Source organism: Tripterygium wilfordii, chromosome 3 (assembly GCF_013401445.1).
Source record: "Tripterygium wilfordii isolate XIE 37 chromosome 3, ASM1340144v1, whole genome shotgun sequence".
Lineage (NCBI taxonomy): Eukaryota > Viridiplantae > Streptophyta > Magnoliopsida > Celastrales > Celastraceae > Tripterygium > Tripterygium wilfordii.
This window is the reverse complement of record NC_052234.1, coordinates 1,121,109-1,259,912: the sequence shown is the minus strand read 5'-3', so window position 1 is coordinate 1,259,912 and position 138,804 is coordinate 1,121,109. Positions and strand designations below refer to the sequence as shown.

At 37.1% G+C, this 138,804-nt stretch overlaps 18 protein-coding genes across 29 annotated transcripts in view; 10 read left to right on the top strand and 8 right to left on the bottom strand.

Moving 5' to 3' along the window:
• Positions 1 to 2,140, top strand: part of LOC119994612 (calumenin-like) — a 4,764-nt gene extending 2,624 nt beyond the window's left edge. For both annotated transcript variants that reach the window (XM_038841244.1, XM_038841243.1), the window contains exons 5-7: positions 785 to 958; positions 1,041 to 1,137; positions 1,715 to 2,140. In XM_038841244.1, coding sequence (XP_038697172.1) covers positions 785 to 958; positions 1,041 to 1,137; positions 1,715 to 1,837 — 394 coding nt within the window. In that variant the 3' untranslated portion in view covers positions 1,838 to 2,140. The remainder of the gene's footprint in view (positions 1 to 784; positions 959 to 1,040; positions 1,138 to 1,714) is intronic.
• A 599-nt stretch (positions 2,141 to 2,739) lies between these two features.
• LOC119994634 (mitochondrial import receptor subunit TOM40-1-like) lies at positions 2,740 to 12,838 on the bottom strand. Of its 2 annotated transcripts, XM_038841246.1 has the most exons (11): positions 12,587 to 12,838; positions 11,065 to 11,146; positions 10,862 to 10,961; positions 10,594 to 10,689; positions 10,411 to 10,466; positions 10,143 to 10,206; positions 9,025 to 9,126; positions 5,466 to 5,534; positions 5,299 to 5,382; positions 3,393 to 3,488; positions 2,740 to 2,852 (listed from the first exon to the last, which is right to left on the bottom strand). In XM_038841246.1, exons 1-11 carry the CDS (start codon positions 12,717 to 12,719, stop codon positions 2,799 to 2,801), a joined length of 936 nt encoding a protein of 311 aa, XP_038697174.1. In that variant the 5' UTR covers positions 12,720 to 12,838; the 3' UTR covers positions 2,740 to 2,798. The 2 variants fall into 2 exon arrangements, 1 of the variants encoding a protein (XP_038697174.1); XR_005467273.1 differs by lacking the exons at positions 2,740 to 2,852; positions 3,393 to 3,488; positions 5,299 to 5,382; ... (4 more) ...; positions 10,862 to 10,961; positions 11,065 to 11,146 and having other exon boundaries at positions 8,957 to 9,126; positions 12,587 to 12,726.
• An 8,069-nt stretch (positions 12,839 to 20,907) lies between these two features.
• On the top strand, positions 20,908 to 22,803 carry LOC119985763 (protein ASPARTIC PROTEASE IN GUARD CELL 2-like). The gene has a single exon (XM_038830143.1). The coding sequence runs from the start codon at positions 21,026 to 21,028 to the stop codon at positions 22,454 to 22,456; it is 1,431 nt and encodes a 476-aa protein (XP_038686071.1). The 5' UTR covers positions 20,908 to 21,025; the 3' UTR covers positions 22,457 to 22,803.
• Positions 22,804 to 24,202: 1,399 nt separating this feature from the next.
• On the bottom strand, positions 24,203 to 36,641 carry LOC119991972 (helicase-like transcription factor CHR28). The gene is made up of 12 exons (XM_038838538.1): positions 36,482 to 36,641; positions 34,702 to 34,784; positions 34,384 to 34,604; positions 33,648 to 34,273; positions 33,281 to 33,352; positions 33,124 to 33,201; positions 32,107 to 33,016; positions 29,718 to 29,848; positions 29,309 to 29,530; positions 25,821 to 26,360; positions 25,405 to 25,614; positions 24,203 to 24,659 (listed from the first exon to the last, which is right to left on the bottom strand). The coding sequence occupies exons 2-12, from the start codon at positions 34,773 to 34,775 to the stop codon at positions 24,555 to 24,557; spliced, it is 3,189 nt and encodes a 1,062-aa protein (XP_038694466.1). The 5' UTR covers positions 34,776 to 34,784; positions 36,482 to 36,641; the 3' UTR covers positions 24,203 to 24,554.
• A 3,345-nt stretch (positions 36,642 to 39,986) lies between these two features.
• LOC119995292 lies at positions 39,987 to 41,573 on the top strand. Its single transcript, XM_038841754.1, has one exon. It carries the CDS (start codon positions 40,145 to 40,147, stop codon positions 41,405 to 41,407), a length of 1,263 nt encoding a protein of 420 aa, XP_038697682.1. The 5' UTR covers positions 39,987 to 40,144; the 3' UTR covers positions 41,408 to 41,573.
• A 6,221-nt stretch (positions 41,574 to 47,794) lies between these two features.
• LOC119984097 (probable inactive leucine-rich repeat receptor kinase XIAO) lies at positions 47,795 to 49,953 on the top strand. The gene is given in 2 exon segments (XM_038827882.1): positions 47,795 to 49,083; positions 49,085 to 49,953. Coding segments are annotated over 2 exon segments (1,737 nt in total). The 5' UTR covers positions 47,795 to 48,052; the 3' UTR covers positions 49,791 to 49,953.
• Positions 49,954 to 50,126: 173 nt separating this feature from the next.
• Positions 50,127 to 52,337, bottom strand: LOC119984104 (high mobility group B protein 7-like). Its single transcript, XM_038827893.1, has 8 exons — positions 52,093 to 52,337; positions 51,564 to 51,646; positions 51,156 to 51,204; positions 50,969 to 51,067; positions 50,822 to 50,879; positions 50,669 to 50,713; positions 50,472 to 50,579; positions 50,127 to 50,378 (listed from the first exon to the last, which is right to left on the bottom strand). The coding sequence occupies exons 1-8, from the start codon at positions 52,209 to 52,211 to the stop codon at positions 50,319 to 50,321; spliced, it is 621 nt and encodes a 206-aa protein (XP_038683821.1). The 5' UTR covers positions 52,212 to 52,337; the 3' UTR covers positions 50,127 to 50,318.
• A 3,540-nt stretch (positions 52,338 to 55,877) lies between these two features.
• On the top strand, positions 55,878 to 60,329 carry LOC119987136. Its single transcript, XM_038831931.1, has 12 exons — positions 55,878 to 56,199; positions 56,574 to 56,848; positions 56,929 to 57,003; positions 57,245 to 57,303; positions 57,404 to 57,539; positions 57,761 to 57,857; positions 57,946 to 58,012; positions 58,126 to 58,224; positions 58,510 to 58,599; positions 58,957 to 59,111; positions 59,722 to 59,823; positions 59,960 to 60,329. The coding sequence occupies exons 2-12, from the start codon at positions 56,602 to 56,604 to the stop codon at positions 60,084 to 60,086; spliced, it is 1,254 nt and encodes a 417-aa protein (XP_038687859.1). The 5' UTR covers positions 55,878 to 56,199; positions 56,574 to 56,601; the 3' UTR covers positions 60,087 to 60,329.
• A 264-nt stretch (positions 60,330 to 60,593) lies between these two features.
• On the top strand, positions 60,594 to 65,015 carry LOC119994694 (protein DYAD). Its single transcript, XM_038841253.1, has 9 exons — positions 60,594 to 61,135; positions 61,720 to 61,787; positions 62,202 to 62,307; positions 62,471 to 62,583; positions 62,685 to 63,448; positions 63,552 to 63,935; positions 64,125 to 64,245; positions 64,323 to 64,406; positions 64,679 to 65,015. The coding sequence occupies exons 2-9, from the start codon at positions 61,731 to 61,733 to the stop codon at positions 64,739 to 64,741; spliced, it is 1,692 nt and encodes a 563-aa protein (XP_038697181.1). The 5' UTR covers positions 60,594 to 61,135; positions 61,720 to 61,730; the 3' UTR covers positions 64,742 to 65,015.
• Positions 65,016 to 65,812: 797 nt separating this feature from the next.
• LOC119994710 (phytochrome-associated serine/threonine-protein phosphatase-like) lies at positions 65,813 to 74,165 on the bottom strand. The gene is made up of 10 exons (XM_038841254.1): positions 73,884 to 74,165; positions 72,348 to 72,494; positions 72,193 to 72,260; positions 71,562 to 71,619; positions 69,409 to 69,519; positions 69,237 to 69,287; positions 67,431 to 67,574; positions 67,263 to 67,358; positions 67,116 to 67,187; positions 65,813 to 66,227 (listed from the first exon to the last, which is right to left on the bottom strand). The coding sequence occupies exons 1-10, from the start codon at positions 73,962 to 73,964 to the stop codon at positions 66,144 to 66,146; spliced, it is 912 nt and encodes a 303-aa protein (XP_038697182.1). The 5' UTR covers positions 73,965 to 74,165; the 3' UTR covers positions 65,813 to 66,143.
• Positions 74,166 to 76,110: 1,945 nt separating this feature from the next.
• LOC119989295 lies at positions 76,111 to 87,050 on the top strand. 9 transcript variants are annotated; one of them, XR_005465784.1, is made up of 8 exons: positions 76,111 to 76,326; positions 76,931 to 78,361; positions 78,448 to 78,847; positions 80,228 to 80,568; positions 80,651 to 80,992; positions 81,170 to 81,283; positions 81,395 to 86,054; positions 86,705 to 87,050. XR_005465784.1 is itself a non-coding variant. In XM_038834767.1 (4 exons), the coding sequence occupies exons 2-4, from the start codon at positions 76,968 to 76,970 to the stop codon at positions 80,321 to 80,323; spliced, it is 1,890 nt and encodes a 629-aa protein (XP_038690695.1). In that variant the 5' UTR covers positions 76,111 to 76,326; positions 76,931 to 76,967; the 3' UTR covers positions 80,324 to 81,076. The 9 variants fall into 9 exon arrangements, 3 of the variants coding, with proteins under 3 accessions (XP_038690695.1, XP_038690661.1, XP_038690669.1); XR_005465782.1 differs by having other exon boundaries at positions 80,228 to 80,992; positions 81,395 to 81,834; positions 81,897 to 86,054; XR_005465785.1 differs by having other exon boundaries at positions 80,228 to 80,992; positions 81,395 to 81,435; positions 82,458 to 86,054; positions 86,705 to 87,047.
• Positions 87,051 to 87,338: 288 nt separating this feature from the next.
• On the bottom strand, positions 87,339 to 91,575 carry LOC119989332 (zinc finger CCCH domain-containing protein 48-like). Its single transcript, XM_038834779.1, has 8 exons — positions 91,459 to 91,575; positions 90,120 to 90,840; positions 89,552 to 89,737; positions 89,348 to 89,449; positions 88,829 to 88,978; positions 88,148 to 88,327; positions 87,757 to 87,854; positions 87,339 to 87,614 (listed from the first exon to the last, which is right to left on the bottom strand). Exons 2-8 carry the CDS (start codon positions 90,837 to 90,839, stop codon positions 87,482 to 87,484), a joined length of 1,569 nt encoding a protein of 522 aa, XP_038690707.1. The 5' UTR covers position 90,840; positions 91,459 to 91,575; the 3' UTR covers positions 87,339 to 87,481.
• Positions 91,576 to 92,393: 818 nt separating this feature from the next.
• On the top strand, positions 92,394 to 95,610 carry LOC119985052 (PHD finger protein ING2-like). Its single transcript, XM_038829216.1, has 7 exons — positions 92,394 to 92,533; positions 92,633 to 92,704; positions 92,892 to 93,109; positions 93,762 to 93,825; positions 94,205 to 94,461; positions 94,582 to 94,620; positions 95,354 to 95,610. Exons 1-7 carry the CDS (start codon positions 92,488 to 92,490, stop codon positions 95,462 to 95,464), a joined length of 807 nt encoding a protein of 268 aa, XP_038685144.1. The 5' UTR covers positions 92,394 to 92,487; the 3' UTR covers positions 95,465 to 95,610.
• Positions 95,611 to 95,739: 129 nt separating this feature from the next.
• LOC119985034 (transmembrane protein 33 homolog) lies at positions 95,740 to 102,484 on the bottom strand. The gene is made up of 9 exons (XM_038829195.1): positions 102,257 to 102,484; positions 101,343 to 101,463; positions 101,103 to 101,200; positions 99,492 to 99,617; positions 99,268 to 99,388; positions 99,105 to 99,189; positions 97,241 to 97,354; positions 97,051 to 97,090; positions 95,740 to 96,129 (listed from the first exon to the last, which is right to left on the bottom strand). The coding sequence occupies exons 1-9, from the start codon at positions 102,431 to 102,433 to the stop codon at positions 95,977 to 95,979; spliced, it is 1,035 nt and encodes a 344-aa protein (XP_038685123.1). The 5' UTR covers positions 102,434 to 102,484; the 3' UTR covers positions 95,740 to 95,976.
• A 1,517-nt stretch (positions 102,485 to 104,001) lies between these two features.
• LOC119985043 (short-chain dehydrogenase RED1-like) lies at positions 104,002 to 107,128 on the top strand. The gene is made up of 3 exons (XM_038829205.1): positions 104,002 to 104,468; positions 105,800 to 105,959; positions 106,658 to 107,128. The coding sequence occupies exons 1-3, from the start codon at positions 104,132 to 104,134 to the stop codon at positions 106,992 to 106,994; spliced, it is 834 nt and encodes a 277-aa protein (XP_038685133.1). The 5' UTR covers positions 104,002 to 104,131; the 3' UTR covers positions 106,995 to 107,128.
• A 175-nt stretch (positions 107,129 to 107,303) lies between these two features.
• On the bottom strand, positions 107,304 to 112,381 carry LOC119985026 (regulation of nuclear pre-mRNA domain-containing protein 1B-like). Its single transcript, XM_038829183.1, has 7 exons — positions 111,810 to 112,381; positions 111,099 to 111,346; positions 110,470 to 110,631; positions 110,152 to 110,308; positions 109,893 to 110,035; positions 109,738 to 109,773; positions 107,304 to 108,725 (listed from the first exon to the last, which is right to left on the bottom strand). Exons 1-7 carry the CDS (start codon positions 111,883 to 111,885, stop codon positions 107,985 to 107,987), a joined length of 1,563 nt encoding a protein of 520 aa, XP_038685111.1. The 5' UTR covers positions 111,886 to 112,381; the 3' UTR covers positions 107,304 to 107,984.
• A 652-nt stretch (positions 112,382 to 113,033) lies between these two features.
• Positions 113,034 to 117,127, bottom strand: LOC119995016 (apoptotic chromatin condensation inducer in the nucleus-like). The gene is made up of 5 exons (XM_038841373.1): positions 116,973 to 117,127; positions 114,906 to 116,161; positions 114,278 to 114,478; positions 114,044 to 114,195; positions 113,034 to 113,831 (listed from the first exon to the last, which is right to left on the bottom strand). The coding sequence occupies exons 2-5, from the start codon at positions 116,128 to 116,130 to the stop codon at positions 113,355 to 113,357; spliced, it is 2,055 nt and encodes a 684-aa protein (XP_038697301.1). The 5' UTR covers positions 116,131 to 116,161; positions 116,973 to 117,127; the 3' UTR covers positions 113,034 to 113,354.
• A 7,108-nt stretch (positions 117,128 to 124,235) lies between these two features.
• Positions 124,236 to 135,229, top strand: LOC119994402 (protein CELLULOSE SYNTHASE INTERACTIVE 1-like). Of its 2 annotated transcripts, none has more exons than XM_038841227.1 (8): positions 124,236 to 124,336; positions 124,981 to 125,098; positions 125,700 to 125,773; positions 126,897 to 129,951; positions 130,291 to 132,835; positions 133,392 to 133,846; positions 134,505 to 134,621; positions 134,724 to 135,229. In XM_038841227.1, exons 2-8 carry the CDS (start codon positions 125,033 to 125,035, stop codon positions 134,862 to 134,864), a joined length of 6,453 nt encoding a protein of 2,150 aa, XP_038697155.1. In that variant the 5' UTR covers positions 124,236 to 124,336; positions 124,981 to 125,032; the 3' UTR covers positions 134,865 to 135,229. The 2 variants fall into 2 exon arrangements, with proteins under 2 accessions (XP_038697155.1, XP_038697156.1); XM_038841228.1 differs by lacking the exon at positions 124,236 to 124,336 and adding an exon at positions 124,380 to 124,464.
• Positions 135,230 to 138,804: the final 3,575 nt, after the last annotated feature.

The window sequence follows — 138,804 nt, the reverse complement described above, 5'->3', positions numbered from 1 at the left end:
AACTGTTTTTTTTTTCCATTCAGTCTTCCTGTTTGGTATATTATAGCAAATAGCAAAGACTTTACTTTCTCCCCCTCTTATAGGTCACATATTAGTCTGTCAAGTTTGCTTCAAGAACTCACGAAGCGTATTTGTGCTTTATAGTTTTTGGAGCTGCCACAAAGAGGTCTTGTCTGTGTCAAATACAACGCTAGTGTACAATTCATACCTTTTTTTGCTATGCAGTACATGATGGCCAGCATATACATGCTGATTGTATTATTACTGATGTTTAAATCAATATGAATGGCAATTTATGGTCTAAAGTTGTTTATAACATGTCTAGCTGCATCATTTCTTAGGCTGCTTCTTTTAGGATTTTTACAGACAGTATGCTTTGATATGAAATTGTAATATTTCACATGCTATGAGACTCACTTCAATGGGGCTGGGTTAGAGAGACAATGGATGTAATGTAGTTATCACGAGCTTCAAATTTAAATTGTGTAAACTTCTACAAGGACTGCCTAGAGAGGGAATTTCTCCATGTGGTATGGTCTAGTTGTAATGTGCTAAGTGTGTGTGGTGTCCTACCATGTATAATGTGGTGGATTTTAATGAAAAAAGTGTTCCATGAATGTATTGACATGGATGGAGAATTTTCTTTTTTTGCATAATAATCTCATAAAATAATTGCGACTTCAATCAAATAGCAGCTTGCAATCGCTTTTGCTTCTGATTGTTTCTTTGTGTGTTGAATTTGTTCAATTGAATCTCATTCATTTGATATTTTCTCTGTATATAGGGAGAGAGATTCTGACAAAGATGGTAAGCTTAACTTCAAAGAATTTTTCAATGGGCTCTTTGACTTGGTAAGGAACTATGATGAAGATTGCCACAATGCTTCACATGTATCTGATGATTTAGTCGAGGCCCCAGCGAAAGTATTGTTTAAGCAGCTGGACAGAGACGGTGATGGGTATGCATTAAAATTTTAGGCAATGTTATGCAGTGTTACTGTTACAGTATCTTTGACTTCACTTGGGACTTGCTTTTCTTAGATACTTGTCAGATGTAGAGCTGCTTCCTGTGATCGAAAAAATTCATCCGTCGGAGCGTTACTATGCTAAACAACATGCGGCTTACATGATATCACAGGTACTCAATTGTATCAATTTGTGCTTGCTATGTAGTTTGAATTTGCCAATGCCATTTGGACGTAGATAATGCTATTGTCGGATATTCATTTATTTATTTTTGGATATTCAATACAAAATTTATACTTTCAACAGTTCAACCACTTATTGTAAAAACCAGCTTGCTAGAGCAATGGCCGTATGGTTTGATTTGTTGTGTCTCTCTCTTGTTTTCATGGATGCTGTCTAAGATATATGCTTGTTGAATGTTTTTTGCCTTTGTGGGTTTGCATCACCAGCCAGTAGCCACCATCCAATTTTGTGAGCATTGTTTGTTGAAATGTATTCATGTTACAGTGTGTTCATGTGGAGTATCATATGAGCTCAGAAATTGCAGTATATAAAATTAAGTTCCATAATAACAGTATTGAGTCATTGACGTATAGATTTGTTTTCTATAATTCTATGCTGACACTTTCGGACCTTAACCCATTGGGGTTGGAATTTTGAAGCAATTGTCATTACACGCCTAGTGCTGGGGAATTTAGTCTTATCTTGACATTTCCGTCACTTAGTATTGCATCTGAAACCTATTGCAGGCAGATAATGACAAAGATGGGCGTCTAACATTGGCAGAGATGATTGAGAACCCATACGTTTTTTACGCTGCTATCTTCAAGGATGATGACGACGATTTTGAATACCATGACGAGCTGCGCTAACTTGGTTCCCAGTAAGAAAAACCATTCCATTTGCTTGACATAACTTCATACTTGCAGGATACCAAGGAAACAATGGCAGGATTAAAAGATTCTAGTAGCAAGAATTCAACACTGTAAGAGTTATTCTTCATTCAAGGTCACATACAACACTGGGTGAGCATTCTTCACAATATACCCATAATGTCTTTGTCGTGTAATTTTGTAGCATTAGTCATGTACAGTGCCTCACATATTTTTCTCCATCTCAGTACAGATTGTGAGAGAATTTATTAATTTATGGTTGCCAGGTACCAACTTTCTTGGCATTTCAGTCTCCATCGTCTAACTTTTTACTTGGTTTTGAGTTTTCATACATGTACACCATATTATGCCAAATTACCAAATACAATTGATTTCTGTATGTACCTTGTTTAGAAAAATGAACAGTAGTTTCAGTACCAAAATTAATTTGTGCATACTAGTATTAGGTTATCCAGACATGAGAAATCTTAAAAAAGAGCAACATTAGACTACAACCCTCACAATGATCTGCACCAAGATGGCACAATATTAGCGGACAGATACCACATAAGTTGAACGTTAAACGCCAGTAGGGTCAACCACCACAGAAGCAAAGTCCTGAACCATGATATCAATGAGAACCACGAAACTAAATCTCGCTCAGCAAGATAGCTTATCATTCATGTTCCAGTATTCGGCATAATTCTTAACGGCATCATTGATATATTTTTAATTCACACTTGCATTGTTCTAAGCTCTCAAATGTATAACAGAATAACAGCTCCAAACTGCCAAATAAATTAAATACTGATTAAAACTGCTACAGCAGCTTGTTATTGCACCATGAAACACTCTCAACAGTGCAAAAGTTATCTTCTGATCTTTCTGCAGAAATGCTAGTATCCAGAAAGACAATGAACTTACACAAACTTAAAATACAGAATTGCGCCCTCCACAGAAATTACCCTATTGTCAAACCAAATCCGAATTTGTAGTCTTTCTTCCTATGATCTAACAGCAAATGTAAAATAAAATATTTGTGAATAAGGAGTAGAATGACGGTCATGCTACAAACTAAATCTTGATGAATGTGAAGACTGCTATTTCTATCAGCAGATGAAGGACAAAGAATTTAGCCAAGACACAATACAACATCTAAAGAACTAAAAGCTGATACAGACTTCTTATATCTTTAACGAGATTCAATGTTTTGTGAGAAGACGTCTTTTAGATCTTAAGCAACTCCCTTTCGCATAACCAGGGTAGTTTCCTTTAATTTGTGAGGAAGCCTATATCATAGCTAAACAGCACAATATGGAAACCCTCCAAGTAGCCTAAAAGTTTTTAACACAAAGTATAGTATCATACCTTCAAATGGTACTGAAAGAAGAAAACAGAAAACTCTAAAATCATGCTCCCATAGTTTATAACCAAATCTTGACTTAGCTGCCGGAGGTTTACAATAATCATGCAAGGGCAAATGGGGTACAAAGTTTTCCTGCACGGATACTGAAGAAAAGAAAATGCATCATATTTGAAACAAGTTAACTCTTACCTCTGCAGAAAGGATAAAATTAAGACCCATATCTAAACGCTCTTCGAGATAAGCAGCTACACATCCAGTTGAATCAATCTTCCCTCTAAGGCGACTCTGAAACAACAGTGAAAAGCTGTCAACCAGATAGCTTCTTCCTACTTCTCATCAATTACATTCTAGAAGCACAAGGTCAGTAAATACAAAAGGCCTCATTTGAGGTGGAATTTCCCAGTGAGCCAAAATATGGCCAGCTGTCACCAAGCATGCTACTTTAATGAGAAACGGACAGGCAACATTATCATTGTGCCAGGTCAAAAGAACCATTCGCTTCACAGCAAAACAAAATAAATTCATATGATGTCATGAGAATCAGGATTGCAAAGATTGAAAAATGAATAAACCCATACAAATTGATAATCCTAGTTAGCATATATGGTATCTCTTAGCCACCAGCGTTACTCCCCCAAAATTAATTATATTTGGCTGTGAAGTCCAACAGTAACCAAGTTATCAAATAAGATTGAGTGTTCCAAGAATAAGTAGCATACATGAAACATGAAGTTCAGTTACAGCAAAATTATCTTTCTTTCATTTTCATTTCTTGATTTATTTTATCAAGAGTGCATCTACATTCTACAGGCAGGAGTAAGAACCTAGAAAAACTTGGGAACCATTTTAACGATGAATTGGTTCTATATGTTAACTACACCAGTACGGATGTTATTGCCTTTCCAGGATACTCAATGAAATACTGTCACATATCCAGAAAGGACCTCTTTAATAAGCAACGAATATCTGCTTCCACAGTGCTGGGTGCAAGAGGCTGTAACCTTCATACAAATTATATATAACTACTACCATTGACTGTATTTGTATGCAGATTTTCATTCCACCGTGCTATGAGGAAAAAAATGAAGGGGAGAGACATTTGTAAACAAAGAAAAAAAGAGAAGATTGGGTGGAGAGTAAAAGTAAACGGGTACCCTTTAGCTCCAGAATTTTCCTCCATGCCTTTTTTATTTCCAACTTTCACAATCTAGATTAAAAATAATTTCATCACCCGTTAAAATTGAAAATGTGTCACTTTCTATAACTACAGTCAAAAAGCATAAACACAAGCAGTTCCATAGTTAATTTTATGCAAATGGCGTATAAGATTAACAGGACATCATTCTTTGCAGACTGAGGAATTTGAGCTCAAACCTAGGATGGAGGTGTAGAAAGGGACACCTCACTATGGGGCAAGAGAACGAGTAAGACTACCAACTTGTTAGATGATAATAAAAAAAATCTAAATTCAGATCCAAAACCAATTTAAGTTCATTATTCAATTCAAAGTTTTCATTAAAGTAAATCATATCAAGCATTCATATTAAATCCAGTAGTGGACAACTCTGTCCAATAAGTTATATCACTTGCAAAATCAATCCAAGTTCCTAACATCCAGTTCCCTCATTTTCTCTCTCCCTATACATAGAAGGGCTAGGGTATATGAAAATGAAGAAATAGAATGCTACTTTTTAACAAAACCTTTTCACATTTATGGACCTGTGCTATTGGCAAAAAGAGGAGACAATTAAGGGGGAAAATGGAAGAGACGACCACATAAGTTGATTTCATAGAACTAGGGTTTAAAATCAAGGAGCAGCATTTGAAATCAATCAGGATATAGAAAATCATATCAACATCAAAAACGTTGTCCAAATTCTTCCACTAAACAGTGTGGGTGTGTGTATATAATGGGAAGCGGGCCAAAGTTAAAGACCCGGAGCCAAAGCAAGGAGAGAGGGGGAGAGAGAAAGGGAGAGACTGGATATGGGGGCTCCATCTCCAAAGAAAGTAAGGTTTTAAAAATTCACACATGCAATCATTTGTAGTAATAAAAAATCACAGATAAGAGAACATTAGCAATCACAGAAGATACCCGTCTAAGGATGTAATCATAACCGGCACTTGCTGTCACATCTCTTGATGGGAGGTTATACATGAAGTCTGTTGCTAAAGATACCTAACAGAAGAAACTAGTGTTTTAGACATTAAACATGGTTAAACAACAAACAGCACCGCAATAATAAAAGTCAACTTCCTCACCTTCTCAGATACCTTCTGAACATAGCTCAAAGCGACCATCCCAGTGGTTGCAACTTGTCCAGTAGCAACCTGTTGTCATGCCAAAAGGGCATAAGTGCAAAGCAAACAGGGAAATACGGGAGGACTGAGGAGTAAGTGACTATTTCTCATCTCCTTTTTTCCGATGACACTATATCTTTTGCCGCCAAAAGTAGACGAATTCTTAATCTAAGAGGCATTTTCTTGTGTTTCAAACCGGTGACTGGTCTTACGGTAAATTTGAGGAAGAGAGAAACAATGGCTTTGAGCCCAGTGGGATTATTGAAGTCTTAATTAAGGGATTTGGAATTCGTAGTAGAAAATCTCTCCAGCAACTATTTAGGTCAACCACTTGGAACTAAGAATAGGGAGAAAATTTTGTTGGATAAATTGTGGAAACATTTGAAAGTAGACTTGTTGGTTGGAAGTTGCATTCCTTATCGAAGGGACGTAGATTAGCTCTTATCAAGAAATTGGATAGTACGCAGAATTCTTTGGGAGGACATGAATGTAAGCCAATAAGTATTGCAAGATTATGAAAAGGAGATTATGGAGTGCTGGCCATTAAATCATTTCAACTCTTTTTAATACAAGCCTCCTTAGCAAGTAGTTGTGGAGAAAGTTTATAATGCTAAGTATGGATTGAATCCAAATGGATGAATTTTAAGAGAAAGTAGGAGGGCTGGTAATGCTGCTATTTGGAAGGAGATTAGGAAGGAGCGGAATGAATGAATTCTAAATATTAGGATAAAGGTGGGGATGGTACCTGTCCGCCTTATTAAAGAAACGAGGTGGCTTATTCTCCTTTGTTGGATAAATTGAATAACCTAAAGAATGGGACATGCTCATCAACGGAAAGGAAAGAGCTAGAAGGAAGACAGATTCAGTATGGACATGAACTCAGAAATAAGAGTACAGGTTCAAAAACGGAGTATTCCAACAGCCTTTCCGTGCCGGTCAGGTAGCGAACCCAGTTCAAGCCTATTATTCTGACTCGTCCCCCCATTCCTGACTTTCAGTTGAGGAAGGAATGGAGTAAGGGACGCCCTTCTGCGATATAGTTATAGTATACAATTTGAAGGAAACTGACTATGAAATAAATGAAATTTAGAACGAGATCCATCGGGCTTCAGTAGCGACACCTCATTGAATGATTAATCACTACATGTGAGGGAGATAGACAATTTAAATAGCCCTCTTTTTATTTGAACCCTAAAAATAAAAAACCAATGAGTCACACACTAAGCATGGAAATTTCTCTCCTTTGAATAGAGGATATAGCAATTTCGTTTGGATTTATCAGTCTAAGCAGGAGACAAAATACTTTGATATTATTGAGTACTAGTTCTACCATAGGTGGCTTTTCTGATTGTTGGGGGGGGGGGGGGGGGGGGGGGAACATGGAATAAGAATTTTAACTTTAGATAATCTCCAGAAGCTATGAACATATACATTTTGTGCAAAACAGAGTAACAAAATGGGAACCATATTCTTCTTCACTGCAGATGGACTGCTAAGCTGTGAAACATGATAAGAAGAATATTGGGGATCAATTGGGTCATGGCAGAACTGTTCAAGAGGAGTTACTACTGCTGTTCTGCATTTAAAAAAGAGAAGCAAGATAGGAATTCATGATCTGCAACCGCAAGTGACTGGCCGTATAAGTCATAACGTGTCTAGAGAGAAATGATGGAGCTTTTAGATGAATCAGAACTCCTTCATGTGATATTGAAATTACCTCGTTTCATAATGTTTTATTCCAGTTGACGGGTGGTGGGGAGAGATGATGCTGTGAAGGGAAGAGTAATTGAAATGAATGCTGATGCAAAGGTTCGTGACTGGTCATTCCTCCGTCCCACATCGCCCAGGCAGGAAGTGCCTTATATGGGTAGGTCCATCCTTAACTAGCATGATGCATTTTAAAAGTTGTGTGGGGGTGAGGCCGAAAGCGAACAATATTATGCTAGTGGTCTTGGCATGCATCAGTTTGTTATCAGATCTGAGGCCTCGGTGGGATCACACCAGGATGTGTATGTCTTTGAGGATGGGAAATGATGCAGAAGATTCTCTAGTGGAAGGTGACTGGTCATTCCTCAGTCCCACATAACCTAGGTAGGAAGTCATAAAGTTCCTTATATGGGTAGGCCCATCCTTAAATAGAATGAGGTAGGAAGTCATAAAGTTCCTTATATGGGTAGGCCCATCCTTAAATAGAATGAAGCATTTTAAAGTCGTGCGGGTGTGAAGACCAAACGAACAATATTGTGCTAGTGGATTGGGTCTGCATCAGTTCTAATTAAGGATAGGCATGCCCATATAAAACACTTCAAGACTTCCTATCTATGCGATGTGAGATGGAGGAATGACCAGTCAACTTCCATTAGATGACCTTATGCATCATTACCTCCCATCCTCAAAGACACGTCCTCGTATGATCCCACATACATCCCACGTAGGGCTCAGCTCTGATACCAAATTGATGCAGATCTAACCCATTAACACAATATTGTTCACTTTGGGCCTCACACACGCACGCACGACTTTAAAACACATCATACTAGTTAAGGATGGGTCTACCCATATAAAACACTTTATGGCTTCCTACCTAAGCGATGTGGGACGGAGGAATGACCCGTCACCTTCCACTAGAGAACCTTCTGCATCAAATGGTTGCAATATTGAAGTGTTGGCTGGCATGCACTTGGTGCCTTTTCTTTTTACATTTGAAAAAAAGGAAGAAAATCTTTCATCTATTATAAGTCTGCCCCTGAAGAGCATAAATGTATATAGTACGAGCATGTGCATAAGGTAATACCATTGTAGCCATGAACATCATTGCATCAACTAACAGAGAATGGGTCTACAGATTAAGACTTCAATACAAAGAGTACCAAAAATTAAAACATATTACTTCTGATCTATAATGTCATTAGGAAGTTTGATTTTTACAACCATATTAATACATAGAATGAAATTGCTTTCTTCTTTTACATCAGAATACTCCTCTTGTCCCAAGAATCTTTCACTGAAACCTACGCTGAGCACAGGGGCACGAAAATACGTGTTCTACAATGCAATAAGTCCATGGCTACTGACCAATAGCTGCATAAATTACTTTCAATAATTTATACGTTCTTTCTAACATTGGATTGTATTCGAAAGGACAACATAGACCCAAAACCAGAGGAAAGAGTTTTACACTAATGTATTCCAAGAATAGATCTACGCCAACAGTTGAACATATCAGGCTGCCCATATGCAAGAGCCAACAAGATTTTGGATAAAATACAGCAATTTCTAGTGAGACTTGTAGATCATGATTTATGGGAGCATCAACGGCCCTACGTTGTGCATGCCCAAATCATCCTAGATTATTTTCCCATCTTATAATGAATTTTATGTGAGAAAATTACGATGTGCTGCCTCGGCAGCAATAAAAAAGCATAAGTCTTGGATTTCTACATATTGGAAATATGTTATTGAAGAATAAATAAAAATGGGATTATATAATTGATACAAGGTGAAAGCCAAGAAACAATACCATCTTATCTGTCTCATATCGAGCAGCATATCCAACACCTGATTTGCGATGCTGCCCAGCCCAAAAAATTTCACCACCCAAAGACAAATGCGGGGTCACACTCTGAAACAAAATGGGAAAATTTAGCAAAAGATGATAACGAACATATTCTCATCCAAGTAAAGAGATGTACAACTATATATAGTAATGTCATCAGTCACAAAAACAAAAACAAAATTTGAACATAGTTCTTAAACAAAAGGCTATAATTGGAAGTAAAATTTTCATTCTGTGAAAATTGTATTCCCATAAAGGTGCCTATAGAGAAACAAAGGGAGGTATATTTGATAAGTCATTTTATATTTATTATTATTAGTGGGAGAGGGGACTCGAATCTTGTTTTGGTTCAAGTCCAAAGGAGTAAGCTACCAATGGGTCAAGTGCTCCTTAATAAGAGATGAGCTCTCCTAACCAATATTTTAACACCTGTTTGACCCGGTCGCAAACTGGATGAACTTCTACCCAAGTAACTCCAGGTCTCGCCTCGGATTAACCCTCAAATCTAGATAAGTGATTGAACCATACAGACTTGAATAAATTGGTAAAATCCACCAAACCCCTTGATTCTTGGTCATAAATACTAGTTGGGTTTCAAATATTCAAGAAAACAAACCCAAGAAGTAAAATTAGAAAAATATTAAGCAGCTTATGCATTCATTGAAAATATTAACATTAAAGTATCAAAAATAGGTATATAATTAACTGCTAGTTTTATGAATGGATACAAGCATTGCTACAATCAGGGATAATACCCTACAAATTCGCACTGTATCTAACACAATGCCTGCTTTAGAAAGGATATATTTCCATACTTGTTTTAACATGTTCCAATATTAACATTTGTGTTTTCACAAGCACAGTTGGCCAGGCTTAATTCATGTGGACATTTAAATTAGATTCATTCACAGACATAGCACAGATAATTCCGGGTCCAAAAGTTCAAGTATTATTGTAGTATGGTGCATGCACTTTTTGTGCCAAAATATCCTACATTAAATAAATTCAGCTTTACTAGTCAACTTCAACAGTATTCATACAACACATAACAGAAGAGCCATGGCTTGAATGAAATTATTTACCTGGATGTAACTGCCTCCGAAAAAGGCTCCATTTGCCAATTTCAATTGTGCACAATAATCTTGACTTTACCTTACAAGTGGAAAAGAAATGTCAACAGAAAGAAGGCAAAAGCATAACAGTTGATGAGGATGGATGAGCTTCCAAAAACAGTCATTTATAAAAAGATTTTCAATGAGCATGCCAACTTGGGGTCATTAATCATTTATGCCAGTGAAATGCATGCATTTTTAAGAAGGCTAAAAAAAACTGCAAGCAAAGGAAGAGGACTTGACCTTGTACTTGAAGTTGCCCATGCCATGAGACATATGAGGCTCACTTGTAAGCTGTGCAGTAAACATTACACAAAAATATTTATTCACACTTGTCAAAAAAAGATTGTTATTTACAGATCAAAGACATATTTTCTTTCAAAGAATGGAAAGACTGAAAAACAGCATAATGTATAATTACCTGAGCATTAGCTTTTAAAGTAAGGTTGTCAGTCAAATCACACTTCACCCTTGCTTTAAGTCTCCCATCCATCATCACCCTCCCAACAAGCATCAACTGTGGAAAACCATCAATGCTTTAACTACGAAAGTACTCATTTTGAAGATATAATAATTCCAAGGAACAGGGATAAAGAGAAGTCCAAGGAAGAGCTATTGAGAGGACAGAATCATTTTTTAGTGCAACCTATCAAGATGATTCAAAAGTAGATAAAAGAATTAGTACAAACATTTGGGTCAAGAAAGTTGGCACCAAACTCGTAGTGAGCAGTTGGGATTTTGATAGTTTCAGAGGACTGAGAAGGAAGTTCCATAGGTCCCATGAACACACTAGAAGACATTGTCAAGCCAAAATAACAAAAATTAACAAGAGAAAGAGAATAGATAAGCAAATTGAAAAAAAAAAAAAAAAAGGAAAAAGAGTTAAAGCTACCTGTGGCTAAGAGAAATTTTTTGATTGAGTCCTTTAGAAAAATCAAAGCGCATTCCTTCAAAAAGTTCTGGCTTTAAAGACACTGCCAACAAATTTTAAGAGATTCAGTTACCACATATCAACAAAAGAACTAGCCATAAATTTCTCTTTAATTCTTTGGAATAACTAATAATTAATTATCTAAAAAGTATGCAATGGAGAACATTCCGTGACATTAAAACTGCTGTAGTATGAAGAGAAACAAACTAAAGGGAACATACAAATCAGTCCCAACATAGCTAAAAAAACTAGCTATAATACCAAGCTAGTTGGAGGAAAGGCTATCAGAATCCTCTCTTCCATAAAATTTCGCCTAACAAAACAGAACAGATTCAAAACATGCAACATCAAATTTTAATTTGTTGCTGAGTTAAGCCAAGCCTTAAATTCAAAGAAAATCACTTCCTAAAACTTAAAAGCGTTTTCCAAAGCCATGCAGACATCCCTTAACAGACCGACCCCACCTGCACGAGCATTGCTAACTCAAAAAGCTTCACAGACAATTTTCTCAACGAGAAAAATTAAATGTAAAATTACACAGGAGCTGTTTACCTAGTATAACAACATTTTGTAACAAAAAAGCACCGAGGGGGTGCCACATGAATACAAAAAACATATAGAGAAAATGAATCAGTTAAATACAGAAACAAACTTGCATCTGCATCAAATTGCTAATATAAAAGTTAATAACACATTAGTATTCCATTCGTCTTCTTTTTCTTTTTCCCATTTAACGTCCTTTCTTTCTCTGGTAAATCCCTTCCTTGTTTGTAGATCTATTCACACTCTTAATTCCAGCTGCACAGCATCCTGCACATGCTATAAGCCACCATATCAGCCCTTTGGTGCTCCACTACTAACCAGTTCCACAGTTAGTAGAACTTTCTTCTAGCTATAATGAAATAACTTTTGAAAATAGAATAACAAAAACCCAGAATCAGAACCGTCTATCAAATACTTTTTTTCTTTAGAACTATTACAGAAAGTTGCACCAACTCAAATTATAACTTAATGTTCTGTAGACAACAAATTTCCACTTTGACCATACCCAAATTAGTTCCTTGCATCTCTATGTACAGGTTATTTCCTGCCCATTATCCAAAACTTCTCAAAAGAGTAAAAAACAAAGAAAAGGAAAATTTTAATATGCATTAATATTCTTGCAATCCAGAATCGCGAAAATAAAAAACAAAAGTGGCCCCAGTAGCCAAATTAAATTAAGGTCAAGTTAGGGTTTCAAAGTTAGCATGCTGCAACTTATCCTGCGCCTCAATATCCAGCATCAATGAAAAAAAACCAGTTTACAAATGCAGATGAAACGCGTGCGTGCGTGCGTGTGCAGAGAGATTAAGAATGCACTAGACTAACAGGATAATACAGAACGATACTGAACACGAGCTTGATTGAAGATAATTATTAGAATAAAATCAACTGCATCGTGGATTAAGCAGTAATACGAGACAAGATTAGATGTGACACAAACGGAGAGCTTCTCGGTGGACTTCTTCAAAAGGTATAGGGCAAGGTAGATTCTTGTAGTCCACTTTCTCGTCCGCTTTGGTCTTACTGGAATCGACTTCCGGCATTGTCATACCGGGAGTTGCCAGGCCCGCCATTGCAGTGTTCAGTTACAGTTGTTCAATTGAATTGAATAAGAGACGATATTATTAGGTTTAGAGAGACATAGAGAGGGAACAGTGAAGGCGTCCGTGGGTGGCTCCTTGACCTTCTGTGACTCTGCGCGTGCGTGGGGTTTCTCTGGGGTTTTAAGTCAGGGTTTTGAGTTCCCAAAAAGAGATCTTGCGGGCCCTGCTTCGGCCCAAAACTCAAGTTTTCAACGGGCCACCGCTAACGCGAACCCAAACATCTGATGTGGGTCAAGTGACTCAAGTCACAAGTGAAGTGGCTCCTATGGTGCTGATTAGTATGAAAGACAAAAGACAAAAGCCCAACCAAACAAAGAAACTAGGCCCAAAACCTCAGACAAAGGCCACGGCCCATGAACCTGCAGTAACCCACAAACACCAATCTGGCCCACTAGGAAAAGAAACACATGACCATGAGCCGAAGAGCCTGTGTTAATGCCAAGTGCTAACCAGACATGATCCATTTCCGACCCATTCTTTTCGTGAGCAGTAACCCATCTCGTGAACAGTGGTGCCATATTTTTGTTTTTTATGGCACAAACACAGTGGTGCCTTATAATGACCAAACTAACCTTATTGAATGCCAAAACTTGGAAGCCACATTATTTAACATCAATCAAAATGATACACATATGTCTAACTCAATCGATTGTCAACCATGTTCTAATTATGGAGGAGAAAGGATTAATAAAAGGACAGAATCTAACAATTGCGGTGGTGATGTTTGTTAATCTTACAATTGTAGACTGTTGATGTACGTAACATGTAAACGGTTGGACAGCCACTGTAACAAGCTATGATCTTCCAATGGATGTTTATGGACTCCGTCAGGAAACTATACATTGATTAGAATGTACTTGTTTCTGATGCATCTTTGAGATTTCCGACCAAAAGCAGGTGTTCAGTGTTGGGGCGAAATACGGATGTTCGATGTATGTAGGTATTGTGTATTATATTTCAGGAAGTGATATCGCTTTCCCCACTTGAATCCATGACATCTTGCAGGTGATAAATTTGGTACTCGCTTTCCAACCTCTAAGAGATCATGGATTCAAGTGGAGAAGGCATGCTCATTTCCTAATTTGGGTACAGTTTCTTATCCGTGACTCTCTTCTGGATCTACCATTGTTTTTTTCAGATGTACTACCAATGACACCAAAAGGTTTCAAATTTCAAGAATGGCTTGGAGGTTCCAAGAAATTGCCTGCAACTAGCAAACAAGCTTGTTTTTATTAGTTTTGGACTTTCGAGCTCAAACTTCTTGTACCACACATATCTTTCCAACCTCTAAGAGATCATGGATTCAAGTGGAGAAGGCATGAGGCATGATCATTTTCTAAAATAAAAAGGAAAATTCCAGGTCGGCACCTTTGAGGAGATTTTTTGACATCTAGTTCCACTCAAAAAACACATGGACATATAAGTACTCATAAAAATACCAATTACTGCATCACTACCCCTGCTATATATAAGTTAATGTTACTGTTTCAAACAATCAGTTATAAGTTAACCTTGTACACTCACATGTACGTATACATATTCTGTCTGCTATGTGTTCTGTCTAATTCATTCTGTACTTGTCATGTATAATTTTGCTTTAAGTTTGTGGTACAAGATAACTGATGATGAAGAAGAATCTGTTCAAAGATGACATTAACATGCAAGGACAAATTAAGGAGATATGGATATATATATATACACCAGTAAAGCACACTTGGAGATTTCATGGGGCTAATTTATATTGGTGTCATCTATCTTGCTAGATCACACTAGTTACTTTCCATGATCTTCTTCTAGATAGATGAATCTTTCATGATACACCCAAAAGCCATGAATTTAGAGCTTTGAAAACGATTGGGTTTATTATTTTCTCCACTTAAACTTGTCTTATATATATACACACACATATATATACATGTATACATACATACATACATACATACATACATACATATATATATATATATGTGTGTGATTATATATATGTATGTATGTATGTATATATATATGTATTTATGTATATATATTGCCTATATCAATCAAGGAACATATATAGCACTATATACCCACATCTCTTTGTGGAGAATTATTTCCCCAACATATTAGAATATAAGCAACTCATCTATACACATTATCACATGATGAAGCATCACATGTTCTTCATCACTTGATCGAAATTAATACAATCTTCAATTCACATTTTTTTTTATTTAAAAATATGAATAATATAATACCAACAATCACTTAAGAATAAAAATAATTGGAAGTTTTGAAATATATATGGAAGTTTTCCATTCATTATATAATGTGTACGTATTAGTGTTTCTTTCTCGAGGTTGTTGCATGTTCAGTGCTCCATTTCTCAATCCATGCACGATCACTGTCTAGCACTTGCAAATACTTGCTGAAAGATATTATAGATAGAGAGATGAGGGAACTCTGGAATTCCCGAGACTACGTGTACAATTCTCATCCAATTGTGAAGATCTAACAAATTTGATGGATTGAGAAAATATAAAAGTGTGGGGTGATATGACGCACCTCTCAAATCATTAGATGGAAATTTTACACGTTGAGAATTATTGCAGAGTCCTAGATCTTGCAAATACTTTGATCAGTTCGATAGAGAAAGTTATAGAGATAATGTTAATGATTTTTTTAAAAAAAAGTCGGTATAATTAAAATAATAATTTTTTAAAAAATTAAAAAATGGGTATAATTAAAAATTAGGGCAACTTTTAGGTGGTAATAATGGCTCAATTATTGGGAGTACCAACAACACAAGTGCATTATCTTTTTGTACTCCAAATCTTCGGTTTTATATAAATTATTAGATGGAAATTTTACACTCTGAAAATAATTGCAAAACCCCAAATCTTGCAAATACTTTAAGATCGATAAAGAAAGGTATAGAGATAATATTAATAATTTTTTAAAATAAAAGTGGGTTTAATTAAAATAATAATTTTAAAAAAAAATTTAAAAGTTGGTATAATTAAAAATTAGGGCAACTTTTAGGTGGTAATAATGGCTCAATTATTGGAAGTACTAACAACGCAAGTGCAATTATCTTTTCTACTCCAAATCTCCAGTTTGATATATTTTGGCTTGGTGACATTCCCACTCCCACCCACTTTTTATTTTTCTAATTTCTTTTGAATAACTAATTAATCATATTAATTGGTTGGTCTTGTCGTTTCTACAACCATTAACACCATTTGAATATCTTATTAGCTTACTCATTCGCATGCTCACTTGTGCTTTATTCTTTGATTGTACTATCAACCAATTTTGTTGTCAATTTGATATATATATATTCCCTCCGTCCCATTTTAATTGTCCTCTATTCTTTTTTGGGATGTCCCAAAATGTATGCCCATTTCAATTAATTAAAACTAATTTCATCCATTTTTTTCATCTTACCCTTATTTACTCTTAAATTGAAAAATTAATGGAGTGAATTCCCAATGAGTCATTGACATCTTAATTGTCCTCTATAAATGAGGGTATAAATGTTAAATTGAAGGGGAGTAATGCAATTTCTTAAACTGTGTATAAAATTGAAGGGAACAATTAAAATGGGAGGGAGGGAGTATATATATATATATATATCAATTTCTTTTTAAAAATTTTTAAAAATAGTTCGTATTAAAAAATATTCAATGTTTTAATTAACTATTAGAGATCAATTATGCAATTCAATGACACCCCTTGGGATTCCTTAAGGTTGTGGTACATAACATATTGAAATCCCAAATTAGTCAAGTATGAAGGATATATATATATAGAAATTCTCACATAAGGGTTTAATGTAAGAGTGTAAAATAAGGGTTTATGTTTACACCATTGATTTGAAACATGTGAGACCCAAAGCAGTGGACCCCACTTGTCATCTCATTCATCCACACCATTAAAATGTAACCCTTATTTTACACCCTTATATTAGACCCTTATGCGAGAAATCCTCTCTCTATACATATATATATATATATATATATATTTATCTCTGTGTGTGTGTGTGTATGAATGGATTGATATGAAGTTACATTCTTTGTGTTTGAAGTGGTGAGATTTCTTGATGATAAGATCCCAATTAGGGGTTGAATTGGGTTTGATACAAATCTAATAAGTTGATATTATTGTAGTAGAATTAAGCCAAAATTAGTGAGCTCAGCCGCCATTACAGGTTATAAAATATGATATCACAAGCAATCTTTTACTTTTAAACTAATTAAACTTTTTACACTAATAATTAACACTCAAAAGGTTAATTTTATATATATATATGTTGCATGCATGACAAAAGAAACATGACTTTCCCTTGGATTTTAAAGTTAAATGTATGAAAAGGATGTCAAGCACTATATGAGTTGAACTTCCATTCTCATATAAAATATTACGTAGTTCACAACCCAAAAGCCCAAGTACCTAAGTTTTAAAAATTGGGAGAGGTTTAGAGAACAAATTATGAAGAAAATTTTGTTGAAGGTAGTAGGGTTTTAAATAATTAAGAATTCATAGTTATTTATCCTTTCGGTGCATATTGGGTAAATTCATCTAGCTTGCATATTAATCCACAAACCACCCACGTCAGGTAAACTCATGGAAAATTCATGTTTGTGTATATAATTGAACAATGTGAATTAGAAGTAGGGGTATAATTGTGTAAACGGTCATTTTTTTGGGTTTTTTTACAAGAATTTAACTGAACAATTGATCAGTTATCGACGGTTATTTTGATAATTCGGTTGATTGTCACTAAATAATTTTTTGAAAATAATTGATTGTTCGGTCGGTTAACCATTCTATTTAATTTTTCGGGTAATTTCTTACCACCCTAAATAGAAATGCGCATAAATAGTGCATATACATGTGTGATATATATAAGTATTACACAAACATATTCTACAATTTTAATCACTAGTGGAAAGTGAACGGTAGGTTAACATCACGCGTGAATAGGGTATGTCATCATTCACATTGGTTTAGTGAACAACATTAAAAGATGAATATATGAAAAGTAAAGTCTACAACCAAAGAATTTTTTAATAATTGAGGCATATATATATATATATATATATATATATATATTATATCTACAATTCACAAAGTAGCCTCAATTAATCATGCAATCTCGCAATCGATCGGGTGTGGGCATAGAAGGTTAATAATTTTTTTTTGAGTACTAGAAGGTTAACATTTGTTTGTGGGAAAAATTGTATCAGAATATATAATCAAAAATTATTTTGATGAATAGAATTTAAGAAGTTGTTGCCTATTTTTATTAACTTGCATACCAATATACATAATTAGTTCCTTTTAATTTTATGTTTTATGCCAGAAAATACTTAATCACAGCAACATGTTTATATGTATTATATGCATGCATACTTAACAAATACAAAAAAGAAGAAGGAAAGGTGATAGATAAATACATATACACACACACTTATTCTGACACCAGACGTCCGTCCACAATCCTAGTGTTGAAATAGTGCGCTGAAACAGTGGGAGACATATATAGTTATTATTCTAACATGCTCCTTGATGTCCGTGAAATAGCGGGTCGTATTAGAGCATCCACAGTGATGCACCAAATATCCAGCACTTCAAAATCATTCTCTCTCTTCTCATCTATCCTACGTGGCACAATTTAATTGGATGAGTGAATCCCACAATATACATTATTCATCAACACTCCATACATTCCAACACTTCATACTCACTTTCTCTATTTTCTCTCTCTTCCTTTTTATCATCTTTCTCTTCTTTTTCATATCTCTCTCTTCTTTTCATCTTCTCTTTCTTCCTTTTTATCATCTCTCTCTTCCTTTTCATCACCTCTCTCTTCACTATTCATCACCTCTCTCTTCAATATTCATCACCTATATACATACTCCAACTCTCAAGTATCCTTTTTCCACAACTAAATTTTCAAGTGTAATTTTTCACCCATTGTGTGTATGTAGCACTATATTTATCAAAAAAGTAACATTTCAAGTACTTGAAATACACTCCATTATACCCATTGTGAACATCTAGCACTTAACTTATCAAGAAAGTATCATCTCAAGTACTTCAAATTCTTCCCATTGTGGATGCTCTAAACAATTATATTTACGGACATCTGCATGTGAGAATGGCTCTCTCTCTCTCTATATATATATATATATATATATTTGTGTGATATCTAATATTTTCCACTCACGAAGGGTTAAAAAGTAAAATTAATCGCATGCTTGTATATATGAAAAATGGTTTACATGCAAGGTAATCAAATAAAAGTTGTGAGGGGAAAAAAGAGAGGAGAGAGAATACAATCAAGAAAAAGAAGGTACTTTAATTATCCAAAGTTTTCTATGGGTTTGAAGGCCATAATACTATTTTAATGTAACTTTATCTACCTATCAAGGTTTCTAATGAAAAGGCTAATAACAACTACAGAAAAGTTGATATAGAATTCTCTTTGTGCTCTTTATGATACACTAAGTTTCCACTCAACTAATAACTAATAAGGGCTTTTCTTTACCAAGCTATAGCAGACCAACAAAAGTCGGTGTCTCTGTCTCTCTGTGTCTGTATCACTGTATGTGTGTATATATATATATATATATATATACATATACATATATATAGTCATTTGCAGATGTTTTTCTGGCCTGCAATAGATTGGAAGAAGTTCCATGGATTGTAGTATCATGATTATGAACATATTACATTTACAAAACCATATCAGTCAACTTAAAAAGTTAATCATTGCGTGTTCAGTGATCAATCAATTGCTTTATTTGGATCCCCAGCCAAAAAGAAATAAAATTAGTGTTTTTTTTGTTTGGAAATTCAAAAGATGGGTTTTGAAACTACATTATAAATATTTTTTAAAACCTTTTTTTATAGTTTTTTTTAGTTGTAATACAATATTTTGCAATTTGTCGAGGCATTTGAAGAGAAATGGACGGTATAAAGAATTTACGTGAGCTAAAGGCTCATAGTTCCCTCGTCATAAAAAATAATTATAATTAACAGATTTTACTTGTTACAAATACAATTTCCCAAATATCAAGTAAGCAGAGACAAAAGTAATTTTTGAGAATCACGAGTAATTCAGAAGACACTTATGTGTATGATATTTCATAGAGGTCTCGAGTTCAAACATCTTCATCCCCTTCTCCTATCATAAAAAAAAGAAGACCAAAGCACTTTTATAAAATAACCTAAAACAATTAATTAGGGCAGCCCATCATAAATTTTTTGTCTTAAAAATTACAAAAATAAAATTAAGGAGGAAAAGTGAAGGTAGACAAAGCAAAATTTGTCAAGTCTCACCCTTAAAAAGAAGAAAGAAAGTTGCATGAACAAGGGCGCCACACAGAAAACACTTCTCTTTCAAACTCCCAATCAATCCAAGAACAAAATTCCAAAAACAGTCGTGGAGACGAACCCACAGGAATTCCTTAATTCCATTCCCACCCATGAAAGATTCCTACCCGGCCTCTAGTTAATTGACACATGTAAACTGAAAATAAAATTTAATTTTAAATTTTGATGGCAATAAATAGTAGTATATCATGTGCAAGTCACGTGAAAAATTGAGAAATGACAGAACTGAATTTATACTATACCAACTCATTAATGCAATAAAACCTATATATATTCTTCAACACAGAATTTGGGATTTCTTGAAGATGAAACCTGGCAAAAATGTGAAATTCTTTTGTTCTTTAACTTTAGACCTGAGTGCCAAGCACAACATGTATATGAGGTATTAGCTAAAGCCTTGGGAATAGGATGTTCGCAAGATGACTATGGTTTGGATGATGAGCTGGTGCCATATATGGCAGGTGACTGAGAAGTTGGGAGGCATAGGATGAGGCTAGGGTTGTTTGCAAGAGGGTTCAAAATACTTACGAAAATGATTAAGATATCAGAAAGACAGAAACTGGTGTCGAAGTTATCTTTAACGGCTGCGTTGAATGCACGAGATTCAAGTGAATTCGTGAGCTCTACTTGTATCACATGAAATTCTGTAGATAACTACTATATTGAATGCACAAAATTCAAGTGAATTTGTGGGCTCTACTTGTCTCACATGAAATTGTGTGAGGGATGGGACGAAATGAGATTGGAATGGGGTGGGACTGAAAAAGGTCTCGCCACGGGTCAACCTCAATCCTTTCACTTTTCCCTCCACACACTCCCCAAATAAATCCCTCCCCAACTCCATCAGTCCATACCCCAAAACCACCACCCAAGAAAAACTCAATAAACCATAAACCATGGTATTGGTATCCTTCCAAACACTACTCTTCTTGGCGGTGGTTATGCCACTACTTGTCATCACCACTACCACTACATCACACCCCAATTACCAAGACTTCAACATCAAAGACTCAATCACAGAGACTAAAACCAAGCCCTCCCAAGTTTCCCAATTCAATGAACTAGGCCACCAAGTTAGCAGTGAAAGTGGAGAGAAAAAATGGAAGCTAAGACTTGTTCACAGGGACAAAATCTCAGTCTCCAACAAAACCCACAACCATAATCACCGTTTTGTTGCACGAATGAAAAGAGACGCGAAAAGGGTGTCCAGTCTTATTCGCCGAATCTCAAATGGCTACGCCGTTTACAAGGTGGAGGATTTCGGGTCGGAGGTGGTTTCGGGTATGGAGCAAGGAAGTGGAGAGTATTTTGTGAGAATTGGAGTGGGTAGTCCACCGAGGAGTCAATACATGGTGATTGATTCCGGTAGTGACATTGTGTGGGTTCAGTGTCAGCCTTGTAGTCAATGTTACCGTCAATCAGATCCTGTATTTGACCCCTCTAAATCCACTTCTTTCACCGGAGTTTCTTGCAGCTCCGCCGTTTGCGATCGGGTCGACAACGCGGGTTGTCATGCGGGTCGGTGTCGGTACGAGGTTTCATACGGTGATGGGTCCTTCACAAAGGGTACCGTCGCGCTCGAAACGCTGACGTTTGATCGAACCGTAGTTCATAATGTGGCGATTGGGTGCGGGCATATGAACCAAGGCATGTTTGTTGGTGCTGCCGGGTTATTGGGTCTCGGAGGTGGATCCATGTCACTTGTGGGTCAATTAACGGGTCAAACCGGTGATGCTTTTAGCTACTGTTTAGTGACTCGGGGTTCGGGTTCATCCGGGTCATTAGAATTGGGTCGTGAAGCCATGCCCGTTGGGGCTGCATGGATACCTTTGATCCGTAACCCACGGGCTCCAAGTTTCTACTACGTGGGGCTGTCGGGCCTTGGAGTTGGAGGCACCCGGTTACCCGTATCCGAAGATGTTTTCCGGCTAACAGAATTAGGGTATGGAGGTGTTGTTATGGACACAGGAACGGCAGTTACAAGACTACCTACAGTTGCTTACGCGGCATTCCGTGATGCTTTTATCACAGAAACCGGAGCCCTCCCCCGAGCCTCCGGAAGATCCATATTCGATACTTGTTATGACCTATCCGGGTTCGTATCGGTCCGGGTCCCAACCGTGTCATTTTACTTCTCAAGCGGGCCAATCCTGACCCTTCCAGCAAGGAACTTCCTAGTTCCGGTTGATGATTCGGGTACATTTTGTTTCGGATTTTCTCCATCCCCATCCGGACTATCCATCATAGGGAACATCCAACAAGAAGGGATCCAAATTTCTTTTGATGGAGCCAATGGGTTTGTGGGATTTGGCCCCAACGTGTGCTAGTTAAACTAGTAGAGCTATTATTTTTGGTCAAATCATATAATTAACCATATTTTGATAGTCTTAGTCAATATGATATATATGAAGTCATGTATCTATATATCTAGTGCTTCTTAGTGTGCAAGACTCCAAAATGATACCTGGTTCGGGGAAAGATAAGATGTATAAAGTCTTAATCCGGTATTATTAGAATGTGGTTTATGTATTACTTAGTGTGTGCATCTAGTAATGAAGTGGAGGACAAGCATGTAATCATGCAAAGTTAATAAATAAAGTTAAAAAAGGAGAGTCAAAACCCTGCATGGAGTCAAAAAATTTAACACAATGCAGAATCTTCTCATTGCCTCACAGCTTTCATTTGTCACAGGAGTAATAGTGCTGAGAATTTAAATCATGAGAGGCACAGCAGGGCGGGGGAGCCACCACTCTAGTGGGGTGGGCATGTGAAACCACCACTGTGGACTCACTGTATTCTAACCTTAAGTTGGAGTGCGTTCAAGTAATGACTTTTACAAAGTTATCTTTGCTTTCTTTTTCAATCTTTTCAAACTCGAGAGAGAGAGATAATCCTATTTGGGTTCAATTAACCTCCTAGTATGGAGCTTGGGAAGGCACTTTAGGACCCACAAAGGGAGAAATTGTTTAGTGAAAATGGTGAAAGGGGGAATCAAGAAAAGCAATGTAACCTTTGCTTGGAAATTAGGATCAATAGGTATATACCCTTTTTTGGATATTTTGGCTCAATATCAATTTCCAGACATGGATGGCCATCCACTTTTGAAAAAGCCCTTCATCTGTCAACTTCTGCCACAACCAGGCGTAGCATAAACTGACTAACTTGGACCCAGCAATTATTCTTCTACGTAATGCTACCGATCCGAAAATACAAACCACATTTTACCTCAAATCTACGTGTCATGTGAAATAATCATTGATTATAAACACATTTATAAAACCAACTTAATATCCAACCGTTCATACTGATTGGAGATAAAATGAAAGTTATATTTAGGAGGTCTCGGGCATTATTCACATTCTCCTTATTCTTCTTGACCTTTCTTTTGTTAAAAAAAAATACATCATGCCACATACTAAAGTGTTTGGGGGCGAGAAGGATGATTCAAGCACAAGCGGGAGTTATACATAGCCAGCGGGTTGGGGGAAACAAAAACCTCAACAGATTTGGAAACAAATTCAGAAAATATCCAAGAAAATTATTCCACAAAATTTAATAATTAAAGAAAACGATTATAGGTATGGCACAAACCCTAGATAAACTGTCCCAGTTGGGTTAAAACTAGCCAACAGTGAGTCATGATAGTATTGTTTCACATTTCTCCCCCTCGAGTCCATTCCTCATCTTGCTTTTCCATCCACTCATCAGGCTAGCATTTTTGCTATTGTTCAATCACCATGTTTTTGTCCACCCCACTAGTTTTACTTCCTTAACTCCAGTATAAAGTGAAAAGTTTGTGCAGAAAATATACCTTTAATGGGTTTAGCCACCCAACCGCGCGTCCTTGTTGAGCTTCCCCTCTAGGCCTTCCTCTATAGTCCATGCCTCCAAACAATAAAGAAGCGTACCATATGTCCATTGTCGGACCTCCTGAAATTCATCCAAATGTTGCAGCAAGGTAATCACAAAAGCAACCAAAATAGAAACCCCACTAACATGGTCTCACAGATGCCCTGCTTGCCAGTTGCCAGTCATCCCTAAGTTACTGATTATCATCAATCAAGAGCATATCAAATGCAGATAACTACTAGTATATTATATTTAACAAGAAGACCGTCTAATAAATTAGACGTTCAAAACACACCATATAAATAACTAAAATATTTACAGGTGGACTTTGTTTGCTATATCTGCACTTGATGAGAACAAAAATGCCATTGTAATCTTGTAGACCTCTAAACTTGCAAAATGTCGCCATCATCAGATCCAAGTTATACCACAGCACGGATGCTCAAGTGCAGCCCAATATTAGGTTGAGTTCCGTCAGCAAAATTCGCTTTGATTTTCTTCTACTTCCTTCTCCAAGACGAACTTTCTAGTAAGAAACATGCAAGTCCCAAAAACCAAGCAACTGCTCGTCCAGTGCTAGACCATAAATAAATATTTAAGATCTTCCACTGTCAAGCGAGTTGCTGTTCCACCGCTATGATCCTCACCAAAAGCAGATGCAACCATTTTTCTCTTCTCCTCCTACAAAACGTGGTCAATCACAATGCATTAGACACTAATTGAGACAATCGTCCATGCCCGAACACATGTTCTAAGTTAAGCTAAGCAGTGCAGGGAAAAATAAATGATGCATACAAAACCATAATGAGCTAGAAATCTAATCTATGCAAATTTGCACAATTTCCGAGAAATGTGTCCAGGTTATGCCTCACCTCATGCTTTCAACCTAAAGCCAATCCACATAACCCAAAAATTGCTTAAAGCATTCTTGAAGAAGAAGAATGTTTCTATGTCATAATAGCCTTTAACTTCCAACTCCAAGGCAAAAACATATCACTCGCTAACTCTTGGATGGCAAAACTGCATACTTCTTGACAATCCAAACACATAGAGCCTTAGCACTTTATTTGATACCTATAATTCACTCCTTAGTGGGACTAATTTCATCTCATAATTCATCTATACAACATTCACATACCCAAAAAGCTAAAAGAAACAAACCAGGCCATCTTGGGTCCACATCAGTCATCAGCACATATGAGGGATACGATTTTCCACTCTTGGGACAAGATTCCACCAATATTTTTTGATGTGCTTGAAGATTAAGATTCTGCCCTTTGTAACAATTAAATACCCACATTTCTAAATTCTGGACTTCTAGCTTTTTCTAGTGATCCATAAACCAAGTCAAACTTCCAAAATGTAATCAAGGTTGGCAAATAATAATGGCAGCAGAAATAACCAATAAAGAAGTAAAGAATGAAACCTGAAGAGCCAATATTCTATCTTCCACGGTATCTTTTATGGTGATTCTAGTTACAGTAACAGGACGAGTCTGTCCAATTCTATGTGCTCGATCAACAGCCTGATCTTCGGTGGTCGGATTCCACCAAAGATCTAAAAGGATAACATGACATGCAGCAACCATATTCAAACCAAGGTTTCCTGCCTTTAACGACATCAACATTACAGCTACCTGCCACAGATGTCAATTAATCAAAACATTAATTTTACAGCCCAGAATAAACCAGTGGCAAACAAACATAGTATTTATCAATCATGATATCACAAATTTTGAAATCAAAATAATATATCAAGCTGACTGTACAGCTTTATCCTCTCAACCCTTATACAGAATAATATTACCCACTAGAAAGGCTTTTAAGAAGCTAGGGCCCAAACCTCAGAGTCATTGTTGAATCCTCTAACAGCCCTGTCTCTTGCAGATAGAGTCATGGTGCCATCAAGCCTTCGATATTGTATGTCATACTGTTTCAAGGACATCTCAACTAAGTCCAACATGCCAGTCCACTGTGAAAACACAATCGCCTTTATCGGTCCTTCAAATGGTACATCAGAAGAAACAGTTGTGTGTATTGTAGCACTAGATCCATTGCATTCTGCAGAACCATGCAGTCCTGAGCTTGGGCTCTTTATTTTACACTGTGACAGCAAAATCTCAATAACAGCCCTAATTTTTGAAGAACTGTACTCATTCTGCGTAACAATTGATTTCGCAGCTAATTGAGAATCCATGTAACTAACATCATCAACAGAAATACAATTTCTGAGAGTAGCTTTGGAAAAAACAACGTCCTCCCCAAGTTGTTCTTTACATCCACGAGCAGGGCACTGATTGTCATCCCCTGTAAGATATTCCGATACACACTGATAGCAGAAAACATGACCACAGATTGTAACAACTGGCTCCTCGGGTGGATCCTACAAAGCAATCAAATCAAGAAATACTAAATTGGACTCTCATTAGATAGAACACTACTTTTAACACTCAAACAATCTCAATTATAAAGAACCAATGACAAACACAAAGCGATACCATGACATCCACACATTATTACAGCTTACATTCCTAATCAAGTGACAAAAACCAAGTAGCAAAGACTGGATATCTAAACACAGTCATACAAAACACATGAGGCAAGTATGAGAGTGTCACAAAGCATGAATTGAAGCACGAGAGAAATTTTTTGTTCAAACAAGGCACAATCCACTTGGAACAACTAAGGAGCTCTAAAGAAAATATTGTACGACATACAAGTAATATGCTTACGCTTCAGTTAAAACAAACAAAATAATAATTAGAAGGAAAAAAACAAGAATAGGGATACATTAATAATCACCTATGCTTTGATATCATTCCTCTCCTGTTTTTTTCTACGGCCATACCAATATGGTATATCATATACACAAGGAGGTACCATATAGTTACTAGTAGCAAGGTTCTTTCTTGTTTGAATCTCAATCATACTAGGCAGGGGAAGAACAAGCAAGGATCTTATGACTAGATGGAGTACAGCATTTTTCTAAACAATCACTTGGGCGAGTAGGCCCCCTACCAAAGTTAATCTTGCAGAGTTCATTAGATAGAGAAATCTTTCCTCTCTTAGGTATTTCTATCTAGCCATCTATGTCCGTCCAGATCATAAGTTTCATAGCAGAAGCAAATCGCATGGCTTGAAGGTTCTCCAACAAGAGTTCAATGCTTATGAAGGAAAATCATCAGGGCTACATAAGATGTAATGACTAACAGATGAAAACTTAGAAATCGGAATTTCAGGTAATTTGTGACTATAAGCAAAGGACAATTAATCGAAGATTATCTTCATAGAGAAATGGTCTGTTTGTGTAGAATGGAAATTTTATTATGCACCAAGATCACAATCTCTAGACCTTAGCATTCATCTTGTCCCCTAAGTCGATCGAGCCCTCTGCAGGGGAGAAGGAAAGGCAGCTTGATAAATTGATACCTTGACGCGACATGAACATATATGGGGCTCAAGAATTATCTTTTATCTTTTGATAAGGGCTAAATTCTGCCACCATTTACAAAAGAAGGCCAGAAGCCTAAAACTGGATCAAAGTGGAGAAGATTATCTTCAAAGTAACGAGCTATTACTCGGTACCATCAAGACAGACCACAGCTTGAAAGAAAAAATTTCCAAGGACCAATAGGGAAATCAAGGGACCCAACTAGGATTAGTATCTTCGCGTAGATTACAATATCAGAGAAGATATTAAACAACAAAAATGAGAAGAATACCAGGGAGCAGAGGAAAGGGAAGAAGCTGCTGTAAGTTGTAAGACAGTTTTTTTGTTCTCTCTTAATTTTATTATTGTTTAGATACAGTCCAAACAAAATGTCCAATGTACCACTGTTACACTCCAAGCTGGAGCATAAATATCATACATGCCCAGCTTTTTACGAACACAACTGCAAGTAATTTAGTGAACTAATTGGCAAGCTAATCAATTAATTTGACATAACCCATAGACATGACCTTCTCATGTCATTTTTCATAAACAACGTGGCAATCAACTTCAATATGATTGGTTCGTTTATAAAATACTGGGTTAGATGCAATATGTAGAGCTGTTTGATTGTCACATAGTAACTTCATAGCTAGTGATACATCAAAACCTAGCTTACCAAGGAGTTGTTCCATCCAATACTCACTCAACTGTAGTAAGAGCCATAACTCGAAAGTCTGGTTCTGCGCTAGATCAAGTAGCATGGGTATCTATAAAGAATAACTTCGTCTTAATAGTGGCTTCTAACTAAATTAGCAGAATAAACTTAAGACATCATGGTTCATTGTAAATGTGTATCCAAATGTGGGAATATGGCATTACAAATTATGGGACTTTCAAGGGTGAAGGTCAGCTAGAGCTGGGACTTACATTGTATGAGTCACAAGGCAAGAAGAATAGCATCCTCTATTCCTTCACTTATTTTGTGGACCAATTTGAGAAAGAGGAAGGATAGAAAGCTTAAGTTTGAATTTTAAAGTATAGATAGTCAATATACTTTCTTTTCACTATGAACAAAGAAAAATTATAGTGAGATCATCTTCAAGTGACAAGTAGTGTTAAACGTAAATTTTACCGCAAAATGCAAAGATCAATTTTTTGAAACCATTTACAAAACCAGGCCAAATGTGAATCTTAAAGATGGATTGAAGTGGAGAGGAGGTATGATTATACTAAGAAACTGCTGTCTTATCAAGACAAACCAGGGAATTTGGAAAGCAAAAAAAACATGGAAACCCAATTCAAAGCATAGGACGCAGCTAGGGTCAGTTTCTTCACATGGGAAGATGAGTGACAGTCAGCAAAAAATAGTTCATCTTATAAATTGACATTTTTTATGGGAAGAAGGAAAAAATTAGACAAATTAAAATTAATCATAAATGGGTGTCTACTAATAATTATGATACATTCACGGCTGAAGAATAGGACCTCTTCTATTTCTTTGTTTATATTTTGGGCAGATTAGAGAAGAAATTGAGGACCTTATAAGGGGAAGAAAGACAAGTTGTGCATTTTGTTTATATTCCACGTGAGAGAATAAGAAAGGATGTCATATTCAAAACTCACCGAGTGACAATCAGCAAAAAATAGTTGATCACTTGATCTTAAAATAGAGAAAAATTAGACACTTTACAAATAATCATAAATGCGTGTCTACTAATAAATATATGGTACTTTGAGCTGAAGAATAGCACTTCATGTATTTCTTTGTTTATATTTTGGAGAGGTAGGAGAAGGAATTGACAGCCTTAAAAGGGGAAGAAAGTCAAGTTATGCATTTTTTTTTTATATTCCACGTAAGGGGATAAAAAAAGGATGTTATAAAAATAAACAAAACTCACATTGCATACACGACAGAGGGCCAAGGAAGTTTCCAATCGATTCAATAGATCAATCAGCATATCCCGAGGCAGTTGCTTCGCCATTTCAGTAGAAACTTTCCTATCAGAATCAGAATTGTATCCTTTAACAAGAAGTGGGTGATCACAAGCCTGACGAAGGCGCAAGAGCATTAAAAGGATATTTGCATAATTTTGGTTCAAAGTGCCAGCAGCAGCATAAGCCTACAAGGTAAAAAAAAAAAACTTCTTTAGAGAAGCATAGAAAATCAGCAAACCTTCACAATATCATAAGCACTCACAAAAAAAAAGAGAGAGCGAGAGAGAATGCAAAACAACACCAATAGAAATAATAATAATATTAATAATCAACAACTTAATTTGAAACAAATATCTGTCGAATGAAAAGCACCTTGAATTGAGAACGTGAATCTGCTTCTAGCTGAGTATAAAAAGCCCGCTCCTCTTTTGAAAAGTCGACCTTGCTCAGGCAAACTGATTTAGGCGGCAACTGGATTATAGGCTCCCCATCAATCAATGTTCCTAAGCCATAAAACTAATGATAATCAGCATTAAACAGTTGAGAAGGTTAAATTTTGAATGCACATCCATAACAGGTCAAACCATAAAAGAAACAGGGAAGTGAATGGCCAACTTGAATATGGAAGTGAGTGATGTACTGGCAATACCAAATACAAACATAAAAGTAGGGAACATAGAAGGAAAAAAAATGCATAACAGAAAGAATAGTTGGACTAGGAGAAGAAAAGAGAGCAGGACCAGGGGTAGAGGGGGCTTGGTAGAGAGAGAGAGAGAGAGAGAGAGAAGGACAAAAGAAAAGGTGGGAGAAGGGTACAGGGGAACAAAAGAGAGACTTCACTCTCGATTATTTCCAGCTGTATGCTATACTGCTCCCTTGAATTCCAAAGCCTAAAAAAAACCAAAACAAAAACCTGAAATTCGGAGTCCAAATCCAAAGCGTTCTTATGATTCTCATTAAACCTACAATTGCAACTGCCAGTACTAAATCATGATGGACATCAAATCCAGTAACATCAACATATATCTCAAAAAATTCCCATCAATCATCAAAGAGGTATAGATCCAATTCATAATAGAGGAAAAAATACAGCTAAAGAGAAACTAGGAAATATGGGAGAGGATATGAGATAAATAAGGGATTCTTTAAAAAAAAATTGGGAGACTCAATGAGAATAGAAAAAGTGAAAGAGACCAGGAGAAAATGATAGATAAAAAGGGAGGATGAGGAGAGGGAAAACTCAATAATCAACTTGAGAAAGGAAAAGGACTGACAAAGAAAAAGAAGGTTGAAGAAAGATCGGAAAAACTCAATACTCAACTATTTCTCAATTCATACCAAGACCAATTCTCTAAAACACCAGAAGCTTATCTACACACGAAGGTAACTTATAACATGGAGTGCAAGTTCAATATAAGTAGACTGAAATAATAAAACTCCTGAGGATTTATAGTAGATAAACTAGAATAATATTCGACATAAATTATATTAGCTAATAATAACTAGACTAAAATACTATTGGATAACCAGATTGGCTAAGAGGAAAAAGGTAGCTAAATGTGCTCAATGAATTGAATTACTCAGTTTTCTTTGCTGTGAACGTTCTGGTGAATGGAAATTAATAGAGGGCTCATTCAAACAAGAACAGTTTAAGGGGAAGAATCATCTTCCCAAGAAATCCATGTAAAAGCTGAACTCACAACTAAGTACCCTTCTCATTTGGGAAATTTTCATGGGAAAGGACCTTAACTATTGGCAATGATCATAAAAGGGGGGAATGTTCTGGTTATAGATACTTCTTTTCCAAGAAAAAAAAAATGTCATGACAGCCTTCGAAGATTTTCAATGTACATAGGCTCCTCAAATTCCATTTCCTCTGACCCAATCAGTCCCACACTACTTTTTATCTATGATGGCCAAAAGGACTAAAAATGAATACATTAAGACAAGATACTGCAAGAGATTAAGCAATCATGACTCCAAATCCTGATGCTTTGGAGAAAAGCTTAAGAAATGAAAGCTTGCTAAAAGTACAAAGGATTAAGACTTATTTTCAAATCTTATATGGAACCATATAGGATCTTCCATGGTCCCTAACAAAATAATGACTATTAGTCTTGCCTTAGATAATAACTCCATCCAAATGCATCACACAAATCACAAAGGAAATTTCACCAAGCCAAATTATAATCTTCTGTCTGCAGCTACAATTTCAATACAAGAAATGATGCTGAATTGACATCAACCATAGCAACATGTAAGGACAAGATGGAGAAAGAACACCATAATGACTGAACCAGCAGACACTACAACACAAGATGCCTTAGTGATTGCCCACAACACTCACAGGTGCAGTTCCATTAATCATGATCAGGACATTTTAACAGATTCTCCATGTTGAAAATTAGGAAAATACAATGCCAGATGACATTGAACATTAATATTAACACCAAAAACTGGTTCACATTATATCCTGAAAGCATCACTGGAATCTTAATGTTTTTTTCCAATCAACTCCAGAGATTTTATATGGCACCTCTCAACTACATCATTGTACAAAGACTGGCAAGATAAGAGAGAGGGAGAGACTAGAGAGAGATGGGGCAAACCAAAATGAAAGCAAAAACTGAAATTTGCTTAAATCTGTGCTAGAAGTTTTGTACCTGGTCTCATAATTCGATGGATAATAAGAAGGTAAAATAATCAATAAATTAATCAAACCCCCTCCCCCAACCAACCCAAATTGAGAGAAAGCAATCACCTTTAGTACGACGCAGCATTATCGCCCTCAGAACTGCTTGAAGCTTCTTGTAACCAGTCAGCGAATTTCTAGATATTGGAATCTTTATTGTATGGTAAAAAGACTTATATACAGCATATGGATCATATCTCAAAAACCTGAAGTAGCTATACAAATCATCAATTGTATTTTGTATGGGTGTCCCAGATAAGCACCACCTTCTCTTGGCTCGAAGGCTGCAGCAGGCTCTAGCAACTTGAGTTCGGTGGTTTTTTATGGTTTGAGCTTCATCTAGTACAACTCTAGACCAACCCACTTTGGCAAGTGCACCATAATCATACTCGAGAGAGGAACTATCATCTGCTTTTCTACCTTTCTTCCCCCTTTTGCTAACATTAGATGTTTTCTTCCTCTTTTTATTAGTTGAAAACGCAGAAGATAATCCATACTTTTCCCCATTCTTTTCATCAGCCTCATCTTCATCAACGAGAGGTTGTTTAGGGACTTCATTTGCAACGATAGCATATGTTGTCAGAACCACATCATATTTTGCCAATTCAACAGGATCCTTCGTCCTACTACCTCCATGATATAAAAGGACGGAAAGCTTAGCTTCATCCACAACTTTTTCAGCCAACTCCCTGGCCCACTGTCTAAGCACACTCGCTGGACATACAACCAAAGTACCAGCCGCTGGCCTCTTTCTACTGAATGTCCTCATCGAAGTACTCACTTCCGGAATTGATTTAATATCATCAGACTCTCCATCCTGCTTGACTTTATCCATACCAGCACTGCCATTTTGATCGTCGTCATCATCCAAATTCAGTGCTTCAGTCTTGAGATCACATAAATCCTCCGACTTTGATTTCGATTGCAAAGACTTCTGCATCTGAATAAGAGCAATCACTGAAATGGTTTTACCGAGGCCCTGCACAATAACAGCAAAACAGGTCCAGTAATAAAATTGCGATGTCATCCCAAGACAGGCATCATGAAGTGAAATCAAAGAGTCTACCAAGGCTTGAAAATGGGTACCTGATCATCAGCTAAAATTCCACCCAAACAATGTAAACTTCTTGTTTCCTTCTGTAACATCCATGCCAAAGCAATTTTCTGTGAAATAAAAGAATTACAACAATAGCATGTTATCACACAGACACCATGACCAACTAAAATAAATATTAAATAATACCTGATGTCTTAAAAGGGAAACAGACAAAAGACCATCAGGAAGATCAACTTCAACTTTAGGTTGGTTGAGATCCTGCAAGAAACAAAGTTCATCAAATTAAAATTCGAAGTTGTTCAAATAATACATTACTTCACCACAAATTAGGCTGAAGTGAACAACCAATCTTACTTAATTTGATTGAAAAAAAATCTACAAAAATGAAATATTAAAAGGGAAAGAGAATGAACATGTGAACATGGTCTTTAATACTTTGACTGAACTGTGCTAAGACTTTCATTAGTATTATAAGAACTACTGTCCAAGTTTATCTCATAATACAATTAATATGGACTTATAATAGAGCAATAACAGACACTCCAAGAAATACCTCTAGTGCAGCTTGATAAATTAGTCTCTCATCACTTTCAGCATTCCTTTCTTCACCAGCCACTGAACGATAAGCGTGATCACTTGACCCAGCAAATTGTGCAGGGGAAGAAGATTTTCCAAGTGTCAAAGATGAAGGTATGATTCGACTTCCACTGCTATCAAACATCAGAATCTCATCAGTGTTGTCACTGTTATAAAGGTTGTTTGCATAACCCTTGTTTGACGTTGAGCTTGGCCCTGCTGGATGATAAGAGTTTCTTTGAAAGTCGCCTATCTTACTACTGCTTATATTCTCCATGGAACTATTTGATTTATTGATTGGTGCAGATGGCTGAAGAGATGATGGAAGTGTCCTCTTAAGAGCCTGTTCAGATGAGAGTTTCTCATAATTTGTTCCAGGAACATTAGCAATTTGGGAATTAACAGTGCGAAGCTGACCAAAACTCCCATTCCCGGTTAAATATTTAGAATCTTCTGCTTGAGAAATAAGCTGATTTGAGGCTCTAATGTCACTGCTGGAACCAGGAAGTGTTTGGTGTTTCTTCAGTGAGTGGTCTTTTAAATTTGATGAGCCTCCATTAGATGCATATGCTGTTGTAAAAGGAATCTTATGAGCAACAGAACCTGCAGGTTTAGTAGATAACTCTATCACTGATGGGGAAAGAAAAGGAAAAGGAAAAAAAAACTTTAATTTCTAAAGCCGGGAAGTCCTCATTTCAAAAGCTCGAGATGACCTGTACTCCTTGAATTGGTGTCATGTGTATTTGGCCATGCTGGAAGAACCCTATTTGCTGATTCCCTTATAGGTGATGAATGCCTTCCTCTAACATCTTCTATCTCCAATTCACTATCAGATGAACTAATATCTATAAGTTCCATTGGTGCCTCAAAAGCTGAATGATGACCCCTACTTTCTCCAATCAAATTATGAAAGAATCCTAAAATGTTACCCAACCTGCATATTCAGGGCATGAAGAGCCATAACACAGCATTACAACCAGAGAAGGAGCCATGCTTAAACAGACCGTCAGATGCAAGAATTTTAGCCCTACCATTTGCTTCTAAAAGGCTGACAACTCTGAGTGGAGTCAATAAAACCGCCAACATAGTCCACATAATCAGGCATCTAGCTTAACTGCAAAGGACAGCAAGTGTGAGAAAGAGGAAATTTGATAAAATAAAAATAAAAAAAGATTTTCCCAGGCAGTGAGGATCATTTATTTGAATAAAGTTTTCACTTTGAACAGCTCAAAGTACGATTCAATTATGAAAGAAACTTTCATGTCTTATAAACTAGACTACAATAAGCCAGTGAACTTTTCTTTTCTACAACCAATAGTCCAGTATGACAGTATCATATTGGTACAACCCCTTCCCAACTCTATCTACTGATAACTCTTAATGCCGTTTATGATCCTCATGCCGCCTCACTCTAACTCACAAAAAAAGCCAAAGTCAACAGCTCATTGTTACCCTCCCTCTTGAATATGCAATTGCTTAAGTAAGGGGGGAAAAAAAGACATTCCACTCTAGAGGTACACAAACAGGGGAATGAGATTACTACAATTCCTCTTGGAAAACTAGAATTGGGATAGACATAGCTGCCTCACGGCTCACACCTCCTTAGCAGTGAGGAGCACGTTTTCCTTTTTTAATGTTTCCACTTATCCATTCCATTTCTTTTGATATATAGTGGTTTTATCTATAATAGAGATACAGCCCAAATACAGAAGTTGTATACAATAGGGAGACAAAAACGAGGAAGAAAATAAAAAAATGAGAAAATGAAGGAGTGAGGAAATGAAAACATTCTAAGAGTCACAGAATACATCGGTGAACTCCAAGAACCCCATAAGAAAATTTCCCTTATTTTCTCCAGCTTTTCTTCTTCGGCTTCTCACATGCGATTTGCCATCGCTAGAAGACCTCTTCCTAGTTGCAGTGGGCAAAGGCGAAATTCATAGAGCTAATGAATCTCTCAAGTCTTAACAGATTGTGATTACCATAAGGCATACAGGGCCATCTAGACCATACCAAGCTTACAATCCTAAATGCAACCACGGGTATCCTTTTTCCCCTTTTGATCCTGAACAGGTGATCCCCGCATTTTCTTTTTTGTTTTTTGTGTTAGATGGTGAGAAAAAATAGATAACTAATGATCAAAGTCATTATTCAAACTGCAAACCACAACTGGAATTACAAATCGAATAAAGATGTATGCATGCCTAAATAAATATATGCATGTATTTCTAAGTATAAATAACTACAAGTCATATTGAAAAATTAAAAGAAGAAAGTAGCAGTGAAGCTGGCCACCTTTTCCCAATCAAACTACAAAAGACGCCAAGTAGGGAAAAGAGTCTTTCATCTATACAACCATCAAATTCAAAAATCATCATCAAGTCATTATACAGTTGATTATTGTCAGAAACACCATTCACATGAAAAATTAACAGAACAACTGTTTCCCCATTAAAGAGCATCTATCTTCTAATTATGTTTCTTAAGTGCCCAAATAGGGCAATCAAACAAACCAAATCAAGCATACAACCCGGAATTTTAAACATATAACACCAAATCTCCCCCAAACCTAAACTAAACAAACAAACCAACCGGCATTTTGTCTACAGACAACAAGACTGCAAAAAAAGTTTAAAAAACAGAATAAACCATTAAATTATACAATTAAACGACAGACATTCATGCCTCGATCAAACAATTTGAAAAAAAACACGCACTTGTCAAAAGAATAACTGCTATAACTTTTAAAATAAAAAAGGAAAAAATCCCTCGCGAATCAGAAACTATAAAATCGTCGAGAGGAAACTCTACCGAATGGATTGCGGATCTTCATCGTAGGTCACTACTGTTCGTAGGGTTTCTTAATAACCGAGCAACTTGACCGAAGTTTTACAGAGGGAAAGCTTGAGAGAGAGAGTGACAACAGGCGTCGAATCAGAAACACAGAGAGAGAAGAAAGTGATATCAGACGGTAGCGTTTTGTATATGGTAAAAGATCCCCAGAGTCCGAGGCCCTTAATAAAACCATTTCTTTATTATTACAAGAAAACCTAGTCCTAGAGTCTATTTATGAGCACTAAAAAAATCAAATCAAAATATAGGGTTGGAGTTTTTGTTTTTTAACTTTTTTTAAACTAAAATCAAAATAAATATAGGGAAAGAAAACTCAAATCCAAATTAGGTTGGGAAATAGCATAAATCTAAATTAAGTCAAATAAGTATAAATGACGTCATTATTATTATATATTATGCATACTTAATTAGATATAACCATAATTACAAGCATAAATTATTAAATGAATATATTCATGAATTATATGAATATCAACTTTTTTACTCTACCATTCAGATTTGAATTCAAAAAAAAAACTAATTATTAAGAATGGATAATGTATGATAAGGAAATACTTAATTACTAAAAAATAAAAATTTTAAAAAGAAAAGAACTTAAGACTTTTGGAATTGTTCAGTGGGAAATACTATCTAGTGTCATAGAGTCATTGGATAAATGACATAAATGTGCTTGGCATATTAAGTTTAAAAATTATAATTGAGAATAGGAGATAGTCTAGTTAGTCAGGTTGTCTGCCCAGGACCTTGAGGTCCAGGGTTCTATTTTCATCAGGGGGTTTGGGATTTGGGTAGTTTTCCATCCGCAGTGGTGGTCTTCATGCCCCTCGGGCATGACTTAGCGTGGCTTAACGTGTGCGTGGCCTGTGGGCCTTTCAAAAAAAAAAATTATAATTGAATAAACAACATAAAGGTGTTTTGGTGTCTGAAAAATATTAAGTTTAAAAATTTTGGATTTATTGGCCCATTAGGGATTTATTGGCCCATATGGAGTTATGGACCCAATAACCCGCTATGGGCCTATATAGACCTAATAGCCCATTAAGGACTTTGTAGAACTTTGGCCCATTAAGACGGGCTTTGGGCCCATTCAAGTAGGCTTATTATTAAAAAGGTAAATTTTAGTCATACCCCTATATTTAGTAAAGACACCCCGTCAATTGATTTTTATAAGGGATTATCAACTTAAGTTAGGGTGTTTTTAATAAACTTATGGGTGTGACTAAAGTTTACCTATTAAAAATCGTTTCTCCCGTTATGGGCCTTTATCAAACTTCAATTAAATCAAAAGAAAATAATTAGCTAACTTTTCAATTTTTTTTTTGCAAAAAATAAATTTGTTTCTTTCATCCTTGAAGTATTACACATTTCACACCCCAATGTTTACTAAATTCATCCCTTATTGCGGAGCTCCAAAATCCTATGATTTGAAATTAATTGTCGAGCCTCGAAATCCTGTTAAGTGTAACCCATAAAATTTCAAACCATTTTTAGAACCATCAACCATGTCATTAACGTTTCCAAACTTGTCTGCGGCATTTATTCTGGGTTTTTTATTGCTTGGTGGTGGCCTCTTTTTTTCTATTTCAGTTTTTTTGATAAGCAGCAGAAAATATATTAATGAAAGGAGAAACAGAAGTACAGCAGGGCATCAAGGATAGATGGCCAGAGATACAAAGGAAATCAAAAGATGTAAAAGAACAAAATAGCTACAGAACATAATGGATGAAAAGACAATCAGAACCATAGCAAAAAATCAGCAGTTCGACTTGTGCCTTCCTTTGCAAGCAAGTCGGCAATCCCATTGCTTCCTCTTAGAATGTGCTGCACTGAGAATAACCTTAGCCTTGATTTGCAAACCCCAATGGAATTGAACAGTTTTTTTCTATTTCAGTTTTGACGAAGGTTTTGTTGTCTTTAAGATTGAATATGCATCAGTGACTGCTTGGAAACATAAAAGGTAAAAATTTTATTAAAGAAAATAAAAAAAGTAGGCTTGTAAACAGCTTGTGGCTTCATTGGGATGAATTGGGTGCTGGCTAAGTCACTGATTTAAGAGCTTAAAGCGTGGAGTTGTTGTGGCTTCATTTCTGACAGTTCTCGAGGCTTGATCGGTAGACGAAACTCATCTGATTTAGTTGGGTTTAGTTCATGATGGTTTGGATTTTAATTTGGTGGTAATGATTATCAGTTTGGTGTTCGAATGATGATGACACCATGATCCGCAACGAGTTTACTCGTGAGGAAGAAGAAAGAAATGATGAAGGTGAGACGTAAAGAGTAAAGGTCTTAAAAACAAGCAAAGGCAACTCAAATCGGAATGTAATTAGTAAAGTTCAATATTGGACTATTTGCCTGCGTCTTTCGTAGGTGTCAAGTGTGTAGTGTTGTCTTATCTTGTTATTGGTTGTAGTTGAAAAAACCTAAAAGGCTATGTGTGGCCGAGTGTGTGTGTGATGCGTGTTGACACTGTGTCTACCACAGAAAGTCCCACATCGGTTGTGTGAGTCCCTCCTTTGTAGTAGATAAGCTTCTCCTACCGCTTGACTTTTTGCCTGCGTCCTTCGTAGGCGTCAAGTGTGTAGTGCTGTCTTATCCTGTTATTGGTTGTAATTGAAAAAACCTAAAAGGCTATGTGTGGCCGAGTGTGTGTGTGATGTGTGTTGACACTGTGTCTACCACAGAAAGTCCCACATCGGTTGTGTGAGTCCCTCATTTGCAGTAGATAAGCTTTTCCTACCACTTGACTTTTTGCTTGCGTCCTTCGTAGGTGTCAAGTGTGTAGTGTTGTCTTATCCTGTTATTGGTTGTAGTTGAAAAATCCTAAAAGGCTGTGTGTGGCAGAGTGTGTGTTATTGGTTGTAGTTGAAAAAACCTAAAAGGCTGTGTGTGGCAGAGTGTATGTGTGTGTGATGTGTGTTGACATTGTGTCTACCACAGAAAGTCCCACATCGGTTCTGTGAGTCCCTTCTTTGCAGTAGATAAGCTTCTCCTACCACTTGATTTTTTGCCTGCGTCCTTCGTAGGTGTCAAGTGTGTAGTGTTGTCTTATCCTGTTATTGGTTGTAGTTGAAAAAACCCAAAAGGCTGTGTGTGGCCGAGTGTGTGTGTGATGTGTGTTGACATTGTGTCTACCACACAAAGTCTCACATCGGTTGTGTGAGTCCCTCATTTGCAGTAGATAAGCTTCTCCTACCACTTGACTTTTTGTCTGCGTTCTTCGTAGGTGTCAAGTGTGTAGTGTTGTCTTATCCTGTTATTGGTTGTAGTTGAAAAAAAATATGTGACTAAAGTTTTTCCCCGAATCAATCATTATCGTTGAAAAATGTTTGGGCTGGTGGGCCTATACTTGTGAGATGCAAAACGAGGTCCACATTTGCGTTTGAATTTCACCTGTTACAGGTCTTTTCAGTTTTCAGAAAATCCAAATCCGAATCCGAAACCGAAAAGATAAAAAGATTCACATGCACGTTAAACTGCACTACATCTTCTCTATTTGTGGGCCTACACTGGTGCGAAATCAAACTGCACTACGTCTCTTGCTCTGGTCACTATATGTAACAACAAACCTAGTCTTCCTCCTAAGAGTCAACACACCACACCACGCACACCAGATATCCAGCCATGCCATCTGAGCACGCCATGTCCCTCCAAACCCTCTTGGACTCCGCTCGGCCCTTCATCCGCGGCGAGCTCGAGTCGATTGACAAGAAATTGCCCTCTTTGGTGGATGTCTTGCGGTCTGTGGGTGCGGGTGAGTGCTGGCACAAGCACGGGAGTTTTCTCGAACACCTTGTGGACATCTACAAAATTTTGAAATTATGGAAGGTGCAGGATTCTGTTTGTCTCTGCGGCCTCTTCCACTCCGCTTACTCGAATTCCTATGTCAATCTTGCTATATTTGATCCCTCGACGGGACGCGATGTGGTTCGCAACCATGTGGGTGTTGCTGCAGAGAGACTGATCCACTTGTTTTGTATTGTACCGCGGCAACGCTTGATCCACGACGATCTATTGTTTCAATACACCGATTCCGAACTCATCGACCATCTCAAGAAGTCAGAGATGTCAGTGAAGAATGCAAAAGAGAAGGGATTGTTTAATGGGGAAGAACAATGGAGGAAGAAAATCAGTAATCTCTTGCCTGCTAGTGGAATTACCGTAAAGCACATCAAGACCAATGAAGATGTGCTTGTTACAAGAAGAATTGCTGCTGTTTTTCTCTTGATGACCATGGCAGATTTCAGTGACCAGCTTTTTGGGTTTCAAGATATGTTGTTTGACAACTCTGATGGCAGGCTTGAATTCAAAGGAAACAACTATGCCGCTTTGTGGCCTGGAGATGGCAAGCCAGGGCTATGGATGAATTCCATATCAAGAATGGGTACAATTTACAACATGATAGTGAGGGAGGAAGAGATTTTTATTGAAGAGAGGAAAAGGGGAGGAGGTATTGGTGTTGATGTCAACAGAGATGAGGATACAGAGCTTGTGGTGCCACCAGTGTTTGAATACTGCACAAGAGTTCTGGATGCAAGAGAGCAGATCGAGGCAAGAGACCTGTACTGGGAAGGTGTTTGTGATATGTCTAAGAGAGGATTAGATGGAGCAGAGGGGTTGCTTTTGAGGTGTGTGGAGAAGAACCCATTTATTGGTGAGCCACATGTGGTGTTGAGTCAGGTTTATTTGACAAAAGGGTGCTTTGAGGAGGCTGAGAGAGAGGCAGAGAAAGGGCTTACTTTGATTTTGGAGTGGGGGAGCCCATGGGACAAGAGGATGACTTGGGAAGGATGGGTTGCTTGGACCAGAAATCTGTTGATGAAAGCTAAAGAGAAGTCTTGGCCCAATACTTCTTGGGGAATCCTTAACTTGGGCCTTGTTAGGTAAATTGCTTTTATTACCTTCCATGTCTATGTTTAGCTACAAGAACTAGTACTAGTTCTCGTCTTCAATAAAATGCACTACAATTCAAAGCCTTTTTTGGGGGTGTGTATAAAACTATACATAGATAATGGACACATTATGAATCTATGATTAAGGCGTCCCTTTGGAACTCTTTGAGTGTGTATATATATATATATATGTCTACCCTACATTTTGTGGGGGGCTCAATCGGTTGATTTTTCATGTGTTATTGTGGTGACACCTACAATTTAGAGAGGGACTGGTAGAGAGTGGTGACGAGGTAGCTAGCTAGGATACGTTGATTGATATTCTAGCAAAAATAGAAAACGACCAATGATGGTGTTGGTCTTTTGATAATGAGAATGCTATTCTATCACGTCGATTCAATTAGAGTCCATCTTGAGTCCATTCATTGGATTGATACATGTACCTACGAATTCAACATAGATTCAAGATATTTTATTGAGTAGTTGATGAAGAGATTCGATGAACAAAATTCTTATAAAAAAGTCCAAATCATAAATATAAATTCTAAATGGAAATTTTAGTAGATAATAAAAAATAGATTTATATAGAATAAAGTTCCATTACTATTAATGGGTGGCTGCGCGATTTCTTATGGGCACAGGCATCTCAGGTAATTCAGTCTTATGGTTCTGCATTATCTGCATATGGCCTTTTTTTCCTAGGTGCCCATTTTGTATGGGCTTTTAGTTTAATGTTTCTATTCAGCGGACGTGGTTATTGGCAAGAACTTATTAAGAACTCTTGAAAGGAAATGGAAAAGAAATGTTACTCCAGTTCCTTCGGAAATGGTAAGATCTTTAGCGCGAGAAGAAGGGGTTGATCCGTATCATCTTGACTTGGTTCTGATTTCTCTATTTTTTTAAGAATACCAAGTTGGGTTCTTCTCCTACCCGTATCGAATAGAACATGCTCAGCCAAATCTTTTTCATGTAAAACCCGCTTTAGTTAGATCGGGAATACAATTTTATGAAACCATATGCTATGGCTTGAATCCATAGTCAATCCTATTTTCGATAGGAGCAGTTGACAATCGAATCCAATTTTTCCCATTATTTTCGTATCCGTAATAGTGCGAAAAGAAGGCCCAACTCCAAGTTATTTGATTGTTCAAGAATAGTGACGTTGAGTTTATCGACCCTTTGCCTTAGAATGAGTTATCAGTTCGAGCCTGATTATCCCTAACCCCAATGATTTAATACTCTCGGCAGTAAAATCATCACATATGAATTTTCCATGAGCTTATCTCACATGCATGGGTTATTGCGTAGCCCCGATGAATTTACCCAGTGCATAGCAGAAGGATAGTGACTGCAAATTCCCACCTCAGAAAGAAAAGGAACAAGCAAGAACGACCCATCAATCATGGTCGTGTGTTTTAGTGATCCATCAACATGGATGACGCAATCAAGAAATTAGCCTTTTTGAACATTTGCCAACAATTTGGTGAGATCATTAGCGTATGGTGCACCCACCAATTCAAAGTAACAACTTGGCCTTGTTAGGCTATGGACTTTTTTTGGCTAATATATATGTGCTTGTATACCTTAGAAAGCAATGCTTGAAGATCAACAAAATAATCTGGGATTACTTGCAAGAAATTAGGTACATCCCCATGACTCCATTTGTGGATAAGATAAATAGATACTGCTTTTGAGTCCTACCCTACAATTTAGAGGCTTTAGAGGCCTAATACATGACAATCTTATGATCAATTCTCATCATGCAAGCGTATATGGCACGAAAATGAGGACCGATCCACTGCAGATATCCGAATAATCATTATTCAACGTTTCTATCTTTGTACTATTGGGTAGGTGTGGAAAAAAACCCGTTCCCGATTGTATACTGTCATATGTTTACAAAATATTTATATCTCCCGACTCTAATTGAATTTTGAACGTACTTAATTGATCAAAACTGGATTTGTTTAAATCCAAACAAATAAATCGGACAATAACCTAATATAGGTCAGGTCTAGACAAGTAAACCAAACAAGATTTTTGTGTTTGGGCCGTGACCCAGTTTTAAATTGGATCAAAATTTTGTGTTTGAACCCAGATTTCGGATATATAACTTATCTCTAAACTTGTTTTAATCCAAGCCAAACAAATTCGATCATGGGGATTGGACAAAGTTTTGTCGTCCATACTATTGGGTATATGTTTTCCTCACCCTCACTTAGTCACTTATCCATATTATTTCGCCTTGTGATGGTCATGAAGTTATAAAGTCGAAGGATTATGCACCTTGTTGTGTGTTTAGGCCTGTAAATGTATAATGGGATGGTCATAATCAGGTAATAGTTGACAGGGCAGAGCTAGTACTGTCATTGCTCACCATAAAGTTGAAGGTGAACATGCTATGCTGTATGTCATCACATCCAATTGAGTCGATGGAGACGCGCAACGTTATGGATGTAAAGCCAAGTCAACATGTTAGGTAATGTTAAAGGTGAACATGGACCACTTGTTCATGTACCTGTTCATTTTTGCATTTTTTTTTAACCGGGAATGCCCCAATCCAATGATCTTTTTGTGATCTCTGGTTCAGTTTTAAACTCGGGCTTGATTGTCACATCCCGCATCACAACGATAGACACTTTAGACCTGGTCGAAGTGCCCCTCCCTCGAAAAGTGGGTTGCAAGACCCATGGAATCAACAAACCCCTTGGAAATATCCTTGCTAGTTTCAAACTCCTAACCTCAGGCACTTTTAATCCTTACGTCTGAAAATGTAACCAACCAGGCTATCGCTCGGTTGTTAAATTCGTTGCGTTAAATGTATACATGTTTGTGGATGCAACAATCAATCAATCCACACGTTAGCTGCCGACAAGCTGATAGAGGGCTGAGTCTCCGTGAATCCTGTAAGAACAATAGAGAAGGTGGCCCTTCATGGTTAGAAAACACTATAACGCCCAAGTCAATATTCTTCAAGAGAATCAAAGTGGAAGTGAAAATGAGTTTTAGAATTGTGTAGTGTACCTTGGCATATCCCTAGCCTCATTTATATTGGGGTTGATAGGATGATCTAATATAAGTTTTTGATATGGGGAATCATGGTTGTTGGGTCAGATCTTTCTTGATCTCCCCTGATCCGTGATCTCCTTTGCATTTGAATTTGAACGTTTGTTAACAGGATAAGTCTTCTTTTTCCAACCTGATGGATTAGGCTGACCTAGCATGACCCCACCCGCTAGACTAACTTGGGTTAAGCTATTTTATTTATACACAATGTTAATTTTAGTAGTCGAGAATGAAATCATACAAGTTTGTCCTTTGGACATTCGATATTGGTCTAAAATCGGATCGTCAAACCCACATGCACATAAGTTCCCTACCTTACAACATGCGAGTGGCCACAAGGGTATTAATATGAAGGAAAAAAAAAACAATCTTAATATGAAAAAAAATTGTTTGTTTTGGCCCATCGAAACGCCTAAATTGACCCTAAAAAGGGTCTCAAAAGTTTAATGCCAAGATTACCCTCTACATTTTCAATGTGGGATTTAAGAGTCTCAACAATTTTTAATTTTTAAATAAAAAAAATAAGATTCAATGTTGGCAATATGGTCAAGAAGTGTGTTTGGGGTACAAATAGGCATATGATTGCTTGTGGGTTATTGAGTATACAAGAAGTGTGTTTGGGTTTTGCTTGCTAGTTTTTTTTTTTTTTAAATAATTACGGTTTGTGATTAGAATAGAATCTTGGACACACATATGATTAACCCAGTCGATTGTCAATCAAGTCAATTCTCGTTGATGGTTTGGCTTACCAAAATGATATATGTCCATAATTTTAGTATCCATAATCTAAGTGACATGAGGAGAAGTGTGAGAGACCATCTAAATTATGGACATCAAAATTATGAACATGTAGTGTTTCCGTATTGCTTAGTAATTAGTACTACTTCTTCAACAAAAAACACTTCCTTTTAATGTGATTATTAATATTATTATTATGCCTTAATCTTCAAATTAACGACTCCGAAATCACAAATAGATTTACTGATCCATCCTTGTCAGCATCGTCGATGCCACGTGGACCAATGGTACTTTCACCGCAATTTACGCAACAAAAAAACAGACAAACAAAACAAAAGGACATCCATCCACATCAATCATATAGTAAAAGAAATCTATACAGTTCATATCCAACCAAGACTGTTCAACTTGCACAGTTTCTCTTTTTTTCTTATGCAATAATTTTCAATGTAATTGGACAGAAATTCAACTGTGTGGCGACCACCCACACGGATTTGTTCTCCTGAGCCGTTGTCATTGTTCTTAGACTCAGAAAATGCGTCTGATGTGTTAGAGCATTTGCTTATATACTATTCGCCTATTCGTTTGAGTTATATCAATCCGATGTGTGATATGAAAATTAATGGGTAATTCAAGTTTAAACATAATATTTTGTTAACATGGTGGTACTATAGATTTTCCAAAAATTGGCATATTAAACTTCATCAAGAAAATCGATTAATCCATAGGCTTCTTCTACTGAGTAAATTATTATGTTGATTAATGTATAAAACCATACAACAAATCATACTAATTGATAATTTTTATTTTTTATTTTTTGTAAATCTAGCTAGGTTAATTTAATTTATAAACCCAAAATAAAAAACTTTATTTTGAAATATATGGAGCCCAATTACATGCATTGCATGTGAATGTTAATAATTCAACTTTTTAAGAGAACCCAGGAGACAGCTCACAATCTCATTCAAGAAAATCATAGCCATTAAAAAGAGAATTCTCTCATTTGCTTAAAAATGGCTAATATGGCCCCATTTGAAGTTGCTTTTATACAACAACACATATTGGGGGTGTGATTACAAGAATGAATACAATTTTTAACTTTGTCATTACTGAATGGTGTTATGGCCCCCACTCTTTGAATCTTTAATCACTCATTAATCCACTTCAACTTATATAAGTATGTAGCTTCCAGATTTGAAAGTTTCCAAATCATCATGACTTGTGCTCAAAACATCAAATTATGCTTGCCACAAGGGATTATTCATAATTATGGAATGAAACCGCCCCTCCGCACTAGCGGTAGTTTGTTCGGTTTGAGTCAAAACCCGCATGACTTTATCTTTTCAAACTCAACATCAATCCATATTAATTTGTGCTCTCGTTAGGAAATTTCGACTCTATTACTTTCAGAACTAAGTTTGGACGTGGGATCTTACCAAATTAATTGTGTGGAAAAAGTAATTAACAAAAGAGCAGTCAAATTTGGTAGAAACCCATAAAAGGAAAAACAAGTTCAAAAGCAGCAAAAACAAATGGTCCACACTCCACATAGTAATATTGGTACCCTAATTTTAGACAATATAGGGAACTACAAGCTTCATGATTAGAGACAGTCAATAACCATACACATCTTCCATCTTTTCAAAGAAAAAAAAAGAAAAAAATGGGTAAGCTCAAATGAATGAGCCAATCAAGAATTATTTTGTTTTTATGAAAGGAACCGTGAGATTTTCATTATATGCATAAATTATTAATTAGGTATTTGGATCAGAAGAAAAGGTGATTGTTATGGGCATAGTAAGTTTCTAGCCAATATATAATAAGAGAGAGATATGAGTTCGATTTCTTCATAAACCCTAAACCATAAAATCTCGTACATGAAATTATTATGTGCTTTTTATCAAGGGAACACCAAAAAATAATAGTTACGGATTCTCATGTCATATGTACTTGTTTGTATTTAGGAGTGCAAACATAGACCATTCACCTATAAAATTAAGTTTGTACTCCTGCTAATAACATGTACCATGTTTTTTTTTGGTAGTTATAGACAACAACATACAAGTTTCTCCCTTTGAAAATTTGATATAGGCGTAAACTCGAACCATCACATCCACGCTGCGCGCATATAAATTTCTCACTTGACGACATGGTTACATAAATTTCTCACCTGACGATATAGTAAGTTAGTAACATGTACCCCTCTAACCCTTAGATTAGTTCATTTTCTCTAAACGAACTAGTGAAGGCTCTATATGGTGAATCGAATCAGCTTTGAATCCCCAATTGAAAGAAGAGGCTTGAATGATCTAAAATGTGATCTGTGAACTACAAAATCCCCATGGACATGAACACATTTTTCTCTAGTGCTCCAATCCAAGCAGACTTGATCAAGAAAAATGGTGGTTGATTGAATTTTGAATAGCTTCCGCTCCAACGTTCGAATAATAACTGGGATGCTCGTGAAACGGTCATAAATATTATTTTCATGTGAATGTCTTCAAGCCTCAAAAAAGTTCATTTTTAGGGGTTTTTTTTTTGTGTTCTATTATAAATAGATGATGACAGACATGAGGAATTCTCAATTCAGTCGCTGAATTTCTCTTTTTTACTTCTTCTACTCTCTTTATCATCATTATACCTTCCTGTCTACGTGAAGGAATATAGAATAAACACCATGTCTGCAACTTTCCAGCCTTTTCTACCTTTTTCCTGACACAATTTTTTTCCCCTCTCCTAATTCAAAGTGCTCGTCAGATCCCTAATTCATTGTGTCAAAAATTCTATATAGTTTTCATCTATCTCTCTCTGATCTGATCAAGACCCACTTCCCAGAATGCAGATTCTCAAATGGGTTTTCAAGCTTTTCTTTATATACTCCAGTTTCAATGTGTTTTCAGGAATGCAAGCTCAGAGAAGCCCAATAGTGTGTTCAGAGGCAGACAGAGCTTCACTTCTTGGTTTCAAGGCCAAAATTGTGATGGATACTACAGAAATTCTATCTTCATGGGTAGGCACTGACTGCTGTGGAGGAGATTGGGAGGGTGTGGAGTGTAATCCAACAGGAAGAGTCACTGGGTTGAAGCTGCAGAGACCTGATAGAGGGGCTGCCACTGGTTCTGGAATGTACATGAAGGGCACCCTTTCTCCTTCTCTTGGTGCATTGCAGTTCTTGGAGATGCTGGTGATTAGTGGTATGAAGCACATTGCAGGACCAATTCCTGATAGCCTCTCAAATCTAACCCATCTCACAACATTGGTCCTAGAAGACAATTCACTTGAAGGGAACATCCCTTTAGGTCTGGGTCACTTGTCTTCACTCAAAGCCCTTTCTCTCAGTGGGAATCAGTTGAGGGGCCAAATTGATCCTAGTCTAGGCAACTTTAGGAACCTTAACCTGTTAAATTTGGCAAGAAACTCTTTTTCTGGTCCAATCCCTTCTACTTTCATAAGTTTCATCAGTTTGCAGTCTCTTGATCTTAGCTTCAACTTGTTTACAGGGTACATTCCAGATTTTGTAGGGCAATTTCAAAACCTCACATATCTTGACCTCTCCAATAATCTACTCTCAGGGCAGGTACCCATTTCAATGTTTAGTTTGGCAAGTCTTTCAGACTTGTCATTAAGCCATAACCAGCTCACAGGAACAATCCCAGACCAGATTGTAGGATTAAAGTCCTTGACCAGTCTTCAGTTCTGCGAAAACCGGTTTATCGGTCAAATTCCAGAGTCCATTTCAAGATTGCAGAATCTTTGGAACCTTAATTTGTCCAGAAATGGATTCATTGATCCTTTACCAGTCATTCCTGTCAGGGGCCTTCCTTCTCTGTTGTCAATAGACCTGTCTCACAACAACCTCAGTTTAGGGCCTTCCTTCTCTGTTGTCAATAGACCTGTCAGGGACAGATTCCTTGAGCTCTTTAGACCTATCTGATAACTTCTTCACAGATGGGATTTTAGGCTTCTTCACAAATATGTCTAGTTTGCAGAAGTTGAAGCTCTCAAATAACCAATTGAAAGTTGATCTTTCTGCAATCAAATTGCCAGACGGGCTTTCGATGATCGATCTTCACTCAAATCAGCTCACTGGATCCCTCTCAAGCATCCTAAACAACAGGACAAGCAGCTTTTTGGAGGCTTTGGATGTATCAAACAATCTAATTTCAGGTGTGATTCCAGAGTTCAATGAAGGATTGAACCTGAAAGTCCTGAACATTGGAAGCAACAAGATTGCTGGATACATCCCCATTTCAATCTCAAACCTGATTCAACTTGAAAGGTTTGACATTTCAAGGAACCAAATAGCAGGCACCATCCCTTCAAGTTTAGGTCTATTGCTGAATCTTCAGTGGCTTGATCTCTCTATCAATAGGCTCAGTGGAAGAATCCCAAATACCTTGTTGGGTATTAAGGATTTGAGACATGCTAACTTCAGGGCAAACAAACTGTGTGGAGAGATTCCACAGGGTAGACCTTATAACATCTTCCCTGCATCTGCTTATGTACACAATCTCTGCTTATGTGGCAAGCCCATGCCACCTTGCAGGACCAAGATAACAGGAAATTTGATCTAGTGAGATGCAGACTCAAGTGCCCAAGAAGATAGGCTCATGCATGATGAGCATTCAATGTTATGTTATAGAAAAGGATAGGTTATATTTTCTGCCATAGTTCATTTTTTTTATCTATCACAAATCTCCCACTTCATTTTGAATAATACAAATCCTTAATTCAGAATTACAGCTCCAACATCATATCCAGCTTCTGTTCATGCAGGGAACGCATAGACATCACATTGACAAACCATTATTTTTCTTCAGAAATTTGTACTCAATAACAGATACAAAAGATGTTGGCCTATCATAAACCATAATTTTCTTGATATTATCTAACAGTACTATGCCATAACAACCCTTCAAAAACATTCATAAAAGGTACAACCAAGCCAAATGAATGGAAGATTAGCACATTAACTAGTCACCAGAGAAATCAATTTAGCATGGACATCTAGATACCTAACATTGATCAAAGGAGATCCAAAATTTACATTACTCCATGGGCAAGTATCGAAGAGTTGCCTCAGCTAAAAAAACACAAGTATTCTACTCCTCATCAGACACTTCTTGTACCTCTGCTACTTCCTTATCTGAACCTTCCTCATCCTAAACAATTACCAAATCACCAATTACCATCAATAACCAATCCACCGAATCAAAAATAAAAATGAAACATGACATAAAAATTTGAGAACCTACATTTTTACTGCCATTTTCATTTTCATTTTCGTCACCACTGTTACTCTCCAGGGCCTTCTCATACTCTGCCTTGAGCTCAGCAGCTTTGTCCAGATAAGGCTTCTTCTCCTAAAAACACACAGAAACAAGATAAAAATCATTGAAACAATTTAGCATTTCATAGTCAACAATTACTATTAGTGGGTAAAACAACTCACTTCATCACTCATAGACTTCCATTTTTCTCCACCTTGCTTTGCAACCTAATCCCATCAAAATAACACATTTGAGTCAAGAAAGGTACAGCATTAAAGGAATTACAAGCAAGCAAAAATTAATAACAATCATAAATTGGGTTATTTTTTGCATACCTCCTTAACAAGTTTAGAGTCTGGATTGGCTTCTTTATAAGTTTTCCTAAAATCACTCCTGAAGAATCACCAAACATCATAACCAATCAATTAAATTGCCAATCATAAAACAATAATACTAGAAACAAACATAGTTAGAGACATTACAAGAAGACAAAGAAGGCAGTGGGAGGGCGCTTCTTCCCACTCTTCCCATTTTCCTTCTTAGCCTTTTTGGCTTTTGGCTCTGTTAATCTGGGCTTCTTCCTACCCAAAAAAAAATCAAGAGATTAAAGCTCCCAAACAGCCAAAGAATATCTACAGTACAAAAAAGTAAAAGTGCAAACAAACTTACCTCTCAGTTGGCTTCTTAACTTCAGCAGGATTTTCTATGACTTGAGCCTCTGAATCACGAAAACAAGCTTGAGTTAATAACCCAGGTTCCACTTTCTGATGTCTATAAAGTCACCCCAGACATGACACAAAGCGGGATTTAAATGGTTCCTAAGTTCAATAACTGACACTAAAAAGAATTGAAAAGAACAGGTACTAAGCCTAATTTATCTAAACCATGTTCAGTTTCTTTCAAGCACAGTTCAATCAACTCCACTATAAGGGCCTTCTCATGTTTCTAAAGCCAGGCTTGGCATTCACTGTGTTCTTATGAGCTCACAACAACATATATTGCAGCAAAAGAATAGTTTCTTAATAAAAACTCAATATAACAGTCCATTCAAATTTGATACAGTAAAACTACACTCACCCAAGTTCATCTTGATTTTAGCATCCAGACTACAGTTGTGAAAGCTTATAAGAGCCACTGGCACATCCTTGTTGCACTCTTCACTGCAAATTTCACAATTTCCTTCCAATTGAGTAAACAAAAACCCAAAATAAACAAGATAAAAATTAACGGAGAAGATATCAATACAAAATCTCCATAAATAAAACCCTCGTGGTTTGAGACCAAATTAAATCTGTACTTAGATTAAATGACATTTGAGATTCATCAAACATTATATTTCAACAGACCAAACAACCATGTCAGTATCATTATGCATTGCAAGCAAAATAAATTGAAAATTCAAAATAGTGCCAAACAGAAAACATATAAATGATCCAAACAATGTTCAGAATCACAATCCGATCATAAGATCTATGAATCATGAATTTCACAAGAATCAATAACTAAAACCCAGGAAACAACACTACCAGAAGAAGCGCATAACAAAAACACAACATAAAGTGAGAACAAAAGGTAGTAAAAACATGGAGGAGAGGGAGCTCAATACCAGCGGGCGAAGGCGCTACCGTCTTTGCCTCGAACCAAGGAATTGCCACTCCCAGATCCAGTCTCGACCTCCACTCTCTTCCTTGGCTTCGGTTGGATTGATTTCGACGAACCGGCCATATCTCAATCTTCTTCTAAGTGCAGAGACTGAGGAAGCGAAGGCTCAAAGCGAGATTTGTTTCGTAGATGGAGAAAAAGCGTCTCACACTGAATCGATTGAAATAAAGAGAGGGATGGAGAGAGAGAGGGGGAGGGACTTTGTAAATTGCAATTTCATTCTGGCGCCATTGAAACCGCGCTTTCGCGAAGCAGAATAAAATTTGGGGTTTTTGCACGGATCAATGACTTGGAACGCTGATCCACCGTCCATTTCCTGCCTTCCCATGGACGGTTTAGATATGATCTATTCTCACCTCTTCGCATGGGGCCAGCAGAGTTACTTGGTCCAATTATTTACCCGGGCCTAATTAAGCCCAATTAGGGCCTCACGAGTGGGTTTTGCATACTGGCCCAAAGTGGGCTAGGCTTTTTTTTGTAAATTTTTTTTAATAATTCGAATTATTTAATCTCTTTTGATAGTATAATCGTATCCCTTCAAGTCCTCTAGGTCCTGAATTTATTTTTCAGTCAATGTAGAAAATAAAATAATTATAAAAAACTTGAAAAAATTATGGTGATATAAATATTCACACAAACTTAAAGTTTGTCATTTTATTTTGACCATCAATCAATTTTTCTCAGTTGTCATGAAAACGATGAATAATGCATAACGGCCTACTTGTATGGGAGAGCCCTTGTCAATTTTATATGATATACAAAAAATAAAATAAAATAAGATTTTTCTTATTTTTAGTGGGAATATACACAAAAGGACAAATAAGGTCAATTGCACAAATAAAAAAAAAACAGAAATAAGGACAAAAGATTAATTTACCAAAATGTTTTTTATTACAAAACACGTTTCTCTCTTATTCTTTCACTTTCTTCTCTCTTATTCCTTCATCGGGGCCACCTCTCTTTTCCTCCTTTGCTATTTCTTCTCTCTTATTCCTTCACTTGCGACATAAATCGGCGCTTATTCTTGTTATTCTTTGCAACTGAGACCAGGGCTTCTTCTTCTTCTTCCTTCGCTTGCGACAGAGAGATAACATATAGCATATTGAAACGATTAACATGTTAGCAAATCTCATAGGCAGAGGGGACCACCACCATCCGCCCACCGATCAACACCGCCAACCCACCAATGAGTAGTGTTGAAGCACCACGACAAACTCCCAACCATCATTAGTCACAGTTGGTTGTTGGTTCCACCGGAATTTGACCTTGAAGCTGCGGTCACCCAAGAAAAAAATTTCACAATCCAACTGGCAAAGAGAACGCCACCGTAAGCCACTACCACGTGAGTGTAACTCAAACTTAGGTGCACTATCCCCCACCCATTGGCTGGTCGAAATAGCCAACAGATGAGGAAGATTCGATTTGAGTGTCACATAGGGAATATGAGAGGATATTTATGTCAATAAACCAAATGTTTATAACTTTTTTATCCTTCATGGTATACTCCCTCTGTCCCATTTTGCTTGTCATCCTTTGGAAATCCAACTTCTTAAGGAGACATCATTTAATGCAATTCAACTAAAAAAAAAAATGTTATTTCAAATTTGCCCTTATTTATAGTGTTACATTTTTTTTTTCTTGAAACAAGGGTAATTAAAGTGATAAATATAAGTTTGGAATACAACAACAAGTGACATTAGTTTTGGGACATCCCAAAATAGAAAGAATGATAAGCAAAATGGGACGGATGGAGTATTATTTTACTCTTTATGGACCTTATGAAACAAAACTTATTTGAATGTCATTATTAGAACAAAACTTTTAATTAAGGGACTTATTTATAATTTTTTTTCCCTTTTTAGTGAAGTTGGGGTAGAATATAATGAACCGCTTAGATGATAGTCTAGTGTTAAATCTCTGGGACCAAACCATATCGAAGCAAAAGGTCCTAAGTTTGATTCCATTGGAAGCAATACCTTTGTGTGCCAAACTTGTATAATGTCGTTATCAATTAAAAAAATAGAATATATAATGATTTTTATATTAGGGTTTCTTTATATTTCATGTCAAACTCACTCAAATAAGCTAATGGAATACATCATCAAAATACACCAACCCTTAAGCATATTCAATGAATGTTCTAATTAATTATTTTTCTATATTACTACTTTCTTTCATTAAATGTTTTTATCAGCTGAATAGTCGATCAAACCGGCCAAAAATAAATGTTATTAGCAAATATAGAATGACTTAAATGTAACAATATATTTAATATTATTAATAATATGATTTATGGCATCTATGGATATAGTGTTGACATGTGGGAGGTGGTGCAATGCAATGTGACACAATCTATTTGACCAAATCCTTCTAACCATTAATTTTCTTAAATTAGGGAGTCGAAAAGGATTTGTTAGCTAATTGATCCTCATTTATTTAAAATGGTGGTCAATGGATGTTTCCTTCCTAGGATGAGATTAGCCGATAGCTAAGTGTAAAAAAAACAAAGAAAAATAGTATATGTAGAAAGCCTTAATAGTTGTTTAGATTTATTTTAATCTATTGGGGTTCATGGTGTCTTGGAACTGAAACTGACATTTTGACTCATGCACTTTCAATCACTTATAGAGAGATGGGCAGAGCTCATAGTACTGAGCCATCATTCCTAGAGAATTTCGTATTGACTTTTGTCTCGAAGAGATTCCCCGAGCACACCCTCGTGACCATGCCGTAGCTTAGGTTCGTTCTTTGTATAGGAAGGAAAGAAGACACTCATCAATCAAGAAGGATTTCAACAATTTAAGCTTTGTCTGACTAACTGATTCCTCTTGTAGGGTTGGTATTATTTATGATGTCGTCATAATCTATTGTCATTTGCTTGATATTCACTATCTTAGGGGAATGGAAATGAAAATTTACCACTTGAAATTCTATTAAGGAGTGCATATACATGTAAATTTAGTGGTAAATTTCTCTGACCCAATCGTATGGACTCAAAAGTCTTGAGTTCGATTCCTACTGGGATCAATATGTCATATACTGAGTATTACACTATCGTTGTGTAAGAAATTTTTATGCACGCAGATATCCGAAAGACAAGTTTTTATAGCGTGGTTCTAGATCAAAAGAAGTGCAAACTAGTTGATAATGAATCATTGACTTGACGATTCAAATTTAGTTGTCCCCATTAATACCTTACAATTTACCGAAGTACTTAAAAACATGGCAAATTTTAGTTTTTATAAATAAAAAAACTAATATTTATTTATGTAAAAAAAAATTCCCAAGGAAAAGAAACCATCCCTGAACAATGGACACTAGAATTTCCATTCCCAGGCCAAAGCAGTGAAGCACTCCTTAACCGAACGTAGCTGGCAAAGTAGAAGAACATATTCAAATTCATTATTTTTGATTTCACAAACAAACAAATGGCAGATAAAAACAAGCAAGAAACAAGTAGGATTTCCTTGTGCTTTTACAATCGTTTTCTTAGGGGAGGCGAACCGAGCAATGGAGGCAAAAAACAAACCAAGTTGGGATTTTTTTGAGTTTCAATAACGACAATTACATCTGAAAAGGTCAAAAATTGCCGTTACAAATTGTTTTCTATCAACTTGCTCTTGATGGGTTTCACAAATTTTAGCCGTTTTTGTTTTCTGTGACGTAGGGATGTTAAAAATCGATCCAAACCGTAATTCGAATGGAAAACCAAATCATAATTTTTAGTTTGGGTCGGTTTACGGGTTAACGGATCGGTTACGTGTGTGTGGGGATGTCTGTAACTTTGAATTTGGTTAAGTTTGTGCAAAAAAGTCTTGCTTGCAATGATACCCACTTCCCCCAAAGATACCCACAAAGCAAAGCTGCCTTACCTTCTGCGTACACAAACAGATTCAATCTCGGGAAGCATGAACTCCAATAACAGCCTTTTGTTTCTCATTCAGCTTTAAGTTTTATGCATTTCTCTTGTTTAGCTGGTGATGCTTGTTTTCAGAGATGCAGAGAGCTTTTGTTGAATCTACTACCTTATGAGTTGTAATTGAAGAGCAAGGTGAGATATTTTAGTCTCTGAATTCAAGAAAAGTGAAGAACTTTGTCTTTGTTTTGCTTTGCTTGCAAGTTGCCACTGCTTTTGTTGTTTTAGGATTTATTAATCCGTTTATCACTCATGATTGAATATTCTCAATGTCCCTCCAGTTTTGGAAATATATGCTTGAGTATCGGCTCCCAAGTAGCCGTTAATGTATATTTATTATTCCTTGATTTTTTTCTTTGTTCTTTAATGGATTTCAATGTTAGGATACATTCAGATTTTTGATTCTTGGCTTTATTCCAAGGCGATTCTTCAATCAGGGTCTGATTCAGTTTACATTCATTCAGATTTGTTTGTAGTGTTTTTACAGTTTATATGTGTGTTCTAATTAGGTAGCAGGACCGAAAGGATTGTGAGGATATGGGGTGCTTTGTTTCTACTCTAAATGATTCTGCTGAAAGGAGATGCCCCAAAAACGTTGGAGAGCTCGTGGTATTTGTTCCCGGACTAAGGATTCCAAAACCTGTTGACTTCGCTCAGCCAGCTAGTGGTGACATGTCTGGGAGTTTGGTTGAGCGATTATCCGCTCTAAGGACACGTATAGTGGTCATGGCAGGCCAAGGAGCACCGATGACTATACGACCAAGAAGAACAGCAACACAACATGGTAAATTGATTAGGCAAGAAGCCTATCCCTTTGATGATTATAATTATTTCCTTATTTAAATGCCTTGATTGTTTTCGCAGGAGGTTCGACGTTGGCTGATCTTCATCATGCTCTTGAGGATTACCTTCCGGTACTGTTGGGGCTAGTTGAAAGTGGTATATACATTTTCTTTTACTTACAAAATTAACCAAATCGTTTGGTACTGAGATGAGGTAGAAATAAAAGATAGAATTTTATGTCTTGTGTTTACCATTGTTTTGCTCATTACTATTGGGAGAAGAAAAGGTCGTGAAAACATGAATCCCTCTTTTTTTGAAAGAGCTTTATTCCTTTTAGCTTCTACTATAATTTGTAATAATTTTAGGTCGTCTTCTTTTTTCTCAAAAAAATATGCAGGAAACCAGCTACGGCATGATTGGCAATTCTGTTGGACAAATCAGGAGGACGATGTGGAGGTCTGATGACCATGCCACAGCTTAATCCGCTATTTAAGGCCGTCCAGCATTTGTTGGTTTCCTTCCTATAAATTTCTAACTAGAAGTACTGTAATTTCAGGTGACTACTATGTCCAATTCCTGGTACGAGGTGCTGTCAGTTTTGCACCTGATGGCCATGCTATCCTTATCACAAGCCAATTTATTGTTTCTTTCAAATAAATTGACAGATGATTATCATTCAAAAGTATCAGAAGGTAAGGTTAAATTGATTCCTTAATTCTGTTAATTTATTGATCTTGAAATTTTGTTAGTTGTTGTGCAGGTGGTTACTTTGTCCTGTTGGTTTGAATGTTAAAAACGACCCTGCAAACTATATACATGTTCCTTTTCATTTTCGTTCTAATTATCATTCTGCAGTTCACAGGAAATTCTTTATTAATCCACCGAGAGTGTCATTTTCTGATGTTTGTAATAGAATGCAGACGAGCTTCCATTGATATTTTCTTGAAAGCAGCAGGATATTTAGATTTTGCTGTCGAGCATGTCCTTCCTCAGTTTCCCACAGAGCTCAGGTTTGCTCAAGAAATCTCTCCTTTAAATATTTCTGGCTAAAGTTCAGGGATAGTTTCTGTTTATTCATATTATCCTCACATATTATAGGAACGATCTACCTTTAGACCTGGCTGAGGGAACTCTTCGAGCCCTTTGTCTGCAAGCGCTAGGCCAGGTAATAGCCAATTAAACCCTGCTGTTGTCTTCATGATATGTTGAAGCAATACGATTTTTCTCCTCTCTTTTTCTCCCCTCTTGTGTTGTCTAATTATCCACACACATGAATAGGTTGTTGATATCCAACTTGGGATGGCAATTGACAGTTTCAAAGCCACATTGGCTGTGAAACGGAGGCTAGCATGTGAGATGATAAAATATTGGCAGCAGGTAAGGTTCTATACTCGCTTGTGTGATAAAGCTACATTAAAAAAGAAGTCATAACACCGTTAAAGGGGACAGTTCCGTACTCAGGTTTTTCTTGTTAATTATATCATAAATCATGTAGTCAAGTTTACTGTCGCCATAAATTTTTTCATATTTCCCCTGTATTTCAAACATGCTAACTTGTAAAAAATGTGAAATTCTCATCGCTGATCATTCTTACTTTATGGTCTCTCAGTTCTTATGGTTTGGAGCTCAACAATGTCATCTTTCCTTTCGTACTTTCTGCAGGCACAAGAGAACATTATGGACCTTCCGCTAGCAAATGGATGGGGTAAAAAGCATAAGCTTTTCATTCAATGGAAATATGTTGAAGCCAAGGTACCATTTCAGTTACTTTTTTTTTGTTTTTCTGGTAACCGTGATTCTCATCGCTTTAAGGTTGACTGCACTGCATTATTCATTACTGAAGTTCTTTTTTTTTTTTTACTTCCATGTGGTTGCTGTAACAGTTAAATCAATCTCCAAAGCTGATCATAAAAAAATATTTTCTGGTTGTATGTGTGACAATAGGATGAGCTCTTGATACATTAGTTTAGTTAACAAGTAGTAATGGATTTGGAAGGCTTTGACTCAGTGGGTTCCGGTTCTTAGAGTCGCTAATAAAAAACATGGATTTGCAAAGTTACAATCCTAATGTTGGGGGTGGAAATAATTTGGTTCAAATTTATGTTTCAGGCTGCTGCATACTATCTTCATGGTTTGATACATAGCGAGGGGAATGCAGAAAATTTAAATGAGATTGCTGTAGCCGCTCTGCAAGCAGCGGACGTGTTTCTGAAAGAAAGTAAGAAGGCCAGTGAAGCCTTCCACCAGGCATCTCCTCTGTCACGGTAATTTACGAACATTCCATCAGTACATAGATGTTTCCTTGTTTCTTTGCGGTAGAACTTCACTGCCTACTTATAGTTTTACCAGCTCCAAATATAAGCTTCGAAACAAAGACCGCGAGAACTGCTTGGTTATTCAGTGGTGAAAGAGTCAAAAAAGATGCTTTGGTGTCAAGCATTTCTGTTATCACTACTTTTATCAATCCAGAATACACAATGATGGAACTGAAAACATATTCTAGTTAATCCTTGTTAGGTTTTCTAGATTGGAACAGAATAATGAAATCTGCCGCTCGCTTCATTGAGAGGCCGTGGTCCCGCAGAGCTCAAGAAAAGGACTGCCTTAAAACATTGAGCAGAAGTCTCTTCCATTCTATTTTATTTTTCTAACAAGGGTGTCCGACACTTTGCCCCGACTATGCCCTTGGACGTGCAGAGAAAGTATCTTCCATCTTCCTTTATTATTGTACTTCTTGTGCCAAAAATGCTAGGATTGTGATCGTGGAATCATTTGATCCACATTTTAGTATTTTACATTGTTCTTACACAAACCCGGATGAGAATTGCGAAAATTAAATCAATAAATGTAACACTTGGTATCTTTTGGTAACAGAAATCCGACTACTTGGGGAGTGAACAAGTATCTCTCCGACAAGATTCCTAAAGATGTTTCAAGCAGGGTGTCTTCTTCACAGGTGCTACAAAGCCATGAAAGGTAAGCTGGAGATAAATAGTCCTCATCCTGTTTCCTCACTGTTATACAAACTCCTGGCGCGGACAGAATATGAGCCATGTTATCCTGAATCCAGTATTAAGAACATATATTGATGGGTAGTAGTATTGGTTTCCAGAATCATGCAGGCGGCTCCAGCATTGCCGGATTTTGCTCTGTCGCTGAAACCTGACGAGTATCAACTTCCTCCGGTGGATCCTTCATGGAATGACATTTTCAAGGACAAAATCTCTATGAGGGTGTGAAGTGACTGTGGACCATATCAAGAAGCTGACAGATGAAGAACCACCTCCTAGTGTGTCAACCAGTTAGATCCAGTTTATATGTGTGATGACTTGCATTTTGAAACTTCTAATGTTATTTGTCTGATCCTGTGAGAAATAGAAACAAACATAAATTCAGATTCCATACAATCACTGAAAATCTTCATACATTTGTGCCCACTTAAGTCTTGGGACTCAGTTCATAGCATTGACTCTTCTCACCTACTCGTCTTCTCGCCTTCCCAAAGTTTTAGTTTTACATAATTAAAAGCTATTTGTTTAATTATTTTTAAATGATTTTGTCTTGTACTATATTTTATATACAAATAATTATTTGAAATTATTACTAATGATATTGTAATAGAGAGTTTTCATAATATAAAAACTCACATTGAATAATTATGATAACTAAAGACGTGAATTTTTTTCATATAATATTACTAAAATTAATTATTTTCATGCTATATAAAAAGAGGTAATGTTTCTCCCGCTGCTTCGTTGTGCCACCATGGTAAGTTTGGATCCCGCATCCGCCACTGCTGGTCAAGTACAACTTAAGTGAATGGCTTTGACTACAACTTAACTTCGCAGGCTCCGAGGTCCGAACCATCAAAGAGAGAGCGCATAACAGCGTCGAACCAGCCATGAATGACTCGGTGTAGTGGTGGAGACTTGGAATGAGAGAATTACTGCAATTTGATTCAGGAAGCCAGATTTTGCAAGGGGGGTATGAATGTAATTTCAACCTCGAATGGACTTCTATACCCCTAAACCCGTTTCAATCACATGCAACAAGCAGCTCAGCAGAAGGGGGGGTATGATGGTAATTTCAGTGACAGTTACTGGAGATTGGGGACCAGAAAACAGAATCAAGAGAGGGGGGAGAGAGCACACACGTCTGGTAATCATTATAAACCTCGCGCTCTCTGGTTACCCAATGCACAGTTGCTCTCACTGAATTGCTATTCTGTTTCGCTCTCTCCGTGAACTTCCGAGAATTTGTTTGTTCCTTGATCGGAGAAACGTTTCCGGTAAGCTTCTGTTTTCCTGGTTCTTCGTTTTCCTATCAGCATATTTTATTTGATAGGAAAGTGTATGCCATGAGTTTGTGAGTTTGGAATGTGATCACTGATCAGTACAGCATTTCTTTATTGCTCTACAGTACTTCTCTGTTTATGCTTTCACGCTTGTTTTTCAAAACTAGTTGAATTTGCTGGATAGTGAGAATTGAGATTTACCATTGGTTTTTCTGATTTTTTACTCATGATCGTGAAAACTCTGATTAATGATACTTTTGAACCATCAAACTTCTGTCCTCGATTGATCTCTACTTCATCTGCCAGTTCATCTCTGAATCGGTTGCCATGTTAGTGTTTGCACCTTTGTCTTACACAGCCGCAATGCTCAAAATCCTTACTATACTTGGAATTAACTTTTGCGTTCTCAGGCTTTCACAGAGCTCCAAAAGCTCCTCTCCATGTCCTACTTTTTATCTGCAGCGAAATTTATGTTATCCAGTCCGCGACGATTTGAATTTTGATCGCCATTTCATTTGTTTGATTCATGCTTAGTTAGAGATTGTTTAGTTAGTGCATAATGTGCGTTGTTGTTGCAGATTAGGAGCTCATGGCGATGGAAGGCTGCTCTCGCAAACATGATGATGATGCAGCTACGGTCCTCACTGTAAATTTTCCCTCTCTAAAACTGTTTCTCTCTCTCTCACACACACACGCATGGCCACTCTCGGCGATGCCCTTTCCCGTTATCTCAAACCCACGCGCGTTGCCCCAGCAAAAAGGTCACGCGCGCCCTAAACCCGTCTACTAGCGATTACGAACGTCGTCGTTTTACGCATGAGTTGTGTGGCTCACGTGAGAGAAAAAAGATTACTGTAGCAATATTTCCTTCTGATTTACTTGCAGATATGTCACCCACTAAAGAACAAATATTCTTCACATAATTGATAATTATGGCCAATCCGGTTAAGGACTCGCAAATATGTAATCATACGCTGGATTTTATAGTCCGTGCACGTATGTAGACAATGGCCGTGCGTGCATGTATAAGAATAAGATTGGTTGTTTTCATTTGGTGCAGGAAATGAAGTATTTGAAAAAGATGCAACATAGCCCTGCGGACGCCGTCGAAAGCCCTGCTTTGGAGAGACAAGTACTGTACACAACTGCACCAATTTCTACTCTAGGTAACAGCAGGAAACATCTCCTTCTGTACTTTCTCTTTTCATGATTTGTTGATTCGAATCCTTCTTTTATACCCGGAAACTCCCATATTGAAAACCTTGTTCAAGCACAAATTCACAATTGTGCTTACTATGTGTGCAATCGCAGTGGCAGAGGAAGCAGCAGTGGCAGAGGAAGCAGCAGAGCACATAAAAGTGGGTTCGTTCTACGAATTAATTGATCAGTCGAAGCTGCCTGAAAGCACCCCACATCAACTCAAGTCAATACGTGTTGTTATGGTATTGATATTGAAAGCAGAGATATTAAAGAGGAATATCATTTGATCTTCATTTTTGTTTTTGGGTATTCTTCTCAGTTTACGTGGGCGTTCTTTTTGCAGGTGAGAGAGAAGACTAGAATGAGAGTATCCATCAGATACCCAAGCATATCTTCACTCCGTGAACACATCAGTGAAGGCAACGGTACGAAACCGCACGGGAAGAAGATACCAATGTTGGACGAGAAGTTTGTAATAGGAGCAGAACTTGCTTCAGAATTGCTTTACAGGAGGGTCCCACCGCTGGAAATCGCTGAGCGGAGCAACTTTTGGGATTTCTGGGCTGTGCCTCCATTGGAAGAAACAGAGAAAATCTCAAGCATTAGCTTTAACGCTTGGCCCAGCAACGAGGAGTTATCGCTGGGTTCTTGTTGGTCCGAACTTAAATCCATGGGGATGGTCAATTGGGGCAAGCGCCGGCAGGTCCGGTTCCTATCTCGGCATGTGGAGGGGAAGCATGAGCAGAGTACATTTGAAGCAGCACAGGATAAAAGGGAAGGAAAAGAAAAATCGTACGAAGAAGACGATGATGAAGACCAAGAACAGAGTGAGCAAGCCGAATCCGAAGAAGAGGATGAAGATGATGTGGATGAAGAGCAAGAAGAAGAAGATGAGGAGGGCGAGAAGCATAGAATTGCCAAAACAGAAAAAGCACAGACAGCCAAGAAGAACTTGAAGAGAAAGCGCCAAGAGTATATTTTTAGAGCCCAGAGGGCTAGAAGAGCAAAAACAGAGGGGAAAAATAAGATGGTGGTTTACAAGCAGTGGCAGAAGAAGAGTAAGAAAAAAGTGCTGAAAAACTCCATTGATAGATGGTCTGTTGAAAGGTGAGGACTTCATAGGCTCTACAGACTACAATTAGCTAATTAATTAATATTTCTAGCCTATTTGATTTCCACTGAACATTTAAAATACAATTCATATATGAAGGTATAAGTTGGCAGAGAAAAACATGCTGAGGATTATGAAGGAAAAGAGAGCTTTTTTTGGAAAACCAATGCTGAGGCCAGCACTACGATCAGAGGCTCGAAAGCTGATCGGAGATACTGGTTTATTAGACCATTTGCTCAAGCACATGTCAGGGAAGGTGGCCCCTGGCGGGCAGGAGAGGTTCAGGCGTCGACACAATGCTGATGGAGCAATGGAGTACTGGTTGGAGAGTGCAGATTTGGTTGATATAAGGAGAGAGGCTGGTGTACAGGACCCATATTGGATTCCTCCACATGGGTGGAAGCCCGGTGACAATCCAACACAGGACCCTACCTGTGCAAGGGAGATCAGAAAGCTCAAAGAAGAAATGACCATAGTGAAAAAGTATTGTGCTTTACCTTGCTGTTCTAAATTTCTTCGGTCGTTGTGCTCTGTTTTTCCTTGGCATATATCATTCGAAAGTGTTGATCTTTTTTGGGTGGTGATGAGATTACATATTAAAGCCTCTCCCTTTTTCTCCTCAAATGTTTGCATCTCTTGATTCTACTTCGTTCTATGATATATGATGAACAGGAGCATGCGGGATCTGGTATCAAAGAAGAAAGAGGAAGAGGTACAAGCTGCTGTGGCCTACCCAGTCCGTTGTGTTACAGATCGAGGTCTGGGAAGTGATGGTTTATTACTTCCCCTGAAGGTAAACACCGATTAATTAGTGGGCAAGATTTTGACCTGCTCGACTTCTCTTATTGACCTTATTTCTCCCTTTGATAGGAAACGTATATGGATTTGGTGAAGAGGAAAACCAAGATTGAAAAACAACTGATGGCAATTTCACAAACTTTGACTGGAATAGAGGTATTAAAGCATAAAACCATCTCTCCTCCATATAATTGATGCGATTATGTGGATTGGAGGTATTAAAGCATAAATTTCATCATCTTTTTCACTTCAACAATAACATATGTTGTTCTGCAAGGTCATATTTTGATGGACACTGTCATAAATAACCATATAATGCACTATACACAATTCAAGGTATGGTACAGAACAAAAGTTTATGATATACAGATCTAAGAAGGATGTCTAATACATGGCTTTGATAAAATGATAATTGGTGGGTTATGCAGGAAGAAATGGGGAAGCTGCACTCAACAATGGGAGAAACACAGGCACTGTTGGCAGCAACTTAGTTAAGGAAGAAATGGGAAGCTGCACTCAACAATATGAGTTTCATAGGCACTGTTGGCAGCTAACTTACTTGCATCTCTGCTTGGCATTTTTGGAAACTTAGTTCAATACGTCCTGTCTTTGACAGTTCTTTGGGGCTCAGGGATAACTGCCCCACTTTTTTGACAAGAAGATAAATAGGCATTATTAATGTAACCAAGAACTTATCACGGTCTTGTTTATGGGGAATATATACGAATATTGATACAGAAATAATAATTAATCAATCGTGAAGTACTGAGTAACATAAATGATTTGATTACAGGCAGTAATAATGACGTTCATCAGTGCATTAACGGATGAGTAAGCTAGGCATGTCCTACAATGTGTATCAAGTATGAACCAATTCATTGTAAAAATTGAAGTCTGAAAGAGTCTGCTTATGAAAGTAGTTAAACCATCAATGAAACAAAAAATAGTAAAATACCATCCCCATGTAGGACGTAGCCTTGTTCATGGGTCATAGCCGAGATGCCAAAATGTGGGCGAAGCAAAAGAAAAATATCCAAATTGAGGCCCAAATTTAATTTTTGGCATTGGCCATGGGCCAAATTTTGTGGCCCAGCCCAATCCAGCTTAGAAATCTTACGGCCTCGTTTTTCCAGTCTGGGCTGGGCCCGGCTTGAGCAAAGCACAAACATTTCATGATGTGATAAAGAAACATACGGCGTGAGGCAACATTACTTACAAAATGTAAAGCCAGAGAGAAGATTTGAATAAATATAAGCTCGGCTTCTCGGGCTATCATCAGACACTCAGATTCCAATCCACAATGCCACAAAGCTCCTTGCTACTGTTTACTCATGGGTGAGAAGCTAATTTGGTATTTGTTAGGGTAGCAACTGAAGAACTGTGCAAGTGAATAATAGTTCAATTTGAAAGCAGCTGCAGCCTGCAAGAACTGAAAGATATTGATCTTTCAACCTCTTAAAATTGTTCTAATTATTTCTGAAAGCACCGTTTTAAGGTATCAAAGATGATTTTGCGAGACTTTTAACTGTTCTAAAAAAATGAAAAAAAAAACAAAACAAAACTCTGGAACACAAAACATGTAACAATGGATAGTTCGCAAAAGTAACAATTACACTAATACACAACCCAAGAATTTAAAAGCATGTTGACTGAGGAACATACTAGGGAAAAAAAAACACTACCCAGATAAATAGGCAAGTTAACATATTGCAACCATCATACACAACCCACAATCGGAATGCGGCCTGGACTTTAAAGAAAATTTCCCACCATCTCTTCCACCTGCAAACAATGAAGTCAGATCCATCCAATCTCTCTCCTTACCGATTCCTTAAAAGCCAGCCACAGTACTAGGGTGATTTTACAATTGATGCAGCCGATGGTTCCCTTCAATCATAAAAAGTATGGCACCCCTGACCTGGGCCCTCGCATCTGGTTGTTCTCCTCTGTTTCAGTAAAAAACTTCACTTCCCTCTCCTGAAGAAATTACGGGTATTAGGTTTCATTCATACAATTCTAAGGGTAAATGAGACACAGGAGTGTCTAATTAAATCAGGAAAACATATATTATACAACAGAGGCAAAGAACAACTTCAGAAAGCACGAAGAACAAAAAAAAGTAGAATTAATGGATTATGTCCACGAAATTCCCTACAACTGCAAAGCATGCTAAATATGGCTACCAGGAATACTGGGATCAAAGAAATCTCAGAATCTCGAGCAGTTATGGTGAGATGACCCTGTGTTTACCATTCTTTAATCCTCCTAATTCTCCCTCTGCACATTTTACAACGTATTTTTGATACCTACTTTCCATGAGCTTATACTGAAGGCTTATTTTGACATGCTTGTGCTTATTGAACCGCGTAAAGAAGCCTATAAATGCTATGAAAAGCTGGTAACATTTTCAGAAGCAGCTATGACTAGATGCTACTAGAAGCAGCTAGGAGTTCGCTTTCAAAAGCTAGCTTCCATTTATTGTGTCCTTAAAACATTTTGGTAATATGCAACTAGACCCCTGAAGTTCAGTCTCTTTTCATATTACCCTACACATTTTATGGTGTGCAAAGCTGTTTTTAAAGTTTGCTGAACAAACTTTTATAAGATCTTTTGTAAGCTGCTTTCAGTAAGCATAAGCAATGCCAAACTAGGCCTAAAAGGCCCAGAGTTCTGGAGAAGTCTCCAACCACTAAAAAAAACTTGCATGGAATAATGACAAGGACACATTATAGACTTATAGTTGCTGATGCATAAAAAGGCCAGCACAAAAACTTGTAATTTCAGGCATCACAATATCCACTTGATTCCTAAGGTTATTTCAACAAGGAGGAAAAAGGACAGAATGAGAAACTTGTAATGTCTCACCATGTTCTCATTGAAGCTCAATATAGAAGCTACATTCCCACAACGGTAACAGTAATTTGGCGCAGACCACACCTATAAAAGTTGTCAGAAACTATGTCATCAAAATTTATTGAACTAAACAGAAATATGACTAAGTTAAAGCCTCACAGTCACTAGGCCTTTATCTTGAAACATGTATTTAAGACCCTCTTGTACAAGTTGATGTGCTCTGCAAACTAGCTCCAGATTGTTTATGTGGTTGAACTGCAAGGGGAAAACAGAATGGTAAGCTCAGCGGGATGATCTCCTCGTGGCTTTGAAAAGAAATGGCATTACCTCAGAAGTAACTCTTGACCCAAACAGCCAACCTGCTCCACGTGGACTTACTGCCCATGTTTCAATATCTTCAGGATCACTCCACATGAGATCACAGAATGGCCCTTCATGTGGAATTTCACAATTCCTGTCAATTACCCTTATCTGCCAACAGAAACGAGAGGATATGCAAAATAATTCATGTGGACTATCAACCAGATAACAAAATGCCATGGCAGCACTTGAGGACTCAACATCGATGAAGGTAAAAAAATCATGACCATAAAGCAATCAGCAAGACATAATCAACCATTTTTTTATTGTTCAAGTGGAATAGGGATTCAAATCCTTCCTCTAAGCAGAGTGGTGAGGAGCTTGATCACTTAGCCTAGTGGAGCTCCTCACGAAAAGTAAGCCTATTAACCGAAGAAGTAACAGGGTCCATGATGCAGATTGAGATTGCGATATTTCTCTTAAATATTTTATTTTGGTATTTTAGGAAATCAATTGTTTGTAAATCAATTAGTATTATTTTTCTAGGAGTCTAGTATCTTTTTAAGTCTCTGTTTCCTATTAGAAGTGTAGGGTTTCCTAAAATACCAAAATAAAATATTTAAGAGAAATATCGCAATCTCAATCTGCATCAGTCTGGGGTCACCAATGGGGCTTATTCAACTGCAGCAAGACCACTGACATCAATTCAAAGTTTCAAACAAAGTAAAAGTTTGGCTGTCACTTGAACGGAATAAATAATTAGCAATAACTCGCGTTTGATAAGCAATGGCCATTAATTGGCCTCCACAAGACTGGTCAACAATCAATAACCCCTAACATAGTACAGTAGAACATCTGAACATGACTAATAAGGCTGCTACAATTTCTAAGCAGATAGGTAAAGATGTTTTACATCAAGGAAAGTATCCAATCACTTCTGTTTTGGCAGAGTATTCCTCAATGAGATTCTGAGATATTCTTATTTGTTTCCCATATTTTCATTAATGCTCAAAACCCATAATTAGTTCGTGTCTCAGCTTCCATTACTTCCTAAATTTCCTTTTCAACCCTAAAAGTATCCTTTCATCAATCCCTAAACAAAATAGCCAAATACCTAAAACGAGTACTGTTCGTGGCACCATTTACAGTGTGACATGAACAGCAACTATACTTCTTCCTCTCTTTTTTTTTGGTTTTTTTATTAGTTTTATTCCCATATTACTCGCATATAAAAGCCACAATTCCCAAATACCTTATCTACCCTTTTACCAGTAAATTATCTAAACCTACCACCTTCATATTGTTCTGCATCATACTTTTCCTTTTTAAATGGAATGAGATTTTATTGGAGCACCTAGAAGTTGCAAAGTATGTCTTGCCTCATACAAACTTTGCTAAATCTTTGATGAAGATTTTACGTATGTATTTATCATCAAGAAATAACAAGTAACACTTGATCTAGTGGTAGAGTTGTTTCAACCGCAACCGAGAGGTCATAGATTCAAAACCTTGAAATAGGCTCTCTCACGTGCAGGATTAAGGCTATGACATCTTTTGCCCTTCTCCCAACCATGCCTCAACCACAAGAGCCTAGTGCATAAGACTTATTTGTCTTCTTCTACTACCTTTTACTTTTACCTCTTTTACCATCAAGAAATCACAAAAATAAAAAGTTCACAACCACAACAAATTACCGAACACTACAACATTTGCTGAGGGAATGAAAATCAAAAAAGAGAACTAAACTATAAGCAAATATGTAATAGAAAGAATTATGTAAATCTCCAGTATTGAGCAACATTAAATAAATTAATGATAACAACAAATAAAAACCTGATCAATAGTCCGTATGTCAGGCGAAAGACCACCATGGACACAAAGCACCTGTAAAACTCAAAAACGGACAAATATTTAAATTTAAAAGCAACAGGAAAATCAAACAAAGCAAAATCAAGGAAATATGACGCAGTAGAAGAGAAGGAGAGAGAGAGATAGAATGACGCACAGTTCCATCTATAATTGCTGACAGCGTAAGATAGTCAAAAACATCTGTACAATATCGCCATGCATTAGCATTTCCATACTTTCGCTGACATTCATCATAGAAACCATATACCTAAAAAAAGAATTAGGTATTAAACACTTGTTTTTGCAAAATTGCAAAGTAAGCAAATTAATTTAAAAGATACTCTGTCAACTTTAACCCCTTGTTGCAAGCATGAGAAATGAAACTGAGTAAATCTTCAAATTTATTTTTCAGTATGTAAGAACACAAAAACTTACACTAATGATCCACTCACAAATTTCGTTTAGACAAAAAATGAGCAAAACTTCAACACCAAACATTCTAGAGATAGTCAAATTACAAAACAGGCCCTAAAGCCCAATACCATTCGAATTTTTTTTTACAATGGTGGGCGGCAAGCCAAACAGGATTAAGAATAACTCTCAGTAAATCTGCAGGCAAAAATTAGAAAATTTTCTTCAATCTAACCGTTCATTCTGTTTATAGTCAAAACAGCAAAAACCTAAGTTTACTGTCCAATAAAAATTTATTTTAGAGTTTACAATGAAACTGATAAATAAATCACATTTCTACATCATGACAAAGCATATTAATCTAAGCATTCATGAGTAAATGCTTATGAACACAAGCTTGGGGTTAGTTGGAACTTGGAAATCCTTAACTGAGATTAACATCACATACATCGCCATGCGGACAAACCTACAAGCACTGACATGCACTAGCATGATGTAAGTATGGATGTGCATAACAAATTTAAAATAAGATATGCTTAAGTAAGGTATTGATATCAATTTAACAAAATACTTAAATACCCACATCTTGTTAGAGCTCATCTAAAATCTTGGAATGCCATTATGTCTATCAACTCACTGATACCTTAAGTACACCCACAGATTTGATTACAAGTAGATACAAGCATTTACTAGACATATTCCCCACATCACATGAACCATCCTTCAAGCTAAATTCTTCTCAGCATTCGTTTCTGAAAATAACTCTTATCAGTTTACTTGATTTAAGGAAAATCGTGTCGCCAAGGGCTATTCTCTACATTAAAATTTTGAGATAGTGCAAGCCTCCACAAGAATTCCAAGACTTTGTTTGATCTACAAGTAATGTTCAACTAAAGCGAAAACATTAGAATAGTGCTAGCCCATCCAGCATTCATTTTATTTGTAATCTCATTACATTAATAAATCAGCAATTTCCAAGTTGAAATAGATGAAATATTTAAAAGCATAAATGAGCAAGAATGCAAGGGTAAATCAGAAAACCATTCATAAGTGAGTGCAAATGGTGCGTCCGTCAATATTGTGCTCCTTAAAAGGGACATGTTAACGAGACAGTAGAGGGCTTTCTTTGGCTGCAGTCCAAAAGCTTCTCGATGAAAAGAAGAAAGATTTAAAACACTACTGTAATTAACAAAGAAAAAACATCAGAGGAAAAAAATCACAGAACAAGAAAACACAATTTGTGTGCAGTTTCACAAGCTCTTCTTAGAGACCATCATTTTGTTCATAGGTCATAGTAAACCCTCCGTAACACCATGCTTTAAGAATATATCCTCTATGCCACTGCAATGTATATAAGATTTTAAAGAAACGGTCGATTTAAGTAATCAAGAAATGTCAAACACCTTAGACTTCAAAGCTTTCATCTATTGTGTTTTTCATTAACCATAAGCCTCAAAGTCAATAGTGTCAAGAATATGTCAAGGCAAAATAACACAGGTTATCATCACAATAAGCCAATAAAAAATGGTAGAGAGTCATAGAATAACATTTACCTTTTTCTTGAATGGAATAACATTAACTTTTAAGAATCAAACTCAAATCATCAACATCAAACCCTTCATTTCAGGCAACAGTAAACAACAAATAGACAATATCAAAAAAATGGCCAATAACAAATCAAAAGCCACAAACATTATAGGCTTTTGGATAAGGACAAAAAGGTGGAAGATTTCAACTACAGCGATTAAATGATGCAATTTAACAATGTCTCAAACTTCAAAGTAAGATCTGAATCTCCAACAGTCCAATTCATAACAAAACTGATTTCAATCTAAATTTTCAAAGAAGAATAATATGTAAAAATCTAGGGAAGCATACCTAAAATCTAGGGAAGCATACCTGAGTTAGTTGTCGGCTTTCATGATTTCCGCGTAAAAGAGTAATATTGGCTGGGTATCTAAGAAAGTACCAAAAAATATTTAGCATCACAATGAAACTATGAAATTATACACAAAAAGAAAAATTAATGTGGCTGATCTGGAAACAAACCAAAATTACAAAAGAACCCCACGTCTTGTAACCATGATTTAAAGGCATAGACTCTTTTCCACTAAATTATGTAGAATGAAAGAGAAAGAAGCGTATAAAAGTACCATGTAATACACTACAAACCCTTAAATATACAAGGGGGAAATGAGAGTTTTCATTGACCCCACGGACCAAAATGTTAATTGTAAACAACAGCAACAACATCAATAGCCAAAATTGGTTAATAACCTTATTCAATAGCATCCTTCAGCCCATGCATAATTCAGCAATGAACTATAGGTCTATATCTCAAATAAACTTACATCACTTAATAAACACAAATTACCAATTTACCATTCGATACTTTGGAGAAGTTGATAGACATGGCCTTCTAAGCCCATTTATGTATTAATTGTTAAACTAAGCATGTATAATTATTCCATGCGAGAGAAGAAGAATAAATATGAGTTCAAGATGTGCAAAGACTTGCACAGCTGCATACCTTGCTTTCAGAAGCAAAAGAATGGTGAAAACTTCAAGACTATTGTAACCTCGATCAACAAAGTCGCCCTACAATGATAGCAGGATTGAGAATGACAATAAGATGATGTGATGAAATTTCACACAAGTTTTGAATTACAAAAATATTGATTATACCATAAATATATAATTCGTCTCTGGTACATGACCTCCAGTCTGAAAGAGTTTCATTAAATCATGAAACTGGCCATGAATATCACCACAAACAGTTACCGGACTGTTGACCGGCTGTACATTTGATTCTTCAATAAGGATCTCTTTCACCTGCAATGTTTTGGTTGCAATGGTAAGCAAATTTGACAAGCAACTGCGGCCAGTGCTTATAAAAAATTCATGTCTCTCAACAAGCCCGTAATCATGAAGGTGTTGTAATATTCACTTTATGACCTCCAGTTAATTCCAACACTAAGCAGTAAGCATCATTCAATAAGCATTTACTCCGCAAATTCCCAGAATTTATTAAGCTTAAAAGGGGGAAAAAAACAAAATAACATTTCCATTTTCCAACTATGCATTTTAACGGCAGGATGAATTTAAAATTTTACAGAGCTACAAAATTACACATGTAATCCATGGAAATTTTAATAGATTTACGACTCCTGCCATGCAGCTTCAAGAAGACAACAACCGGCACACAAGGCTTGAGCAGTTGAAATATGGTATGGGAAGCAGAAACAATAACATACCACCACATCCCTGTGGTGAATGAGAAAATCAATTCCAAGAGAATAAAACATAACATGATCAACAAGGAACTCCTCAGTATAGGTACTATAGGATGCTAAAGGATATCAGACAGTAGCAAAGTATTAACTACTACGACAGAACATATTCGATGTTGAATTCTAAATGCCAGTGCGACTATGTGTAGCAAAGTTGCTCATCTGATACCAAATCAAATCAATCAGGATAAGAAGCGGTCAGGAATATAATTTATTTTTATGTATTTGGGGACTGTACATAATTAATTCATTCAATGTGCAAAAAGGAACACATGGTCTCCACACACATCCTTCAAAGTGGATAAGGGCAACAAGGTTCTACTGTGGTATGATGCTAGGCTGGAACTTCTCCTTTAAAAGCACCTATTTAATATCGTTGTTTCTAAGGATGCTCTGATAGAGGATTGTGTCAACTTTAATGATGGTGGAATTACAGGTTATGAATTTCATAAGGGATACAATGAATTGGGAGTTGGTGTGCATCAATTTGGTGTCAGATCACCAATCCTAATTAATCTCTAACTCAAGGTTTTCTTCCTTGAAGCCTAAACCCACTATGGTCAGTTCAACTACAATTACTTCTTAAGTTTGTCTTGGGATATCGAGACCTTCGTGAATAACATTGGAGGTTGAAATTGTAAATATCTTGCGTACACAACACTCTCCTCAGCAGCCAAGAAAGAGTTCATAAAAACAAGTTGCCAATTCCACAATGCAAGCGATGACCACAGAGGCGGAGGTTGAAAAATAAAGATCCAAACCCTAACCTTCGTTTTGCTTAACATATAACGGAAAAAATAAATAAATAAGCGTTATACGAGGATCCATAGCTAATACTTCATAGCGGCCAACCCTAATCACAGCAAAAAGTAAAGCAGGAGCAAAAGCAGAAAGTCAAAAGCAGAAAAACCCTAGAAATAAGGAAGCATACGTATTCGCAGAGAAGCTGAAGCTCGTCCTCCAATAGATGCTGCCCTTCCTTCACCTTGGATATCCACTGATCCAAATCCATCTCTCGATTTCGATTCCCCTCTTCGTCGTTGGATTCAATTCTCTCCTTTTCAGTTTCTGGTTATGTGAGTAAAACCCCAACAATAAAGAAGAAACGGAGACGATAACAAAGAAAATTTGAATTGTGAAGAATACCAAGCAAGCAGCCAATTGAGAACAGATCTACTTCTCATTCTTGTGTTCGGGCCAAAAAGCTAAAAAAATAAATAGCAAAATTAAATAATAAAACGAAGAAATAAAATGAAAATCTTGTCGTAGGCTAAATATTCTTTATTCATTTATTATCTATTAACTTTATTTTAATAAAAATATTAATTATTTATTCAAGGATGAATAAGTTGACCATTTGCCAAGTTATTTATACCGAGACAATCCAAATACCTCAAATTAATTTACATAGGTTAAAAGCTCATATGATCATTATTTACTCCATAAATGTCCGAATTTGTTGGCATTCCAAAATTTAGTGTCCAAATGATTAACTTTATTTTCAACTTCGAAAATGACATGTAGTTCATTAGTTTGATAGTTCATGGGAGCGCAACAAGTTTATTCTATTAATTTAATTAATGGAATAGTTTTTTTATATTTTTATATCTCATAATTCATTGTCCAAAAAGTATTATTTTAATATATATTATGTTGTTTTTTAAAGTGCAATGTATAATTCATTGTTTTAGTTCTATATTCATTTGTTTTTGAAATTCCATTGAAAAAAATAATGGAATTAAGAAATTCCATTAAAAAAAACAATGGAATTATGATTTATCCAATAAAATTAATCGACAATGAATCTTGTTAGAAAGAGTTTTATGTGCTGATTTTGAATTTTGAAAGATAAAACGTTTTAAAATTTTGTTTAAGATACTTTGACTCTCATGAGCTACCTAGCACTATTGTTTCAACTTAGAGCAGTACTACATACCTCTCATTTTACCCAAATCATATATGGTAGACATGATAGTCATTTTATCACAATTATATGTGGTATGTGTGATAGTCATAAATATACTACTCACTCAATATAATATGTTATTGTTAAGTGTGTCCGAAACACGACATCAATCTAGATTATAGGATAACCCAAAAACCCTAATTTTTTTCTCTCTCCCTCTCCCTCTCTATTTGCAACCCTCACCTCTGTGTCGTTTGAGGGGAGGAGGAAGGAAATTCCCTCTTTTCCTCCTCCCATCCACGTTCTCCTTTGCTATCTTATTTCTTTATGAGTTCCTTTCTATGTTATTCAATAATACTTTGGTGTATCACCCCACATATATGATTGTTTTGCCTTTAGATCTAATGATTTTTGGTGGCGGCAACATCCGTTTTATGGTAACTCTGATAAAGGTAAGGAAGGATAGGTCTCAAGGCTGTAACACATACTCCACTCTTTGGTGAGGTTTTAAGACAGTTCCTCATCATGCAATGGTTGCTCCAGGACCCCTATATGCCACTCAAAAGGAGTATTATCCATTTGTTAGTCCATTTGTGGCATATGCTATTGTTTTGAGTATTTTCTTTATTATTGATTTAGGAGTTCGTTTTTCTTATAACACTTCTAGAGGAGTCTCCTCATCTATATATTGTGTAACTTGTGTTTTGCTAATTTAATATAAATTTATATTATTCTTAAAAAAGGGGGGTGTCCGAGACTTTTGTCCCTTTTGTAAAAAAAATTGGTATAACATATTAAAGTCTAATGGAACATAATCTATTTAATTTTAAAAAATGTATCTCACAATTTTTGTGTAGCTAGTTTGTTAGAATTAAGATGCATGAATTTGCATTGAAAAACAAAAGCACTTGAGAGTTGATATTAACAAAAAAAAAAAGGAAATTGAAACAAATATATCGAAATGAAATTTGGAGGTCATTGTTCGCAATTTGTTGCCTATTAATTGGGCCGTGCAGAAAACAGGTTGGCCTGATTTAAATCAGGTCCAACATTATATCCAAGCCCACAGTCCGCAGGCCAGACCTAGACAAACAAGCCCATTAAATCAAGAGCCAGGAACTGCCGGATTAGACCTCTGTGAGTTTAATTAATGGGCCTTTCCCAGACGAAAGGACCAAAGATTTGTAATTCCTCCAAGTCCAGAACAAGCCGGAAAAAGAAAGAGAAAAAAGGAACGAATCAATTCAATTGGTGCTCGTGTTTCGTTGAGCGGTGATCGGAACCAAGAAAACCCTCTAGAACCCTGAACTGCTAAACAGATGAGATGGCGAGACTGGGAACTGGGAAGTCAATCGACGGTGGCTTGATGTTTTCGTCCTCGATTGTTGCTTCATCTTTCTCCTCTTCTCCGTCGTCTTAGTAGAAAGAGTTTTCCGAAGGCAAAAGCATATCCAGAGCTCTGGTTCAGGTTTATTCTCTGTTCTGCCTTGGTCCTAGGTTTGTTCCATATGATCGACCATTTATCTCCACGAGTTTCTAATGGAATTTCACCGTAATGTATGTGGGTTTTTTTTTTTTTTCATGTACTACTTTGATAACGAAGCTTGTAAGTGAAATCCTGAGGGACATTTTGGAATATCTGTGATATAGAAGTATATATATGTATATTTATCATCTGATCTGAACTGTATACATGCTCTTTTTAAATGTTCCTCCTTGTATATAAATGCCACAACTCATCTGGCCTGGTTACCATTTTCTTTTACTCGAGCTCTCTGGTATTTGGATCTACAGTGAGAGCACTTCCATAACAGTGGTGCATAGATGAAATCAAAGATTGAAGTTGGTTTAATCATGCCAGAAGTGATTTGTGTGCATGGACCCTCCAATAAACTAATGCACCAAAATTGGGATTAGCCAACGACAGTATTATTTTGTTGTTTCCTTTTTCATTTTGTTTCACTTTTTAGTTGAGCTGCCATCAATATGCAAGACCATATGATCGACCATCTATTTGTTTTACTGTACAACTTCCTAGTTTACATGTAATCTTTTTTATTTAATATTTGTAGGCACTCTACTGCTGCCGATTCTGTGTTCTCCTTTCCAATGTCAACTTCTGGAGCTGCAAGTAAGAGGAGAAAAAATGCTTCGGGGAATAGGAGTGATATAGGATGGGAATATGCTATTGAAGTTGGTAATGATTCGAAAAAAGTACAATGTAAATATTGTTCTAAAATTTGCAGTGGAGGTATATATCGTTTGAAGCATCACCTTGCTTGTACAAACAAAAATGTTGGGCCTTGTCGAAATGTACCTGATGATGCAAGGAAGAGAATGTTGGGGATTTTATCCCAAGGTGTTGAAGCAAAGGAGATAAGGAAACAACAACTGTCGCATCAACATGACACCGGGAGCTCAGTTAATGAAACACAACATGAATCTCAATATGGAACGTCATCTATGTCTAAGGGGAAGAGAAGTTCAAATCAAGTAACCACGAATGAGTTATTTAAGAAAGATTTGAGGAGAAGTGTATGTAGAAGAATTGGGAAATGGTTTTACACAAGTGGTATTCCTTTCAACACAGTAAGGAATCCTTACTTTACAAAAATGTGTGAGGAGATAGCTAGACATGGAGTTGGTTTTAAGGCTCCCTCTTACCATGAGATTAAGGAGACTTTTCTGAGTGAGGAGGTCGAGGAGATGAAGGAGTACCTTGAGCTTCATAAAGTTGGATGGAGAAGAGTAGGATGTAGCATAATGTCTGATACTTGGACAAACAAAAAGGGAAGATCAATATGCAATTTCTTGGTGAACAGTTGGAAAGGTACTATCTTTTTGGAGTCAATAGACACATCTAATTTTTCCAAAACAGCAAAAAAAGTTTTTGAGATGTTGGAAAATGTTGTTGAGAAGGTTGGGGAAGAAAACGTTGTGCAAGTGATTACTGATAATGATGCAGCTTATAAGGCAGCAGGTTCAATGTTGATGGATAAGAGGAAACATTTATTTTGGACACCATGTGCCACACATTGCATTGATTTGATATTGGAGGATTTTGAAAAGAAACTGAAGGTACATCGTGTGACAATCCAAAAAGGTAGAAAGATCACAACTTACATATATTCTAGAACTTTACTCATGTCTATGTTGAAACACTTTACTCAGGGGAGGGATTTGATTAGACCTGATGTCACTAGGTTTGCTACGACTTTAAGATGCCTTAGTGAACATAAGGCTTCATTAATGACCATGTTTTCTTCTTCAAAGTGGAAGGGAAGCGAGTTTGTACGCACCGAAGAAGGGAAAAGGGTTGAAAACATTGTTCTGGATGGTAGGTTTTGGAAAAATGTTATTCTATGTCTTAAGGCTGCATTACCTATGATTAAAGTGCTTCACTTGGTGCATTTGAATGAGCAGCCAGCTATGCCATTCTTATATGAGGAGATGGACTGTGCGAAAGAGAAAATCCAAGCTAATTTCAATAATGTGGCAAGAAGGTAAGTAAATTTACCCAACATTTTCAATTATTAATACCATATGTGTTATATAAACGTCAAATAACCTTTTGTTTTCTTGGTTGTAGTTATGAGCCTTTATGGAGTATTATTGATGAAAGATGGAATAACCAACTTCATAGGCCATTACATGCTGCGGCCCACTATCTGAACCCCCGAATTCATTATCGTCCAAGCTTCAATCCTAATGATAAGGAGGTTAAAAGTGGGCTATTTGATTGCTTGGATAAATTGGTGAAGGAACGGGATGAAAGAAATACAATAATTTCACAGCTAGATACATTCCATCATGCTAGAGGTATGTTTTCTAGGGATTGTGCTAAGGCATTATTGGAGAAGAAACATCCTGCTGATTGGTGGAACACTTATGGAGATGAAGTTCCTGAACTTCAAAGATTTGCTATACGAGTGCTGTGCTTGACGTGTAGTTCTTTTGGGTGCGAGCGTAATTGGAGTGCATTTGAGATGGTAAGACTAGAGAAGGTTTTTAAAGTTTTTTTTGCTAAATGTTAATGACTTCAATACTTCTTAATTATTTATTTATTTGGTTTTAGGTTCATACTAAGAAAAGGAATCGTCTTCATCAACAGAAGATGAATGACTTAGTGTTTGTGATGTGTAACTCTAAGTTGAAGGATAAAGGATTTAAAAGTAACGAGTTGCCAACTTTTGAAGAACTTGGTTCGGATGATGAGTGGATAACTGAGATATGCGTTCCTCCTCCTAATGAGGTTGACAATGTTGTCGAAATCGGTGAAGAGGTTGAAACTGAAGATGATGTTGACTTAGGTCATGGTGCATTTATTGATGATCATGATGATATTGCCTCAAGGAGGGATGCAATTGAACCTGATGTTTCAAATGTTGGTGATGAGGAAGATGATAGGAGTGATGATGATGCAAGTGGTGATGAGGAACATGATGGGAGTGATGGTGATGCCAGTGGTGATGATGGACTAGATATGAATGTTAATCTTGAAGATTTGAGTTAGTTTATTAGTATGCATTTTGGTTGTTGAAACATGTGATTGAGCTAGTTTTATTATTTTGCATGTTTGGTTGTTGGAAAATGGTTTTGTATGATATATTTTAATTGTCATTGCATTATGTTTTATGTTATTGCTGGAACATGTCTTGGTATTAGAATTAGACTTAATTTTACATAGTACGTAAAATCTTGCGATTTTATGATTTCGATTTTGCACCCCTTCACCCGATTCCAATTCTATTTTGTGAATTAACCACCCATGATTACACACAGACGTCATCGAAAGGGAATACATAGCGCTGAAGGAAATCAAGTGATAGAAACCTCTTTCATTGTTGAAGTTACAAATAGGAAGAACGGTGTAATTATTTGGAATGCATACTGATACTGGTTTTGAGATTCTGTTAACAATCGTTGTTGACACCCTAGAGAAGTTGAAGTGTGTTTGCTGCTCTTAAATTTTCCTCCATATTGCATTAACTTCAAATTGCCAAAATCGAATTTGGACAGATCATTGAACATTAAAAAGAAAAAAAAAAATTCTTTTTGTTTGAGCTGCTACTAGGTTTGCATTCTGCATTACTGAGAAGCAATCAGACATAATATAATGGCTAGATGATTTTTTTTCCTTCCAGTTTCTCGCTGTGGACAAGAATCCTAACCAAGTGTTTCCATAGAGTCCTCTTCTCTTGTTTTTTTTTTTTTTTTTCGTCCTTCATTTGGAACTTTCACGGGTGTACCATGAGCTAAGTGCATGTTGTGGTTACTATAGATATAGAAGTTTTTAGATGGCTATCTGATGCAGCATTTTGAGTAGTCCCTCTGTGTAGTGCTTAATTTTTCGTATGCTCTACTTTCAGGTTCCGGCAGCTTTCTTTCCTTCCTGGTACATAGTTCTCAGCGTGAAGAATGTACAAAAACAAAAGAAAGTGTATTTTAGGGCTCCTCGAAGTTAAATCACATCAAAGTATTACTTATTTTAGATTTGCGGTTTCATTTACTTATCCTGATTTACTTCTGTTGCAGGAAATCCATAATGATAGAAAAGTAAATCTCAGGCACATGATCATGACATTTTGTGTTGAGAAATTCTAGATTTCTGGTAGCAGCATCTAAGAAGCACTTGTCGAAGTGTTTTTATTCATTTTTAGTGTGATACCATAGTGGATTGTTAAAATGGGGCACTGCACTTGTCTTTAATGTGAGAATGGTACTTGCTTTATTGTTTTCATTGTCAGGCCTAGCTTAGGCCCTTGCAACATTTCATCCTATTTGTTTTCTAGTCTAATATCAGGAGCAATGATCTTGAAAGAAATTGATGCACTTTCAAAGAAAATGAGGAATGCAGGAAGAAAATCGTCTGCAAGAGAAGGAATTTGATCGGGCATTCTTTAGGGAGTTCTGGCCGGACAATGCTTGAAGGTTGTAATTGCCTTAATACAGAGGATATATTTTGTACAGGAATCTTTATAGAACTTTTGCAGCCCCAGTTGAAGGCATGCGCTACTTTTTTTTTTTTTTTTACTTCTGCAGTCCATTAGTGGATACATTTGGCAAACATACTCCAGAAGAAACTTTTGTCCTAGCATTTCAGTGCAACCATGGCTCCTGGTTTTAGAAGCTTTGTAAGTTTTAAGTTACATTTTCTTATACTTGAAACATAATGTATTTGTATCTATGAGAATCACCAACAAAAAAGGTTTATGTCATAGTATGTGTGGCCACTTTTGTTTTTGCAATACCTGACTTTTTGCAAGTTTCGCTATTATGACCAAAAGTTTTTCATATGTTGCATTTAATAGTGCAAGATCTCCTAGCACTTCATGGTCCGGGGGGGCTGGGCTTGCATCTTACCTTCATTTATTTGAAGATTGCGGAAGTGATCTAATGGCAGGAGCTTGCAGCATTGCTGTTAGGTACATATGGTCTCAACAGATGTAAAATTGGGTGAATATGTGATTGTAGTCTTCATGCACAATTTCCTTGAACCTATCACTATTTTAATGTCTGTACTCACCCTTTTGTAGGAGATGCATGTGATGCGGTCCATGCAGATCCATGTTTCCAGGTAAGTTTCCTCGAAACAGTCTACATTTGATCATTGAGCTGCAAGAGGAGCCAAAATTTCTCTGTTTATTTGATATACATAGGTGAAGAGGTGGCTGTTGCAATGAGTGGAAGACTTAATCACTGCAAACCAAAGTCTTGGGGTCCATAAACATGAGGAAAACAAAAAGAAACTTATGAGGAAAAGTGGAAAACTCAAGGTTGTAGGTGGCTTTAGGTTGATGTAAACATCGGAGCCAGACAAAAAAGAAGAAGTAACATAGACGGAGCAAAAGTGGTTATATTCCCACCTCCTGGAAGGCAGTTGAGGCGGGGGATGGATGAAAACTGTGAGATCTAGCATAGGTATAATTGTTCTGATGCATCCAAAATTGAAACTTAAACAACCCTCTTTCTCATGGTCTCTGGAGTACTGTATATAGAGAAGCTTTCCAACGTTCGGGGCAGGATCTCAATCAAAAGGTTTCTCAATTGCGGAAAACTGGTTGGAAATAGCACGAGCTCTAAGGAGTTATAGGAGACAGAAAGTGGAGGTCACCCCCAAAATTCATAATGAAGGACCTTACCCCACACTCTGAAAGTCTAGACAGAGTAGACTTGTGTAGGTTAGAATATAAGACTCTGCAGGGAATGAACATGCTAATCTAACTTGAAGAATCTTTTGGAGACAAAAAAAAAGTTTCTAGTTCAAGGAGGAAGACAGAAACACCAAGTCACCAATGGAATATTGTTTTATGTCGGAAACAAGACCATGAAAGAAAATAGTGTCAGTTGCTGACTGATATAAATCCTCATTTAAAGAAGCAGTATGTTTACTGGCAGAATATTGTTTACGTGAACAACACTATGAAAGAAAAAGACTGGTGATTGTTGACTATTATAAATCCTCATTTAGAGGAGCAGTATGATTTTGGGTGACAAGTTGACGATTTGCATTTTGAAACTATTGGAGTAGAGAAGATGTCATGGCTTGCAAGATTTTTAATGATGAGAACATTTATATTACTTTCTTTGGTTGTGAAGGGAACAGAGCCTCAATTTTGGATAGATTTGCAATGGTATTCTACCCACAGTTTTTGGTGATCAATATTGAAGGGAAGATTCAACATTCTTAAGGTCTTAGTGAAAATTCCAAATGAATACCAGCTTTATTGATTATTTGAACCGTACTTTTATTCTCTCATCCTCTAAACACCCGAAGTTATCAAGATATACCATGACAAGAAATCAAATCTTGCTACAGGCTCATTTATCTCTTCTAAGCAACCAAAATTGAAAATAAAATATGTAATGGAGGATATATCATGTACTTAGCTTTTCAGAAACCAATACTTACAAGAAGTAAATACCGCCTCTCTAGGCTCATGTAAGGAAATTTGATGTTTTGATATTTTTGAGTTCGATACTGACAACTGGCAAGTAGAATTAAGCAAAGAAATACCTCTGCATTCCATAAATTATGATCGCATGCAATAACTATGTTCATTGTTGCTAGGTGGTTGGTGTTATCTTTCTTTAGAAAAGTCAAAATTGTTCCTGGCATTTCTTACATTGAAGTTACTCTATAAATTGCTTGCTTTATCTTTTTTGCTAATAAGTCTTTATTGCTCTTGGTACTTGATATGATTGTTAGATCCAAAATTGGATAAAGGGAATCCATTATTGAAATGCTCAGATCTAAATTTTAGTGATGTGTAGGACTATGGCTTTCTATTGGGATTTTGCCTTTGCCAGATTATTTTATCACAATCATTGACAGAATTTATGATAGATTAAATCACTTTATTGATAAACTTGATCATCAAAGGACAATCTTATTTCAAGGGAAATTTAATTGATATTGAATCACACACTTCCGTTTTGTTGCTTGCGGGCTATCTCTTGGGTGACCTTTTCCTTAAGGGCCTCCAGTTTCCCTTTCAGCACTAGAAGCTCGTCAATGCTTAGCTTATCAAGGGGCTTGCCAAACAGCTCCATTATTGTGTCATCAAACTTTTTCTTCAGCTCTACTTCACGTTGCTTCTCAATCTTCATTCGCCTAATCACTTGACGGTACTTCATAAGAAGTTTCTGCAGCTTAGCCAAATATTTGACATCATATGCACCTCGAATTCCTCCGTTCATGATGCCTTCAATAGAATGCAAAGTGAATTTGTTGATATGAGTGAATAATTTCAGAAGAACACATCATAATTTATAGGACTCAGATGTAGTCAACAGTCAATTATATCTGGCCTTTTTTATTGGCTCTCAATATCCTTCCATATAATTCCTTTAGGTATAAAAGGCAAAAAATGAAATATATATCTATAAATAGATTATGTATCCAATATTAATTATCAGCTTGGTTGTCATAATTTATTTTGTGTAACGTCTTAGAAGTCTTTAAATATGAAAAAATCTTACTAATTTTATATATATTAGTCGTTATCCTATGCGTCGCGTAGGATGATACTTGTTGGATATATATGAATGCTGTGAAATGCCCTAACCCAACAAGTTAACTTACGGGGTTGAATGACAAAGTAACTAATCTTAACATGGTATTAGAGCGAAAGGTATTGGGTTCAAACCTTAGCTTTCGCAATTTAAACTCCCATTTGTTGTTACCCCAAGTGTGGGGCTTTGTGCGTGTTTGTTGTTGTCCTAGCGTACTTGTTGGGCCGTCAGATTGTCTAACCCACACGTGAGGAGGAGTATTGAAATGTATATATGCTGTGAAAATGCACCAACCCAATAAGTTAACTTATTGGGTTGAATTACAAAGTAACTAATCTTAACAATACTCGTACTAAAAAGTAGAACACATAGCTTATAGATGAAGCAATATCCATTGGTACTTGTTTCTTGTTTGCTTGCATAGTTGCATCTGAGTGTTATAAATACGAGAAAATCTTACCGAGTAGAATTCGAGGCTATATCCTAGAGATTCAGCATTTGAAGGAGAGGATTTCTCTGCTGCATAACTCTTATGATTTCTAGGATTATTTATTTTGAGAATAAATTTGATATTTGATTTCCAAACTTATAAGCACCATTTAAATGCAAACTTAGATGTGGTGTCCATCTTAGTCTTCATTTGTTGGTTTTCTTTTTGAGTGTCGAAGTTTTATTACGAATTTTAGGAGACAATCTTGTCAAAATGTTCTCCACCTTAGAGTTTTGTTTGCCTAGCATTTACTGCTGTCATGAGAGTTTTTGGATCTCTGCTAATAGCATCTTGAAAGTTCTTGTCAATGTTTTCTTTATTCAAGTTTTTATGATGGCTGTTGGTCTAAGTTGCTTTTTCAAAATACCTGTCTGAAAGGGCATGGGTTCGAATCCCATTTTTGACAAACAACTTTGTTCACTTTTAGTATGATAACTTGTTGGATTGTTAGAACTAAGCACCGCACTTGTCTTTAGTCTGAGCATCATACTTGCCTTTTGTTTTCCATTCATCAAACCAAGGTTAGCCCCTTGCTGCATTTTCATCCAATTTTTATTTGTACTTTAATATCAGGATCAACTATATTCAAAGGAATCAATTGTACTTTTTAAGAAAAAGAGGAAGATGCAGGTAATAGAAATAGTCTGCAAGAGAAGGAATTTGAGTGAGCATTTTTAGGGAATTCTAGCTGGATAATGTTTGAGGTTTTTTAGGCTTCATAGAGAGAATATACTTTGTACATGTATCTTTATAAATTTCTTGTAAACTTAGTTGAGGGCAATATTCTACAAGAGAAGGAATTCGAGTGAGCCTTTTTTAGGGAGTTCTAGCCAGATAATGTTTGAGGTTTTAGGCTTCACTACAGGCATCTTTATAAATTTCTTATAACCTAAGTTGTGGGCTTGACATTGGTTTTATGCTCCTGTCGTCCATTACAGAACCATAAATGACAAACATAATTCTGAGGAATGTGGTATTACTGTATTAATGTTTCAGTGCAACTATGGCAACAATTTTTAGAGGCCTTTCAAGTTTTAGGTTATGTTATCTATACGTCGAAAGATATAGCTTGTCAAAGTATGTTTTGGCTATTTTTGCTTTTGCTTGTTACTCTCAGTACCTGTCTTCTGGCAAGTTATGACCAAAACTTTTTGTTATGTTACACCTTATTGTGCCTGATATCCTACCACTTTGTCCAGGTGGGCGGTGCCTTTGCCTTCCCTCCTTTTATTTAGATGTGCTGGAAATGATCTAATGGTGGGAGCTTGTAACATTGTTGTCAGGCATATTTAGTCTTGAGAGATCTAGCATGGTGTGAATTAGGTGATTACATGCTTCCTGCCCAGTTTCCTTGAACCAATCACTACAGTAATGCTTGTACTTTACCCTGTTGTAGGAGATGCATATTTCCGGTTGAGTTTTCTACTTCTGCTCTTGAGACTACTAGAGGAAGCAGAATTTGTGTGTTTCTTGATATAGGTCGAAGAGGAGGTGGCTCTTATCACGGGTGGAGAATTTTTTGAACGCAAACCAAATTTTCCGTAGTCTGAAAATGAGGCATTACTGTTCCAGCTAATGAGAAAAACAAGCTTATATACAGATTTTTAAACAGAAGTGGAGCAAACATGGTTATATTCCCAGAAAGCAATATAGAGGCTTCTCCTTCAAGCTGTTATCCTGCTTGACTTCAGGTATAATACAAAACCCTAACTTGAAGTAGTCTTTGCTTGATATTTGTGTGAACGGTGGACGGCCCGATGATTGTGAATGCTTGCCATGAGGGCCGCCCAACCCTAAAATTGTTTGTTCCTTCATTGTTAGGCCCGACGATTTTTTGTATGGCTGAGTTTTTTTATTATTTGTTATTATGCACGTTCTATTATGTTGATGCCTTTTGTTATAAGCATGATATTTTGATAAGTATGTTGCCATGTTAATATGCTTACTTGATGTTATGTTCCCATATTTAGTATGTGCATGCTAGGATTTGGTGTGTTATCATTCTGTTGCATGTCTTTGATCATCTAACATGTCAAAAAACCAAAAAGAAAGATTGTTCCTTGAGACCACATGTTAGTAAATAGGGCAAGAGCATTAAGGTGACAACGTAAGTTAGGCTAGTAGGGTGGCTTAACACCTTCCCTACTCGTAACAAACCCTCGAATCCCTGTAGAGAATCTCTGGTCCTTTGGGCATTGAGTTGAATATGCATTCTAATCACGCATCGTATGATTGGTGGCGACTCCTCTTTGTGTCATTTGTATGTTTATTGTTTGATATATCCGATGGTTGTCTCACACGTTTTCTGTTTGAATTCAATTGTTTGCTGGAATACTTGAAGGTAGCTTTTTATGGGTTCTATGAGGCACACAGAACCAGAGTGGAGGTCGAGACCATGAATATCCCGTATTGTGATTCTTTTGATTGCTTCAGTAGTTGTGGTCAAGAGTGAGTGAGATTTTCTATTGTTGAATGGCACATCCGAGGTCGGATTGGAGACTAGAAGAAGTATAGCAGTTGGCAACACACATGCTACATGACCAGAGTTCATAAACATTGATACATGCTCATGTATCTGGTCTGAGCAACAACTGAAACAGAAACATTTAATGGGAATATACCAGATTGGTTTGATTTGATGTTTACATATAACTAGTCGTTATCCTGCATTTGATTGTTATATGAAACTTTACAGTCTGACTAATGTGAAGGTTGCATCCTTTGGTGGATGGGAGTCTGGATAAGGAAAAGAATGTTAAAAGCAAGGGAAATGAATAACCCAAACACAGAGACAGAATCAGCAAGAGTTCATGTGCTTTGTTGTGGTTTCAGTTAGATGTGTCTTTGGAGCCCTTGTGACCGTGGCCACCTTGTGTGAGTCAAAAAAATTACTGACCGAAAAAAGAATGTTCACTCTCTTGTAGTCCAACCTTGAGAAAATGGCGCTCGAGCCTCCCAGAGCAGAAAAATAAACATGATCCAAAAGCGCTTGAGCAAATTTATAATTATATTATGGCAAATGTTCACACTGTTGCACAACTGTTCGTGACAGCCCAGATATGATGCCACTTATCAATGGCAAATAATTTGTACAGTAATGCTGTTCTTAAACTATAAATCACGAACTCTGTCCACCCAACTTCCATACAGTCAAATCCCCAGATGCATCCCCGATGAAAAATAGGTTCTCAGGACCGTTCTCTATTGACGTAACTTCCCCTTTCGAGAATATCTTGCCCCTCTCTGTAAATCTACACAAAAACAAATGAAACATTACTCAATGGAGAAAGGTTGGGAGATAAAATACATATTCATCAAAACAAAAATGGAGATAAAATACTTTTCTGCCAAATTTATCATAAACAAAAGACTAGAATGTGGTTTTGTACTCACGATGGTAGCTCGAAGAGGTGAACAATATTGTCCTTGCAAGAACATAACAAAATTGGTTTATTTTCTGTATCAACGATTCCACAAAAGGCCAGGGCTCCCTGCAAAAGCAACATGTATCGACGACTCAGTCAAATGCAAAAAAAAATGACCAAAGTTAATGCCACCAAGTTCTTTGAACACCTTATGGCAGCATACTCTATAGTTAATAATACCATCAACAGATGAATTTATTTTGAACGGAAAGAGAAAAAAATCGTGTCATGATGATATTATCTAAGAAGTATTACCATTATCTGATGATGTTAAATGAAAACCAGTGCATGCTGAGCTTATAAATCAAATATACTTCGAAATACAGAAAAAAAGGGTAAAAGTGAATCAAAAGACATACATGTTCCATGTTATGGGTATATGCTACTTCCAAGATGCCCTCTTCAGTAAGATACCAAACATTGATCTTGTGGTCCAACGAACAGGACAACAGAAACTGATCCCAACAAAGAAGAGACATCACCACATCATTATGCCCATTCAGCTTATGGGTACACTTTAAAGTGTTGAGATCCCACGCCTGAAAAAACGGTAGGAATACACAATGATTATCACGCTGATGATTTGAAAAATACCAAATAAGCAGGGAAAAAAAAGTTGCAAGTACACCAGCTAGCCAAGATTTATTCAAAACCCGATAAAAAAAAAAGATTTATTCAAAAATTGTTACTTCAATTATAAATTAGTCGGAACTAAATACGAGAACTCTATGCACAAGCATCCATGAGCACAGGCCAATATATGCATTCATATATACTTGTTATACAGAAAGAGAAAGCTGATTCCTTAACAAGTTTGATAACTACGTTCACTCAATTAGCTAAGACTTCATTTATTCCTATTGCTATGCTTGCGGCTTGCCATATGCAGAAATAGCAGCATTTAATCAAGATGTGTATTAACCAACAACTAGAGAGACGATATTAAGCACCTTGATGAAATTAATCAATATCTAATTCAAGTACACCACAAGATAAAGCGAGGACATTACAAGAGAGAAATTCTGAGCCAATCAACTCACCCTTATAGTTTGATCCATGGATCCAGAATAAAGCCCCATGGCTCCAACAGTCAAACATGTAACAGCAGAAGTATGACCTTCCAAAGATGCAGCCAGCTGGAAAGGAGGATCAGATTCAGAACTACCCTTCCATGCTAAGATAACACCATCCTGCAAACAATTAAAAATTAAATAAATATCTTATTATGAGTGGGAAAAGAAGCATACAAACATGCAAATGACTTCCTTCCGCTATTCTGACACTCAGTTTAAGAGGTAGGAATGTAGGATGATATATCAATGTGCAACACTTAAAAGTTTAAAAAAAAAGAAGCAATTAATGCTTATAAAACACTGAACCTCCAAAATATCAATTGAAATGATATGTTAGATATTTAGAGTTTCGTCTCAAGAATTTCTCACTGAGACAGTTAGATAACAATATTCCACACTGGAAGTCCACCTCAGCATGCACAGTCAAAAACTAGAAGGTCATGCATGTAGGAAAGGAGAAGGATTAGGGATATCAAAGAATCTTACCTGTGCCCCAGCAAAAAGAATATCATTGCCAATAGCAATGCCATAAACTTGCCCAACTGGCCCAATAAGGTTGTACTCAACAGATGTCTGAACGTTCCAGGCCTGCAACATGAGCAAGATCCACTAGCTTAGAAGCAATCAAGTTATTGATAAAAGATAGGAAGAAAGCAATATAAACAGATAAAATAAAAGAATAAATCTAACCTTAACAACATTTGGCAAGCCAACAAAAACCCATGAGCCTTCACTAATCAAAGACCCAATTTCATCACCAAGATTCATTGAATGCACACATTGACCAGTATGGCAATCCCAAATTCGTGCAGTTCCATCTTTGCCGCTCGAAAAAAGCTTGTCCGATCCAGATGGAAGTGTGATCCCAGTGACACTCTGCATACATAGACCGACAATAAAACCATCACTTAAACAATCTTCAATGGACCATCAATCTAAATTCTCTAAAGATGCAGCAGCAACTATGTTTGTAGGACATTAGAAATTAACATTGAAACTAATTTCATGCGAAGGAATAATATCATCGAGAGAGTCAAGGAACATAAATATAAGCACGTGGAAATAACAACATGACCCCCTTTCTATGCTGAGAAATAATGATACAAAAGAATACAAATTAAAGAAACTTATAAATCAAGCTCCATAGAAAAAGAAAAAAAAGAAGAAGCTATAGTCAATATTATGATCTCTTGAAACTCCAACTTCTCCAAAAGGAAACAATGAAAAGCTAAAAGACAGCAATAATCAGGCAAATTACCTTCGTATGCCCTCCAAGCTTTGCCATCATGGAAAACGCATCACCACAAGACCATGAATGCAAGTAGTTGCACTGATCACCTCTCATACAATTTCCAGAGACCCAATCTTTGCAGATTCTTCCCATGGCATTTTCTGCTCTTGTATCTCCAGAGCCACTCAAAGCAATTGAAATTGACGAATTTTCAAGTCTGTAATGATTAAGACTTTCCCTTGGTTGGTCCTCAGTCAAGGTGTGGAGCTTCTTCATATTTCTGTCTTGATCGGAGGGCAGCACAAACCTCTCTAATGCATTTTTTGTATCACCAGAGCCACTAACAGAAATTGAAAGTGATGAGCCTTTGGGGCTGACAGGATTGGTTGGTTGGCCACCAGGAAATGTCTGGGGCTTCTTCGTGCTTCTGCCCTCCAATGCTTTTTTTGTTCTCGCATATCCAGAGCCTCTAACAGCAGTAGAAGGTGATGAGCCCTTGGGGTTATCATGATTGGTCCTCTTCCATGTTCGGCCCTCAGTCATGGTGTGGGGCTTCTTAGCAATTTTTCCTTGAACAGCAGGGAGTGGAAGTTCTCTGTGCATGAACCTACAGGGGTTTTTCGTGCATTTTCCAGCTAACCAGAAGGAACAAGTAACATTCTTTGTTTGATTTGTGTGTTCTCCTAGCCGGTTTAAAACAAATCCTTCAGGCCTTCCAGTGAGTCCCTTTGCAGCAGTCACAGCCATACTATGAAACCAAAAAAATTAACAAACTGAGCAGATAGATGCAGAAACTCTTCCTTCAAAGGAGACCAAAACCACATAAAAGCCATGCCATCTGAACCACAAACTTGGTGGCGGCAGCCCAATGCACCCCAAACAAGTTTGGATTTCTAAAATATAATACTAAGCTAAAGGCGATTCTGGGAAGCCTGACCAAGCAGCCAAACCAAGCCTCACCCATTCCGAAAATTCAATCAATGCATAATCTCCATCAATAAACCCTAACAAACTCAAGAGTAGCCAACCTGGGAAAACCTAAAATATCCTAAAATCCAATAACAGTGTAGAATAGGGGAGAATCGCATAGCAAGGATAATCATATACACGAGATATTCAATACTCTCGATTCCAAATCGCCATCCCTCACAAAAATATGAACAATACCTAATTTTCGATCCTCCGTCAAACACTCGAGAGAATAACATCAAACCAAAACACGAAACCCCAAAATTCCATCGGAGTCGATCAAAGTAGCCGATTTTAATCATCGTCGAGGTTTCTCGGAGATCCATTGACATAACATAAACCCAGTAATAATGACACCAATCGTGAAAGAGAGACGCGTTTACGAGAAGAAACAAACCTGAGTACTCTCGGCTGCGGAGCAAACCCTAGAAAACAGCAAACGATAGACCCAAACAGAGAAAGAGACCAAGAGAACGAGAGACGGAGAGAACGTTGAAAATAAGGAGACCGCGCGTCTAACTTCCAAAAGATATGGGTGCGTGTTCGCGAATATAAGGTACCCATGGACCCCGCGTAATATTAGGATTCCTAGAAGTAAGAGAGGAAGAGTCCGTTTGGATTTGACGGATTTGAAAGGAGATGAAGGGGAAGGAAAAGAGAATGCATACTAATTTTTTCTCCAATTTTAATAAAAATTTAATAAATTTCAAATCCCTGTTCTTAATTTTTTTTTAAATTATTCAAATAAGAGAATTAGAAAGAAGCTATCTTTCTATTTTTTTCCTTTCCTCTAAATCCCTCACTCCAAACACATTCTAAAACTATTGGGAAACATAAATTTGAAATTCTTATAAAAAAATAGAAATATGAAAATTTCAATTAACCAAATTTTCCTTACAAAAGTATTTCACTATTAATTTTTTTAAAAAATAATAGGTTCTTCTATTATAAAATATTTATTTGCTATAAATGGTGAGTTGAAGGAATAACTCAAACTCAAAGCCATTTGTGTTAATTAATTAAAATGGATAAAATCTATTTCTATTCCTTGTAATCAAATGTTAGGTTTTAGTCTAACTTATCATGTGAGTTTAGACTCATTTGAATATCTAAAAAATAAACTTGTATAATGTCTTCTATTTTTTTTTATAAACACATTTAGTGCATCGTGCGAAATTTATATTTACTTATTTCATACATAATTATTAAGCATTTAGGAATGTTTTACACTTTGGTTGGATTGGGCTCGCTTACACCCCGGCCCACCTTCACCCTCAACGCCCGACGGTCCGAATGGTTAGACCGTTTACCGCGCATTAGAATTTAGAAACGACGCCGTTAAGCTCGACCTCCATATCAAGCTATCAACCAACAGTACCACGGAAGAAACCCTAGAACCCAAACCTCCTGGAAATACACACAAAAAATGGCAATCGCGCGAACTGGAGTGTACGTCGACGACTATCTGGAGTGTAAGCTTCTCTAATTCCCTCATATTATTCTCTCTCTTTTTTTATACGTTTCAATTGGAAATTTTGAGCTTCGAATTTGAATTTGATATTCCCCCATAGATGCAAGCACATTGCCTGCGGAGCTTCAAAGGCTGTTTAACACCATTCGAGAGCTTGATGAACGGTCTCACTGTAAGCCCAATCGGCTCACATGTTATGCATAAATGTTTTTTTTCCTGTGTTATCTTTCTTGTCTTGCATATTGGGGTTATTAGGTGAGCTTGTTTTGCTCGCTGTAAGATTATGTTTAATATATATATATATATGTATGTATTTATGTATATAATTATTTTTTCCTTACATATTTGGGGGCAAAAAGCAATGATAAACCAGGCACGTCAACAAACCCAGTACTGCTTAGGGTTGGCTTCACAGAGCTCAAAGAGAGGAAACGGGAATAATTACAATAATAATTATAGTATTGAAGAAGAAGAGGCAGCAATTGATAAAATGCGAAAGGATATTGAAGTGAATCAAGACAGTGTATTGAGTTTGTGTACGGAGAAGGTTTTGTTAGCGAGGCAAGCTTATGACCTAGTAAGTTCCGTCTCTTCAATGCCATTTGATTGTGTTTGCTTCGCTTTTTTCTCCATTTAGATCTTGTGTGAATTGATGGATTCTTGAAGTTGATGTGTTGCTGTTTATTGTGGTATCTATAATTGGTCTAGTTCTTTAATTTCTAGTGATAATTTTGTAATTCAAGATTATAATGGTTTGAAGGTCTAGGTTTCAAAACAGTCAGTTGCCAATAAACATCTGTTATGGTTCGGAAGATAAAGCTTTTCCTGAATCTGCACATGATTACTTTCTTGAATTGTTATGGAAAAATGATCATAAACTCATTGCGTGCTGAGAACCTTCTATGTAGGCTTTTGTAGGTTTTAGGTTAAACAGCATGAGCAGTGCTCACAAGCATAATGGAAACCATACTATTATGGTTCCTCGTCGGCTGACGAGTTTAGTTACTTGACTTACTTTCTGTCAAGTAAAAAAAATTAACAATTACCTATGTTCGTAGAGCAGTATGTTAAATCTGTTTTATGACTTCATGCTTGGCATTAATTCAATGAAGTGGTGAGCCTTTGATTTGCATCCTTTTCAGTTTTCAGCTACACACACTGTTTTCTTCTACTGGGGCCATCATAAATATAGCTGAAAGATTCTTATGTGTTCTTTATTTTTCTTCCAGTTAGATAGCCATGTAAAACGACTTGACGAGGATCTGAACAACTTTGCAGAGGATCTAAGACAAGGTATGAAAGACAAACCCAGAATTGTTTTGCAAATAATTTTCAAGGACATTCCTGTGGTAGTTCCACATAATGAAACTGTTCGAAGTGTAGTAGTATAGAGAAATACATCAATATCAATCTCACTGCAATGGTGCAACCCTGCCCTTAAATTAAAAATGACTGCATGTCTTTCATTTAACAAGAGAAAGAGTAAAAATGTTTTGTTATCATCAAGTAAAAAATGTTTCAGTTGTAGTTTTTGTATTCTTAACCATCATATCATAGCATTCCTTTTGTTTTCTCAGTTATATTACAACAACTAGGCATATCATTGTTTCTTCATAAAACTTCCTTGTAATTTCACACCTTTCTTTTTTTCTCAATTACTTTATTTAATCAGAGGGAAAAATTGCACCTGACGAGCCGGCAATTCTCCCACCATTGCCTATAGTCCCAAAGATTGAAAAACGCAAGCCCTTGTATGGAACTCCTCAGTCGAAGAAATTCGATTTCAGGGACAGGGATTGGGATCGAGAGCGCGATAGGGATTTTGAGCTGATGCCTCCTCCAGGAAGCCATAAGAAGGAATTTTCTGCCCCAGTAGACGTTGATCAACCCATTGATCCCAATGAACCTACCTACTGTGTTTGCCATCAGGTGCTGACCTTTGTCCGCTAGCTTTTCATATCCAAATTTTACATCTCTTGGACAATTATTTTTGTTACTCTTCTGGACACCATGAATTAATAAAATTATGAATATATTGTGAACATTTAGGTTTCATTTGGGGACATGATCGCCTGTGACAATGAAAATGTGAGTCCCTCTCCTTTGCTGTGTTTATTTTAATTCTAGTGTATGTTTGCTTCCTGTTTTCTTGTATTCCATTTACATTTACGCACACACACTTGTACCAGATACAATTGTAAGTATGAGAAGGATATTTATCTTCAAAGGAGGAATATATTGTTAAGTTTGAGCACAAAGTCTTACGGTTCACACAGTTCATCGTTGAGGTGAAAGGAGTATTATTTTCCTGGTTTTTCCGCTATACCTGCATGGGCCATATGACATGAAAGATGGGCATGTTTCTATTGAATGCTGCAATTACTTGTTTGTAAAGCCACTTTTGTTTTGCTGTCTTTTAATAACACCTCATATCCCAGGGACCTACTGCTCTGTTTTTCGCTATCTAATAAATTTGCCCTTTTCTATCAAAGAAAAAAGAAGGAAAGAAGCAATACTAGAAGTAGTATAGTATTATGAGGGAAGATGGTTTTGACTGAGCAGTTAAGTATGAGCGTGTTGCTTACATGTGCATCTGCACCATATGGCACTTGCTAATGGTGGTTTTGTATATTACCAAACAGCATCAAGTTTATCCCCAGGTCTTGCTTTATATGGTTGTTTTCTTGTTAAAAGCATGGGGAAGTGTTTCATTCACAGAATATGAATTGATCTTTTATATTTTGTAGTCGGTTCATTGATTTGTTTCTTTTTTTTTCCCCCGCTGGTTCACTTCTAATTGGCCTTTTTTGTTCATGGGCAGTGCCAAGGAGGTGAGTGGTTTCACTATGCATGTGTTGGGCTGACTCCAGAGACAAGATTCAAAGGAAAGTGGTATTGTCCAACCTGCAGATTGCTTCCTCAGTGTCAATGATTGTGTATATTACAACACTCTTGGGTTGTCTAGTTGAAATCTCAAATTAATGTTGTTGCTGTATCTTCTTTAGCTGGAACTTTAAAAGAGTCATTACTGTTATTCGATCATTCATCCAGTTCCATTGGACAGGAACATGATTTCCATCTTCCAAATTCCCCACTTGTAGACCCTAAATCCCAATTGCAAGTTTTCAAAATTTTCAAATGTTTTTGTAGCTTTCTAAAATCTCCACATATTATGCGGGCCATTACTTGAATCCAAAAATAGAATCGTAACTGATATGGGGTAAGGCAGTAAGAAAATTGTCCAATACAGTTTTCTTGAAAAGAGAAAAAACCTAATATGGAAGGAAACAGTTCGGATTGACAAATGTTTTACCATCTACAATCAAGACGGTTGCTTAATACACGTGAAGCTAGTTCTCTCGTCCCACAACAAAATCAATCCAAGGCCCACGTAGAATCATTCTTACTCTTAAGTTTCTTCTCTCTCTCTTCATCTTGAGACATCTACCTGAACCACCATCTCTGAGCAGCAGAAATAGGAGTGTTCAAGAATGGTGCATAGCGGTTGATGAGTGGATTGACAGTCCCCCCAATCTTAGTCCACACACTTTGATGATAGCCAGCCGTGACAGGGGCATGATACATTAGCTTCAGTAGCTGCAGTAAAGTGCATCAGAAGACAAAAGTCACTTAGAATGATTATAATGCCAGAATACAAATCTTCAATTTAGCTATACTCCCTTAAAAATTAGAAAGTAGTCGAGCAATAATTAAAAAAAGAGAGGGTAGTATGCCCTTCCCTCAAAATAATGACCTTGATTCCTATTCTTAACAAAATCTCATACACCAAATACCACCATATGAGAAGTCACAACAAGAGGAGGTTCAATGGATACTTCATTCAATTTCAAATGAATGTCGGACACCATTGTCTTGGGAAGAGATCATTCTTGAAAAATAATGTCAATTTCTTCAAGAGATCCCAAACTACAACCTTCAAACCTCCAAGTGATTCCACGAATTAGTCCAAGTACTGCTCATAGTGCAAAGTGGTAAATTTGTCTCCTTATGATGTCTGATATCTAATGCTTAAACTAGGGAAACAGCCTCTCTGCACTCACTGGTAAGGTTACCTATATCTGCTCTGCCTCACCTCCACAATGAAGCAGAAACCTTGTGCTGTAGGTTTAACTGTTTAATCTAAATTCAACAAAATAGCCAACTATCCCTAAATGCATGGATACAATATCTTTTGTATGAAGATCATATTCCTCAAGATGCTAAATCCCAGAGTCAATAGATACTATATTTAGATCTAAAACCATTATTTGCCGCTCTGATATATTGCTGTCATTGCACACCATTCAAACACCCTCTAATATATTCCACAGGTGTACGAGTGCCTACCATCAACTGTGCATGTCTCTAAATCAAACCTTTTTGGTAATAGTGGTTATTGTAAGTTTGTAACAAGAAAACTAGTTTAGTTTACAAAGTAAAAAACAAAACAGTCTAGTTCTCACGGGAAAAATCATGATACTTATTATATGCTTGTTTGCCATATGAAATTGAATGTACCTGCCAGTACATGAATGTTTGTATTATGTTGCGTTGCCACCTGGACAAACAATTAAAGCTTAGATTTGCAAAAGTTCAATTAAAGCTTAGATTTACAAAAGTAAACAACGTACTCTAAGAAAATGGAGAAAGAAGACTTTATCAGTAAGAAGAGAGTAAGATAAGAACAGAAAGCTTTTGAGTAACTCACGAGACCAATGAGATTATTAGAAGGAAGCCAAGTACAACTTCAGCATGTGACGAGAGAATACTGAGAGTTGTTGTATTGGATTCCACCCATACACAAGCATCTTCAAGGTATTTCCTATACAATGAAAAGTTCAAAAAAATTAACATAATAAGTAAAAGAAATAATTTCACATGAAAAAGGAACATGAAATGCAGAAACAAAATACCGCACTGAGTTAGCATGTAAAATTGACTAATCTACATCATGTATTGAAACGTCACAAGATACATAAAAGTAACCCAGAATCACTGTGAATAAGGCAACAAAAGATGAATTGTAACCATGCTCAACCATGAGTTCAGTAAAATCTTAAAGTGAATAAAGCCATTGGATTCCCCGCCATCTTTGAGAAAGATAAAATAACAGCTTCAGATCCAGAGGGTAAGTCTTCAGTTACAAATTACAAGCAAGCATTAAAGCATGATAGGTGATAAATAATGGAGGATTGACCACGGACAAAGGCACAAATGACATGTCATACACACTAATCTTAACAAGAACAGTCACTACAACAAGCTCAACCACAAACTATTCAAGCCACTAATAAATGTTTGAGCTTCAAAAGGAAACATCAAAGGGAACAATTTCATTTTCTATGAATGTGCAGGGGTTAGTATAATAAATTAATAATGCATAGTAAATGAAACCAAAATTTATGCTGAGCCTCACTCAAGTCTGCGCATAATTGTAAGTAAAATCAGCTCAAGAAAACAGAGTAGCCCATTCAAGGCATTGGATTACAAGAACGAGATTCTGCGTGTGTCCATGACACACACACAAAGAAGAGAGGGCGGTGGGGGTGGGGAGGGGGAGGGGGAGGGGGAGGGAGAGAGAGAGAGAGGCAGTAGTCTTTGCATAAACAACAAACACCGTGGAAAAATATTGTTTGCAGTGTCAATATGAAGGGTTACACATATCTGGATGCAGATTCGCAAAGAAAAATATGGTAAACTTCAAGACGGAAATCTTAACAAGCAAAAGAGAAACATCCAAAAAGACGTGAGTAGAACTAACTAAAAAAAAGTCCACAAAAGAATCAGTACAGTTTCTGATAAGATCAAATGATGACAGAGAATTCACTTGGTGGACTACAAATAGATTTCAGCAGGATCTATATGAAAAACCCACATATTTGGGATAAGTATCATTGGTATTGTGGTATCAATACCTGCTCCCTCCCCAACCCCCAAAACCTAACCCAAAATGGGAAAAGGGCTATGATACTTGGACTCGGGTACGGGTGTCGGATATGGGTACATATCCGTGTGTCCAGTTCTTCATATTGAAAGATGCCATAAAGGGAGGCAAGGTAAAGTGAAGAGTTCGGGTATCATACCAATACCCATGTCTTGCATACCCGACACCGGTACGGCAGGATAAAGTGAAGAGTCTGGGTATCCTAGGAAAAGGGGGAGTGGAAAAACATATTAATTTCCCAAGGCAATTTCCCAACTATGTGATAACAAGGTTTAGCCTTGCTTAACAGCTGTCTCCCGAAAGCATTAATGAGATCAGCCTTTTGCAACAACCGCACGCCATGATCAGGGGTTCAAATCCATACTCCTCCAAAAGCTTGCCCACACAAATATAAATAAATAAACTAAAATTCTAGAAGATACTTTGGGAGAGGGTGTCCTGTGGCACCAATTAGTAAGTTGAAAAACCAGTATTAAATAGGTCAAATGCCAATAACAAAGATGCAACTCAGTCATGGAATTTCAGTACAAATGTACAATGGTGGATATAGTCATATACCATACAAGAATCAATGAACAAGCATGTTATGCAAGCCCAAGAGAATCAATAAACATTATAGCCCTCCTACCTGTACAAGGTGGAACGACTGAAATTACGCCTTAAAAATTTGGCAACCTGCTCAATTGCTCGAGATAAAACGGGAATTAAAGCAACTGCAGCAAAGATCAATGTTGTCATGCACAAAATGAAATAGAATTGTACAAAGGAACTGCTAAACTGAGCAGTCTTACATTTGAGGCAAAGATGCGAAGTAACAAATGTAAGGCAGTAGATGAAGTAGATAAAATCTTTGGTCGCAATTATTGATTGGAAGTAAATTTGCAATGCCTGCAAGTTCCATGCCCTAGGTTTCTGCAAGCATTTACAATTTATTTATAAAAGAAAAATAGTAAGGTAAAATAATTGCAGAAAAAGTGCCAACCAAAAATTGACGGGGAAAAAGGTAATAGGTTACCCCATATAATGTATATAGAGAGTAGAGAGAGGAACAAGCAGTGCCCATTAAAGAAAGCCTATATGCCCTATTTGAAAGGCTTGTAGGTACGAGAGGAATGATTGCAAGAACTGCCACAATAAAAACCTGCAATAAAAAATATATAGAAGCAGCATTAATAATACATTTATTTAGATGTTAACATAAGTATATAAAACGAAGGTCACAGGAAATGCAGGCCGCAAGCATTGCAACTAAAGGTTAAAAGAACATTTCAAAAAACACACACACATAAGGTTAATTATTTCACACACACATGGGCAGTTAGGCACATTTAATTAAGGTATCAATCAAGAAATCCCAGAACCAGTACTATACTCTTCAGTTGTTTAAGTAACAGAAAGAAATAGACAATCCTCATCTAAGATTCATTATTCTATTAGATTTGAAATTTCAGTGAGTTTCCATCTAAGTTGGATAATCTTAATAGAAAAAAGAACACTATTAAGAGATCAGCACTCTAATCTTGATAATCTTCACCTCAATGTTATCCAAGCTTTACTCCCAATCCCTAAGATGACCACGCCTGATTCAACAATCCCATGTCCCAATACTCTTAAGTATTCCTCTTGAAACCCAACCTCTACAATAAAAAGCCTGAACAAGACAACCAGTTCTTTTAACATTCAAAATGATAGGCTCTCCAAATTTTTCCCATCGTATAATACCCTAAACCAAACAAAACCAAAGATTCAACTTTTATAACTCTCTAAGATTCCATGTATTTTCCTATTTGTGCCATCGACTAACCTATCATAATTAAACCCTGAATCCTGCTCAAAAAATAAAGGATAAGAAAAGCTGTATCAAAATTTCAAAACCATCCTATATCACAAGATTCATAGCCCTGACAAGTGACATCTATCAATACAATACAATACAATACAAAAAAAGCCATTAAAATCCAAAGTAGCACCCAAATAAAATGTAAACAACTCCCGTACACAAGGCTTCCGTGGTGAGGCACAGGGTTTTGGGGAAGTGCAAGGCATTAGCCACGCCAAAGCAGAGAGCCTATTTCCACGACTTAAACTCATGACCCCAAGATTTTGAGAAAGCAACCTTAAAGAATATTCTAAGAATTTCATACCATAAAAAATATGGCTACAAAGTATACGTTCCATTCCATAAACCACCACAGCCTCACCAACCCAAGAGAAAACAGGTTCCCTACTCTGTGACGCTTCAGGCTATGCTTTTCAGCAACCGCGGAGATTAAAAAAATGGAGAACGGAGCAAAAGTAAGGGGTAGAGTATATTTATGTGTTATCTTGCTTGTGAAACCAGAAAACACCCTATGGGGTTGTTGAGAGATGTGAAATCTAGCAACAGTTCAAGAACAAATTTGAAGAAACTCATATATAGAATGAAAAATTGACAGTTCATAAAAGTTCACCAAATTTTTGCAAATTATAAATGGCCTGATTCCAAGTAAGGATAAAACACATAGTACAAAAGAAGAGAGAAATAGATACATAAACATCCACAAATTTGCGAGTGTTCCATGAGGAAAACATTATCTGAAGTCATTTTAACTGTACAAAAAGAAAAGAAAAGTAATGATTGATATACCCAAGCATTGACAGAAAACTGTATGGTTTGGCGATCCCAACGGAGAGAAGGACTTGGACCTGGAGTTGCTGATGCCCCAGAGTTTCTAGTTGCAGACCCTACAACAAAACTTAGTTTGATTACTAGCAGAGGACAGGTATATGCCAATTGGGGAGCATATAAGCTCCTATTTTCTACATATGGTAATAAAATTCATTCCTTGTAATTTCCTGTGATAGCAGAAAAACAAGAATGTCCAACCTGAGTTCTGAGACCGAGTTTGATCATTTGTACGAGTTGAAGAGGATGACGAAGATGCTGATGGTTTTGCTGACTGGGATGAACCACTTGAAGACATTGACTCCACCACAAGACCAGGATCCTGCAAACAGAGCATTTCCAGATGATATTGTGGTTTAAAAATCCAAGATGGAAAGGAAAATATGAACACAGAAATATGCCAACATATGGCACACAGATACATATGAGAAAAGAAGCTATTATAAACACACCTTATTGATAAACTAAAAACATATTCCATGCGTTCCACTCACTAAAAACCCATCATTCCAAAAGCAACTGACGATGATATCAAGTACAGTTGCAATTATGAGCGAGTCACATCATCGGTAAGATAATAGCTATAAATTAAAAATCTGCATAGATACATCAAATAATCAAAGAAGTAAACAAGGGTCCATTCACAAGCTCGCCTCACTCTCTAAATGAAGGCATATATAATCAGCTACTAGTAAATATTCACGAGATACTATTTATAAGACGAAGCTTAATAGGAAAAAGGAAACAGGGCTACAGAAAAGGGACTTGAACTACAAACCAAACCCTTCGTGACCAATAACTAGTACGAGTAAGTCAGGAAAACATTGATGCTTGAACAGACAAAATCAAATACAATTCACAATTCAAAAACAATGCAAACGACCCGTAAACGCAATAGTATATGGTGCAGAGCCCCAAAAACCCCAAAAGAACACAGAGAATCCAACATCCCCAATATTAATCCCAACAAACACACTGCCGTACACGCACAACACGAATCATACATATCAAGACCCAACAGTCCACGACTGTTGACTTGCAAAATTCCAAATCCGTAAAGATGGCCATCATAAACCAAAATCAGAGAAAACAAAAGGTGCGATCGAGGTGCGTACGATGTAACGCTGGTAAAATTTGCGCTTGTAGTGGTCGACGACGTCGGAGCGGGAGGCCATGTTAGGAGGGATGAGGATGTTGGACCAGTAATCGGCCCATCTAGGGTCGTTCTCGTAGTCGTACGCAGCCGCCGCTATCTTCTTCAGCTTTTGTGGATCCTCTCTCTCTTCTCCCATCTTTCTTTTACTTCTCCTCTTTCTCTTCTCTCTCCAGTCTCTAGAATTCTGTTTAGTTGATATTTAAGAAGATTCCTCTCTCCTCCCTACAAAGTGCTCTCCGATGTTCTGGTCCAAACGCCGTCGTTTGTTTCGAACTTCTCATTAGGCAAAATATAACATTTAATCCCTCAACTGTACCCCTGGTTTTACTTTCGTCCTTCAACTTTTTTGATCTTAACTTTGTCATTCAACTATTGAAAGGTATCTATTTCATCCTTCAAGTGACATAGTAGTCGGGAAAATCAAACGCCGTCGGTTTGGTCGATTATTTTACATTGGAACACCCATGCTTAAATTTTGATTTTTTTATATATAAAAAACCGATAACCAACGATCACGCTTATCTTGACATGAAAACTGTCAAACGGTTTTCAGTTATTATGGTCGGTTTTTGGATCAAATATTTGGGCTTGATACATTAACTTAGTGTACTAGCTAAATATGTGAAAAATTAAAATAGTCATTTTGCCTATGCTCACAAGGCATAAAATATGGCAACCTAATTATCCAATATCCATAATCCAAAGAAGCAAAGAAATATTGAAAGATTAAAGTCCAAAAAGGATTTCAGGTCTAAGGATAACACCTGGGGCATTGATTCAAAAATCAATGGTCCAAATTGCAATTATCATCATAATTTATTTAAGTATTTAGTGATAAGAAATGATTAAGAATAAAATATTATAAATTTATAAGTAAAATTGTAAATTTGCAAAACTTAAAACAACAACTTTAACTTACTTGACTATATTATATATATATATATATATATATATATATATATATTTATATATATATATATTTAATATTTATTAATATATAATTTTGATCGGTTTGTCTTCATAAATAAAAAGCCGATCAAATTTTTGATTTTTTTAACTTAGCATAATCAATCGGTTCGGTTTTCACTTACATGTATTATATGAGCCGTTCAATCGATCGTTTCAATCGGGTGATTTGGTTTTTTTGGTTAATTTTCACAACCCTCGTTTCCAACTTCTTATTGTGATGATTTTTTTTGAAATAAATAATAATTACACCTTTGTGGGTTCGGTCTGCTCCACTCCGATTGGGAAAGTAATTCGGTTCGCCCGCCTCAAAGCTTGGTACTTATTAGAGGTGGCAAAAAATTGGTTCCGGATCGATTTCAAGTCAGACAACAACTCGTGCTTATGAAATATTTATACTTTTAAACCCTAATTCGGATTAGATTTCAAATGTACTTAATTGACAAAACTATAATTTGTTTAAATCTGGACAAATAATACTTAATTGACAAAACTATAATTTGTTTAAATCTGGACAAATAAATCGGATAATAACCTAATCCGGGTTAGGGTATGGACAAGTAAATTAGAAATTTTTTTTTATGTTTAGACCCGAATTTTGAATGTATAACTTATGTCAAAATTTAGTTTAATCTGCGTCCAACAAATTCAATTATCTAAACTGCACAGAATTGTGGGTCCGGTCTACTCCACTCCGGTTGGGGAAGTAATCCGGTTTGATCCGACTCGAAGCTTGCAGAGCGAGCAATCGTTCAATATCCTCATTCCTCAGTAACAGGGACAAACAAGCGAGCTCACATTTCCTCCGGGGGGAGTCAGTTGGGAAGATGAATTGTTAAATTGCTGATTTTTGCGAAGAATCTCCTCGATGGACTCCAATGGCAAACCAGTAGTGCTAATCACAGGCTGCAGTCAGGGAGGGATTGGGCACGCCCTGGCCAAAGAATTTGCTGCAAACGACTGCTTGGTTGTTGCTACGGGAAGGTCCTTGGTCTCCATGCCGGACCTTCAGCAAGACTCCAGGTTCTTCCTGCAAGAACTCGATGTTGTGTCAGCGGAGAGCGTGAACCGAGTTGTTTCAAATGTTATTGAAAAGTACGGAAGAGTTGATGTGTTGGTTAACAACGCTGGAGTGCAATGCGTTGCTCCTCTTGCTGAGATTCCTCTATCTGCGCTGGAGCGAACATTCAATACGAATTTCTATGGTAATTGTATTTTCTCTCATCCTTTGTCTATGCGGGCACACCACTGTATTGGTGAATCTCTCTCTTTTTTGCTGCTATTTTTAATTTTCTAGTCATCTCATGTCCATGATACTTGTGGAAATAATGTTTCCGCTAGTAATCTTTGATTTTCCTTTCTTGTGAGATGCTTGGTTTCGGCCTGCCTATATTGCATACTGAGGACTAGTCAGCTCACAATATATCCGCATCATTTCTAGATTGCTACTGGTATGTGTGCAGGATGTTTTATGGAAAATCTGAAATTTTGGGATTTGATTGAATTAGAATTTGTATAGGGTGATACTGGGTTGTTTCTAATTCCGAGGTAGCGGTTATGGGCAATTGCAATTTCATGATTAATATGACTATGTTTTGTTTCTGGTTAAAGCCACTGGATCTTCTGTACTTCCCTGTTTATTCTTTACATATTATGAAATGCATTAAGGTTTAGGGGAGTTATTTACCTTTAACTGTGGGTTGATCATTGAAAGTCCTCAACAATGACGTGCATGTAAGGTGAGAAGAATATGCCCCATTGGTAGGATGCAATTATTTCTGAGACAACTTACAAGGTTTTCTTTGTTTCTTCAAAAATTTTGTAAAGATGGAGTACTCCAGGAACATCATGCAATACATAGCTGTCATTGTGACAGCAATATTAGAGCCTTTGACCACCCAACTTCTCCTTCATTTTGTTTTGCCAAGATTTCTCACTCCGATACCATGTTAAGATTAGTTACTTTGTCATTCAACCTAATAAGTTAACTTTTTTGGGTTGGAGCATTTCATATCAATTATATATTGTAATGAATCTTAATTTTGATTCTTCAAGGAAAAAGCATTATCAGTTACTTACCATTATCAGTTACTTACTGGAGGTGGTGTAACAGAGTTTCCCTACTAGACATCAATCTTGGGTTTGAGTTACTGGGACAGTATATACACCCTGTAATGCAAGCGAAAGGAATGTCCATTGGGATCTTCTTTCTATTAAAATAAACACATGGTCTAGCCTCCGACATTCAGGTCTTCCTCTTGGGAGTGGTGCCATAAAATCATTTTTCTTGTCAGGAGTCTGGGTCTCATACTCTGATACTCTCATGGCCAAGTTATCAAAGATGTATTTGATTAGAATCATAGCAGATATGTCACTTGTCAGTTTCGTGCATACCTTCTCATCAGTTTATTACCACAGCAAAAAGTTGGAATACTTTCTTTTTCACCCTTTTTTTTGATGCAGTAGTCATAGACTCGTAGTTGGAAAATCTCTCTAATATTTTTCCTTTTGTATTAATGATCTTATACTCGTGCAGGTCCCGTGCGTCTTGTCCAAGCCGTAGTTCCTCACATGGCATCTAGGAGAAAGGGGAAAATTGTAAATGTTGGAAGTGTTATTGCCCTGGCTCCTACACCTTGGGCAGGTGCTTACAGCGCATCCAAAGCTGCACTTCATTCTCTAACGGACTCCTTAAGGTTTGTAGATCATGAATTCGTACATGTGTTATCTGTTTTACTTACATGGTACCTGTGGACCCATCTGTTTAGCAGATATTGCTGAAAGCTACGTTCCGCCTATAAAATATATAGAAGAAGTATTTCTGTTTCTGTGTGTATACATGTCCTCAGACCCTTCTTCTCTTGCTTCCTGCCTACTGCATAAACAATGGACAAGGAAAATAGGATTAACAACAGATTTAAAACCTTCATGATCTGACAGAATTTCAAGATTGCGTTTTGGAGCGAAATTTTCTTCAATAGCTCAACCACCAGTGATATATGTTAGTGATTTCTATATGGTAGATTCGATATTAGTTGTCTGAGCTAAATTTGCCTAAACCTGACAGGAGTCTCATGGTTTAGTTTGTAGATTTCATCATCCAAGACTTTTGACCAAAAGTTTGCTGTCGGCTCATGAATCTATGAGAAAATCTACGGGAATACAATGTGGGTATTGGTTTAGTTTGTAGATTTATAAGAAGAAAAAAAAGAATCTTTTATGATGTATTGAACCACAAAAGTTTTCTTCTACATCAAAAAAAAAAATGGATAAACAAAGTCCGATAGAGTGATCGATGATCTGACACAAGATTAGGTATTGTATTCTAAAATGTGATGTGATCTACATTGCTACATGATACCACAATTGCGTGGAAAGTTTCCCTTTTATGCAGATTGGAACTCAGGCCATTCGGGATCGATGTTATCAATGTTGTTCCAGGAGCAATAAGGTCAAAGATCGGTAATTCAGCTATAGCCCTCTACAACCAGATGCCTGATTGGAAGCTTTACAAACCATTTGAAGCCAAAATAAGAGAGAGAGCATATCTTTCTCAAGGATTGAAGTCCACTCCCTCAGAAGACTTTGCAAGCAAGACCGTAGCTGTGGTGCTGAAGAAGAACCCCCCAGCATGGTTTTCCTATGGCCATCACTCAACTGCCATGGCTATCATGTACCATCTGCCACTTTTTATCAGAGATTTTATCTATAGGCGTGTATTTAAATTCTGACATCTAGATCATTATGATGTTCATAAGTGCTTCAATCCTATTTCTTTTTGTGTGTACTTATAATTTGCTAGATTTGCACTCCTGTTTTTAGGCGTGCTCGTTATATTGATATCCTTTGTATCATGTTCGGAGAGTGCTGACATCTATATTATTATTATGTTTGGAAAGTACTGAGTTTTATTGAGCAATACTCTTGTAGCTACGTGTTGAACTTTTTATCCAACTTACCATGTCTTTAGGATGATAAACTTGCGTGCATGCAAGCTATCCGACCCGAGTTTTAGGCACATATTGGATATCAAATGGGCATATGCTTAAATAGTTTCATTCCCGATTACCAAAAAAAAGTATTCTACATTGTTAATAGCAGCGTTTCCAATTACATAATACATATGAAAAACATTAACATCATCATCATCAAAGCATAAATAAATTTGACTCCATTATGTTGATTCACTTTCACCATTCTTTCATGCATGCATGTCGTCAACATTTTCTTTAAATTTTCTTTTTGAATACGCAGATTGGGACTGCAGGCCTTCGGGGATTCACGTCATCAACATTGCCTCAGGAGGTATTAGCTCAAACATAGGTGATTATGGCATAGCCCGCTACAATCAGATGCCAGAGTGGAAGTTGCACGAACTGTTTGAAGCAGCAACCAAGGAGACAGCTTATCTTTCTCAAGGAACGAAGTCCACCCCCTCTAGGAGAGTTTGCAAAGAATACTGTAGCTGAAGCATTGGATGAAAATTCATGACGTACAAAGTTCACGTCTCTGCTTTATCAAGATTCAAGACAGAGGCAAATGAGTTACATCGTTGTCAGACTTCTATATGCTGTGTATAGTCTCGGTCTTGGGCTTTTCAGCAACCTAGGTGGCATGAATAGAACTTCAAAATTTTCCAGATTGATTCTGGCTGAAAACTGGGTCATTAAGGTATGCCGCCATCAGCAAACTAAAGAAATAGCTCCATCCTTTCCTTTTTCTCAAGAATGGTGAGGGTGACCATAGTATATTACCCCAGGAGGTTGAAGCGGCCGGAAACTAGGAGGTCCTGGGGCTTGCTGAATCAATGGGTTTGGCTGCTGAGGCAACGACAATGGCTGCTGCATGGCCAAAGGCACCATCGGGCTGACCATATGAGGTGGTGGCGGCGGCGGTCCTTGAGGAAAAGTTGGGATGTTTGTATATCCAAATGGCGTCATTAGCCCTGCAGATGGCTGCAGATACTGTTGAGAAGGTGGAGTTGGAAGTATGTGATATTGAGCTTGCTGGGCTGAGACTTGGTTTTGCATAGTTGGTTGGGGAACTAAAACTGATTGATATGAATGGTTTGGTGGAGCACTAAATGGCACTGGCATGAAAATATGGGGATCTGAAACAGGCAAGGATTTTTCGGACCTTGGTGCTGAATCAGAGGCTGAACTGGTGACTATAGATGTGGCTGAATTCGATGCTGATGAGGCCTTTGTTAAACCAGCATTCTTTGCTTCTTGAGCCGCAAATGTAGAAAGAACAGAGTGCATAATCATTTGTGAGGAGCTTGAAGCTGTAAGCTTATCTGCAACCTCAGCTGCAATGGCCGCAGCTGTCCTCCCTGGGGTTTGTCCTGCTTTCACATTAACGTCAACTGGTGATGAGGCTAAACTAGATGGTTTTGAAACCCAATCTTCATCATTGAGTCTTCCCCGCATATTGCTGGCTTCCTCAACCTGCGCCTCTGCTACCTAACTTAGTGAAATGCGCATGTTAGTATAAGGACAATAATTCTTGATACACACAATATTCATTGTCCATCATGCAATTTTTCCATCAGGTATCTTTATCATATCCGCATCATGTCACAAATAAAAAGCACGAAGATTTGGCCTTAGAAAGAAAAGAAAAATAACATTTTTTTCCCAGCGGAGCAGAAGAAACAAGAAAAAAATTATATGTTTAATATATAAGAAACAAATTTCAGGTTCCCAACCAAGATAGATCTGGAGTTGGCGGTATATAATGAAGTCTCAAAAAACCCAGCGTCTCGATAAGCATAGTTTAGCAAAACCCATGCAAGGGGGTTTTCATATAAGATGGTTAAGTAAACATGGATGCTCAATGTAACACAAATTTGGAAGTTGTCCAAGGTGTAGAGGAAAAAGTCTTGGAGTATTTCCTAACCATGACACTGACCTTGCGTTACAATGATCCATACATGGATTTGACCTACATCACATTTTTGCAGCTACTTCCAACCTGGAGCCCCTAGGCTTGCACTTAGTAGCCAAAGACTATCATTGCATAAAACAATGACTCCTAGTTTTTCTATTGACTAGCACAAACTTAAAAAGGAATGTAGAAAATCCAAGAGACCAGAAAGTAGTTTTTAAGTTTGATGGTCTTATGCCTGTAAAAAAAAAAAAAACTCAACAACAGCAAGAAGCCTGATGGATTAATACCTCTAAAGCAAGCTTCGATGGACAACTATCATTCCTAAGGAAATCGAAAAAATTTCAGCCTAGATTGGAATATCTATTTAGCACAGTGAAACTAAGCAGTCTACCAGAATGCCAGGACTAACCAATAAGCAGGGCTGACGTTCATCATAGAGAAATTACAAAACATCCAACTGAAAATTATTGGCATGATCTGATTCATATTTGACATATTGATGTATTTCCGACTACATAAATTTCTACATTGTCAATGCGAAAGGCTACCAAGAATCCAGTAGAGAGGTAAATGATGATGACATACCTGCATCTGAGTACGAACATTCTCCAATTCAGATTCCTGAAAAGAATTTAACAATGCATAAAGATATTGGTAACTTCTAAATACACATCAAATCATCACATATATATAAGAATCTTTTTTTGAGAGATAAGGACTCTGACATCACCATCAGGTACCTGTTCATGTAGAGCTTCTTTTAGCTGAAATACAAGTGCCGCTCTACTTGCTTCAGCTGATTTAAGTTTCTGAATGCACTGCTTCAAAAGACTTTCTCCCTCCTCAAGCTCTTTGGCCAAGGTTTTTCTTTTTGGGTCCTTTGCTGAAAAGCATGTAGAGATACTTCAGGCATCAACATATTTTGAGAATCAAAATGTTATTTGAGATGCATGGTGATATAGAAACAGGGCCTTTCAAAATAACTAATTAACAGCTTACCTTTAGCACAAGCTATGTCAACATCTTTCTCCATCTTTCTTATACGGTGAACAGCAGAATTGCAATTACTCATATCCACCTCTTCTTTCGGTAGTTCACTGAGTACCAAGTGAAATGCTGATACTATTTTTTCAGCAGTACCTCCAATGGACAACTTCTGCTTCCCAAAGAAACAACATAGTGAGATATATGCCAGTAAAAGAGAGAAAATTAGAAGCACGATATACAAATCAAGGACTTGGTCATATATATAGTCTAGAAACCAAACAATACAGAGGAAAATAACTTTGAGTGAGATAAAATGTTCCTCGTACAAACCGTTCTAATGGAGCGTGAGTCCCGTTTTACAATTCTGACAGAGCGTGAGCGTGAACGTTTTTTGCTTAATTCCAAGGGTGGAGGCACATTTTCACTGAGCATCAAATCTTTGAGGCTGCGAGCACGGGAGCCAAATACTCTCCTTTCCTCCCATATTGCTACCTGAAAATTATGTCAGACTAATTTACTAAACCAAGCTAATTTCATGCCATATGTAAGACCAACATTTACATAATAGGTGGTTTAAAGACAACACAAGTTGGGCAGGAGTCAGGACAGCAGTGAAATGCTGGCATCTTCTATATTCCTATGAGTATTCAATGTAGATGACAAGATGGAAAAAGAGTAGCAAGCTGCCTTTACATTACGCACTAATTTAATGTTGGAAAAGGTGTAATCGTTTAGTTAATCTATGCACCGTACTGCCTAATAAAACTACACCAAGGACCAGAACATCCACCAGTAACAATTAACAACAAACCCAAATGTCAAATAATAAATGAGATAGACTAGAAATACTATCATGCCATAGGCTAAGACCAGAACTCCTTATTTCCTTATATAATGATTGTGATTTGTATCATCTTCAGTCTTTAGATTGCCATATCTATAAAAAAAGACCAGCTTACCAGTCTAGACACGACATTTTTGCCACGATCATCACCTTTCTCAGCGACATCTTTGAGTGCTGCTGGGAGAACTTTCCAAAATTCAGTAACAAATTCATTTCCATTCCGCTTGCTGTTCTGAAGGATATCATTTGCTAGGTACAAAAGAGGAACTTTCTGAACCATCTCCGAAATGTGGAACTGTTTATCCCATGTTGCAGCAACCACTTCTGCTTTACTTCGGTGAAATATACACCAGTGTGACAATGCTATACAAGAATGTTTAAGAAAAAAATTATTATACGAAATCAATCCTCAACATGAATCTACTAACTGCATTGCCAAAATAGATAAAGTTAGGACACTGAACAGCATCAAGCAAGACCTTTCATATTGATCTCCATACTCTTACATTCAAGTGCAGGCCAGTAGATATAATCAAAATTAAAGTCAATCAACAACAGCAGCAGCAGCAGCAAGAACAACATTATTATTATACCCAGGGGGTGTAACCCTAGAACAAGAGAGAATTGAAAAAGATAGAAAAATAAAGTACTTGATGATTGATTCTAGGCTTCTAGCACATAAAAAAAGATTTCTTCAGATTATACACCTACAATCCCATGATTGTAAAGAGCACCAAAGCTACATTTAATAAACATGCAATCAACTGATAACATGATAAGTAATAGCAGATGCATATAATTATTAAAATTTAACAAAGAAGAATACTTTCGATGCACTGCTGGGTGCTGTTAAGCTTGGAGAACTTGTCTGCAAGTAACTGTTCACTGAATATGCTATTCATCAGCCTCGCCAAGACCAACTTATATAGTTAACGAACCCTAACTCACGCTCAGAAAGACAAATCAATTCTCTCAGAAAAATCTTCGAAGATAGGAAGTTACGTCCTAAACCAAGCTTCGAAAACAGAAAGAGCCGCCAACCAAAATTGATTGGAGATCTCTTAAACCCAACAACGAAGAAGGGCTTCAATTGCAAAGAAACTAATGAAACCGTGAAACCAAGAGAACGACACCGTTTTGGAGGGACCTTCGAGAAGATAATGAACCCTGGAATGGTTTTCACAGAGAACGGGCGTTTCTAACAAAGTGAGAGATGAGAACGGTCGTTTGAACAAATTGAGATTTGAGAGAGCAAGACGATGCGAAGATTTGCAGAAAGAGAGGTTTAGAATTTTAGGCGCAAACGCCATTGCAGAATCGAAAATGCTTGTTCGAATGGGTCGACAGTCGGGCTGGAGCAAAGCCCACCCGCTTTTCATGGGTTATCCGATTGTTGTCTTTTGACTCCTTGGTTTGTCGACTACAGAACTGCTTCTGCTTCAGTTCAATCTCAATTAAATTTTTTTTTTATATTTTTTTTAAATATTTTTCTTGAATACTTATGAAATATCAAATATTACAAATTCACAAATAAACCAAATAATATATATTGTGGATGCTGTAGTTAAACCACAACCACACAACTTTTTTTTAAAACAATGTGTTTTGATCGAATTTACGAATTCAATAACATTTTTTTTTCTCATGAACATTCCGGAAAAATTTCATGGACTCAAAGAAAGTTCTTAGGAATTTCACGCATGGTCAAAACTCTTAAAAACAAGTTTAACAACAGGGTATACTCGACAATGCTACATATTTAGGACACATGTAGAGAGTAATGTATATTTTATCACCCACTTACGGCCCGAATAACTTCCTCAGCTCGTTCAATAGCAGTTTTAACAAGACAATACTGTATAATTAGGATCCATTATCAAGGGAAATGCGGGGATAGAAGCTAATTAGAAAATAAGAAAACTCAGAGCAATTAGATATGTGGGCGGATAGTCGCAAAAGATTGTCACAGTTCTCAGAGAGATAATATAGCCTGCATGTTAGAAACAACAATAGCAGAACATTTGCCTATAACAGGTAGCTAGCTATCCCATTGAAGTTGCATCTTGAACCAAATGTGCGCATAAAGGTTACCACAGTTAAGCAGAAAAAGGTAAAAATGTGACAAGGAGACTCGATCCATTTACGGTAATAGTCTTTATCAAGAGTCTTATCACTAAAGGCTCAGCACCGAGTTGTCTTACAAAAAAACCCAAATCCATACTTGAACTAAATGACCCAAATTGACATGAAAATCCTTCATAAAAGCAATACCTGCAGACCTGCAAAGACATGATTATGCGAATACTATCATACCAGCATTGAATGTACTGACCAGTCCATAAGAAAAACCCTACGAGTAGCCACATAATCCCTACTGTTTGGTGGCTCTGCTGCGTGCTGCAAGTTTTGTGGCAACTTGTTCTTCTGATAGTGGTAGATAGTAAATCCGCGGAGTTGATTTCGTTTTCCTGAAGAGATCATCCAAAGTGACAATTGGTAGATCAACTTTCTCCAACGGTTGTGCAATAGTGAGTCGCTCTCTAACTTGAGGCGGCTTAGAGAGTGGTGGTGGAGGAGGGAGGATAGGTGGGGGAGGAGGCAGCTGTTGCATAGAAAACTGTTGACGGGAGGACGGAGATGGCTGTGGCGTAATCACAGCTGGAGGAGCAGTAGAAGCATTATTGACAGTTACAGCTGGGGTATGTGGAGGACCTTGAGGAGCCTCAACTCGAATTTTCACTTCCTGAGGGTCAACAAACTCAGCCACTAGAAGGCATCCACCATTAGAAGGCCATTTTAGGTTATAAACAGCATTCCGTGTCTCCATGGCTTCTTCCACTGAAGAATACTGCATCAACAACAGATTTCCCAAGTAAACCGACAAGTTCCTTCCAACCATTCCAAGGATCAATAAAGCACATGGTGCTGAAGATAAAAACACACAACCATGTACCGTCCCATGTGGCTTAAAACACTCGAGTGCACACAAAGGGGACCACATGATTGCAAGTGTGTGTGTGTGCACCAATAGTTTGAGAAAGACGAGGAGGAGGTTCTTACAGTAACATAACAATGGGTCTTAATGTGGTCCATCCAGAAATCTGTAACTTGCCCAGTTTTGCCCAGCAGCTCTTGGACAGCTTTGAGGGTAAAAGGTCGCAGAAAACGATCAATTCTAAGAGAATTTGTAGGAGGTTTTGGCGATGGTGGAACTGCCAAACAATATAAAATTAACACTCCATAAATATCCAATTAAAAGAGAAAAGAGGATTTTTTTTAAGAAAAGAAGCTTACCAACACGTTCCTTTGGAGCATCTTCGCTAAGAGAAGAGTCCGATCTAGAGAAATTGCGCTTAGAACCAGGAGACTGAAATGTGCCCTTAGGGGTGGTGGTGGGCGTCGAATTGGACCCTTTGATTTCAGGAACTTTAAGAGACTCAGATTTCCATCTGCGCTGCCTCTTCAGAGGCTCAGTGTTCCCGCCGGCTTCTTGGTCTACAAAAGTAAGCTTCTAAGATAAAAATGGCAGAAAGCTAAGCAGGTTCTATGTTGTCAATATACAGAATCAAACAACCAACTGTACCCACAAGTTAAGTACAACAAAATACAGCAAACACACTTTTTAGCAATTAGCACACAAGATTTATTGATCAACCATACACAAAAGTTATTCTACACAGAAGAAAAGGAGGAAACACAATATGGAAAAACAGCCAAAGCACAACTTTCAAATAAAAATGGCAAGAAGCAAGTTGATGCTGATTTGTTACAAGCGATCAGATTCAATGCAAATGGCCCAAGAAAAGAAATCTGAGTAAAAATCTATAAAAGGAAACACCACCCATGCAGAGAAAAATTCAAAACCGTACAGAAACTAACAGCTAGAACTGAGTAGCATAGAGGAGAAAAAACCAAAGCTCACCATTAAGTTTCCTTTTCTCAGCAGGCATGGCAGGACGAATCCTACTCTCAGCAAGGATATCTTTTTTGCCTGCAGACGAGTCATCTCCCACCACATCAACAAGACTTTCCTCCTTAACAGGCAATTCATTTTTCGCACTCTTGTCCCCCAACTCATCATCATTATACTTTGAATCAATTTGTTTAGTTTCCACGGCATCATCCTCCATAGAGTCATCACCAGAGCTTCTGTCCAAATTTAACTTTTCCGAGTACCCTACATCTGCACTATCATTTTTTATGATCATGTCTTCGGTCACAGCATTGCTGTCATCTTTCTGTTCAACAGATGCCTGCTTCTCATGTGACTCTTCCACATCCATTGGATGTGATTCGCCACCAATGGCAACAAGATTGCTGGATGATGGTCCCACTATCTCAGGCTTAACATCTAGTTCTAATTTAACATTATCATCAATTATATTATCCTTTAGTTCAATTTTTTCATTAATTGACACAGAATCAGTAGAAATAGAATCAGATTTTACTGGAGACTCCAAAAGGGGGCTGACCTCAGATACCTGGTAGTTCGGAGCAGAAGAATGAAGCATTGGATCCTCGTGAGGGGGCTTTAAAGCCTCATTCTCCAGCTGGGGCCTTGAATCCTCATTCTCCAGCTGGGGCTTTGAATCCTCATTCTCCAGCTGGGGCTTTGGATCTTCATTCTCCAGCTGATTATTAATATTCCCATTATCACCATGACTTGCATAGTTTTGCTCATCTTGCTCCTTCAATGCTACTTCAGCAACAACTGTTTCAGTAACTAGATTGCTAGTTTCCACCCCAGTTGAATGATCAAGAAGCTTCTCTTCCTCCACCCTAGAAGATTTCATACTAGCTGTTGCACTCCCTTCTTGGACAATTCCCTGAATCACTGTTGGAGCACCATCATTGACCTCAACCTGAACATTAACATCGTCCACAGGACCCTTGACTGTTTCAGTAACAACTGATACTAATTCTGGATTTTTCACATCTACTACTGGTTTGGGATCCAAATGAAAACCATCATCAACTTCCTTTGCAGCATTTTCCCTCTCAATGCGAAGTGCTTCTGCCAAACGTTTTATCAAATCGTCCTTCAAACCCCGGGTAGTCAGTTTTCGTCTCTTAAGCTCTTCCTTCAACTCTGTGACCTTCCATTGATCAATCGGACGATTATCAAGAATCGGGTATTGCGACGACATGCTTTCCAATAGTAATACCCAGCTTCCAACCCTGAATGACCATTACAACCGATACTCAGTAAGCCACTCCACGTGGATATATAACTTAAGAAAACACAGAGCAATGGCTTCTGAGCAAAAAACAAAAGCTAAATGGCATAAAATACAGAACGCGAACTTCATAAACTTTATAGACCCAAAAACAGTAGTATGCATACTGTTTCATGACAACCTGAACCATAATATTAGTTTATCATGCGAGTGAAAAACAAGGCATGAACAAGGTTCAAATGTAAATCCTACATAATTAAACAACAAAACCCAAATGCATCTGCTATAAAGAGAAGAACAACATAGCCATCCACTAGTTACAACAATAATGTTCTGAGGGCCATCCCAGAGTCATATATAGCAAATACATGAACTTGTATGTTTTCTTATCTGAGCGTTGAAAGTGACCGAAGGTTTCAATTGAAGTAATAATTCCATGTCAAGTTTCATATCACATCTCATAAAAAAATCTGCAAAGCTATACGAATGAGAAACAATTTCTCAGCCCAACAAACACAACAGTAAATCTCACCCAGATAACATAAAATACTCCCAATTTATCAAAATCAACCAAAACCCAAGAAACAATTTTGTCACTAAACAACAAATATTACACAAAAATATAAAACTCCAATGAGCAAAACCACCACTGCCATACACAAATGCTGAAAAGAAAATATATTCTACAATAAACATAGTGCATTGTCCCAGCAATTTTCCTTGCCACATTCTTAATCAAAGAAACAACAGAATGCTAGCCACATATTCGATAATCAGAAGATAAAAATGAAACTTTATTGTTAACAACTTACAGAATATTTCGCTACACGGTCGGAAATACCGAAAGGCCCACAACTCCGTAAGGAAAATAGAGTGGATACGTGAAACCCTAATTCCACAACAGCAATTTTCTTCCTATTTAATATGATTTTCTCTCTTGATTGTGGTTTCGATAAGGGGAGAGAAGGCAATTTAGGGTTTTTGATTGTGTGTGTGGCCGAGTTGATATCGAAGAATGACAGAGCAGGGGCCGTTTACTTGAAATAGGATGGATAAAATGTCAAAATTGCCCTTGGTCATGCACATGTTGACAGACTTGAGCGTGAGTAGTTCGAGTGGATTGATCGGCTCGGCTTTCCATTTCAGAGAACCGGATTCAGTTATTTGTTATTTGGCTCTCGTAGTCTTGGAGTAAAAAATATTTTTGGTCATCGATAGATAGGCCCTATTACAACTCATCTCTCACGTTCAAAATGTTTCATATTGGCCATTGATTATACAACATTGTTTCACTGTCAGAATTTTCGTAATTTCGGTCAGTCAAAGTGCTGACTTGCTCCGTTCACCAAACAAAAACACATTTAGTATATTACGTGACACTATGAAATAATTACATTGATTGAAAAGTATATTGACACAAAAAAAAAATTAAAATGAAAAACCCCTTTTGAAACCCTAGGATCCATCAGCCTCCGTTAAACTCAACATTGTTCCACGATTAGAATTTTTGTAAATTCGATCAGATAAAGTGTTGACTTGTCCCGTTCACCAAACAAAAACACATTTAGTAGGTGCCTTATGCATGGCATTCTACGCGCGATTTGAAGAGGCTCGTCAAAGTCATTCTGTGCACAAGCTTGCTTTGGTAAATTTAAGTGCCCTGGTTATTGAATTTGTGTGTAGATATGTATTTTGAAGGCAACTTTGAGATTTCATCTACTGTAATTTATTTGGTGGATTTGTAGGGAACACTTGCTCTGGATGATGCACTTTCCAAAGGACTGCCAATTCAGAGGGAAGTAAATGCTTTGCACACCTATCTAGATTTTAGATTTGGTCTTGTCATCCTTTCCCGAAGAAATGCAGCAATGTGGCACTGATACAATACTTCAGTTGAACCATAAGGCAAGTTACCCGTGGGCAACTCTATCAGATTAAAGTAGCGAATACAGTTGCATTCTTTTTTACTTTGGTTAGATCTCATCTCTGCTGTTTGAACTTGCTTCAACTGCAGTTGTTTCTATTTTCTAATGGTAATTGGGGAAGGTCCTATGCATTCCCAAAGTTAATGCTTATCCTGATTGGTATAGCTTCTAGCTTCTTCAAGCTGGCCTTGGACAGGAATTTTAGCCCCATTTAGGCTCAATGCATTAGCAGTATGCAATACACAATTGCACAGCATAATCTCCACCTATTTCCCATTTTGAATAAGGTGTTAGGAAGCCAATCCTACCATTTTTTGTCTTATTATCATCCAAATTCCCACTCCAAAGCTTCTTCCACCTTACATTGACAAGCAATCAGTATGTATTTTTTTACAAGAAACCAATCAGTATGTTGCAACACATGTAGCATAAGATTTTTAGCCATAAGAAATTGCTTTTATTTCCAAGCCTCCTTACCCATTTCTAAAAATAAGTTTTATTGAAGGCATGAAGGGGTTTGAATGCCCAACCCGCTAAACCTTTTTTCTGGTCTGAAAGGTCCCAACCACCATCTTCTCCTCTCTTCCTAACTGTCTGCCATTTCAACAGACAATTCTTCCTTTCTTCATTTGTGTTTCCCCATTGAGACCTTTTCCGAATGCCTCCCTTTTTACCACTCACACCAATATGAGAAATAAGGGTATAATGTGACCGGGACAATTAGATAAAATGCTGTTTATGAGGTCAATCTTCTCCTTTTTAGCAGGTATTTTGTCTTCTGCTAACTAATATTTTGTCAAACATCTCCAAAGTAGGATCTCAAATTTCTGTGTCTTCCTATTTGGCTCCAAAGGTAAGCCTAGGTAAAGTATCAGTAGATGGTCTATCCCGCAACCCATGATCATGCAATTTTTCCAAAGCTTTCTAAATTAGTGTACTAGAATGGGGGGAATAAAATTTCTATCTTCTTCTTCTGGATTTTTTGTTTCTTTTCATTTTTAGTTTGGCACTGTATTTTTTGTCTGGTCACAATGGCATAGTCATGAAATATCAGGCTTAGGAAACACATCTCAGGATGTGCTTGGAAGCTAATTGTTTATTATTTCTGCTTTTAAATGTTTCCTTGCGATTTCTTTTTGGTTGACGTATGAATGGTTGCCCAAATGTGGTTAGTTCTAAGTGACTTGGTTCCCCTGTACTATAGAAGTCAATTATGCAAGTGGAAAATGGGGTGGGGGAGGAAGTTGAAGGGCTGCCACAGAAATGTGCTCCGCTCAATTTATGGAAAATCTATTCCATATTGATGATCCACTTTCATACACACCTCTTCACGTAGTGTATTTACCAATTTGCATTTGGTTCTCCATGTTTGCATTTACTGGGTCCTCAGCTATCACTTGGAAAATAAAGATTTGTGCTTCTTTTTACCGATTATCCAAGCTTTAGGTCAAAGGGAAAGCCTTGGCCTAGCAATAGAGTTGCTTCATTGCAATCTAGAGGTCACGAGGTGTTATTTCCTTTGTTTTCGTTCCGAGCTTAGGTCAAAAAAGGATGGCAACTTATTGAACTTTTGAAAATGTTGAATTCTGGAGCCCTTGGGCTCTGGCTCATCCAGCACTGGTGATGATTTACTTGGGTGGTTCGTCATTTTTTTTTTATCAAAAATTTATCTTTCTGCTATGTTCCAGCAAAGTCATCTACATTCTGGGAAATGAAACTCTTTTTTTGGTGAAGTTCCTTTCTCTGCTAAACGAGAAAATAGAAAATCACCACTTTGGCTTTCAGTCTTGCAGTTTAATTACTTGAAAGGGATGCTACGGCACTTCAGCCTAATTCCACCTGGTGATGGGGGCATTTTGGCACATTCTTTAGCTCATATTGCATCATGGTTAAAGGAAAAAAAGCATTGCATCTAGATTTTACATAATGCATGCATTTCACACTCCTCTTGGAATATTAATTTTATTGCATCTTCCTTGGAATAGGTTAAGGAAGTTGACCAATCTGGTGATGGAATTGAATCCGTTATCCATAGAGTTGAGAGTCACTTAGCTGAGGGAAAACTGGCTGAAGCAGCTGATGCCCTTGAAGAAGGTCTCAGAGGCAGCCAAGCAGAGGAAATAGTTGGTGGTTGGGTGAGGCGAGTAAGGAATAAAGCAATCACAGAGCAAGCTTTAACTTTGCTCCAATCTTATGCTACTTGCATCAGCCTTACTTGAATCTTCACCATCAAATCTTTGACTGGACTCATTACTTGGTATGGATTTATATCTTAATGATTCTGAACTCCCTGATTTAGTGATTGAGCCTGCAAAATCTGTTGGGCTTTTCTGACCAATACCCATAGTTAAGGTAAAATTCTTCTTTCCCTTTTGAGCAGCTTGAGTTGAGACTGAGGATTCCAGCCGCTTTTGTTGGGTATTATATATGTTTTTCATAACCATGAGAATAAATTTGAGTTGATTTGTTATAAACAAATCCATAGTTGCAACACCTTGTTTCTTGGGAGGTGACAAATTCCTTTATCTTACATGATGCAAAAGACCCAGAGAACCAGCATTGCCATAGGAAAAGGCAAGAGTCCTGATAGGAATTACCTGGAGAACCACCTGGGTCGCTGAATACCTGTAGCGGCATGCTGTCACATTTCTGCGTTCTTGTTTTGTTGAACAACAAGAAGAAGAAAATCATTAGGTTGGTTAGAGTTCTGCCAGTTGACTTCTGAATATATTCTTGGAAACATGAAATTGGAATTACACTTTGAACATGTATTTGCCCTTATTGTGTATTTGCTATAGCACTGGTGTCCAAAGATGAATGCTGCGTTGCTTGAGATGTTTTCATTTGATGTATATGATATCTAAACTCAAATCCAACCCAGTTGTCGTTTCTCCAAAATTTTGTCTGAACTTTTTTGGTAGGCGATAATTTAGTCCAAGCTTATTAGAGGTAACGATTTGGGATTGGATTGAGAGTTGGCAGTATCATGTAGCAAGATCTGATCTGATATGTCTGAATTCCTACTCTGCTTGTGGGTCTTGGTCGGTGGTTGTGCTCGATTATGTCTGGTCACTGGTAGATAACAATGTTGTATTTTTCACTGTTTTTTTTCCAATAACCCAATAACAGAATTATTACTTTCTTATTGGTATATATATATTCATATAATGATACAAATGTACGGGTAGATAACAATGTTGCATTTTCACTAACAGAATTATTACTTTCTTATTGGTATATATTCATATAAATGTGTAACAGTCCGCCCCTCTGCACAAACAAACACTTTGTCCGCTTTGAGCCACCTCATGCCGGCCTTCACAAGCCTTTAACAGATCAATACTAGTTTGAGGTCAGCGAAAGTTCTTGTTACTAGTTAGGAAGTTTGACATATTAGATACTGTAATTCACATCTTTCTCAGGGCGATGTGAGACAAGAGATTTAACTCGTTCGTCATGGTAACTCATTCAGATGCTTGTGTTCTCGCCTACTCGAGCGGGTGTTACAAAATGCGTGGATGATGTATGTATATAAATTGTTGTTCATGAAGGGGGAAGGCCATGTGCCCCAATGTGACAAGGTTCTGTAATTTAGAGGATAATTAGAAATATAATATTATGTAATTATTAAGGAACTAAAGAACTAGTCATATGTGGTTTATCATAAGTGCCTCGTTCAAAAATAAAATAAAATAAATAAATAAGTGCCTCGTACATGGGGGTGTGTTTGGGCATTTGGCTGTGTTTTCGCAAAAATGATGGATTAACGGTTACACTCACACCAACACAATTTAATTTTGTTTATCCAAATGTGAAATTGCATGTCATCTTATCACAATATTTTTTTGTGACGGGTCAAACATTTTTTGTCACTGCAAACTCATCTCACCTTACTACAATTTTAGAATTCATCTTACACTCAGATGCAAACTCGTCTCACCTTACAACAATTTTAGAATTCGTCTTACACTCAGATCCCATGTCTTCACAGGACAAAACCCGACCCATCCTTGTTTAGATAAATTTATTATTATTATTTTATCATATTTCTTTGGTTCCAATGTCATCCAATGTTTCACAAGCAACATATTCTTTTGTTCATTAGCCAGTGTTTAGCTACTAAATAAGTTTTAACAAATTTAAATCCCCCAAGTCGAACTTGAATTATTCAACCACAACAATTTGACTATCCCTATTGACTATTGAGCAACCAAAAGTAAATGTAAAACCACATTTTGTGAGCATGAAGGGGTGAAAAAAAAAAAATCGGTTCTGGATCGGACAACATTACGTGTTTACAAATATATTTATATGTGCAAACCATAACTCGAATTGGATTTCGAACGTACTTAATTAACCAAATCCATATTGATTTAAATCCGGACAAATAAATCAGACAATAAATCTTATCCAATTTTATGTTTGAATCCAGATTTCGAACATATAACAAAATTAGTTTAATCAAAATCGGACAAATTCGATCGTCCGGACCAGAAAATGTTTTACCACCCCAAGCATGTGTACATAAATATTCCATTTTCTGGTGCGAGTTTCAGAGTCTTAATCCCAAGTGCGGTGACAAGACAACTTCCACAATATTTAATAGTCATAAGAAGGAAAGGAAAAAAAAAAAAAAAAGAAGAAGAGAGAGGGGAAAAAAACAAGTGGACCTCTTCATGGGGACAACTACCAAGTTATAACTCTAATTTAGATTAAATGTAATGGCTGGTCTTGAGTCTCAATCACTCTTAAGACTAATCATAATCATGATTCTTAATTTATGAATCCCATCTTGTCAATGCATATGGCATAACCTTCAAAATTACACAATCTGTCATATCCTCTCAGGATTTTTGATGATTGTGAATTCTCTAATCTCAACTAAGATGATAGTCTAGTTCCTTTGGCCCAACTATCCATATAGTTAGGAGAAAATTTTGTGTGTGCGTGAATTTGACGATTTGAGTTTAAATTCATATTATATGTTCAAAAGGGCAAACTTAAAAATAAGATTTATGCAACCTCTGTTTGTTTTAAAATAAAATTAAAATATATTATTTGGGAAAAAATTATAATAATATAACTTTAATAATCTCTCAGCCTATAATTGGTTTGCATAATAATATTTGTTAGGCGATTAATGAATTATAACAATTATCCTTATTAGGTGTATCTCACTGTCTTCAGCACTAATTGTCCGTTACAATTAAAATATTAATATACACACATTTTTTTGCCAACTAAGAGAGAGACTCTAGCTCTTCTTAACTAAGTTTGGCTTAAGCTTCAAGCCTTTTTCCAAATAAATTAATATTATTATTTTTTGATAAAATTAAAAATCCATAATTACTATATAATTCATGTTTATTTTTAGATTTTTTTAATGCTTAGATACTTTAGAGTTTAGACTCTTGGCTTATCAAAATTTAAACTACTTACATCATTCTATTATTTTTCAAAAACATTGAAATCACATGTATGATGTAAATGTAGTGAGTTTTACTTGGTTCTCCCAACTATACGGATTCATCCAAAAGCAATTTGGTTCAAACGATTTTATATAAAATATTTATTTAAATACTTTGTATAATAAAGATATGTCGTTAAATGATTTAATTATAATAATAAAATCACTATTTCCAAAAAAAAAAAGGGTCATGTTATGGGGATCCAAAAATGACAATGATATGATATTATTAATTTATTTTCCAATAATATTGAGCTCAACATGATACGATCTTGAATATTTTTCGATGTTTTTCAACGAAAATAAAAACATTTACAATAATAGTGATATTCTAACTCTAATTATTTTTTGAAAAGGAACTCTAATTATTAATCAAACTTACAACATAGCTAGTTGAATTAAATTTTCATTTTTATTGATTAAAAAAATCTTAATCTAGTATTGCTCTTCTCGTTGAGGGACATTTGCTATGCCTATGTCATATATAAGAACTAAATTGAATATTCAATTTTTTTAGCCACATAAATAAATAAATAAATAAAAATTCAGTTTTAGCTGAAACATGACTGGGCTGAGCCGATAAATGTACGCCAAGCCGAGCCACGAAGTTCCCGACCTTTCAATTGTCGGTGGTCCGGACTCCGGATATAGAGAGAGAGAGAGTGAAGCCAGTAGGCCATGGACTGAAAGCAAACAAGCAACTCTCCTCTCTCTCTCTCTTCCACGACGTCTATAGTTGCTTCAATCTTCCTCTTCTACCTCTCTCATTCTCCACCTCCAAAAGGTAAAAGCAATACACACTGACTCTCTCTCTCTCTCTCTCTCTCTCTCTCTCCTGGATTTCAGCTGATTGTGGGCATTTATGAAGACTTGTCGTTTCTGTGAAGTCTGGGGTCTTTGTTTTGTTGGATTGTGAGTAAATCTGTTGTTAGATTTATGCCATTTTCGGTGTTTTGATTATTGATTCATTGTATTGGAGCGATCAAGTTGTTCGGACTCGGATCGGTTGAATTCGATCTACCCTTTTCCTTTCTAATTCTGGAGAAACTTAGTCAAGTTTGTTGTCTTCAGTATTTGGTTCTCCTTAACAAGTTTCTTTCCGTTGAATTCCGATTGAAATGAAGAATGTTGCTCCCAAACTGCTCCGTAGAGAAGAGTTCTGTTTTTTTTTTTTTTTATTTCTATTTTTATTTATCCTTTTTTACTTTTTGGTATTGAATTGCTTCTTTATACTGATTCAACTGTCTCTACTCATTGATTTAGTCTGTTTGATCTTCTAATTATTGATCACTTGGGTTGTTATTGTCTTTTAATTCGGTCTAAATCAATTGGGTTTGAGATTTTGCAATGAAAATGCTGATTACAATCTGATCTGCGATTGCATGGTGTTAAATTCTCATTGTGGCTTCTTCAATTCTGTTTGGGCAGGAGGTTTTGATGTTTTAACTCAGTTGGACGGTAGATCTGGAGGTAAAACAAAATGGCTGCTACACTAGCTTGGAGGTTTTCTGCTAACAACGGCAGCAGCTTTGCCAATAACGACATGGTATTCTATGCTCTTCTTTTATTTCTTTGATGAGATTGCTAATATCTGTTGAATGAGGGATGGTTTTGTGTCGCTACTTCACTAGAATTAGTGGAGGTTTGTCATTCCGTTAAGCCCTTTTGAATTATAGAAGGAAAGAAAGTATTAGATTTGCTAGATCAAATGGTCTTGATTTTTGGCAGTTACTTTATTGTCCTATTATTTCTGAGGTTTTGGCTATGTAGTGATCTAGGGTTCAGTTTCAGGGATTTGGTCTTGACAATTACAAGAAACATTACATTTTATAATGAAACTGACTGAAGGTCTTTTTCTTATTTTATTTTCTGGACTGCCTTTTATTTTATGTTCGTAATTCTCAATGCTGCTTGCCTCATTTTCTACTGCAATGCATCACGCTGTTTAAACAATTCCTCCAACTGCTCCTTTTGTTTTCTATTTGGTATTAGATAAAGAAATATAGGCTACATTTGGAGCTCCTTTAATGATGTTAGGAATTAGCTTGGGCAACTCATCTCTGTTGGGCTGTAAATAGTTGGATAATCCTTTAGGTTTTTTTTCCCTCCTCTAACAAGTTCATTGTTTTCCCCATTCCCTATTGCAGGAAAAATCCATGGAGGCAAAACTTCATGATTCTGAGCCCCCAACTCCACATTCAGTTATGAAGATGGGTTTAAGGTCAGTTTTTGCTTGATTAATGCATTTAATTGCTAAGCAGCAAACTCTTTATGCGTACAAAGAACCGAGTCAAGTCTTGTTGGCACCTCAGTGCGCTGTCTGCTTCTTTTATCGAGGCTTAAAATTCTCCATTTTGCCATTAATCTTTGTTAATGTCTGTCTGCTTGGGCAGGAACGGGCAAATTTTTGTAAATGCCTCTCTAGAGCCACATATTGCACTGATGCACTCAATTTTTTTGAGCAAAATTCTTTCTAGACAATATGTCTCCGAGTAATTCCACATAAAAAGAGCTGAGCAGAGAAACTGCTTACTTTCTGTGTCTTTTCCTGTAACTTGCTTATATTCATTTGATAAAATGCTTTAGAGCTACCTTGAATTGATAAAAAATTTCAGTTTCAAAGGAGTTTTAGATGTTTCGAAACCTACTGCATACAGATCCGTCTAGATGCCTTACGTCCTTTGAACTCAAAAATGGAAGGGTTGACAATAAAGTAATTATATAATTATGGTTCTGGATGTTCTTGATAAATCTAAAGCAGCAGATGTTGTTTTTCTAATAGTGGAAGTCTCCTTAAGAAGCAACTCCCTTCTGTTATATTTTTACTATTATACTCTCTTTTTTGAGCAGCAATATTATGCTCTTTCTTTCCCATGCTATATCAGAAATTAATCAATAAGACTAACTCCATAAAGCGTCCTGCCAAATACTCTGAGCAAAAATTAAATTTTTATACATTGATAGGTTGATGTGTTTATACACAAGGCATTCTCACATTCAATTTTGGAACCACTTAATGCTACTGGGGGTGAATATACTTGAATTTTTTTTTATTCCGGAGTTCATTGGGAGACTTAATGCACCTTGGGGTTAGCCCATCAGGATTTTGATTTTACTGTTTTGAATGGCATTGGACTTCTGCTCATGCTTTTATTCTGAGAAAACAACATCCAATGTACAAACAATACTTTTTAATATTTTTGTCGTCTAATGCTTGATTTGTTCACCGTAATTCTGAGCATTTCCCTAAAAGTTATTATAAGTAAGATGTTGGCTTCCTCTGACGATAAATATGATTGATTTTGATTTTTCTCAATGGTCTTGAACCCTTTGATCCTTTGCAGAGATCGTACAAGTAGCATGGAGGATCCAGATGGAACATTAGCAAGTGTTGCACAATGCATAGAGCAGTTGCGGCAGAGTTCTTCATCTGTACAAGAGAAGGAGCATTCCTTGAGGCAGTTGCTTGAGCTTATTGATACACGTGAGAATGCTTTCAGTGCCGTTGGATCTCACTCCCAAGCAGTTCCAGTACTTGTTTCACTTCTCCGATCGGGATCACTTGGAGTAAAGATACAGGCTGCTACTGTTCTGGGCTCTCTCTGTAAAGAGAATGAACTTAGAGTGAAAGTCTTGCTTGGAGGATGCATTCCGCCGTTGCTTGGTCTCCTCAAGTCCAGTTCGGCAGAAGGTCAGATTGCAGCAGCAAAGACAATTTATGCGGTTTCTCAAGGTGGTGCTAAGGATCATGTTGGATCGAAAATTTTTTCTACTGAAGGAGTTGTGCCAGTGCTTTGGGAGCGGCTGAAAAATGGACTCAAATCTGGAAACGTGGTTGATAACTTATTGAGTGGAGCATTAAAAAACCTGTCAAGCAGTACTGAGGGTTTCTGGTCGGAAACAGTACAGGCTGAAGGAGTGGATATACTAGTCAAGTTGTTAACAACAGGACAGTCAAGCACTCAAGCTAATGTATGCTTTCTTCTTGGCTGTATGATGATGGAGGATGCATCTGTTTGTTCGAAAGTGTTGGCTGCAGGGGCTACAAAACAACTACTGAAGCTGCTAGGGCCTGGTAATGAAGCCTCAGTTAGAGCAGAAGCTGCGGGTGCTTTCAAGTCTCTTTCTGCCCAGTGTAAAGAAGCAAGGAAAGAAATAGCTAACTGTAATGGCATTCCAGCTTTAATAAATGCTACAATAGCTCCTTCGAAAGAATTCATGGAAGGTGAGTGTGCTCAAGCATTGCAGGAGAATGCCATGTGTGCTCTTGCAAACATTTCTGGGGGTTTATCCTATGTAATCTCAAGCCTAGGTCAAAGCCTGGAATCTTGTTCTTCATCTGCCCAGACAGCTGACACCTTAGGGGCTTTAGCTTCTGCTCTGATGATATATGATGGCAAAGCTGAATCTTCTAGAGCATCCGATCCTGTGATTGTTGAACAGACTTTGGTTAGTCAATGTAAACCTCACTTACCATTTCTTGTACAGGAACGGACTATAGAAGCCCTTGCCAGTTTGTATGGAAATTCTATTCTCTCAGTTAAGCTTGCAAACTCGGATGCAAAACGACTTCTGGTTGGTTTGATCACGATGGCGGCTAATGAAGTTCAGGATGAGCTTATAAGAGCTCTTCTTATACTCTGCAACACTGAAAGCAGTCTATGGCGTGCACTCCAAGGTCGTGAGGGTGTTCAGCTACTGATATCTCTTCTTGGGCTTTCATCTGAACAACAGCAAGAATGTGCTGTCGCACTGTTGTGCCTTCTATCCAACGAAAATGATGAAAGTAAGTGGGCCATCACAGCTGCTGGAGGCATTCCTCCACTTGTTCAAATTCTGGAGACAGGGTCTCCTAAAGCTAAAGAAGATTCTGCTACAATCCTTAGAAACCTCTGCAATCACAGTGAAGATATACGTGCGTGTGTTGAAAGTGCTGATGCTGTTCCTGCATTATTGTGGTTGCTGAAGAATGGGAGCCCAAATGGGAAAGAAATTGCAGCAAGGACTTTGAACCATTTAATCCATAAGTCTGATACAGCGACCATTAGTCAGCTTACCGCATTATTAACAAGTGATCTACCTGAATCTAAAATTTATGTTTTGGATGCTCTTAAAAGTATGCTTTCCGTGGTTCCCTTCAATGATATATTACGTGAAGGCAGTGCTGCAAATGATGCAATTCAGATGATGATTAAAATATTAAGCTCAACTAAAGAAGAAACTCAGGCTAAGTCGGCATCAGCTCTTGCTGGGATTTTTGAAGTTCGGAAGGACCTGCGTGAAAGTAGTATTGCTGTAAAAACTTTATGGTCAGCCATGAAGCTGCTAAATGTCGAGTCAGAAAATATCTTGAAAGAGTCCTCTCATTGCCTTGCTGCAATTTTTCTGTCAATTAAAGAAAACCGGGAAGTGGCTGCTGTTGCGCGAGATGCATTTTCACCCTTAGTTGTGCTTGCTAACTCTTCTGTGTTGGAAGTTGCAGAGCAGGCAACATGTGCTTTGGCAAATCTTATTTTGGATGGTGAAGTGTCGGAGAAAGCTGTTGCTGAAGAAATTATACTGCCTGCTACTAGGGTTCTGCGAGAAGGTACAGTCTCTGGAAAGACCCATGCAGCAGCAGCAATTGCACGTCTGCTTGATTCTCGTGAAATCGATGACACGCTGACTGATTGTGTCAATCGTGCTGGAACTGTTCTTGCATTAGTTTCTTTTCTGGAATCTGCTAATGGTAGTTCCATCACCACAGCAGAAGCATTAGATGCACTGGCTATTTTGTCAAGATCGAAAGGGGCTATTGGGCACATAAAACCTGCATGGGCAGTTCTAGCAGAATATCCTAAAAGCATAACCCCAATAGTCTCTTCTATTGCTGATGCATCACAAATGTTGCAAGATAAGGCTATTGAGATAGTGTCAAGGCTTTGCCATGATCAGCCCATTGTTCTAGGAGAGGCAATTGTGTGTGCGTCTTTATGCATATCATCGATTGCCAGAAGGGTAATCAATTCCACAAACCCAAAGGTCAAGATTGGAGGAACTGCACTTCTTATTTGTGCTGCCAAAGTGAGCCATCAGAGAGTGGTGGAAGATCTTAATCAATCAAACTCTTGCATTTACCTTATTAAGGCACTTGTTGCAATGCTTAATATTACGGAGACCGATATGGGAAATGATGACGGTGATGACAAGGATGTCATTAGTATTTGCAGGCAATTTAAGGAAAATGCTCATAATGGTGAATATGATATAGGAACAGCAGTTATATATGGTGTCAACTTAGCAATTTGGCTACTTTCTGTTCTTGCTTGTCATGATGAAAAAAGCAAAGGTGTTATTATAGAGGCTGGAGCACTTGAGGTCCTCAATGATCGTATCGTACATGGTTTTTCACAATATCAGGTACTCAACTATTTTATTGTTGTATTATTTATCTAGACAGCTCACTCAATAAGATATGTTGATCATATGATTGTCAATAGTGTATGGATTGGCACACTAGAACAGAAGTAACATTATTACATTGATATTTGTTATACCATAGCTAAACGACTTTTATTTATATTGTATTTGGTTTGCCTTGTATGATCCATGATAGAAATGAATGGAGTAAACGAATACACATGGTGGATTCCTGTTGATGTTCTCAAAGCTGACCCCAAACTTTTGGGATAAAGGCTTTGATGATGATGATGATGATGCTGATGTATTTGGTTTGCCCTGTTTTAATTGGCTATGCAGAATGATTTCAAAGAAGATAACAACATTTGGGTTTGCGGGATGATGCTAGCGATTTTATTTCAAGATAGAGACATCATACGAGCACCTGAAACCATGAAATCAATATCGGTACTTGCAAATTTGTTGAAATCAGAGGATTCGGCGAACAGGTATTTTGCGGCACAAGCAATGTCCAGCCTAGTTTGTAACGGCAGCAGAGGGACTCTTCTGTCAGTTGCGAATTCTGGGGCAGCAATTGGGCTTCTATCCTTACTTGGTTGTGCTGATGTTGATATATGTGATCTTTTAGAGTTATCAGAGGAGTTCTCTTTGGTGCGTTATCCAGAGCAAGTTGCGCTGGAGAGATTGTTCAGAGTAGAAGACATCAGGGTTGGTGCCACTTCTCGGAAAGCAATACCTGCTCTTGTTGATCTTCTCAAACCAATTCCTGATCGTCCTGGTGCACCTTTTCTTGCACTTGGGCTTTTGACTCAGCTTGCAAGAGAATGTTCATCAAATAAGATTGTCATGGTAGAATCTGGGATTTTGGAAGCACTAACCAAGTATCTTTCACTTGGTCCCCAAGATGCAACTGAGGAAGCAGCTACTGATCTGTTAGGGATCCTATTTAGCAGTGCTGATATCCGGAGACATGAATCTGCATTTGGTGCAGTCAATCAACTTATAGCAGTTTTACGTTTAGGTGGAAGAGGTGCTAGGTATAGCGCTGCTAAAGCATTGGAAAGCTTATTTTCTGCTGACCATATTAGAAATGCAGAATCTGCCCGACAAGCTGTTCAACCCTTGGTGGAGATACTTAGTAGTGGCTCGGAGAAAGAGCAGCATGCTGCTATTGCTGCTTTGGTTAGGTTATTGAGTGAAAACCCATCAAAAGCCCTTGCTGTTGCAGATGTGGAAATGAATGCAGTAGATGTCCTGTGCAGGATACTTTCTTCAAATTGTTCATTGCATCTGAAAGGGGATGCTGCTGAGCTGTGTTGTGTTCTTTTCGGCAATACAAGAATCAGGTCCACAGTGGCTGCAGCACATTGTGTTGAGCCTTTGGTGTCCCTCCTTGTATCTGAGTTAAGTCCGGCACAGCAATCAGTCGTTCGTGCGTTGGATAAGCTTGTAGATGATGAGCAACTGGCAGAATTAGTTGTTGCACATGGTGCAGTTATTCCTCTTGTTGGCCTCTTATATGGTAGGAATTACATGCTTCATGAGGCTGTTTCCAGAGCTCTCGTGAAGTTAGGGAAAGACAGACCAGCTTGTAAAATGGAAATGGTAAAAGCCAGGGTAATTGAAAGCATACTTGATATCCTCCATGAAGCACCGGATTTTATCTGTGCTGCATTTGCAGAATTGCTTAGAATACTGACCAATAATGCTAGCATTGCTAAGGGGTCCTCTGCCGCAAAAGTTGTGGAGCCCCTGTTTTTGCTGTTGACAAGACCAGAGTTTGGGCCTGATGGACAGCATAGCACACTGCAGGTTCTAGTTAATATTCTAGAGCATCCACAATGCCGTGCTGACCATACGTTGTCCTCTCACCAAGCTATTGAACCACTTATCCCGTTGCTTGATTCTCAAGCACCAGCAGTGCAGCAGTTGGCAGCTGAGCTTCTATCTCATCTACTCTCAGAAGAACATCTTCAAAAGGATCTGGTGACACAACAAGTTATTGGTCCCCTTATACGAGTTCTCGCATCTGGCATACACATATTACAGCAGAGAGCTGTTAAAGCTCTTGTTAGCATTTCACTAACTTGGCCAAATGAAGTAGCAAAAGAGGGTGGTGTCGGTGAATTGTCCAAAGTGATATTGCAAGCTGATCCTACACTCCCTCATGCCTTGTGGGAATCGGCTGCTTCTGTCTTGGCCAGTATTCTGCAGTTCAGTACAGAATTTTATTTGGAAGTTCCTGTTGCAGTGCTGGTAAGGATGCTCCATTCTGCCTCTGAGAATACAGTAATTGGTGCATTGAATGCTCTTTTGGTGTTGGAAAGTGATGATGGAACCAGTTCTGAAGCAATGGCTGAAAGTGGTGCCATAGAGGCTCTTTTGGAACTTCTTCGCTGTCATCAGTGTGAGGAAGCAGCTGCCAGATTGCTGGAAGTACTGCTCAACAATGTGAAGGTTAGAGAAACAAAAGCGATAAAATCTGCAATCTTGCCTTTATCTCAGTATCTCTTGGATCCACAAACCCAAGCCCAGCAAGCAAGGTTACTGGCGACTTTGGCTCTTGGAGATCTATTCCAGAATGAAGGCCTTGCTCGGAGTAGTGATGCTGTTTCAGCTTGCCGTGCTCTGGTAAATGTGCTTGAAGAACAACCTACAGAAGAAATGAAAGTCGTAGCTATATGTGCTTTGCAGAACCTGGTAATGTATAGCAAATCAAATAAAAGAGCAGTTGCAGAGGCTGGTGGTGTCCAGGTTGTACTCGATCTAATTGGTTCAAGTGATCCAGAGACATCTTGCCAGGCAGCAATGTTTATTAAACTTCTATTCTCTAATCACACCATCCAAGAGTATGCTTCCAGTGAAACTGTTAGAGCTATAACCGGTATGTTAAATTTAATTACCGCAGGTTTGCATGTGTTTGCTGATATGAAAGAGAATGTTATTTTTGCTATTTATGCTATTTACTGTGTCCCACTGTGCATGTGCTATTTTTACTTGTTGATTCTTGATTGGTAGTTTTGTGGTTCAATAAAAAGATAATAACATAAATCTTAGCTTAACTTGTTTCGTAGCTATTTTTCATTCGCAAAGGTCATGGCTCTGTTTTCCAGCACAATTTTAGAAAAAGATATGCAATCTAACATGTCACATGACATTGTAATTGCTGCTTTGAGATACTTCAACCAGAGGATGCAAACAGAGACTTTTCGTATATGACTATATGGTTCCCCCTCTTGATTCCTTTACATTCTTTACACATAACTTCGGATCAGTTATGATGGTTTTGTTTTCTTTTTTCTTTTTCTTTATGAATGGACTGATATTTTTGTTCATAAGTTGTCATGTAAAATTAGTGGCATCAGTTATTGTTCAGAAGATGATGTGTGTGGCATGTGCAATTTTTTTATTGACAGTAACATCCTCTTTTCATCTTTCAGCTGCCATTGAAAAGGATTTATGGGCCACTGGAACTGTGAATGAGGAGTATCTGAAAGCTCTCAATGCTCTATTTAGCAACTTCCCTCGCTTGAGAGCCACCGAGCCTGCAACTCTCAGCATACCACACCTGGTTACATCACTCAAGACAGGCTCAGAGGCAACTCAAGAAGCTGCCTTGGATGCACTATTTCTTCTCAGGCAAGCTTGGTCAGCATGCCCAGCTGAAGTCTCAAGAGCTCAATCCATTGCTGCTGCTGATGCAATCCCATTGTTGCAGTACTTAATTCAGTCTGGCCCTCCTCGATTTCAAGAGAAGGCAGAGTTTTTGCTCCAGTGCTTGCCAGGGACATTGGCGGTAATAATCAAGCGGGGAAATAACATGAAGCAGTCAATGGGAAACCCGAGTGTCTTTTGCAAGCTTTCACTTGGCAATACTCCACCTAGGCAAACCAAGGTAAGACATTCCACATGCCTTTAACTATTTTTGCCTTCCTATGGTTTTTCTTATTTATTTCCTTTCTTTTATTTAACTCGGAAGAGAGGTGTTTGTTGTTGCCCTTTTTTCTTTTGAAATTTTTATTAATTTAAATGGTATCACGCGACAAAAAAAAGAGACCTACCTGACATAATTTTGTTCAGGATTATTTTAATGCAATGCTCAAGGCTCATGCTAACTTGCTTCACCAGACTAGATACTTTATGTAATTTATAAATTGGGAACTGAGGGAACATTATGGTCAAACTCTTCCAAAGCACTCATTGGCTCATTCAATACTTCTCAATTTGGAAATTGGAAACTGACTAAAATAATGATCAGGAGTACAACTCCATGTCTGCCTCCTTGCTATTAGCTGAAAGGGAGTTTTGAGTTTCTACATTGGACTTGCAGATGTTTGGCCTTATTTTGAGTTATGTTTAGCAGTTACGGGATTCTTCGTGACACAAATCAAACAAAATAAGATTTTATAATAATGTGGTCTGGATAAAGATCACACGAACCATTCTACCCTGCATTGACCATTTCTAACATTGGATTTCTGTTGTCTCTGAACCTCTAAATTTGTGCTGTTGTAACTAACAATGAACTGAACACTTTTTGGTAAAATTGTCAGGTTGTATCAACTGGTCCTAATCCTGAGTGGGACGAGAGTTTTTCATGGTCCTTTGAGAGTCCTCCAAAAGGCCAGAAGCTTCAAATCTCGTGCAAGAATAAGAGTAAAATGGGAAAGGTAAGCACTTTCTTTGTATAAAACTAGAACCATTATAATGGTGTTGGTAGATTCAATTTATTTCTATGTTTGCTAAACTCAGTCAAATTGCTCTGTAAACAGAGTTCTTTCGGAAAGGTAACAATCCAGATTGACCGTGTTGTAATGCTTGGAGCCGTTGCTGGGGAATATACTCTATTGCCGGAAAGCAAAAGCGGGCCATCACGGAATTTGGAAATAGAATTCCAGTGGTCTAACAAGTAACGACCATGATTGCGTTTTATTTTATTTTTTTTCAGAGCAAATGGGAAATTTAGGGAGAAATCATGTTCAAATAGGGCATTCTTTCGGTCAGTTTTTGGTTATTTATCATGTCCAGTGTATATAGCTTGCTAAAGATTTTGATCTTTTTTGGTCTTTACTTGTAGTTGCAACAATTAGTCAATTGGTGGTTTATTCTCTGGTGACCAGTATTTTCTTATAGCAAATTGTTTCACTTTGTAATTTTTGTGACAATAAATCAATACTGGTGTGTTTGTAAATCTCAAGAGGAAAATAACGTTCTTAGTTTGCCATGTAAATCTAGTCATTTTCTTGAGTAGGGATATGTGGAAGCTGCTTGTCACCCACACCATTGCCTTTTCAATCCTCTTGTGACCATTGGGTTGGCTAGGCTTGTTAGGATGTGTATTCTATGTTCTTTTGTTTTTATATATTTCTTCATTAATTTTCTGGTTTTGCCTATCCCAAGAGATGTGCAACAAGAAACATTTCTTTATCGTCTTTTTATCGAGCTAACTTGTTACATATATGAAGATACATGACTATTGTTTCAGACAGTTAAAAGTTAACTGTTTGAACCTCTTAGCACGTGTGTGAGTGATCGCAGGTTCTAACACCCATCCATCGTATGTTTTAACTTTTGACATGCACTATGACGCGATTTGACATTATTTTTGTGTTGGACTTTGGTTTAGGATGAGGACCTAACTACCGGTCCATGTGATTTGCGGAGTCTTGTTACGGATTTTCTGAATTTTAACCTTTTTCTTTTCCCCGTTTGTGTTGAATTAGAGTATATCTTTAGTCTTCTAGTGCATCAGGTCTCCTCGTGTATACACACATTCGCATGTTCTTTGTTCATGATACCACTTTTCACTAACCTTTGCCTTTTATTAATTGGTGATTAGGAAGCTTTACCGCACACAAAAATGTGAGACATTTTTATATCATATTCCAACACTTTTTCTCATGTGTGGGTTGGACAATCCGACGGCCCAATACATGTACAATAAACGAGGCCAACACTAGAGTTACTCTCACACAAATTAAGTCCTCACTTGGGGTGGTAACAAATTGAGGGTTCAAATTATGAAAATTAAGGTTTAAACCTAAGACTTTTCGCTCCAATATCATGTTAAATTAATTATTTTGTCATTGAACCGAATAAATTGAATTACATGGTTAGGGGAAGCAACCATGATTGGCCAATGGTACAGGCCGCCCTACCTTCTCTAGGTGAAGTCCTTGGCTTTTTTTTTTTATTATTTTTAAATAACAAAGAAGAAGAAAGATCCAAGCCACCCAAAAAAAGAAGAAAACACAATAACAACATATACGTCCAAGAAAGCTCAAAAAAAGATATAGGCACTGCTCTACTTTTTTAGACTTTTGAAGCCTTTGGTGCATAGATTAGGTTGAAAATAAAAATATTCATTCCATCATCTTTTTTACTTTTATTGCAAAGGTCTATATCTTGATTCAGAAGGCATCAAAAAGTTTCTCAAAGACAGAATTGACAACCAGCATAAAGTTGAGTGGTAGGTAGCCCAAAAGGCCTGGTGTTCGAGTTGTTTAGAGATGTGAAACTTTCCAATTGGAGATTTAAATTAGATGTCCTCTAATTTACGTGAAACCACAATTAGGAAGACCTCACTACGGGTGGATGTGGAAAACTAGGGGAGGCTACTAGCTATATATGGGAGTGGGAGGGTCCGAGGGGCTACAATTATTGTCGCTAAAATTGTTACAATTCTCCTCAAAAATCATGTGAAATCATGTTTTCTCTTCCAAAATCACGTATTAGGATTTAAGAGTTAGAATTTAGTGTTTAAAGTTTAAGGATTAAGATTTATGATTTTGGGTTTCAGTTTTAGGGTTTAAGTAACAAAGTATCTACCAAAAAAAAGTTTAAGTAATTAACAAAAAATCGTTGGTTCAGATGGTGAAGTTAGTTGTTTGAACCCTAACATCCACTCTAACGCGATTTGATATTATTTCCACACTGGATTTCAGCCCAAGACTTAATCTGCCATTGTGGTTTGTTGGTATTGTATGTGGTCAATGGGTTAACCCTTGGGATAGAGTCCGGTGAACTGTGCTTTCAGTGGGTTCTCTTATCATAAAAAAAAAAAACTTTAAGGTTTAATTAGGAACAAAGAAGTTTTGGTTGATATGGTAAAATTGATTGTGGTAACTCATTGCTTTGATCCAGCCTTACCTGTCGTCAGAGTGGAGTGGATTGGGTTGGCGGCTCGAGTTTAGAGCTAGCCCACCTATCTTACAAAAAATTTCATGCTTTACGATTAATTTAAGGTTTATTATTATTTTTTTCAAAATTTATTATATTCTAATATTATGAACGCCAAAAAACTCAAGAACACATTTTAAATCATAATTCAACATGGTTTTTGAACTAATTTTAGCTACAATATAATAATTTCATAGAGAGAGAGAGTTGGATATGGACAATCTTTTGAGTGGAAGCCACACCTTTTGCGAGCACGTTCAATACGTCCAATCACACACATAGTGCTAAGATGAAGGAAAATGGTGGTTTATATAAGGAGGACAAACCCATGTACCTCCCATGGTTGATCGCCAAATCCACTGGTTTGAATTATAGGTGGGGTTCTTGTGAAGATAAAAGAACGCCAAGACAACTAAGTGACAATAACATATATTTATTATTTATTTAATTTCCCCTTAATTAATATACGTAACTCTCAATATAAAGACGTATATATATATATATATATATGGCCCCATACTGCTCTATTAATTAATGACAATATGACATATTATGGATAAATTCAATTCGTCAATGATATGCAAATAAACAATTAAAGGTCCCCCCACCCCATATATTTTATGCACATATGATTTGACATGTCCCTTGTTGTTTCAAATTTGTTTAAATATGGGATAAGTTGAAAACTTGAAATGGTTCCCTAAAGAACCCAAAACTTTGTTTGGTTTCATTGTTTGAGAGGAATGAGTGAATGACACAACAAAACCTAAACTCTAAACTCGAGGAAGATAAATATACATGGTCATATATACCGTTGCATTAAAGAAAATCGTTTGCTTATTTCACTCCGTTTTAGATTAGCGTAGTAGCTTTAAAAAAACATACAAATGACATCGTTTCGATTTTTATTAATGGCTTCGATGTGGATTGTATTAGTAATAATGCAAGTAAGGGTACAAATATATATATATATATATATATATTGTGGTTGTTGAGACTTGAGAGACAAAACATATATAATATGGAACAAAGAATGATAATGTATTCATTGCATTAATTATATGAATGGATATTTGAGTTTGTTGGCAAAACTTGATTAAATTATGATTGGAAATTTGGAAAAGGAAAGATGGGGGTAGGGAGATTGGCAGGAGCCAACAAGTTTCAAATGTAAGAATTTTTCCTGTTTGGTATTGAGGAACTTAATCCGCGGACCCAGCTGTACCCGCAGCCAAACACGTCGGTGATTATCGTCCATGTGATGTGCCCATTTTCTCCAACCAAGTCACAACATCAAACTTAGGGTGACCAAAAATCGATTTCGGATTGAACAACAGCACGTGTTTACGAAATATTTACATGTCCAAATCCTAATTTGAAATGGATTTTGGACGTACTTAATTGACCAAATCCAATTTGGTTTAAATCCGGACAAGTAAATTATATAATAACTTAATCTAGATTAGGGTTTAGACAAGTAAATAGAACAAGATTTATGTGTTTGGACTTGGATCCGGTTTTAAATCGAACAAAATTTTTGTGTTTGGACCCAGATTTTGGACATATATGATATAATTAATGTCCAAACTTGGTTTAATCCGAGTCGAACAAATTCGATCGTCCAGACCGGATAAAATTTTGCCGCCCCTACATTTACTCTAATCTAAATTCCAC

Excerpts from the sequence above, each read along its gene's own strand:
- LOC119994634 (XM_038841246.1), bottom strand. The coding sequence starts at position 12,719 with ATGGCGGGCCTGGCAACTCCCGGTATGACAATGCCGGAAGTCGATTCC. Across the intron at positions 11,147-12,586 it reads AGTCCACCGAGAAGCTCTCC|TGTCTTTAAAGCCAGAACTT; the intron begins GTTTGTGTCACA and ends ATTTGTTGGCAG. Across the intron at positions 10,207-10,410 it reads AACTTCAAGTACAAGGTCAA|TCAAGATTATTGTGCACAAT; the intron begins GTCCTCTTCCTT and ends TGTAAGGTAAAG.
- LOC119985763 (XM_038830143.1), top strand. The coding sequence starts at position 21,026 with ATGGTATTGGTATCCTTCCAAACACTACTCTTCTTGGCGGTGGTTATG.
- LOC119991972 (XM_038838538.1), bottom strand. The coding sequence starts at position 34,775 with ATGCCTGATTATGTGGACTATGTTGGCGGTTTTATTGACTCCACTCAG. Across the intron at positions 33,353-33,647 it reads TTTATCAAGCTGCACTAGAG|GATCTCAACCAACCTAAAGT; the intron begins GTATTTCTTGGA and ends TGTTTCTTGCAG. Across the intron at positions 29,849-32,106 it reads AATGCTGCGTCGTACTAAAG|GAACATTGATTGATGGGGAG; the intron begins GTGATTGCTTTC and ends TTTATGGCTTAG.
- LOC119995292 (XM_038841754.1), top strand. The coding sequence starts at position 40,145 with ATGCCATCTGAGCACGCCATGTCCCTCCAAACCCTCTTGGACTCCGCT.
- LOC119984104 (XM_038827893.1), bottom strand. The coding sequence starts at position 52,211 with ATGGCCGGTTCGTCGAAATCAATCCAACCGAAGCCAAGGAAGAGAGTG. Across the intron at positions 50,580-50,668 it reads GGAAGTCTATGAGTGATGAA|GAGAAGAAGCCTTATCTGGA; the intron begins GTGAGTTGTTTT and ends GTGTGTTTTTAG. Across the intron at positions 50,379-50,471 it reads ATGAAAATGGCAGTAAAAAT|GATGAGGAAGGTTCAGATAA; the intron begins GTAGGTTCTCAA and ends GTAATTGTTTAG.
- LOC119987136 (XM_038831931.1), top strand. The coding sequence starts at position 56,602 with ATGGGGTGCTTTGTTTCTACTCTAAATGATTCTGCTGAAAGGAGATGC. Across the intron at positions 57,858-57,945 it reads CAGTTTCCCACAGAGCTCAG|GAACGATCTACCTTTAGACC; the intron begins GTTTGCTCAAGA and ends CACATATTATAG. Across the intron at positions 58,600-58,956 it reads GGAAATATGTTGAAGCCAAG|GCTGCTGCATACTATCTTCA; the intron begins GTACCATTTCAG and ends TTTATGTTTCAG.
- LOC119994694 (XM_038841253.1), top strand. The coding sequence starts at position 61,731 with ATGGCGATGGAAGGCTGCTCTCGCAAACATGATGATGATGCAGCTACG. Across the intron at positions 62,584-62,684 it reads AGTCAATACGTGTTGTTATG|GTGAGAGAGAAGACTAGAAT; the intron begins GTATTGATATTG and ends TTCTTTTTGCAG. Across the intron at positions 63,449-63,551 it reads GATAGATGGTCTGTTGAAAG|GTATAAGTTGGCAGAGAAAA; the intron begins GTGAGGACTTCA and ends TCATATATGAAG.
- LOC119994710 (XM_038841254.1), bottom strand. The coding sequence starts at position 73,964 with ATGGATTTGGATCAGTGGATATCCAAGGTGAAGGAAGGGCAGCATCTA. Across the intron at positions 72,261-72,347 it reads AGACGAATTATATATTTATG|GGCGACTTTGTTGATCGAGG; the intron begins GTATAATCAATA and ends CTATCATTGTAG. Across the intron at positions 67,575-69,236 it reads ACATACGGACTATTGATCAG|ATAAGGGTAATTGACAGGAA; the intron begins GTTTTTATTTGT and ends TTCTGTTGGCAG.
- LOC119989295 (XM_038834733.1), top strand. The coding sequence starts at position 76,968 with ATGTCAACTTCTGGAGCTGCAAGTAAGAGGAGAAAAAATGCTTCGGGG. Across the intron at positions 78,362-78,447 it reads TTCAATAATGTGGCAAGAAG|TTATGAGCCTTTATGGAGTA; the intron begins GTAAGTAAATTT and ends TCTTGGTTGTAG. Across the intron at positions 78,848-78,933 it reads ATTGGAGTGCATTTGAGATG|GTTCATACTAAGAAAAGGAA; the intron begins GTAAGACTAGAG and ends ATTTGGTTTTAG.
- LOC119989332 (XM_038834779.1), bottom strand. The coding sequence starts at position 90,839 with ATGGCTGTGACTGCTGCAAAGGGACTCACTGGAAGGCCTGAAGGATTT. Across the intron at positions 88,979-89,347 it reads TTCTTTTTGCTGGGGCACAG|GATGGTGTTATCTTAGCATG; the intron begins GTAAGATTCTTT and ends AATTGTTTGCAG. Across the intron at positions 87,615-87,756 it reads CACCTCTTCGAGCTACCATC|ATTTACAGAGAGGGGCAAGA; the intron begins GTGAGTACAAAA and ends GTTTTTGTGTAG.
- LOC119985052 (XM_038829216.1), top strand. The coding sequence starts at position 92,488 with ATGGCAATCGCGCGAACTGGAGTGTACGTCGACGACTATCTGGAGT. Across the intron at positions 92,534-92,632 it reads CGTCGACGACTATCTGGAGT|ATGCAAGCACATTGCCTGCG; the intron begins GTAAGCTTCTCT and ends ATTCCCCCATAG. Across the intron at positions 94,462-94,581 it reads CCTACTGTGTTTGCCATCAG|GTTTCATTTGGGGACATGAT; the intron begins GTGCTGACCTTT and ends GTGAACATTTAG.
- LOC119985034 (XM_038829195.1), bottom strand. The coding sequence starts at position 102,433 with ATGGGAGAAGAGAGAGAGGATCCACAAAAGCTGAAGAAGATAGCGGCG. Across the intron at positions 101,464-102,256 it reads AATTTTACCAGCGTTACATC|GATCCTGGTCTTGTGGTGGA; the intron begins GTACGCACCTCG and ends CTCTGTTTGCAG. Across the intron at positions 99,618-101,102 it reads AGTTTTCTGTCAATGCTTGG|GTTTTTATTGTGGCAGTTCT; the intron begins GTATATCAATCA and ends TTTTTATTGCAG.
- LOC119985043 (XM_038829205.1), top strand. The coding sequence starts at position 104,132 with ATGGACTCCAATGGCAAACCAGTAGTGCTAATCACAGGCTGCAGTCAG. Across the intron at positions 104,469-105,799 it reads ATTCAATACGAATTTCTATG|GTCCCGTGCGTCTTGTCCAA; the intron begins GTAATTGTATTT and ends ATACTCGTGCAG. Across the intron at positions 105,960-106,657 it reads TCTCTAACGGACTCCTTAAG|ATTGGAACTCAGGCCATTCG; the intron begins GTTTGTAGATCA and ends CCTTTTATGCAG.
- LOC119985026 (XM_038829183.1), bottom strand. The coding sequence starts at position 111,885 with ATGAATAGCATATTCAGTGAACAGTTACTTGCAGACAAGTTCTCCAAG. Across the intron at positions 110,632-111,098 it reads AAAATGTCGTGTCTAGACTG|GTAGCAATATGGGAGGAAAG; the intron begins GTAAGCTGGTCT and ends CATAATTTTCAG. Across the intron at positions 108,726-109,737 it reads ATGTTCGTACTCAGATGCAG|GTAGCAGAGGCGCAGGTTGA; the intron begins GTATGTCATCAT and ends TCACTAAGTTAG.
- LOC119995016 (XM_038841373.1), bottom strand. The coding sequence starts at position 116,130 with ATGTCGTCGCAATACCCGATTCTTGATAATCGTCCGATTGATCAATGG. Across the intron at positions 114,479-114,905 it reads TGAGAAAAGGAAACTTAATG|ACCAAGAAGCCGGCGGGAAC; the intron begins GTGAGCTTTGGT and ends TTACTTTTGTAG. Across the intron at positions 114,196-114,277 it reads TGCTCCAAAGGAACGTGTTG|TTCCACCATCGCCAAAACCT; the intron begins GTAAGCTTCTTT and ends ATTGTTTGGCAG.
- LOC119994402 (XM_038841227.1), top strand. The coding sequence starts at position 125,033 with ATGGCTGCTACACTAGCTTGGAGGTTTTCTGCTAACAACGGCAGCAGC. Across the intron at positions 125,774-126,896 it reads GTTATGAAGATGGGTTTAAG|AGATCGTACAAGTAGCATGG; the intron begins GTCAGTTTTTGC and ends GATCCTTTGCAG. Across the intron at positions 129,952-130,290 it reads ATGGTTTTTCACAATATCAG|AATGATTTCAAAGAAGATAA; the intron begins GTACTCAACTAT and ends TTGGCTATGCAG.